Genomic DNA, 121,896 nt, shown 5'->3' with positions numbered 1-121,896 from the left:
CAAATAGATATTGTTATTCAGGTTTATAAAGAGTGTTGGTAAAATGTGGAGCATATGTAAGACTAATCTTTGCTGCAATATGTGCACTTACTATGATAAGGGTAAAAACTGTATTGTATCAAGCAGAAATATGGCCAGGTTACAAAAGAATAATTTTCTAAGTTAATGTCTTCCTACTCTCAGATTCAAGAAATAACATTCTGCCTAATATTTTACTTAACTCATCAGGCACATCAGTCTTCTGTGTGATTTTTTTCTTATCTTTGGATTAAACCAAAAATGATTGCAATTCTTCTGGTGTCTATGTCAATGGCGTTGCACAGTGGTAAGTCACCATTCATTTTTTATAATTATTTAGCATTTATTCCTAAGTACTGTTTTAAGTATGTGCACATGGAAACAGAACTCTAGAAGCACATCTTCTACCCCTTCAACCTTTGTTGTTCAACATCCAAATGCACTGAAATAAGTGTAATTATGGAGTAGTTGTAAAATGTGTTTTTCTCAGGACTTGTCATAAAGCAAGAAACAGTAGGGTTAAAATATTTAAAGAAAAAAAATTGCAACTTTCCTTCTGCTAGCATTTGGTCATGATCTAAGTCCTTTAGAATGAAAAAAAAAAAAAAAAAGGAAAAGTGAAAAATTACATATATATAGATTCTACTCATTAAATACATGCGTATTATCTAAATTCTCCACGTCATTAAGTGGTTCTGAAATATTACTCATGCTCAGCTAAAGCTCCTCCTTGAAATTTTACTTTGAACATTTTCTTTCTTTTTTTTTTTTTTTTCTTCATATAACTCTTCAGATTTTGCTGTCATGAAGTGAATGAGCTTCTAAGTGATCCAGTGACAGGAATGGGAAAACATTTCAAATTTCTGCAATCCCTGCATTTGTGCGGGAATGTCATTATAAGTAGCAGCATACAGGTGAAGAAAAAGGTACTTAGAAGGTCTAACATCATTTCGGGTTGTTCTGTAGGGTTATTCCTGAAGTGAAAAGAAAGCCCAGCACCTTTGCGCACACAAAATTCTACAATGACCTACCTCACTTTCACTCATTGCCTCTCTTCTAAGGGGTCACATGCATTACAAGACAGTAAAGAAACTGGTCTAACACAAAATGCATGGAGAAATTATATTATTGAAATCAAGTCTTAAGACTGCTACTGTATGAATAGAAATCAGTAACAATTTCAGCGTTTTTCCACAGCAAAGATAGGGAATGCCAAATTACAAGCACCATTTTTGACGGGGGAGGGGAAAAAAATTAAAAAAAAAAAAAAGGAAAAGGGATATTTAGTCTTCTAAAATAATTAAAGAAGGGATATTTAGTCTTCAGATGTAAATGTGACTGCATATGTTGATAATATCTAGTGCACTCAAAAATATCTAGGCACCCAGAAATTTTTCTGTCATAGTATTTGAAAGACATTCTTGCTTAAAGCCTCAAAAAGCTATGCCACAGTTGTTAGATTTTTTTCCTCCATCTAAGCACAGTCTAAGCACAAATCTTTGAAATGTTGTCCTAGAACATATGGGGGTTTGGAAATGATTGTTGATTTATACTTATGTGAGATCCATTCTGCAGATCTCTATGTTCAGACTGAAACAAATATCTGTGCATGAATTAGTATTTTTGTGAGGAGCTAATGTGATTTACCTTGAATAAATCAAATAGGTTGGGTTTGCTGCACCCTTATTTTTCCTAGTACAATCAATGTTTCTGCTTCCCAAGTATTATAATGAATGCGTCCATGCCCTATATTTTGACATTTTAATTAAACATGACTGCAAGAACAACTGGAGGTGCACTGATATTTTTTTTTTTTGATGGGCTTTGTTTGTATAACACTTCTGAAAAGCATTGTCAGAGTATCAACATCACAGACACAGTCCAGAAGCTATTTTTACATGCATCTGAATGATGAAAGAAACTCTGTGGCTAACGCAAACAACTGGAAAGCCCAAGGGCTGATGTATCACACAAGTCTTTTCAGGACACGTGCCAAGTCATTTAGCAGGTTGTAGAGAAAGGTGAGAGAAGCTGACCTCCCCAGGGTGTTCTGTGATTTAAAAAATTTATTTCTGTACTGCAATCTTTCACTGACTATACAAGGAACAAGGTGGGAACATGAGCCCCAAAAGACATGACAGAAAAAGAAGAAAAGAGCATGATTAATGCAGAAGGTATTTTCTCATTGTCCCTACCCCAAAATTTAAACAAAATTAAGCAACCTTGTTAGCAAACATTGATTCATTGATCTTGACTCACTGACAATTAGAAATACCATTCTTAGTAACAAAAGGATTAGAAAAAGTAAAAGTTTACTAAGCAGCTGACCCTGTGGTAGGACTTTTTCTCAAGGGGAGTGTCAGAGACTTATGAGTTAATTTGGTGTGTGCAAATTAAGTTTGCTGAGAAGAATTACATGCAAACGGAGGATGCTGGAAGAATGACATCATCCAGCAGCTCTGTAATGTGCCTTTATCAATCCTCTTCTCTGTCTCTTTTCAAGTTCATGGAATTTTCATGCTTTCCAAAACTTTGCTGAAAGGCCTAGATGATCAATGGCTACACATCAACAGACACTGAGTTTGAGCTATGGAGATAGGCAGTGTTTCAAAACCTGGCTTTAGATAAACTTGACAGGTCACGGCTTGGGGCAAGGATGTTTGTGATTGTAGAGGAAATACAGCTTTTAAACCCCAAAATAAGTGGCAGTTTTTCTTTAGCAAGCATGGCTTAATGTGTGCACATATATATAGCAGTAAATGCTATTTCTTTTGCTAGGCACATCATTATTTTGCTTGAGTCTGAATTCCTTGTGACTGTCAAGCATTCAATAGACTTGTTTCAGTACTGTAATACCAGCCTTTATCAGGAGGTTTTTTCTGGTCTGTGGAAAGCTCTTCCTCTCCATCCCGTTGCAATGAGGGATGTTTCTGGTTGTTTGCTGTTCATCTAAAAGCTTTTCATTGGGGCTAAGGTTTTCAGGAAAACAATAACATAAAAGGAAAAACATCTTCCTATTCTGCCACTAAACTTGACAAATGTAGTGCTGGAGGTATACTGACAATGTCTGGGGACATCTTGATCACTCCACAAGTTGTACTGAACTTGAGATTCCTGAGAAGATCCATTTATATAGTCTTAAAAATAATAGAAATAAAAATTTCTAATCCTTTGCTGAACTTCAAGTTAAGGATTATCTAAAAAAATCCATTACTCATCTTCCTCTTCCTTCTCTTACACCTATATTTATTGTAGGAAAATACAACAGAATAACAAAGTAATAACAGCTCTTTCCCAGAACCTTTCACAGAAAAAATGGACAAAGTTAATAATGCCAGTTATTCTGAGAGATAAGCTATGTCATTATTTTAAAACCTTTTTTTATTCCGTCTTTAGATATTTGAGCCAATAAATACCCTTGAGTTTTCATCTGTTAATATAATAATAATAATAAAGTTAAGTTTAAATAAATTCAAAGTAACAAATTCTCTCCTGAAAGTGTATAGAAAATAAGAATGAGGAAAATATGTGGGACAGGCAAGAACGAGTACTATATTTCATCCTAATTCAGGATATTATAGAAAAAAATAAAAGTGTGGAAAATATACTATGGCATCTTCAAATGTGAAAGAAAAAAAAAAAAGACTATTGACTTAAGAAAGAAATAGCCATATGAAGAAACTGTAGGCAATAAGGTCTCAGCAAAATCAATCTGAGAAGCTTCTGCTTTTATATGAGAATGTCTGTCTTTTCTGTTTGTATCATTTAGCAAACATCATTTTGGTGGGAAAAATTGTTGACCTGACCTGTTAGCTAAACGAAGAGCAAAGGCTTGAAATAGCTGGAGATGTATCTAGACAGTAAACCCTTATGCATCCTGGTGAAACAGCAAAGTGAAACATCAAGTGGAGAAGCACTTAATATGTGCAGATAGATAGAAGCACTATCTATAGAGTAATGGCCTAGGAGATGTATTTAATGCTACAGAGAAGGTAAATCTGCTGCTGCTTCCCTCCATAACCCAGGACTGATTCCACCTAAGCTCTATCCACCAGGCTTTGAGTGCTTCCCCTGAACTCAAGTACTGGACTCACAGCTCTGCTGGAAGGAGACTTCTAAAGAGGCACACAGCAAACACAGCTGTGGAGACGGCTGTGCAAACCTCTTGACTTCCAACAGCTGAAGAGCACAGGGTTACAAAGTAGAAACAACTGGGACAATGCAAGTAGTTGGGCATCTAAGGCAATTTTATACAATTATAATAATAATTTCCAACAGGTGTTATTGTTCAGAAGAGCACAGGAATATGAGGCTGAGCACATCCTCACTAACACTACCACAGTTTAACAGAGGCTGATTTTTAAGTTGAAGCCAATGTGACTTACTGGTATGCTTCTGGACTCCCCAGGGTGTACATGGAGCTAAGCATTTCATTGCTTTGCAAAATCAGCTTGTTGGTGTAGGAAAATATTCAAAATGCATGCAGTGTATGTGTCATAATGAAGTATGTTATTGTGTTTTCAATTTAATTTTTTTTTCTTCTCAGATTTGTTTGCTGAGGTAGGTGGCCAAGAATTGGAGCCACCGATATTTCTGCCAGAGCTTCTTAACACACCTGAAAGAATCTTGAGTAAGAATGTTTTAAGCTTTATTTTCTATCGTATTGCACTGTAGTGGGGAATGACTTGTGCTCCAGAACACTGTAGGGAAGCGTGCAGTTAGCAAATAGCTGGTAACTCTTATCTCAAAGTGTTTAGACAACAGAGGCAAGGCCAGGGGTGCTCTGGGGGCCATTCTTGTCACCTACTATTTTTAAATATATATGATTTTTTTTTCATTTAGACAATGCCACATTATTGAATGGAGTCTTTCAAAATGTGGAAAGCGTTGCATTATTTTTTGGTAAGTATGTGTTTCAGTTGTACTTCAGCTGTGGAGTTTGTTCTTATATATACTGAAAAGGGATGAGGATTTTTGAGGCTGTAGATTTCTTCACAGACTGTAATAATACTGAAAACTGCTTGATGAAAATTGCTTGATGCCCCCATGTTAGTGCCTTGTTTAGGCTCTGCTTTCACGATCCCACCACCCAGGTGTGTCCCACGCCTGGCTTACCTCCGCGCATCAGGCATTTATGGCTGCTCTCTTTCCAGACTGCCTGGGTTCTCACTTCACCTGGCTACAGTCCATCTTCACTAACTTCCCTGCTCTGCTCAACTTCGTAAACAAAATGAAGTGTATTAGTGGCTTTTGTCCCAGGGATTTTGAAGACTATGGCTGCTCTTGCCGGTTGGAGATGGAAGGGCTCCCTGTGGATGAAGCCGATGAGTAAGTCTTATCCATGTCGGATGTCCTGAAGCATAACACCTACCTATATGATTTAAGGACTTCACCACACTTCAATGTGGAGACACACTTCCTAGAAATAAAAACAGCCTCCCACACCTGCATATAATTTCACCAGTATAATCCTGGTGGCACAGCTGGTTTAAAATGGCGGTGAAGAATGGCCACCCATGCAACAGAGTAAGTAAGCTTCAAACCCAGCTTCTTGGCATCTCTTACACAGAGGTCTCTAAATTCTGAGCGTATCTTTATGAACAAAACCTCATTCAATTCTTTGTGCTGGGGAACTCTGTCTTACCCTGAAATCACACTCTGGTATCAAAACTCGGAGGGCCTCCTAATAAGACAAGTGGGAGGATGTGAATCTGAGCTTCTCGGTGGGTTTACAGCCCTACCAAACTGCTGTTATTGGGAGCTGGGTATCAGCAGTGTAAGCACGTGTAGACTTTAATGGAAATGTTGGCATCTGGGGGATTTAAGCATCAACAGAACCAGGTTACAGCTAAGTGTGACTTCAAGTGGCAGTTAAGAGGTTAAGTAAATCTTGTCCTGATTGTCTATGTCAAAGACATGAGACACTGGGCAAAGAAAAGAGCAATATAGCTCAATGTCTCTTCCAGGTACCATGCACTCAGAACAAAACGATCCAAACTTCAGTCTGTGCTTTGGGAGATATTGCTCCAGACCCTTGTTGGGCTAGTGAGAAAAAATGTACCATCAGATCAGGACAATCAAATGGCTATACACTTTCACCAGCAGGAGTTAGGAAAATAAATTAAAAGAGAATTGAGATTCATCTATGTCTAAATAGAGAAAGGAAAAAAAAAAAAAAGGTACTTACAGCAATGCAATGAAATAATTTCCTGAGTGAAGACACCGATGGCTAATGCCTATAGCTAGACGGAAATTAGTCCATCTGCTTTCCAGCATGGTATGGCTGGGAAAATGCAGATCTAATCCTGCTACTGGAAAAAAAAAGCCATGGAACTTCTCATGAAAGGTTTTCTGAATAAACACAATGACTTTCTGTAATGAGAGTTCGAGGCAACTCAATGGCTTGATACCTGAAGAGCTGAGCACCTGGGCTTTTGCTTCATTCAGCTTCATTTCAATGCAGAGCAGCACCAGTACAAAAAGAGCACAGAGATGTTAGCAGTCCCTCAGTGAGGTTTCCCTAGCTGCGTGGCAACCCCACTGCAGTTTGCAGCAAATGTAGATTGATGATTCTTTTGCCACTGGCACAGATACGGTCTCTTGGTTCAACACACTCTCCCAAAAAGCGGTTACTACTCATCTTTCTGAGAAGTGAAGAGAGAATTGATGAGGATCTTGTTTTGCTTGAACTTTCATTGCTATTCACAGCTACAGGGGCCATGCAGGTGTTGGAGGTTTGCTTGACAGCGAGCATGTAGGACAAGGCAAGGTTTCTAGCTGCCTGCATAGTGTAGTGATAGGAGAAACCTGCTTCACTCTGCTGTGAGAAACACATCGAGGCCCCTTCCCATGGCTAAACAGTTTATTTTAATTCTGATTGTTGCATTGAGGGGAAAGAACAAGAAAGAGGAGATAACACCTCACCCATTTATATAGTCCCAATGAGACACAGTGATTCACAAGGTGCTGCAGAGACCTTTACCTCCGAGTGCTGGGTCCTGCATGGTTCTCCAAATCTGCAGTGAGAGCCTTTGAACCAGGCTGGAGCCAGGACCTCCAGAGCCAAGCTGTGGGGTTCAGTTTGGCAGTGTGCTGTGAGCAGATATTTGGGCATTTGCAGCAGATTTTTTACTGAAATTGGCTCTAGCATCTTTGTAGGACCTCAACTACTGCAGCAGTAGTGAAATGCAAGCGTAGTGTCCCACAGCCTGCAGACCTGCTCCCACCACTGGTTTTTGCAACTGTAATTATCCCACCAGATGGATTTGGGTCCACACTGTGGACCCTTTTTCTCCTTTGGCATCTTTTGCATTCTTGTATGGGAATGCCAGCCAAAGCATTGCAGGCTGATCTTGAATGGAAAAGAAAAATAAATTGTCTGAACTTTGTGTTATTTCACTCTTTAAGATGCTGTTTCCAGCACCGCAAATGCTACGAGGAAGCAATGGAGATGGAGTGCACATGGGACCCATCAAAAATTTCTACAGATGTCAGCTGCTCTACTGAAAACCTGACCTGTGGTAAGGCTAACCTATCACAAAAGCATAATACTGGAGCCTCACCGTGGCTGAGAAGTTCACTCTGGTCTATCTACTTAAAAACACATATAAATTAAGCATAAACCATCTCTGTTTGTGGATTCTTGAGGGATTAAGTGTTCTGCTCGGGGTGAATGGCAGTAGGAATACAAGGAGGTATCAAAGCCCTGCTAAGCAGGAGAGCTGAGGTGCAATAGCCAGAAATTTATCGGGACTCCTCTAACAGGCAGCCTCCTGATGAGGTTTCCAGGCTTCCCTGACGTTGCAGGACCACAGAGCATTGCTTGAGGTATCTCCACACATCAGGAATGGAGATGATACTGAGGAATGACCTGAAAAGCAGTGCTCCTTCTGAAGTTTTACCTACAGGGTCACATACACTTCTCAGGTACAACAGCATCAACAGCAAGGGCAGAGTGACCATGCTGTTGTGAAAGGAGCTACTCCGGGCAGTACTAGTAAAATCTCAGCAAGTGTAGAGTGTCCCTAATTATCTTAATATAATTTTTGACCTAGTTTTGGTGCTCAGAAAAGACTATATTGTAGAACGGGATTTGAGGTTACCAGTAAAGAAGAGCAGAATCACAAAACCAAGAACTTCACAGCTTGTTTAAATAATGATCTGATCCAATTTACACTTCTTGTTCCAAATGAAAACCATTTTTGTTTTCTGAACCAGTTTATAAATACCCAAGCACGTTTAAACATCAATAGTCTTTTTTCTAGCTCTTTCTATGCTTAATAATCGGAAAACATTTTGTTCAAATTAAAAAAAAAAAGAAAAAAAAAAAAAAAAAGAAAAAAGAAAGCTAAATGAATAGTCCCTGTCAAAAATGTGAAAGATGTGAGAACCCTCTGAAAGATCAATGTTTTCTGAAGCTCTGAAAGGTAGAAGACTTTGAAGTGGGGAAAACAGTATTTTTCAGGATACTCTTTCATAGCCTTTATAAGGAGCAAAACACATTTTATATGAAAGACTTCGCCTGAGGACTGTGAAGTCCTGGGGTTAGGCAGACTATTTTAATGAAGTCTGTGAAATGTCAAACTCAGTATCAGCTGGCTTAAGTTTTCCATGGAAAAATTAGACGCAGCAAAGCCCTGCTCTGCGCTCCTTGCTGCTCTGTAGCAGGAGCTGCTCCAGTGCTCGATGCCAGCCATGCAGACTACACAGAGCCATGTTTCAAAACCAAACTACAAAATGTGAACATGTTTAACGTGAAGAATCACAGTATAAGTAGGTATGCGCTAATGAATATAGACACAAGCCTTACAGGGAGGAAAAACAGGTGGGGGGAAAAGATATTTCAATAGCATCTTGTCTGGATTTTTGTTTTACTTCCAGAAACCGGGGATCCCTGTGAACAGTTCCTCTGCACATGCGACAAAGATGCCATTGAGTGTTTTGCGAGCGCACGTATTAACTCGTCCTTGAATGGGCTGGATGTCTCCCTCTGTCCATCTCTGGTTACAGGTAGCAATCAGGATCTGACTGACTGCTCCCTCCTGCCAGTTTCTCTGCTGGCATCGGGCTTGACCCAAGGTGAAGGAAGCAGTAGCTGGGTGGTTTCCTGCACTAAATCTGGCTGTCTGTCCTGTTCTCCATTTCATGTGCCCTTTCCATTTACTGCTACTCAAATTAACATAAAAAGAGAAGAAAAAGGCAGGCTAATTGCCATACTGGAGCAAGGCCAGGAGAGGTTACCAAGCCAGCGAGGGGGCTGGAGCACCTGATGGAAGAGGAGAAGGCTCAGGGGGGTCTTATTGCTCTCCTCCGCTACCGAGTGGAGGTGTGCAGAGGTGAAGGAACCAGACTTCTTGGAGTTGCACAGGGACAGGACAAGAGGCAAGAGACACAACCACAAAAGAGAAAGTCCAATTAGACATGAAGGTTTCTTTACTTTTTTCAGGAGGCTCCTGCCAACATGACTATTGGGTGCTACTTAGGGTGATAGCAACCTGCTGAGGTCACCAGCAGGAATGCCAAACTGACAGTATTGCTAGCTAGATCTCTCCCTAAAGCATGCAAAAAGTAATTGGAATGGAAAAATAGACCCAGTCTGCTCTGTTACTTGTTTTCCATTATGGAAGGAAAAATCCCTTATAAAGGTGAAGGGGATATTTATCTCCATTGTCATACACTGAGCTGTGCTCTGTAGCTGAAATTACAACCTGGTAAGACTGAATACCTGGCGTGTGGGAACAGAGCTGGATTAAAAACTTAATTCATATGGGTTGCAACCAGAGCATGGCAGGGGGAGGACCTTCAAACTCCCAAGCTGAGCCAGATGTGAAAAAGCACTGCTAGTTTTTCTGATCTTTTTGCTTATATTTGTCAATGTTAAAGACAGCTATACAAATTTAGGGCACTGCATGTGTGCATCCCTGAGTGAAGAGGTCAAGGGAGAAGAAAATGCCACAGCAAAGTTTGCATCAATGCCAGAAAATTGTTTTGTGTAAGCCAGTAATCTTTCACTGGGATCAGGTGACTCTAATATAAAGTATGGCAGCTCCAACAAGTTACAAATAAAAGAGAAATTGTCAAGTGTTAACAGGAAAATCATGCTACTCTTGCTGATAAAGACAGATAACATCTTATTTCACTGAATACCTCCACTAATTTTAGGCTCCTGATTTTAATTCTTAGTGAAAAAAATAAATCCTTTGAATGAAACATTTTAATTTAGTGTTTGCTCATATTATTATCTTTCTGTGTCTGTTCTGTCCAGCTCAGGCTTTGGAGAAAAAAAAAAAAAAAAATTCTATCTGACAAACTTCCAGGAAAAGTATTTTGGGAGATTCGTTATTACAGAGAAAATTTGAATGAGATAGGGATATATTTGCCTAAACCTTTGCTTTAATAGGAATAAATTCACTGAACTCCTGTTTTGTTGTACTATTGAGATAAAATGTTGACAAAGCCCTTTCGCACACTTTAGTCTCTGAGAGCTTTCTCCTTTTCAGAAACAACTAGCAAGAGAGTGCTGACAACACTTCACACGGAGGGTATGTCCTCACCTCTTTAACTCTGGAGTATATTAAATCAAGATGAATGTATACAGTGAGAAAAATAAATTGAGTATTTAGGAAGCTATGCTTCAGTAAAGTTCCTAGCCAAGTGCCTGGATTAAAACATTTTTCATGTTTAAACATTTAATTCTTATGCTCATACCTTCACAACAGGACACATATTTAAGTGTTTGCTGAAATGAGAATGTAAAGAATGCTTATTGCTGTTTAGTTTTCTTGTTTAGATTAAAACTGTGATAGAGACTAAGGGCTTTTCCTAATTGTAATGTACTTCTTTGAGCAGGATTTGTTATCAGCAGTCAATAGATACTAAGGAAGTATTTTAATAGTCACTTTTACAATAATTCGGTTCATACCTGCTATATTTATATTATAAATATAGCCCTATGAAAAGTACAAATATAATAATAATTGGAAATAAGTTTCATTCTGCTGACTCTGACCATGTTACGCCAAGCTCCTGTCTAACAAGCATCCTAAGCCATGATTCTCTTTGCAATAAGAATGCTTTTATTTTTGCAGAGTTCCCTCATCATAGGACTGACAAAACACTGTCTGTAACAGCATCCATGGAAGAAGGTTTGCAACTAACAGTGCAAGAAGCACTGCTTTCAGCTCCCAAAAGCTGGAAGAACAAAACAGAAGAACAGGCTGTTTGTTTTCTTACAGCCCTTCTAGAGGGTCAGATATAAAAGTAGACACAATGTTTTGGTGATCCAATTCAAGACTGAATGAGAAGGTGCAATTTTTCAGTTTGTGTGCTCGATGTGCTTAACCAGTGTTTACACAAAGTTTCCCAAGGGCTGAGATTGAGAACTCTGTGGCAAAACCTGCTTTCATCAGAACAGACCTTTATTCCCTGGGAAGAGAGGTTGTAGAAGGGCGGGGGGGGCGCGTCTCTGGCAGCGCTGTGCTACGTGGCTGCCAACTGCTGCACCCACAGCCAGTTGCATGCTCCTTGTCTTTAAAAAGAGGTTTAATCATACAAAATGAAGAAGTATCTATGTGCAGTATTTGCACATCTGTACCAATCTTCCCCCAAACCAATTACTCATGCTCTCTGAACTGGCATAGTTTATGATAAAGCTCAATATATCGCCCAGGGATAAAAGCCTGTAATAGAAGTTTTAGAAAGCTGAACTTATAAGACAGATAACATATCTAGTCAGACTGCAAAGGATATATTTGGAGAACCATTTCCATTTAACTACTTGTGTCCCCATTTTAAACCATAGGAGCTTCACCATTGCTGCATGAACTGTATTAAGCCAAAGCTAAACACTCTGCAGAAATGCATTCAAAGGCAAAGACCTACTTCCTTATATCACAACGTCCTAAAACACACAAAGAAGATGCAGAGATGAATTTCTGGATCACCTGAGAGCTCTGTTTATACTTTATCAAAAATAAGCTGATACTTGAAAATCAGCATATGAGGTAAAGAAATAAAACAGAGGTTAGGGAAGGATTTGGGTTTGTAGCTGCCCATACATTTTTGATTTTCAATGCAAACACAAGGTGTTCACAAGGAGCGTAGCATCTGTTCTGTGCACAACAATGGGAATTTACACCTAATTCTCTTCAGTGTAGTCTGTCAGCTGGATTTAATAGAGAATTTTCTGCTTCAGTCATATTTATGTTGCTTTGTTAGTGGAAAGCACATTATTCAAAGGTACAATGAGCTTATTTTATGAGTATCACTTTGTCTGTAACAATCAATGCACTGCAGAGAAAACCAAGCACATCTCCATGCTTGAAATGCTGGGGGTCTTTCCTCCTCTGCTGAAAAAGCTCTTCTCATCAGCTAGACTTTTCATAAGTCTGTGCTGGCAACTTTTCTGAGTTTACATTTTCTGTCTTCAGCAGTGGTTTCTTTTGAGCCCAAGGATATGGTCCTGGGGACTTTCAATGCAGAAGGTAAGAGTCTGCTTATAATTTTGTTGATAAACTGGGCACTTTTGGCTCCAGGTGATAACAGGTTTTGGTTTATTAGGCTTTATGGTTATCATGAGCAAAAATCTGCATCTCAGGATTTCTGGATAATAGCTCTACTTCTTCTGCTGACCTGCATATTCTTGAGCAAACCACTTTATTTCTCCTAATTATCCTCTTTACAAAGAAAGGTTAATAATGATATTTGGTTAAAGTATATAATATTTTCACTAAAAGTCACTCTGGGAACACACTGCAGAGATGCAGCTGGTATCATCCCACTACCACGATGCTTCTGCTTTTTGTCCAGTTATCACAAAGGACCCCAGAGGTACTGCTCCTGCTCCTCCTGTCCCATTGCTGAAAGGTCACTGACTCCAAGCTTTTCTTTTCCTTTGACTGGCATAGCAATACTTCACCTGAAGCATCACAGTTTGAAATCTACGCGTGGTGAGGACAGGACTGCTGGAGAAGCAAATTTAGATCAGGGTCAGGTCACAAAAACACAGTCAGTTAAATCATACTGAGAGGTATTTGTTGTTCATTGCCTCCAGTCACTTGTTTGCACTCCTCATGCACATAGTTGCAAAACTTCTTCATGTAATATATTTTCTGATACAATGGTTGATCCTTTAAATTACATTCATAGCATTTGCTGCCTGAAGGGTTCATTTTGATTTTACCTTCTCCTTTAGTGTATAAAATTTCATGGAACTCTTTCCCGGTCTAACAGCTTTTACACCTTTTACAGTTATTATTGCTACAAGCACACTCACGCCATTAGCCACAGCTAAAAGTAGGTAGAGAACCATGTCTTGGAGGTTTTCAGTGGCCCCTTTTTGTGGAAATGATCATTCAGGAAGAAGTAAATACACTAGAAAATGTCAAATTTCATTGAATATGGAGGGAAGGAAGGAGCTGCTTTTTGACTCAGATTGCACTCTCTAGATAATATTCATGTAGCCCTCCCCAATCCAGAAAAGTGTCATTGCTGTACCAAGGACTGCTCAGAATCACTGAACTTGAACATATCTGAAAATGCGTGTCTTGTGTTGGAGGTCTGCACGGCTACTAGAAGATTATCTGTAATATCTATTCTTAGCAAAGTGCAGAATATCCCAAACTCCGGTTATATTATCTACATGTAGCAGGAATCGCTTTCATTTCAATACATCACTGTCAAACAAAGCATCACGAAATGAGCACCTTGCTGAGCTATTAGGACCAGCATGTTGCTATTGATCCCTTCCTGCATCCTTTCATGGGCTTCCCTGTGTTCTTACTGGTATTTTCACTCTTTTCATCTGTTCTCTTATCCTCAGACAGATTATTTTCAATGTGTACTAAAAACAGAACTTCAGAGGGATAAAATTAATGAATTTGAGTTGAATCCAATTAATTAGTTAAGCCGGGGTATTTAAAAGGAAGAGCTTTCAAAATGTGGAAACTATATACATAGTCACTTTGAAAATGAAGTATGTTCTTTGTGAAATACCACGTTCTTTGTATTAACATTTAAAAAAAATGAAACCATTTGATTTCCATTTGAAAATTGAGTTTTCATTAACAAATTAGCTTATATAAATAGTGAAATTAAAAAAAAAAAAAGGAAAATAAAATAATAAAAAAGATAAATAATCCCCCAGTTCAACAAAACATTCCTGGCCAATGCTACAGCTTCACATAATCTAAAAATTAAGACCAGTGTAACTTCTAGGATAAAGAATCTCCCTAAAATTATTCTATTTAACCTCAACTTATTTTCCCCTTGATATTTCCTTGTGGTTACAAAGCAGCAAACCCTGCATTTGCCCAGCTCTGCATCAGTCAAATCATTTTCTACCTTCACTAATGTTGCTATTAGTTTTGGTACCCTTGTATGAAATGGCACTATATATTTTTTTAGGCTATTTACTCAGAAATGACATCTCACATTATCTCACTTGCACTTCTTCTCTCAGTATGGCTGACTAATCAGCAACCTTTTTTTTTTTTTTTCTTCTAGTAGCTGGCATAGCTCTTTACCTCTGTATGCAACATACAAAATTTACAAAAACACAAACAGAAACAAACCAAACAAACTAAAAATATCTAACCAACACCTCCTTTACCCGCCCAGTTTAGCAGTTATACTGGTCATATTTAACAAGCATAACGTTTTTTTCTGAAAGGCAAGAGATGTGAAGCAGTGACCAGTGTGGATACTCTTTGCTTTTCTAATCTTCATCTTGAATATTTTTTTTTCTCTATGACCAGCAGTTCACGGCAAACCTGCCCCAGGATATTACCCTGACCTGCTCTCTGAAATGAAAATCTGACTGTTTATTGCTCCATGTCTTCTTCTGCTTTTCTCTTTCTGCTTATTCAGGAGAGGACAGATTTTCAGAAGCTGTGGTCCCGGTGGGAGCGAGAACCACCTCCCCAGCCTCCTCCCCAGCAGATGTTAACTCAGTGGAAGTCAAAATTGTCCCTACTGAGAATATTCCTGCAGGCACATCTACACGGATGAAAGGAAAAGGCAAGTACAGGCTGCACTGTATTTGCAGTAATGTAATTTACACCACTCTGTTCAGAGCCACCTGAGGAACCAGCATTTTTCACCGACTCGTACAATAACATCGTTTTCTCCCTAGAGCTGGTTAGATTACAAAGGATAAAAGGTGTTCAACAGGGAGAGAAGGATACAGGGTGTTCAACACTGAAAGTGGCAGTTCACTCTCTAACAGTGACCAGGAAAACTTACTTAACCATCAGTGAACAGTCTTCAGTCTATGAATTCAGCAAATGTTAGAAGACTACCAATTGATTACAGCTTAGAACATGTACTTTTGGTCACATTACTTGTAGAAGTTTATTCTAGATTTGCAAATCTAATCTTTACAAGTCTAACCTGTGCACGTGTAATCTCCAGAGACAAGCCCTGCAAGAGGTGTCCAGGGCACAGCTTCCACTAGGGTAGCTGTGGACCTGGCACTGTCTGACAGGGGACCCAGTGGACCTGAAGGAAAAGGTAAATGAAGATTATTTTTTTCAGTTACATCTAATGAAAAATGTAGTTACCTCTAAATCAAAAATTAGGATTGTATTACAGATAAAGATTATAGTTATTCTAAGCCAGTTAGACATGTATATATGGACATGTACCATGAAGGAATTGTGCACATCTTAGTTTGAATACACCTTTAATGCTACGTGGAGAATATTTCAAATGAAAAATTTGAAAGGTCAGGACAAAAATTGTTTCTTTCAGCAAAACTTAGTCATCGCCCAGCTATCACTGTGGAGTGATATAGAGTCATTAGGACTCTATTTTCTGAATTAGCCAAGAGAAAAGCTACTGAATTCTTATTTCTCTCAGATGGATTTGAATGTTCTGGAAGAAATATTTAAATATGAAAAATTACAAAGGGTTTCAAACTACTCTCATTGCAATCCATTTTGATTTGTATTTTATATCTCTGTAGGGAATCTCTCTTTCCATTAAATATTTCCCCCCATTTCTCTTGCTGACTTGCTCAGTGGTATTATAAAAGGCATAGGTCATGGATTGGAGCAATGATTTTGAAATAATATTTCATTGTCTTTAAAAATAAATAAATAAATAAATAAATGATGGTTCTCAAAATACTTTTATCATCAGAAGAGAGCCCCCAACTGTTGAAAACAAGGTATGTCAAATAACATCTTCTTGCTTTATAGCATGTGAACGATTAACCTTTCTGCAAGAGAGAGGAAATGGAAGAGTGAAGAGGGAGCTGCCGCAGCTAGGAGAAATGCTGTTCTGTTTAACTGAGCGATGCCCAGAGGAATTTGAGTCTTACGGTTGCTACTGTGGCCAAGAAGGCAGAGGTTATCCTACTGATGCACTGGACAGGTGTGGGCTCTTATCTGCCATTAGCTTCGGGTATTATAGACCAACAAATATCAGTGTGCCTTTTGCCATCAGTGTGCCATTTACAAATTAACCTTCTCCTTAGGTGAAAGTTGTAACAGCTGGGAGCCACGTGGGGGTCTAAGTATAGTGAACAGCACACAAAATTTTCCTAGACTTGCACACAAATAAAACTACCCACACATGATAAAGTAGACTAGATCAAGGCTAGTGAAGGCTCTGGCCATCATCTTGAAGTTTTCGGATTTTTAGCCGGTAGCATTTGAACACTTCAAGACAGTGCTACTGGAGGATTGGGCCACAGTTGCAATTTCTATTTTAAATCTTGAATTAAACTATCAAACAAAACTATACCATCTTTAAGCATGTGATATCAAAGGAATTATGAAGGTGGTTGTAAAGTGCAGATGTTATTATTTTCTTCTTTATGGAAATTTTTTTCCATGATATGAAAACTCTCAGTTTTAATGGTCATTGAAAATAAATAAAGTAATTGTGAATACACTGTGAGTGATGCAGAAAAATGAAATATTTTCCAGTTACATTTACTGTTTATTTTAGGTGCTGCTTCTCTCATCACTGTTGTATGGAACAAGTTAAGAAGCTTGGATGCCATGCAGAAAGAACTTCAAGATCTGAAGTTGTATGTTTTGATCACACGCCAAAATGTAAGTTTGGGTTAGAGGACATTTCTTATTTTCTGATGACAGTGTATCAAAGTATTACAGACTGGATACCACCATACCTGTGACGTGCTAGAGGTGAGTGGGGAGTCAGAAAAAAACGGCTTACAAAATTTCATCAATGCTTACTCCAAAGCTGAAGTATTTTTCCTAGTTGAGGTAAAGGCTATTACATCACTGTGCATAATGTGATTGGGTCAGAATGAGAGAATTGCATTCATATTTATTGACTGCAGACAAAGGTCACCTGTTGGTGTCTTTATATTCACAAATTCAGCAAAAGCCAGTCACAGCTTTAACAGCTCAGACCTCAGTGTCAAGCATATTTAGATGATTAAAGGTGAATTTGAAAATTTTATTTCAAAGCTCATCTACCTGTGTAAAATTACATGTTGACTAATTGTAACTGCTTTTGAATATTAATTTTGAATTTTCTCTTTCAGGTATTGGTTGGAGTCTTTGTGAGAAACTCCTATGTGCTTGTGACAAGACGGCAGCTGAGTGCATGGCTTTTGCCTTCTACAATGAAAGCCTTAAGTTTCCACAAGGACAAGTGTGCCAAGAGGAGAAAGTCTCATGCCGAAACAGCCCTTATGAAAGGCCTTCAGTCGGCACAGAAACAGGTGCTGGGATTTCCAGCTCTGAGGAGAGCAGCGAGGAGGAAGGTCCCCTGTGGAGCACGTTCAGGAGAGCAAAGAGAGAGACACGTGGAGTCCTTTTGGAGACCCCAGGTCTGGGCAACATGAAGGCAGATAACCAACCACGGCCACTTGCTTGAGAAATGGCACGGGGAATTTCACAGTCAGCCCTGGTGTACCTTACTCTCTTATCACTCTGCACGCAGTTTTACATTTTCCAGCACACTAATGACATAATCATAGGCTAGGTATTTAAAGCTATGATGTATTCTCCTTTCCATAGTGAAGTCATCACTACAGAACATCTATGTAGAGAAGCTGTTACCTTAAATAATTACTTGGCAGTATTCTGCATAACTTTATTTGATTTCTGATCAAAGCTCTGATTTTTGTTCTGATCAAAGACCGATTTTCCTTAACTGTGTAGTTGGTTCAGACTGGATCGTACTGATGGTGGCTAAGTATTTCAGCTTTTTAATTAAACCAATCTGCAACTACTGCAAGTCCTTCTGCAGACATTATTCTTTTACTGAGCAAAGCAGGAAACACTCAGAAGAAAAGCTTAGGTAATTACATTAAAATGTGTTCCTTCTTCCCTAATTTAAATTTTCACCCCACAGAGTTTCTGCTGGTCTGCTAGAACATGGCAATAAAAGGTATATTCTTTGCCCCAACCCTGGGTACTATGCATAGTTATCTCCAGTTTTGAGAGATTTCAGGACGTTAAAGGTTCTACTTTCTGGGATCAACCAAAACTAGTGTATAGTATCTAATGCAAAACTAGAGTAAAAAAAGAGTAAAAAAACCTAGAGTTAAAAAAAAAAAAAAAAAAACTAGTTGTACCTGTCTCAACTTTGCCTTGGAACTAGGAAGGCTTCTAATAATTTTCACACTTCAATTTTCTTAACAAAGGCAGGCTTTTATTATTGACTGAAAAGAAATATGAAAGAGCAAATTAGGAAGCAACTTCACGTTTTAATAAACATTAAAAGCTTTCCAAATTTCCCTCTCTCTATAACCTTCCCCCACGACAAAAGATGACCACTAACATTTCTTTGATGACCAGGACAAAAGATGACCACTAACAAAACCAGTTCCTACAAACTGCCTGGTGATTCAATTGTTCTCAAAAGTCTAATGTTCTTGTCTATAATCCCGCTTTAAAAAGTCTAATTTTGTTATAAAAGTATTCATTACAGATCAATGACTCTAACTCAATGCTGGAGACAGAAATGCTGCCCATGTTCCTCCATACCATGAAGTACTTAACTGGACCACATCATTTTGGTCTCCTTTTGCAAGTCGGCACTGCGACAACAGGTGAAAATGCAACTGAATGCTCTTGAGCAAGTAGTCAATACTACAAACCTCTGGTTAGTCATATTCCCTCTTTAGCATTTTTCCTGCATTAAAAACTGGAAAGGATTAGAGCAGTGCTCATCCATTTTTGTGCAGTGCTGAGGATGAAATTTACACAACGCTGATACATTTACTCATTCCAGAATTGGAACTTCTGAGTTATCAGCCTTTTATCATAGTGATGGAAAACTATTTCTGTATTTCAGAGCATTTAGAAATAAAAACAATAATTAAAAGATCAGATGGCTAATTACCTGAAACAGGGAAAATTGGCCTTTAAACAAGTGAATTTAAGTGCATTGCTACTTAATAAAACCACAAGCTCATTTCTCTGATTGATGAAAAAACTGCTGCTCCTCTGAAGCCTGCATTTAAAATACACACTTAAGAGAAAAAAAAAAATCCCTTTTGGCTAATTATTAGAAGCTAGGATTACATTCATGGTTATACAATCAACACAAGCATTTATTCACTGAAATATGTCATTTTTTTAATTTCAGAGAGAGAGATGGATCATTTGAATCAATCAAGTAACAAAGATTACATTATAAATATGCTGTTATTTAGGTGATGTTGTAATTAACTGCTGTGGGAATTTTTTTCCAGTATCTCATTTCAGGAAAAATTTAACTGAAATTGTTCCGTAATTACTACCATAAAAATTGTGTTGATAAAGAGTAAGTTGAGCTATGATTAGCTATATTCATCCTCAGAGATCAGCTCTAAAAATAAAAATAAATAAATGGAACAAAATGAGGGAGAAATCATAGCTTTTTTTTCTTCCCTCATTCTCTCTGTAACTTTACACTACAGTTTTAAAAGATTTGGGACATACTTGGCCAAAACCAAATTGCATCCACAAAGCAAACAACTAATTGCTCATTTAAAAAGATTTTCTACTTCATTAGCTACCAGTTTACTTATTTTTAAGCACATAGTGTTTGTCTGCAACCTACTATAGAAACAGAGACTTGGGAAAATAATTTTATGAACAACTTGACATCATTTAGGAAGACTTTGAAATTTCTTTGGAAACTTTGAAAGACAGTACTATTAAGGTGTACTGGACATCTTCAACACAGAGTTATTAAAATTGGTAGCAATGAATGAGTTATGTCTTTCATACAAAGGCAAAAATCTCTTCTTGGTTAGATTCCAGACAAACTCCCCCAGGCCCCAGAAAGTAGTCAATTACAACTCTTGGTTTTGTGTTACAACCGCAGAGTGGTTAAATGGGGCTGAGATTTTCTTCCCGTCAACTGGTCTGATTTGGTAGAGTGACAAAATCCTGCTTGACAAACCTGATCTCCTTCTATGACAAAGTGACACGCTTAGTGGATGAGGGAAAGGCTATGGATGTGGTCTACCTTGACTTCAGTAAGGCTTTTGACACCATTTCCCACAACATTCTCCTCGAGAAACTGGCTGCTCATGGCTTGGACTGGCGTACGCTTCATTGGGTTAAAAACTGGCTGGATAGCCAGGCCCAAAGAGTTGTGGTGAATGGAGTTAAATCCAGTTGGAGGCCGGTCACTAGTGGAGTCCCCCAGGGCTCAGTACTGGGGCCAGTCCTCTTCAATATCTTTATCGATGACCTGGATGAGGGGATTGAGTGCACCCTCAGTAAGTTTGCAGACAACACCAAGTTAGGTACGTGTGTCGATCTGCTCAAGGATAGGAAGGCCCTGCAGGAGGATCTGGATAGGCTGGACCGATGGGCTGAGGTCAACTGTATGAAGTTCAACAAGGCCAAGTGCCAGGTCCTGCACCTGGGGTGCAACAACCCCAAGCAGAGCTACAGGCTGGGAGATGAGTGGCTGGAAAGCTGCCTGACCGAGAAGGACCTGGGAGTATTGGTTGATAGTTGGCTGAATATGAGCCAGCAGTGTGCTCAGGTGGCCAAGAAGGCCAACAGCATCCTGGCTTGTATAAGAAGCAGTGTGGCCAGCAGGTCTAGGGAGGTGATTGTCCCCCTGTACTTGGCTCTGGTGAGGCCGCACCTCGAGTACTGTGTTCTTCAGTTTTGGGCCCCTCGCTACAAGAAGGACATGGAGGTGCTCGAGAGAGTCCAGAGAAGGGCAACGAAGCTGGTGAGGGGTCTGGAGAACAAGTCTTATGAGGAGCGGCTGAGGGAGCTGGGATTGTTCAGCCTGGAGAAGAGGAGGCTCAGGGGTGACCTTATCACTCTCCACAGGTACCTTAAAGGAGGCTGTAGTGAGGTGGGGGTTGGTCTGTTCTCCTACGTGCCTGGTGACAGGACAAGGGGGAATGGGCTAAAGTTGTGCCAGGGGAGGTTTAGGTTGAATATTAGGTTGGAAAGGGTTGTTAGGCATTGGAATAGGCTGCCCAGGGCAGTGGTTGAGTCACCATCCCTGGAGGTCTTTAAGAGACATTTAGATGTTGAGCTTAGTGATATGGTTTAGTGGAGGACATGTTAGTATTAGGTGTGAGGTTGGACTGGGTGATCTTGGAGGTCTCTTCCAACCTAGACAATTCTGTGATTCTGTGAAAATCTCTCATTTACCTCTACATCAAACAACAAACAAACAACAAAGAAAACAAACAAAAGAATCAGGAACCTCCCACATGTAGTTAGTATTTTCTCCCTGGATTGTTTTGAGGTATCAACCATCAAAATCCTGCTCTAACCGACCTGAGCAAGAAAAAAGGTTGATGACCATGCATCTTAATAGAAGGTTCTGAGATCCACGATAAGCCATAATGACAAACAGAAAGAACATGCCTACCCTATTAACATTTTGTAAATATACTCCAAATGACTGCAGAAATGAAGAACAGAGGAACAAGTTAAAAAATATAAACCTGTCTATATCTAGGATATGTCTTATGTGAGCAAGAGAAGGTCCCAACTTCCTCAAAGTAAAACAACAACAAGAAAGTAAAATCTTTTTCCTTCCTGTGTCACGGTGTACTTTAAAACCTTGTAAATAAGTGAAGGCTACAAATAAAAGAGGGTAACAAACAGAAACTCAAACCTATTAGATTGCATCACTGTTTGAAAAATGGTACCTGTTGGGAGAATACAGATCTTCAAAAACTCTTGCATCATTCCTTGAAACGGACATCATGATACCTTACCCAGAGTCAGCCCTGAAAAGCATGACTTATCTTCTTGAAGCTTATTTGTCATGAGGAAATGATTTTTGAATTATTGCTTTCTCAAATTTTGGTAGTCTTTGCAGTAGTAATAGTTCAAAAGTAAGTAGTAGTTTAATAATGCTGCAATGCTTTGTTTGCAAAAAAAGTTGTGTAAAATGAGATCTAGTTTAAATGCCAAAAAAAGTTGTAAGTTTTAACTGAAAACACTAAAAATCAAATGACACCTTAGAGAAGACTTATTTTAAATTTTGGTTTATTTTATTGCTTAAATATAGATTGCACAGTGTGTTCTTACATTTATTGAACTGGTTCATTACATACAGTACAGAATATATGACCATCAGAACAACAGACAAATTAGCCCTACTCTGATTTTGGACAACAGGCTCTTTCTATTTTTTGAAATTAACAAGGAATTCATTTACTTTAAAAGTGACCCACTACCAAAAGGCATAATTTTTCAAAATGACACCATGGGAAAGAACTCAAAGCAAAAGCTGGCATACATTTGAACTGGATACCAATGTATAAACACTGTGACACTATGCAATGTGTTGCAGATAATACAGGGCCAGTATGCATATGGAGCTTCTAAGTTCTGCAACTTGTGTCAAGAACATAAAGAGGTAAGTGAAACAAAGCAACATTATTGTAAAACAGCACTCATTTGGTTTCATTCATCATCATCATATTAAAACAGCTTTCAAAACAATACATTTTACATTGACTCCCATCTTCCAGCTGTCTAAAATGGCCAGAGTGAACCAGTTATCAACTTACAGACTCCCTGAATTTCCAGAAAGGAAGAAATTAAATATCATGTGAACACAGAGTGTTACAAGCTCTTCAGTCCCTGCACAATACCTGCACAACACCTGCATTTCCCAAACAAAGCTAGATTGAACATTGAAAACATGGAAACCTATGATTTTCATAAATGATACTTCATAGAACAGAACAGAAAATGAAATGCTGGATTCAGTTATTTTCACATGCAGCATTCATGCAACAGAATTCAATTACTGAAACAATCCTGTATTTACAGCACAGTCTGCATACTGCAGGAGTGCAAACAGAAGTACATTCTTTATTTCTGATTCTTTAGACTTTTTTTTGTACAAAAGTGCACAGTGTTATTCTTAAAAATGACAGTGGATAAGTGTTTTACATTGTAACTCTAGGTTAGATTTACTCTTTAAAAAATTACACTTTTCATATAGGCCAAAAAGCTATTACATTTTACTGTAAAAAAAAAAAAAAAGTGAAAACTAAAAGCTAGGGTGACAACGAGTCCTAATTATGTGTAGACTGTGGTCTGATCAGGCTGATACGCTGCAGCAGTAAAAATCACAACGGAATGCTGTAGATAAGGGGCTGTTTCGTCATCCACTAACAGCTGTGATTTCACTGTTAAACTGAAAAGAAGGTCTCAATTACCTTTTGAGTTTTGCGAATGCTTTCTGAAAGTATCAGCATGTTATCTCATAGGTTTAAGTAGCTGAAATTTCGCTGTTGTCACATTAAACTTTTAAGAGTAGTCTAGTGGAATGCTTACTGTACTACAGTTCAAAAACCTACATATCTGTTTTACAGTAGGTTTGCAAATGCCCCAAACAGTCAGCAAATTAGCTGGCCTACTTGACAAAAAAATAACCATTCAGCTCGTAGACTTATGCAATCAAAATTAATTTAGATCGGGACTTCTGAAGGTCATCTAATCAAGCCCCTGCTCAAAGCAGGGCTAACCAAAGTTAGACCACTTTGTTTGTGGCCTGATCTTTGTTTATATAAATGCTGGCTACTTCAAATGTCTGACATTTGAGACTGTTCATTCACGTTTGTGTTGCTTCAGATTCAGATAGACTAAGGGACTTCAAGCTTGTGATTCACAGCATCAGCTATTACTGCCTTTTTCTTTTTACCTGCAGAATTTAGTGAGTCAAAGACAGCCTTGACAATTATCATCAAAAGCTCACTGATTTACTGTATCAGTTTTATTTTATTTACATTTGAATAGTATACTCAGATACATAAACCTATGAAAGTCAGCACATTTTCCTTATATCTAGAAAGATCAGAGAAACGAAACAAAACCAGACAAACAGATGCATCTCTAAAAAAATGCTTTTGCTTGAAAACACATGTAACAAATTCCTGGTCTTTAAACAGTTTCATCCATTTTTCTTTCAATTTCTAAAACATCATTAAAAAAGCTGTAATAAATGACAGAGAAATATCCCATAGAATATAATTGTAGTTTCTGTATTTATGATTTAAAATGCCCTCAGTTTATTTTTTGCTATACTAAATATATTTCTCATGTATTTATACTAAAACAGAGTAAAATACTACTGCATTTTCAAAAGTACAGTCTGTAAACTATACACTTTAAGACGTGAAAAATATTGCACAATTCAGTGTTTCAAGAGGAAATTTCTCCTCTCTTACGTAAAGCAGTAGCTCTCAGCAAGAAACACAGGACATATACTGGAGTGTATTTAGAGTATATATCTAAAAGGCATATTATGTTATGCATTAGAACTACCTAACAAGTGTCCATTCTTTCATTTACTGTACTTGAACACATGTAAGGTATTTTTTTTTATCCATATATTCCAAAATAAACAAGTTAACTAACTGTAACAGCAGGAACAAAAGGGAGCTAGGCCGGCGCTCCACTGTTACATATATTAAGATGAAACAAGCCAAAAGCATTTAGATACATGACTGAGGAGTAGAGGAAAAAAAATAAAAAGGAAAAAAACTTTATAAGGTTCTTCAATTACATTGACTCGAATTAAAGGAATTTACAGAAATACAGATTCCTAGAATAACTGAAATATTCATATACATGGCAAAACGTGTTATATATCTGACTTGTACATGTACTGAAACACGAAAATGAAGAAACGTTAAATGAAAACCTCACTTAAAATATATTACAGAAAAAAATAACAGCAGAGATTCAAGAGTTTGGCGAAAGTAATCTGGTTTTGGCTCATATTCGTTATTATTTTAAATTTAGCTTAAATGAAAAACAATAAAATTTGAAAACTCATCTTGCTCTTTCTATTGTACTCTACTCTAAATAATTTCCAGCAGACTTCAGAAGACACTTAATACACACAAAGATCTGGAAACTTCATCTCATAGACTGGAACAGATTGGTAATGAGCATGTCCAGCAGTAACGGTCATTGTTCCCGAGGGGCTAGGTGGAGGACTGCACGAGAAGAACAATCAACATATATAATTATACAGATAGTTTTTTTTTCTAATAACTTTATACACTAATATTTAAGAAACAAAAATGATCTGTTTTTTTCCCCTCAGTATTTTATCCTGTTCCTGAAATTCTAATGACATTATCATGCCTCAGTTTTTAATGGTACTCTTTTCTAAATAAACATATCAATGATGTTACAGAATTACAAAACTGAATTTTATTACTTACAAATATTATTTACACTGCACCGAAGATGTGCACAAACTCTCTACAATAATGCCGTGTAACACTTTGGTTGTTCAATTTCTAATTACTTTCTCAAACAAATGTAACTCTGGGAAGACAATAACGTCCCTTAATACCACTGATATAAATAAAAATAATGTAAGAATGCAAGTATAAAAATATTTCAAATTTGTTAAAATGCAATCATAATATCATAAAAGCTCTTCATATTGCTACAATCAGGGGGCAGTTATGTTCTCTTTGATAAACTCTTGAAAAATTTGAATTGATCAATTATACTTTGAAGAGGCATTTATACATGTAGGATTTATGCTATTGCATGGTTTCTGGATAATTTCCACTACCTAAAAGATTCAAAATAACAACAAGAAAGTCAAAGTGACTCTTTAAGACTACTGTTGTCAGATAAGTCAATTATCTTCTGCCTATTACATGTGTTTAAGAACACTGTAACATGACCACCTGAACGTAATCACGATTGTTTTATAACTCATTTTTCATTCACCATATTCTTCTTGCATAAAGCCTTACCGAACGGTGAGTTCCAGTATCTGTGCAAGTCTATCATGAAGCAAGTTTGCCTGGAGTAAAAAAAATTAATAATTAACTACTGCATCTTGAACAAAGCTAAAATTAATGTGACAGGCCATACTCAGTGTGTTTCACATTGCTACATGGCAAATCTAGGCAGCATTTCCAATTTAGATTTAATTTCCCACTGATCCAAGGATTCTGAGCCCTGAAGAGGCATGTGAAATTGAGTGAGCCTGCCTTGGAACGCAAGGTATTATATAGCAGATTTTATTGTTGAGGATAGGAGTTACGTCATTATATACTTTGAATAATTAAATGTATAAATACTGCTCCGTTTATCCCAGGATGAAATAGACTGTGAATCTAGGTTTCAAAGACAGTAAGGATAACATTGAGATGAAGAGCGCATAAGATTTCCAATCCTTTCCAAATGGTGTAGGAACAGCAAAAAGTATACTTTTATAACTGGAATAACTGGAATTTCCCAACATAGATAATTATTACTGCAGAGACGATAGCTGAAGACAAAGAACTGAATGCTATTCTTTAGCAACAACAGCAACAATGATACAATATTATAAATCATCTTTAGCCAGCATGTCTCTATAAATGCTTATGCTAGTATCTTCACTACTGTATAACATATTGTAGAAACTCACTTTGGTTTCACATTGTGCTGCAATTTCTTCAAATGGTGCTTTTTGGAACTTTTCAATCACAAGACGCCTTTTTTCTTTTTCTTGTTCTTCAAGTCCATTGTTATCTTAAAAAAAAAAAGGAAAAAATATAAATGTAATTTTGCCTATCAAGTACACGTGATTTAAAACTCTCAGTGTTTTGTCTTCATTTACATTGTGTTTTTAAAACAAAGTGCACTGCAGAAGCAAACAAGCACTGTATTTGAAGTGATGCAACCATACCCAAACAAGCTGTCAGCTGTCACTGCTTCTAAAGCAAAATGCTGATACAATTTCATGGAGCTGGTTTGAGGATGCCAGCTCTGCCCCTGACTCACAATGTGCTTTAATCACTAGGACAGTCAGCCCTACATCTCAGTCAGATGCATCATCTGGACTCCAGACTGCAATTCTCACTCACTGCATCCAGGTTCAGCTTCAAGAGAAAAGAAGGGAGTATCCTCCCTCCCAGCATCACACAGACATGACGGCAGGATTATTATTACTTTTTTTTTTTTAATCAGAATTTGGGAAAAGTGAGTTATACCTCCATAGGCTGAGTGAACAACAGCTGGAACTTCTCAGCATCTAACAAATTAAAGTACTTCAGCAATTAGCTTTGGAAAACAGTCAGACTGAATTACTGTTTAAAATGTCCGTGTCCAATCCCTGTTTTTGACAAAATTTTGGTGGACTGGACAACATTAATTAGTAATTACTTATAGCAGTATGAAATAAGGAAATTTTAATTCCAAGTTCTACTAGCTGGATCACTGTTCAGAAGAATCTTCCTCTAAACACAGCAAATACATTTGTATCAGTACACTAACTCAGAAACTGAGTGTTTTTCAAGTCTTACAAATCTGTTTCCTGAATGCGCTGAAGACCTAAAAATCTGTTCTTAATAAGTAAAAAAATATTTAAGTTCATTTATAAATAATCACTCAACAGAATTTGAAAATCTCACATTATTTATAGCTTGGTCTGTAAGGGCAAATTTAATAGATGATAGGCACTTCCAGATGGTTTTATTCAGTCACATTAGCTTCAGAGAATGAACTCACAAAAATTATCAAAATCTCATTTCAGATATTCAGAAATAAATGGCTGAAATTTTAAATCAGTTTACTAGCTGATGAGAAACAAATGTAGTATTTTAATTATGTTATTCTGGCAACATGTTCTCCCTAGTAATTCCACAGTAATCTAGAAGTATGCTGTTAAACACAATTGTAATAAGTCTTACCAATCGCTTTCTTCAAAGCTTCAAAGGTGATTTCTTCAGTATTATCAACCTAAAGACAAAGATACAAAATACCTTAAACCTCACTAGCACAAACTTCGAAAAACTGTGGAATGCAATAAATACAGAAGGGCAAAATAGCTAAAAAACATGCTTTACCTTACAAATTTCTAATAGTTTTATCAGTAGTTTCTATAAAAAACAGTCCATTAATTCTTAGCCATTGGAATGGTTGGCAGTTCTTTGCAAGCAACTATCTTTGTATATTGAGAACTGATATTGCCAGATCCACTTAAAGCCAATCAGCCTATTTATTTATTACAAACCTTTTTCTAGATACCAACAACAGATCAAAATAATCATTCAGACTGAAGTTTTCTGTCCTAAAAATCATGATTATTTATTGAGGAAATTTTTTATAAAGTGAGATCAAAGAAAACATTCCAACTTTCTGGTCAAGATGCTCTATAACAACTAATACTTTGGAAAAGGAATTTTGGTGGAACTCTCCTTTGCGTCAGGAATACACTTATGTTTCTTGTACTGTAAACCTCAGTATTGATTCTTAAGACATCTGTTGAGAATAATAACAATTCCTTCCTGAGACTAGTTGAACTATCAGCAATGTGATACTAAAATACGAGTTGGTGGTTGAGAGTAGAGTAGAAAATTTTTATTGCATTAGACTAACTTTGTACCAGTATGGACTCCAAGAAATTTGGTGTTTATGTTGTAAGCATTGGAGCTAAAGGGCTGTTCATAACAAACTACGTCTGATGCACTGAGAAAATCTGTTAATTTACCAATATGAATACCCATTTGCTTCTGTAGATGTACCTCACTAGGGATTGCTTATGGCTGCAAAATTACCAAAAATGCATGAACATTTATCTGCAGAGCTCCATCTCATGGATCTTTGTGCTTCATTTCTTTACATGGTGTTTCTGTATCAAGAAGTCTTTTGTTACAGTGAAACCACCGTGACAATATTAGGGAAGAATGCTTGGACAGGAGAACAGGGTACAGCTGAATATAACATAGTTTTCTCAGCTTAGCCTAAATTATTTTAATTCTTCAAAACTAACTATGTGTAAATATTCAGCGCCCGTATTTTTCCTTATAAACTCTAATTGGATTTAGGATGTTCTAATATAACTTAAGATGAACGATCTGTAAGGTATCAAGATGTTGTATCACCTGGTTCAGAAGACTCTTTGAATTCCTTTCGTTTGTTAATTCATTGACTTGATCTACTGTAAATGAAAAAGCCTTAACAAATAGTAGCTTTGCTTTTATATCAAGCATTATTTGAGGAAGTGCAGCTGTAAATGATACTTTTCTAACAAATTTTATTGCAGTAGCATTGTATTCTCTACCTCTGAATACGTTAATAAACAGCAAAAAAAAACAGCAAAAAATTATTAAACAGCAAAAATTAATAAACATTAATAAAATCTACTTTTAGTCAAATATTCGTTGATAGTGCTAGAGACAGAGTACTCAGGTTTTGAAATAATCACGTTTTATATGATTTATATTTGGTAAATATTGTTTATTGCAGCCTTTCCGATTTCTTAACAGCTGTAATGTTTTCTGATATCAGCTAGCATTATATCTGGCTATAGGACTAGCTGCTTTCACAAATGCTTTCCACTTAGAAAAGGAGATACCTACAGAAGAGTCCATCTTCCTAAACGGGATTCGCTAACAGCCTTGTCACAATGAGAAACTTCAACTGTGCTGACAATTATGTTTGCGTTGTATATTATAATAGGTATTTTAAGGATAAACAGTCTTCACACAGTCCTCAGACAGTGTAGAAACAATACCCTATATCATCAATACTAAAGTTTAAATGAAAAAAAAAAGGTACTTTATGAATCATAAAGCTTTATTCTACTTTTCTTTATTGTTTATGTGTGGTGTAAGTTAAGGATATTACAGTTACTAATTTACACAGCAAGAGACTCAGATTTAACACCCTCATGGACTTTTTCCCTGCTCTTAAGCTATAACCAGCATACCATCTTACGTTGTAGGTGGCCAAAAATAGCAACTATAATGGAACAATAATTAGCAAAAAATTACAGAGCACCATTGCAGAAGGAAAGTTTTGCAAATGCTTGTGAATTAGATATCAAGGTGTAATCAGCAAATCAGAAAATACCATTTTCTCCTCAGCACGATAAAAAAAAATGGAAAGACACTGTTAAGCGATTAAAGGAAGAATTTTTCATTTCACGTCTTTCTGATGAATAAGATTCTTGTTTTTAGAAGATACAAACAGTAACTCATCATCCAAAAGACACTGTACTGCTTTCAACTGAGAATGCAAAGATTTTAATTCATCTAAAACTGCTATATCCTGTTCCATAAATGGCTATAGATCAATGTTTAAAATAACTTAATGACTTGAAATCTGAAATGAGACTCTCTCATTCATTTTTATATTCAAGAGAGAATTCTTCAATCATATAACACATGAAATTTAAAAGAGCATCATCCCTATTAGGAATATTGACTTTCTTCAGAAAGCAAAGAATTGTGATGATCTTGCTTATTTTGAATTTTGTTTGTTTCTCCTGAACTTTTATCTAGTTTATCTGTATCCTTGTTAATGCAGAAGTGAACACAGAATATCACCTGAGGTATCAGCAGCACAAAGGAATAATAAAGATGTAAAACACAATCACTTCTGTCAGTTAATTCTAAAAGAAGGCTTGCTCCTTTGCAATGGCAATAACATAATACTGCATTTTTTTAAAACTAATATTCAGCTTGACTCTGTCCACAGATGCTGTTTCAAGTCCCTATCTGATTTTTTTCTCTTTATGATACCAATGGTAGGATTCATCTGCAGACTCAAACACCTCAATTACAACAGCAAATCTTCTTTGTAGCCAGAAGAAATCTGATTCATTAAAAAAAAAAGACACAACAAAAAAAAACAACAAACAGCAGAGCTTTGAGAAAGATTCACTAGAAAGAAATGGAAATTTATTTTAATAAATACTTCAAATGAGGTGTCAAAAGATGTGGGATGATTTTAATTATAACATAGTTTTCATGGGAGGTAATTAGCATCAGCTCTTGTACCCTATACATGAACCTTTTGTTTCTACTCCTTTCCTTCCTGTGACTTTACAGTATTGTGTGTGTGATTGTGTAACACTGTGGTGTAAGTAACCTGCCTAGTCTTCACCTGCCCGTCTCAAAGACATTCTTAAATCTGTCAGCCCCACGTTGAAGATGACCACCCTCAGGGATGCTTCAAATGATGTACGGATACACATTCAGGAATTTTATTTAATCCCTCAAAATGCAAAGAAAATATTTTACTTAGAATATTCACTAATAAAATATTAGTGGTTTGGCATATTTATGTATTGCTACCCCATAGTCTGCAGTACTATTTGTAAAAATTATAATGAAAAAATTGTTCACATTTTCATACAGCAAGATCAGTATCAGTGTGTTTGACAACACACTTCTACAAGTACAGGAATTAGAAAAAAACATATCAAGAAAACATTTAAGATTGCTAGAATGATTAAATACTAGAATTTCTGGGAAAACTTCATTTGCAGGTTGTTCCTCTCATCCCTACCTCCCCACCAATGCTGAAAATGCTGCCTTAAAATATCCTGTGATTTTCATACCTTGTCCTCCGTGTTGTTGCCAGGTAGAATATCCACCTGAATAGATACCGTGTCCACAATGCTTTTTCTCCTGGAAAGTCTGTCTTCATCTATGAAAACAATAAAACAAAACCAACAACATAGCTCACTTTACAATTCATTTTTCAGCTGTTACACACACTTCTACACATCAGATAGTTTTGTTCCTACGTGTCTATCAGATAGTTTTGTTCCTATATGTCTATTTAACCCTAGATCACCTGTTTTATCACTTGGATTGTTGTGAAAAATAATGCATTAACTTTCTGACTAAATAATTAAACAGGAAAGAAAAATAACCTCTTTATTGTACCTTCCCCCACCCATCCCCAAACCTGCCAACTTTCCCTTGAAAGACAACTTAAAAAAAAAAAAAGAGGTGAGATCTTATTCAAATAAATAAGCAGCATAGCACGTGATGATATACTGCTGCAGAGTAATTTACAGAAGCCTAAACATTTTTTTTCTTGGCTGTGAAATTGAAATGTTAAGGTCTCAATCTGAAGGTATTTTGAAACAGAAAAGGGCTTCTTGGAAGATGACTCACAGACAAGAGAAAATAAAGATTTCTGAATGGAAATGAACTACAACCATTCCTTACTCTTGTTGCTACAAATAACACACTCAGCAAGTCTAAAATCTACTTGGTGAAAAAAAAAAAATCTTTGCTTCTTATTTTCTACAAACATTAGCAAGTCCAACTATGCTGATACTAAAAGGAACATAATTTTATTAATACAGAAGCAGATTATGATCGAATGATCCATCACTAGATGGATTTTCTTTTTGTGATTGCATTCCTAAAGCAAAACACCAATAATCATTTCTCATTTTGACGTTTAATATAGGAACATAAGATAAGAAACACCAAAAATACATTTAAAGACACGTCACGAGGAACCTCTAACAAATGGAGACAAGAATAGCTTAACTTTCATGCATCTCATTTATAAAACCATGAATTGCTGTCACATTTTAGATTTTAGCTGAGATAAAGACATTGGGAAGTGGTGATTACTATTTCAGACATGACTTCTACGGTACTGGGTTAGAAGCACCTACAGGCACTTGATGGTAAAATAAGGAGAAAGGCAGTAAAATTCCCCCATGGAATGGTAATTTATGTTCGTTCCTTCACATTCTTTGCTTAAACCACTTCTAGCAAAGGGCTTTTGCAGTGCAAATATCATGAAAAGTGTTCATTCATAGCTGAACGTACTTGGCTTTTATAAGTCAAGAAATAACTTTCAGAACAGTCATATAAATGAAATACCATTTTCAGATCAAGAGGCAGTGGAAGAACAAGTGTAGTGGAAAACACCTGAAGCTTAGCAATCTCTGCCAAGTTCTCCGAGCATTTAAAGTGGCATTTTGAAGGATTTACTTATTTTTATTCCCTGCTGGCTCACTGGTACACAACCCAACACACGCAGAGAGGAGAGCACCGTAACCAGCCAAGGGTAAACACAAGACAAATGTACGTCTTTGCTGCCATCTTGCTGCTCTCTCTATAATTGACACAAAAAACAGCACAAGGCACATTTTTCGGACTATTTTGGATAGAACTCATTTTTATAATGGACATCTTACTATTCTTGCCTAATAAGAGCCATTCTTCTCTAATACCAACTGATTAAGTGGGTAAAAAGTTGTGACATCTCTAACACTTTCTGTTAGGTTATATGATACAAAGCTAATTTCCACACACAAAAGATCCCAGAGGCACAAAGCCAGCGGGGGAGCCCCCCAATACCGCAGTCAGTCACGAGCCCCTTTTTGCCAGGGTTGTCCCAAGGGACCCTCATCCTTTTCACCAAGTTAAGACAGAACATTTGTTCACAGACTGTTCTCTAAAATGACAGCATTGTGCTAAGAATGAAACTAGCCTTTCCAGTCAAGTGTTGAGTCCCATTCCACCTCCCTAGCCCCAACCCTCTCCCTGAAAATGCACTTCCATGGGCTGTGTTAACTTTTGTCCTCCAATGCAAAATTTCTGGAAAAACTGCATACGAGCAGAACTTTCCAGGTTTCATTTTTTTACTTGTTATTACTCAACAGAAGCAAAGTTTACTCCTCTATGGACCTAGATGATTTCCAAAAATCACTATTTTACTAATTGTTTCACCATCTTGACTACTTTCTCTCTGGCCTTTTTGCTTTCTCATTTTTTATGATACGAAAGTTATTTCCTGAAGATTCTGAGCTACACACGATGTTGATTCATCCTGTTTCTAACATCAGACTAGGGCCTCCACATCTTACCCAAAACACCTTCCTTGAGCTCAGTGTGGAGGAAACACTACCTGAAGCATGGGATGGTAGGTATGCAGCGTGGAGTACAGCAAACATTTTTGCTGAGAGGAAATAAAGTAACCTTGTCTTCTGTATTTTTCATCTCTTTCACAAGTGACTAGAAGTTTAACATACATACTTACCAAGGTAACTCTTAAAGTGAAATAAAGATTTCCAAATCAATGCGCTAGGTGCTGTATCTTCACAATTCAATTTACAGTAAGCGCTTAGAACATACTTCTATTCAATCGCTAAACCTAAGTAAAAAGAATCTAGAACCTATGTAGTTCAATCAATATTACTTGGATGGTAGCAGATAAAAAAAACCTTTCCTCATAACACAATATTATGCAGCCAGACATTTCTTCGTGATTTCTTGTTTTGAAGAGTGTGGCATTGAAAGTGTAGCGCCAGATCTTGAACTGTGCTGCCAGCTGCATCCATGCAGATGCCCAGAAGTACTTGTTCAGGAACTTTCTTTTCCTCAGGGACAGAAAAAAATCAATTTTGCACCCTGCCTGCACTGGCAATAGTGTGTGTGTGCAAGGAATAAAAACAAACTGTGCACCTACAGACAGAATTTATTCTTGGTTTACAGAACAGAATCTACCCTATGCTGAATTCACCATGCTACTGGGAAAAGCTAAAGAGAAGATTAAAGCATGAAAACGTGTGGTAAATCTTTATTTAACTTAACATAGCTCAAGCAGAAATTAAATTGAGTTAAAGGAATGAATTAGAAGTTGAAACAAACAGAATTGAATGAAAGCAAAAGTGGTGTGCTGTATTTACTCGTCTTCATATTTCATTAATAAAACCCTCAGTTTTGTAGTTTACCACAGACTTAGAGTAAGATGAATCATCATTCGGTGAGCTGTTGACAGCTTCTTCCAACTTTCAAGCAAGATCTTGTAATTTCACTCAAAGAGGTAATTAGTACCATCACAAAAAATGACACCTACCGCCCTACCACCTTCAGGGAATGAAAATAGGAAGCTACCATAATTTTGAGTTCTAAATTGAGAATAAGCACAAAAGCAGACCTTGCAGCTGCAAACACTGCTACAGGTATATGAGAAAGGAGATAAACAAAAAAAAGCAGAATGACACACTAAGTACAAGACAATTTCTGGCCTATTTGTCTAAAAGCCTTCTAAAAGCACTTCTTTTTTGGACTGGGAATATCCTATCCACGCACACCACAGCTAGCAGGAGAGCGGGATGTCCTACAACTCATTTTTACCTTTTGACTTGTGTCTGCATTTATGTTTTTTTTTACCTAATGGAAATAGAGCTAAATTAAAACATTTACATATATATATGTGCACACTTAAATATCAGCTTCCCCACTGTACCCCTACAACACCTCCCCACACCCTCCAATAAAGAAGAGAACAAGAACAAAAAGTGTGTCTTTCAAACTGATAGGAAGCACCACAAATTAGCAGGCAAACAGGGGGAGGATGATGATTCTCTACATATGTCATTGTTAAATATTAATATTTAAATATACTAGAAATATTTAAGATTTTTACTAGCTTTTTTAGTTCAACCATAACTTTCATGGCAATATATCAAAAATTGACTTATCTTTTACTAAAATCATTGACATACTTTGAAACAATGTATTGTAGCATTATAATATAATGGTAGAAATGAAACATTTCATTTAAATCAAATTGAAAAGTTTCAGAACTCCAAAATATTCACTTTGGCCTTGATTTAGTTCAATGAAAACCTTGGAAGTGCAATATTCCACAGGATCAAAGCTTAATGATTCTAATCAGGTATAATAATAGACATGAAATCAGTATTGGTTACAGTTCTCTGCAAAACATTGTGACAAGCAAACAAAACAAATCCATCTGATTCACACACACTAACATTTATCATTAAATACAAGCATTTCTCATCACCCAAGCAGCAGTTAAGCAGGTATTACTTTCCACCTGAACTCACTTAACCCTTCTTGATGTCAGAACGTACGTAAATTCCTGCGTAGAAATGCATTTTAAGAAAGTATCCAAGTAAATCCTTGCAAGGTCAATTAGCTACAAATGCATCTTATTTTCTAGAAGAGGCTTGAAGTAATTTCCAACTTAATTTTTCAACCAGGCTATCTTTCTCATTCCATTCTCACTCACTCAAAAAACAGTAAAAATCTGAAAACGTAACATTTCATTACTTGGTAACTACCTCTTCTGCCAATACTAAAATACGATGTTAACTGTTTTTTTTGGATTCCAGAAGAAATAATCTAAATAGTACAGTGACCTTCCCCGTTTTTACAAGATACCCAGCAAGGAGAGAAAACAGACATTTCCGCTGTGTCTCTAAATGTATCACTAGTTTGCTTGCTAATACTTGGGGCAAAACCACATCGGTTGTTCTCATTCCCTCCCCGTCTATCCCAAAAGATTCAAACATGTCATCGTCTTTGAATGTAGCTGAACCATTCTGCAAGCATGATCTAATATTCACCGTCCATATATACTATGTTTCTTTCTATGTTTAATCTACAGAATATAGGAATCATTTTCTTGCTAGGTACTTTTATTTTGCAAAAAAAAAAAAAAATGCTTCAGACTGGAATAGCCCCATTATAGTTAAACACAGCCACAAAACACACATGGTTAGTAAAGCAAATTCTTCAAGCAATTTTTCCATATGTTCCTCAACAGGATTTTGAAAAAAATTATTAAAAACAGAAAACCAAGAATGTCAAATATTATGTAGTTGCTTATGCACTATTCTCACATCCTGGGTAGGAAGCACAAACTAGCACTAATCTTCCTCAGGCACACTTTTCATTGTGTTACCTGACACTAAGTTAGCAATGGAGACAATCATTGCATTCTTGATTAAAATAACATCTGCTCATTGAGAACTTGACTAAGGTCAAGAGCTCAAGTCAGCGGAAGGCCAGATGGCAAAAGGATGGCTTCTGTTCCATTCTGTGACTGCATAAAAAGGATCAAGAATGATGACTCATATAGTCCTTCCTCACCTGCTATCTCAAGTTAATACAGAAATAATCACCAGCATTATTATAGGTATTGTTTTGAAAGCAAAACAATTTAAGAGTTGAAGTGGGCTCAAGTACTTTGTGCTTCACCTCCTGAATTTAATGAAAAAATGTTAAAAGGACACAAAGTTGAAATATCTTTGCACTAACAGAGCAGCTCATGAGAAAAAAAATCTCAGGAAAACGAAATTATACTATGATCAAACTTTGCTGCCAAGCAGTCACACTACATTTATTTGATGTGCTGACAGACAACACATTAAGAAAGCATTCCTAGTAACTGGTACTTAGCTGTTTTGCCACTTATCACCACTTACCTGTTACCTGGGGTACATAAGGAACTGACAATCTTTCCACACTGTATCCACTGCCGCCTAATGATTCTGCAATCTTGTTTGTCAGGAAAAATAAATTTTTTTCATGCTTCTCTAACGATATTGGAAGACTGTTAAAATATATATTTGAAGTTATTATCTACCAATAGAGATTTGTTCATTAAGTAAAATATTCTTCCATTGTCTGCAAGCAACCAAAAAGGGTCAACAGTGATGATTTGACAGAAATAAAATGTGCTCAGTTATTTACGAATGAATATATACCCTGTAACGCGTGAAATGAATCTCTCTGCAATATTTTAAATTACGTTAACAATTCTTGGTTACATGAAACAAGTTCCTGTACTGTGCTACATTTTGAGAGAATATGGTCTCTGTTAAATAGAGAGAACTGCAGAGTAATAGTATTTGCCATTTGCCAGCAATGTGCCCTTGCCCTAAAAAAAGCTAATGGTATCTTGGGCTGCATTAGGAGGAATTCTGACAGCAAGTCAAGGGTGGTGGATCCTTCCCCTCTATTGAGCACAGGTAAAGCCACATCTGGAGTGTCCAGTGCTGTGCTCCCAAGTACAAAACAGACTGGAGAGCCTCCAAAGAAGATTATTAAAGAACTAGAGCACCCCTCCTATGAGAAATGACTGAGACAGCTGGGACTCTTCAGCCTACAGAAGGTGCAGGGAGGATCTTAATACATATAAATACCTGAAGGGAGAGAGAGAACCTGAAGAGCAAAGAGAACCAGGCTGTTTTCAGTGGTGCCTCTTGTCCTGGCACTGGGCACAAACTGAACACAGGAGGTTCCATCTGAACCTAAGGGAACACTTTACTGTGACTGTGACTTGATGCAGGCTGCCCAGAAAGGTTGTATTGTCTCCATCCTTGGAGGTGCTCAAAAGCCACCTAGATATAGTCCTGGGCAGTCTGCTCTAGGTGGCCCTGCTTGAGCAGGGTTTGGACCAGGTGACCTGCAAAGGTCCCTTCCAACCTCAAACATTCTGCAATTCTGTGGAAATTCATTTTGCTAAGTTAATACTTATACCTGCATCATATGGTGCTTGGTGTAAATATTTCTGACCACAATAAAAGAAGTCTAAAAAATAGGTTCTTTTTTCATATACCCTTCTAATGATTGTTTTTTTCTGCTTATCCTGAACACTATTTAACACGATATTTTTCACATACACATTTCAATGATGTGCAATTTCTAATAGTAAAGAGGTGGTTTACTGTTCATTAATTTATATTCTATATCTACTTACTTGCATTTGTCTTTGAAAATTGTTTCTGGCAGAAAATAAGGTGCTTCCAGACTTCTAGTTTCAATGACCTGAAAAAAGCCAAGACAAATAGTATGAATGGAGTAGTTCCACACCTAACATATCCAATGACTAAGCTGATTAAATAGGTTTACTGTAGCAGATTATCGGTCCCTCACTAATATTTACCTCATCAAAAATGAAGCCTTTAGAACTTCTCTTAACCAGGGAAAGGATTGTGGCACTCACCCTTTTAGACAAAAAATCAGGTTCTCATGGTCTTGTTTACATCAGTACTGTTTTATCAAAGCCGGTGAGGCTGTATAGTCTTATACCAGATGGCAGTTTAGCTCGTTATATATGGTAGCATAAACAAAAATGCTACATGGTGAGAGAAGAATTCTGTGCATAAGTTTAAGATTCAGCAAGCAAGATGAAGATGGTAAGATGACATAAGGCAAACAACAATGTTGGTGAATAAAAATAGAGAGATCAAGAACACAAGCAATTACTTGAAAGAATATATTTCCTTACCCACTAGGATGTTTACTACACTACATGACTTTGGTTACTTAATTACGTGTTACCTTGCTGACATGCTGACAGAAGGCAGGGACTGCAATCATCTGACTCAGAAAGTTTAGATATGCTGCAACCAATGCCATGACACCACAACGATTAAACATTGGTAGATTATCCTCATTGATGATGGCAATGTCCTGAAATATAAAGGACAGCATTACATACTCCAAAGTTAACAGGCTGTCCCAAAAGCATGGAAGTCATTAGTAGTAGTAACACTAGCTGACTTACGATGACTATCTGGTATTACTTGGCACTTAACACCTTTCACCTCACAATCCTAGTCTCGGATCCTGAAGGATTTAACCGCTATGAATAGAAATAAATCTACTGAACTCGAACTTCTGTTTCTGAGAAAGAATACGGTGTAATAATGACCTGTATCTCTGTGCAACTTCCAGAAGGACTACCTGCTGATCAGGAAAATTACGAACAGTATCTTAAAAATAGAAATCATCCTTGTGAGTCACGGATACAATAGCATAAAGGGAATTATTTAATGCTTATTAGCATTTCTACAGTTTTCCAGATGGTATTATTTTTGCTCTAGTCAAACTCCTATCACCATTTTCATCACGTGAGGATCGGGTTCAGTGACATTTTAAAACTAAGGATGCACTCTGCATTTCAGAAGTTTCACAGTGCAGGTGCATATAAGAGAATAAGGCTAGTGACAGAGAATGAACTGAGAACACAGTATGCAATCTTATCAAATTTTCATGGCACACAATATTTTTTGCAATGCTTTGATTTTAGATATATAGATAAAGCTATTTTTTTAACAGTTTCACTGAAGACTGCGTACAAGAATTAAATAGTGTTTGATACTATAAAAGAAATGTTAAAGAGTAAAGCCTCTCAACACTGATATAGTTTTAGTATAGGTAAGATTAACTAGCCTGCTTTGACATAAGTTTCCAGTCAATTAACCAAAAGCTTTCTTCCAAGGTGAGGACATATACGAGGTTATAAAAACAGATTCTCAATCTGTTAATGAATATAACAGTGGTTGCAGGGAACGTTTCAACACATTTCTGCATCTGCTAAATTTGATGAAGAGAACATGCTGTAGACGTTTTTAATAAATCTGATTAGCTGAAGCTTCCACGCTAATAAACATTATGTATAAAGTATACTTGCTCAATGAATTGAACATATTAGGACTGAATGATATGATTTCCAATCTGAGTATCAACAGGCAAAGAAAACTATTCACATCTACATTCGCAAATATAAATTTAGTCAATGAACCCAGCACTGGTTCAGACTCCTACCTGCAGAGCAATAGCTAATCGAATGAGGTCAATAACCACTTCTTCATTGGCCAGTTCAATTGTGGTAAGAGCTAGAGAAGTATACAGCAGCTCGAAATTCTTTTGGACATTGTCTTCTTCTTTACAGCCTAAGTAGATGTGTCTGTACAACTGCTGACCATGCTATGAAAGACAAAGGAAGTGAAAACAAATATTAAAATCTCAGAATAATTTGGGTTAGAAATGATATCTAGATGTCCTCCAGCCCAATTCCCTTCTCCAAGAAGGAGATGACAGATCACTTTGGATACAGAATTAGAAAAATTCACTCTGATGACAGATCACTTTGGATACAGGATTAGAAAAAAATAAAAATAGGTAAAACACACACACACAGACAGACAAACAAGTACATGAAAACTACTAAGACCACTAGTTTACTATAAAGACAAGAGCTTATTTCAAAACACAGTACTGTTCTACTTTCTGTAGAAGTGTACATATGGGCAAGATAATGCAGAGAACTGCACATGAATACCACACTGTGTCAGACATTGACATGCATTTCTTACTGAAATATTCAGAAAAAAAAAAAGAAAAAAGCCTGTTTATGAAAAAGAGAACATAAAAAGTAGATCTTGAAACATCCTCAAGCATATTCAAGTAACTGCAAGGGTTATCCATGTTCTCTAGTGTAGACACCAAACTTGTGCATCAAGCAGGTCTTCTTGAATAGCAAACTAAAAAAAAAATTCTTCTAGAAGGGGGTTGAGAAGGTGGACAAGGCTCACTTACCACTGCACATACGGAGCTCTGGTGAAGAACAGAGGTTATCTAATAAAAGACCCTCAAATACAAAAGTGACTTTGATTTCCTCCTAGCACTGTGCTTAACCAAATTTTTGTAACAAAACTGTTATTTCAACAACAAAAATAAATGAAAATAGACACAGACAGGTTAAGAAAAAGGTTTTGTATTCAAGACACTGCTTAAGATCACTCCAGCATTCTTAATCTGTAGAGGATACAGGTCTATTTCAGGTGACATAGATAATTTCAAGATCTGAAGACTGATGTTTTATCTCTGAAAGTGATAATTCAGCTTCAGAAGGAGGAGGGCAACTTATTTTTTTTTTAACATTGTCTCTTCAAGAAGGAAGATTTCACTCAAAGGAGGGAAACATTGAGCTATTACCAGAGCACAAAATGATGAAACAAACAAAGCAAAGGTTAGATCTATAATGGACAGTATATTTGGAAAATAAAAGTAATAATTCATTCATTGGCAAAGAAAGATGGTTATATGAAAATGAATGTATAATGTGGACTTTTCTAGTCTACGTAGTATATTTTTTGAAGATTACAAAATGCCAGAAGCTTGACATTTCCCTAATAAGACAATGGCTATTGTTAGAATCTTTAAATGACAGAAAGAAAGTCTCCTGGCTTTGAGAAGGTAGACTGAGATTAAAAGAGCTTTGTGTCTATGTCTGGTTTAATTCCACCTGAATTTAGTTACTGAAATCCCTAAGCTTGATACATAATTGCTGTGGGATCCCCACTTAAGCTCAAACAAGCCTACATGGTCATTCAGATCTTAACGGACTTCTGAAGGTGCTTCATCTTTCTCCTTTGATTACACAAAAAATCTGGTACAAATAGACTACAGATGTAAACCGGGTATGTAAAATCAGGTTTATGATATGCACCTAAAACAGTATCACAGATAATTATTAAGTGATGTCATTCCACAGGGTTAAAACATTTTTAGAAGACCATATTATCTATTCTTAACCTGATTAGAGTCTATTTTCCTCTCCTGCCCTCTTTTTCAGATAAGAACGTTAACTAATGCTCAACTGTCAACTAACTTGACTGTCAAATACTTAGTTTGGCAATTAAAATTTGTATGCTAGCAAAATCAGTATATTCAGCTTATCGAAAATGTTTGATGTAAATCCAAGGTATTGTATTGATGAATTCCAATATAATTCATTTTTCAAAAAGATGCATTACTACTAATTGCCAATGTTGGAGTATTCTTTGTATGTGTCTTTTTCCGACATTATTCTGAACAGGGGCAAATATACTGCAAGGAATAACAACTGTACTAACCTAGCAAGAACGTGTACCTTGCAAACTTACTTGAAAGCAGCACAACTACTTTGCATAATTTTATATATACATAGTATTTTTGCCTCTGGACAAATTAAATACCAATTCTTCCGTTTTTTCTAACTAGAATATCTAACAAAGATTTACTTAATATTAAAAAATTATTTACTTCAGAGTCTATACTCTGAAGACACGCATCTTTTATTTCATAGCTAATAGAAAACAAAAGCAATGCAGCAAAGGATAGCTGTGAAAAAACAATATCATCTCAGGCAGGTGACAGTGATAAACGTTTCGAAGGCTTGCTTCCACTCACTTCAGGAAATCTGTATTTTTTGTTTACAAATATACCCACACAGATGAGCCACATTCAGGAATGACAGAGCACATTAATAAGTAAATACATTGTAGAAAGTAAAGTGCGTAGTATAAAGCAGTAATTTTAACCTAAATATCATCTAAAAAAATATGTTTTTCTTTAGAACCAAACATATACAGAAGTCAATTGGCACAATGTCCTGTAAAAAAAAAAAGTACCTTGTAAGGAGGTTCAATTTTTCTTCCAAGTTAACATTACTTCAGATGTAAGACACAAGACGTTTTACCAAGGCTTTTAAAGAAGAGCTCTTAATTAAAAAGTAAAAATTCAAAGAAAATCTGTAAAACTGAAAGACTACTATTGTTAATTGAGTTTATATTTTTATTGAGTTTTAACTAAAGAATTGATAATTGAATCTGTATAAAAAGACCTTACTAAGGATAAAGGAAATGCAGCACAGGGATCTAACTATAGAGAAATGTTTTCAGAACCATAGTTTACATATACACTTCCCTAATTTCACACATGCAAGGATTTCTACCAAAGAGATAAATAAAAATTTTATTCCATGGAACCATCTCTGAAGTACCTACAAGTCCTCAACATTCAAGACACTATTTAAAATTAAAATCACTTGATACTGATATATGCAGCATGCTGCAAAAAACAGTTGAAGAAAAGCAAAGATACTGGTTCAGTTACTTCATCTTCTTTTTAGATGGAAAAGTTAACTTTGTTCTATTACCTTTTTCATGAAGCTGACGTCTTGCCTTGAAATTTTGTCTCGTTTTATCTTTAGATCAGAAACATCTGGTATTATTCTACAAAGGAAACCAAGATACCGTTTCAGGAAAAAAAAAGTTGAAAGGGGAAGAGGACATGAAATAAATGAACTATTCAAACAAATCTTGAAGCAATTTCCATTTTAATTATATTTATGTTTAACAATGATATTCAGATTTCAGTTGAAGAGGCAGAACCATAAACATAATTATGACAACCACAGATATTTTTTCCTCTATATAAAATACCTCCACGAAGCAGATAATCAGTTACAAAGTCAATTAACTTCCAGATATTGGAGTGGTCTTTTAATGTATCATGCATTGTTTACCTGTAAAATTCTTTGCATTAATGAATGATACAGAGCACTGTGCATTTATCAAAACAGTACATTAACATTTTGTATTTGGAAAAATATTTTAAAAACAAAATTACTCATCACTCAGATACTAAAGTAGAACTTCAATTAAAGTAGAACCATAGCAAACAAAGAAGAATTACCGTATCCCTCTGAGTTTTGCTCTGTTGTCATGCCGATCAATGAGATTATGCAGAATTTCCAAGACCAGCTGCCTCAGCTCAGAGTCCTCCATGAGTGAAGGAGACAACAATGGGTCCAGAAACGGGGCGGGAAGTGCATTTGTTATTGTTGTTGCTTTGTATCCTGAAGTTACCTATTCATGGTTGAAGTTGAGTATTAGTATGTGTCATTATTGCACTGTGAGAATTACTCACAGCTGTCACTCACATTTTAGCAGGCTTTGACTGGCATCTGAGAAGTGGATTCAATTGGAAGTACTGTATTAGTTCTGAAAATTCCTAACCTCACTACAGATTTGGAAGGATTTTAATACTCTTGTTCAAATGAACTCCCTCATCTGTTTTAAAGTGATATTTCTCAGGATCCCTACTCTGTCAACACTTACAAAGCAAAAATAAAGTAACTATTTATCAAATTTATAAGAAATAACCAGAGTGAAAATTTGCAGGGCATAAAATGAAGGTAACAATTTGAGAGAGAGAGAGAGAGCGCGAGAGAGAGAGCGCGAGAGAGAGAGCGCGAGAGAGAGAGCGCGAGAGAGAGAGCGCGAGAGAGAGAGAAATCAAGCCCTATATGTACACCTTAAACATTTATCGATACTACTTTATTGCAAAGAAAGGAACCAAGGAAAAAGCATTTTCTTGGAAATCTGCTACAGTGGTATTTTTTTTAACCCAATGCTAATGTTGGCTTGCCTCACTTGATTATTTTTCTCTAAAACAAGATATATATGCAGATATATAATGAAGAGTTAGTTAACTTTAGTATAACTAATTATATATTAATCAGTTGTACATTTATAGCAGTCAGAAATGTTTAAATGGCTTCTATCTCTTGAAATAGACGTTAAAAAAAATTAGTCTCAAAACCAAAACAGGATTGAGAAACAGCCAAGCATAAGCTGCTGAGAATGAGGGGTACAAAATAATCCAAAAATGAATTATAACAAAAACAATCATATGTTTAAGACTTTGCATAATAATTATATCTTCATTGCATACATTCTATACTATTACTGCTTTTACATGCAAATGTGTGCAAGCACTATTCGTACAGCATAACTGAATAGGTAGGAAATTGGTTGGCAAAGGAGCAGGAGGGCATTACCAATGCCACAGGAAGGAATCTGATCAAATTTATTATTTTATTTTTTTTTTTACGGAAAATTCCTAAGTTTACAAACAGCAATGCTGCAAATAAAAGTGCATATATTTCATGAAGTGCCAGATTTGAATTGCCTCTGCAACACTAAGGTGTTTGTCTGTGTGTATGCAAGACGAGACTCATCATGTTTTGAAGTATTACTTTTCTGTACATAACAGATGATGCACAGTGCTCAGTTCAGTACACAGAACAGACAGGATTCAGCAACTTCTGGTTACTTACGATGTGTGCAGTCCACACCTTATATACTGAAATAAAAAAACTTTGCTTTGAACACAGATTCCTTCCACTGTTTTTTGACAATATTTATCAATGTCAGAGTAATTCATTAAGCATCAAAACATTTACTTCCACATCTTTGTGCAGTGATGGGATTTTACTTCTGTACCCTAGAAGATCTGAAACAAAATTCATCAACCAAAGTGTTCAAATCCTTCCATATGCAAAATTTGGATCCCCCGCAGCCTACTTACAGGCTATGTAGCATCCCAAACAATTACAAAAGCTCTCACTGACTTGAATAGAATTTTTTAGACTGGTTAGATAAATATTGTCAGGAACAGTTTAGACATAGCCGATTCTATCTTAAAAGAAGACAGCATTCAAGATGACCCTATGAGGTCCTTTCTAATATGTTTTCTACCTTTAAATCACAACTGTGATTGCTCAGCTTTTCTGCAAGAGGGAGCCTAGGATTTCATATCCTGACCTACGAAGAACTGTTTAACTGATTTGCTTAACACCACGCACAAATTTCATGGTGATGCAGGGATAGAAACTTATTTTCCAGGAAGGCATTCTACGGTTTGAGTAATGAAATGGTTCTTCATACTATTTCCCCTACCTCAGCCACTAAGCAGTTTTCAGCTTCTGTAACAAAATAGGCCAGGATTCTACAAGCAAGAGCCTAATATACTACCTACTTCTGAATCTTACTATCAGGACATACCTTGTTTTTACCGAATAAACCAAGAAAATCATGACATTTATATTATGAAGACAAAAAAAAGTGTGTAAGTAACTTATTTTATTGTCAACTTTATTATACTACTGTCATTTCTCTCTCTTTTTTTTTTTTTTTTTTTTTTTCAAACCAATGCAATATGTACCTATCAACATTATTGCCAAGACCACAAGTGCCAGTATTAGGGGTTAAAACTAGCATTTGGGAAGTTCCTGACACGTACATTCTAAACAATTTTTCAGACAGAATCTTTAAAAAGAGGTTGACAGTCCTAGATCTCTAAGATAATGCAATCTAACACAATGGACAGAATTTATCAGTGCTTAACTCTATGTGAATTAAATAACATCTCTGTGTGTTGTTCATCATTAATGCTGCAAAAAGAACTACTGAATGAACCCCTCCCAGTACATACTTGCATAAAACCTGCATTGGAACTACAGATAAGTTGTGTCTTTAAACTAGGAGGTGTTTCTCTTTATTTCAGTCCTTCACAAAATGCTTCAAAGATGACACTGGCAATTTTCAGAAACACTCTTTGAAGGTTTACATTTGAAAAATGTAATTGTGATAAAACATTTAATTGTAGCTTACAAGAAATTTGGGAAATACTAGGAAGGAAAGAACAATGGTGCCTGAGGCTGTAAAGCCTTGGAGATAGGCATCCATTCCCACACTTTTAAAAATAGTCATTTTACTAATTACAGCCTTTCTAACGCCAGAGACAAAAGTGATTTCACTTTGATGTTGCTAGCAGAACAAGTCAGCTCAACCTACTTTGTGATATTCTTTTGGATCTGCAGATCCAATTGTAACTGATACTCACTAAAGCGCTCTAAGAGATGGAGGCATATTTCCTGATCTGCTTCTAACCCATGTTGGGAAAACGCTGTCAAAATTTTTCTCAGTAGAACTACAGATCTATTTAATACAAACATATGTTAAATTTCATAAGACAAATTTGAAATACTGTACTTATATGTATAAATATACACATAAAATAAAATACTGTATGCTCATACTGAATACAGAAGGCTTACCATAAGTAAAGACCTCAATAACATGATTTGAATCCTCCTTGTTCCCAAATCCCTACAATTGGGAAAAAAGGTTGAAAATCAGTTCTTTCCATAGCTTCATAATATTATTCTACTCATCTACAACATCATTCTAGCAACTGCTTTTTCGACAACTGAATACAGTAGTCTTGGAACGGACGCAGGATGGCCACAAGTAAGAAGAAAATATCTCCAAAGGAGGTGCAGTAACTAGGCATTTTTGAATGGGACACTTATAGCAAACCTTAAATAACAAACACACATACACAACTGAAACAATAGTGAATGATATATGTGAACCAGACCCAGATCTTCATGTTCCATTTTAAAATCTCTGTGTACCTGCAGTGCTCAATTGGTACATGCTTGACTTTATTTTCATAAGAGCTCAGAATGTTTTCAGACTTAAAATGTAATTGAGGCTATATTAAGAAACCAGAACCATTTTCCCCCCAAAACTCTGAGTCTGAAAAAAAGTAATCTGCAAAATCAGCAGGAAAAAAATATGAAAGAAACCACAGGAAGCCACGCAAAACACCAGTTAACCTATTCTTCATCTCTTCTCGTTTTCCATCTGTTGGTACTAAAAGAAGTTAAATAACTATCAGTATTATAGCCACACTGTGCTGCTCTTGCAAGATCTTACAAAATAAAAGTGTAATTGGAATAAAGTGCTCTATTCAAAGGCAGTCTTTCAAGAAAGTAAAAAAGATACAGACTCTTGATCTGCAAACCACTTTGTCCACCAGTATAAGGGAAGCGCAAGCCTCTACCAGTAAAAAGTTGGCCCCTGCATAACAGTAGAAACTTCCATTTCCACTGGCTATAACCCTGGCTATATCCACTTGCAGTATTACTCAAATGTTTTGTGTAGCAGAAAACAAATTTCCAGGTAAGTAACGCAAGACTATCATCAGTCAGAAAGCCTTTCTTCAGAATGACACATACACACCATACTGCTCAGTCCCATGTTTACAAAGAGTCCCATCAAGAAAAAATGTAAAGCTAAAAAATAGACTCTACCCCTGCAACTGACAGTCCAAGTACAAAATTCTAAAATGATCCATATTTCAAATGCCTTCCACGTTAATTGCCTGGCATGGCCAGATTCCTGTCTTCTATGGAGCACTACCACCCATACTGCAGGGACACAGTTTTTTTTTTTTTTTTTTTTTTTTTTTTTTTAAAGTATATGAAAAGCTACCAAGAAAACAAAAGAATGAGAGTGACTTTAAGCTAGCAGTGGGATCAGACTGCTAGAAAACGATACGTGGTACAAAGTATCCACACATACCTGGCCAGAACAGAGGTAACCCTTTCAGTTACTTTCCTCATATTAAGGAAAAGCAGCTTTAAACATTAACATTAAAGCTACAGAAAAAAAAAAAAAAGTATTATTTCTTAGTATGGCAGCTATTTATTACAGGAGTCTGCCCACCTGTAGCTTTTTCCTATTTCTTAAACAAAAAAGGTAAATCTAAAATGAAACAAATTCACTGTAATTTCTACAATTTCTTAATCTGAAATCAGTTTATACAGAATGAAACAAAAGCAAAACCTGTGCATAAATTACACAGCTATTTGAAAAAATGTAGTCAGAGTTCAATTTCCCTCATTCAGAAAACACACATTTAAGAAGTTATGGAACTGACAGGCCATTAAGTAGGTAATTTCGGCAATATTTGTAGACATATGGAGAACAAAAATATTTTAGTGCAAAATAAGTTGCATTTCAATCAAGTATTTTCTATTAGTGATATGCCTGAAGACTGAGTTCATGTTGATGATGCTATGCTTGTTTTGTTTCTCTATGGCATTTAATATAGCCCCAATGAGTGAGAATTTGCATTTAATTTTTCTTTGTTCTCCTACTTCTTATTCAGCATTCTAAAATTTATGTTTTTAATTAGAAATTCAAAAATATAGGAATTCATACAAACCCAAGGTGACTTGTATCCAGTGACTGTGAAGTTGACCCAAAAACAGGTACTTTTCCCATAATGAACATCATAATCTCTGATCTCTGGTAATCTGGGAGATTGCTTCCAAAAAATCCTTAAAAAAAAAAAAAAAAGGATGAATTCACAGACCAAAAAAAAGAAATACAGGGCTTCTTTAAAAGATAAAACTTATTTATACAAGGAATTCATTTACAAAGTCAAAATAGATGAATAAAATGTTTATTCTATCTGGGTCTATCTTTTGAAATAAACTATGATTTGTTTTAGGGCAGAATATTCGCGTGTTCATTTCTACTTAATGGCATACAGTGTCTTTTCATGACACTTTCTTCTCTGAACTTTAATATTTTCTAATCTCATACTCTTAAATATATCACTGAAAAGTTAAACATGTGGCAACCCTTACCTGTAACTAGTGGGAAATTGTAAGTGTTTCTTGTGGAACACAGCATTACTACTTTAGTCTGTTCTTATGACACCATTGAATAGTATGGGTTTGCTAACAGATCTCACAGGTTTATAACTATTTTACTTAAGAGACTACCACTATGCAATAGTGTAAATGCAACTGTGATAGAATTAGAAAGACACTATAATTTTATTTTATTTTTTTAAAAACTAACTTGGAATTTTATTGTAATAGTGAGAAACAGTCTACTACATATTTGCTACTGCTCCAGAAAGCTGGATGGAATGAGCAAAGATACAGCCTAGGGAACAGAATTTAAGATACTTAAAGAACAAGGAGGAATGCAAAGGGCACTGCAAGCAAACATCATAAATACACTGCAATATATATCATTAAACAGAGAGAAAAATCTGAAAAAAATGAGGGAGCCTATTTTTATGAAGTCATTTACAGACACTGTTGCTATCATTTTGAGCGTTGTGCATAAAAGGGTTTTTCCCCAACCTAAGGCATTCCATGATTCTATGATAGAAGTGCTACAGTTAAGTCATGGTAACACAACTGGCCACAGGGTGTCACTCTTGCTGTGTTTTAACACTGGTTTCTACAAGCTTTCAGATAGTACCTACAAAACTGCATTACTTCATACAACTTGCCAGATTATTTTCACGAACAGACTAGTATTAGTGCTGTACCAAAGGTACAGAATGTCGTCTATATTTCAATGGATATATAATAATGTAACTAACGCATTTACTGCACGTCCACCAGCATTTTAATTTTCTTTGAGCTTCCTGGATGCCTGCTCAGTTAACAATTATAAGGACAGTCTTTCAGAAGCCTATTCTGTAAAGTGAGCCTGTGATTTAGATGCAAGTAGAGAGGTACCACTCACCTTTAATCCTTTTCAATTCAAGCTGTTTTAGTACTTCCTCGTGGAGAAAAGGGTGGGAGGAAGAACTTAAAAAGTGAGCCTGTGATATCCTCATTACTCACCAATTGTTTGAATAATAGCATTCTGGACAATTCTCTCATCACTCTCCTTGGAGGTTGTGCTGAAAGAGGCACTTCCTGCTGAACTGCGCCTATCGCCCAACTCAAAGTCAACACTGATGCGCAAGTGCTTCAGTAAGGTATTAAAAACCTCCAGAACTGCTGGACCTGGAAACAACACACAACGATTGCACTCATCAAGGGAAAGATGCCTTCAGAAAATGAAAATTAGCCTTTTGAGGCTTTTTCAAGAGAAATCAGATTAATCAGGAAAGAACAAGTGAAATTCACTGTTTGAAGGATACAGCCTAGGGATAAACTTTTGAAGTGTGCCTACATCCTGATATTTTAGAAATTACTTCAGATTTGGGAAATGCAATCAGGTGTATGTGCACAATCCATTACTATCAAGCTGTATGGTGTCTGGCTGAGATGGAGTTAACTTTCTTCATAGCAGCCCATGTGGTGCCGTGCTTTGGATTTCTGACTCAAACAGTGTCGATAACACACCAGTGTTTTGGCTACTGATGAACGGTGCTTCCACAGCACCAAGGCTTTTTCTTTTTCCCACTCTGTCTCAACAGTGAGTAGGCTGGGGGTATGCAAAAAACTGAGGGGAGATACAACCCAGACAGCTAACACAAACTGACCAAAGTTACCCCTTTGGTATGGGTATGCCACACCATATGATGTCAAGCTCAGCCAGAAAAGCTCAAGGAGACAAGAAGGAATGGGAGTGACATTTGCTGGTATGCTAGCTGTCTTCCCACATAACTTATGTTATGCATGCTAAGGCCCTGCTTCCAGTGACTTGCTAAACATCTGCCCGCAGATGGGAAATAATGAATAAATTCCTTTGCTTTGCCTGTGCACGCAGCTTTTGCTTCACCTATAAACTGTTACTATCTTGATCTATCAGACTTCTCACCCTTCTGCTATTTCTCCCTGTCCTGTGGGAGAGGGATGTGAGCAAGTGGCTGTGTAGGTGTTTCACTGTTGGTTGGAGTCAAATCACCACACAAGTTCTACAGAGAAACGGTATGTGGCTGCTGAAATTGAGTCGACAATGGGTTAAACTGTATGAGCTTGCCCCTGAATTTCAGTTATTTAAAACCTGTTATTAAAATCCAGTTCCATTTATTGGATCAAATAACGAGCTCTTCTCATAATATGATAAAAGCCTTCACAAGTTTCATTTCTGCATGTAAGTGGGTCTTGTACTTGTGGGTCTAACTCAGACACCAGCTAATGAACTAAAGCAATAATGTTTCAGCACAAGACCGGAGAAAAACAACAGCAGAGAAGTACATGTGTGTACAGATCTTAAAAAAAACTCTAGTTTCGTGGAACTGTACTACCTTAAATGATGTAATTCACCTTATTTTAGCCGCTTCATAGTTACTAAGGTAAAATTCCGCAAGATCATTCTACTCTCAATTCCTTTGTTACTGGTCCTCTTATATCAGCTGTATCACAAAGCAGCAGTCATCTTGACTTCTTGTAGACACACAGTTCCCTCAAGACTTTGCGACTTCTTATCAAGAAGAAATTCCTGTCTTTCTCAAGGCTGTAAAAATAAATCTGTTTTTTTTCGATGCAAAGGATTATACACCCATTAGCAGCCAAATGACCAAGTACATTTGACTAATTGTACATGGAGTAAGATTTCAAGCAAGTTTTATCAGCACAAAGAGGAAAAAACTAATATACACAAAGCCTTCTCCAAAATACATGTTTTTAATAGTCTGAAAACAAAGCAGAAACAAACACCATCCCTCAAATCTATCCTTTGGCTGATGCCATTATTTTAGTAAGACTTACCTATTGATCCTTTAGCTGCTATTGCAACTGCTTCCAAAAGAACTTGAATAATGCCAGCACGAACTCGTGGTGAATCCCTTTTGCAAACATCAAGATGTCTGAGAATTTCTTGTATTACATGATGGGAATACTGTGCCTATTAAAGAAGAGAAAATGAGAAAAAAGCTTCATCTGTGACTTTAATAAAGAATAAACTCATACACTATTCAGCTATAGTCACCACCATGTTCCTATTCTACAACATTCTTACAACTTTGTTTGAATTTCAATTCATGATTAAATAAGGACTAACAAAACTACCATAACACGTGATGCCACACAGATCAATGCAGCCCAGCACATAAACGCTTACGGTATTCAGGTATCTAGGAGTGTCTGCAAGAACAGGGGATGCATGACATACTACTTAATTCAGCTAACTGCAGTTCAAGGACTTAGCTGATCTTACAGAAATGCATTGTTGATACAAACATTGAGTAAACTCTGCTTTCTTCTACAAAGCTGGAATTTCATGACTTTATCTTTTGGGTGTCTGTGCTTTACACAATCCAAGAGTCAGGTTTTGATTGCTTTGCAACAGACAGCAGCAGTTGCCCACTGGTAAAATAGCTTCTGATCGCAAAGCGCAATTAGGTTATTATTTGAAAAGTTTAATATTAAGGAATTATGCAAATGGATTTTCTGGATTCATTGACTTAATCTCCTATCTAGCATTACTGTGGTGAAGTAAGCATTTAACCCATGCACTCAATAATGTGTATGTGAGGAAAGCAAACCCTGAAAAAACCCTACCTGTATAGAATACATGATGATTTTGAAGCAGGAAACAGCAAATTCATTGGGATCCCATAGCTTATGATGGTCTAAATGCCTGTGAAAAAAAAAAAAAAAAAGATTTGAAATAATGACATTCCACACACATAACTGTAGAGGTGTAACACCGATGGGCAGCTAAGCACCACCATGCCTCTCACTCACTCCCCCTCCTCAAAAAGACAGGAGGGAGAAAATATGAAGCTTATGAGTTGAGATAATGACAGGGAGATTGCTCACCATCACAAGCAAAACAGGAACAGCATAAGAGAGATCAGTGTAATTTACAGACTACTGATAACAGACTTGAGCAGTGAGAACTAAAAGCAAACTAAAAACACGTTTTCCCTCCTATCCTCCTTCCCCACCCCATTCCATCCTTTTCTACCTCCTCCGCTTAAGTAGCACAGGGAAATGTGGATCATGGTCAGCCCCCAACGCTCTGCTGCTCCTTCATCCTCATTTTCTGCCCTTGCTTCAAGCATGGGGCCCTTCCCACAGGATGCAGTTCTTCTGAAGCTGATCCTGCGTGGGCTCCTCTCCACGGGCTGCAGCTCCGGCCCCGGGCCTGCTCCTGAGGGGGCTCTCCATGGGCCGCAGCTTCCTCCAGGTTATAGCCACCCTTCAGCTCCCACACTAGCAAAGCCTTGCCGTGTAAGCCCAGTACAATAATAAATGTTTTCCCTTACGGTTTACTAAAAATTCACCTCAGAGGGATTATTTCCTTACATGTAGGTTCTAAACAATGACTTATTAACTAGGTGAGAAATCTGGGACTTCAGAAAATAATTTGTTTTCAAGGTTTAATATTTAATAGCAAAACATCTGGCTGTAACACAAATTCCCATAACCAAATCTGAGCTTCTGCTTTCAGAAATTTAAGGAATCTTAGTCATACTGAGGTTATACAGAATATACCATTTGCATTCAAAGTGCACGCATAAAAATGGACGTGATATTACATGCACATTTATATGAAAAGATTGAAGAAGATGGTTAAGACATGGTTTGCACCTTGACAAACTTATAGTTCAAGTAAGATAAAGAATTTCTTTTCAATCAGGAGTCACAAAAAGATGAATGTTACATCCAGAAAAGACCTTAATAGCTATTCTCATTTTCAAAGAGGTTTCAAGAATAACATATTTGGAAACCAAAAATTAAAAGAACTCTGTGTATATATTCCCATACAATTCCAAAGCATTTCACTCACAACACTATCTTCAAGAAATGCCAAAACAAAATCAGAACAATAAAAGTACCTGCTTCCCCTTAAATGTGAACAGAACCACTGACTAAAAACTTTGTCAGAGTCACAAGCAAAGACAGCTTAAGCACTGTGCTGAAAGGTATCAGTAGGACATGTGTCGGCTTTTCCAAAAAGGAGCTGTGGAAAAGCATGACAAAAATAAGTGCATTTTTAAATTTGGAAGAATGGAAAAAGCAATTAGGGATGCCTTTTCATCAGGATGATTTAAGTTAAACAACAACTTTTTTTTTTTTTTTTTTTTTTTTTTTTTTTTTTTTTTTTACGGAAACTGGATTTCGGCAATGTTTCTAAATAGGCATCTTAGCTACTGAGTCACTTTTGGTTTGACCTTTCCCAAAGCCCATAATAAATATCTAATGATGCTTCAGAATAACAAAATTGAACGCATACAGGTGAAAGAAGTAAGCACTCTGAACACAGAGGGATTGACAGGATGCTTTAACTTACTCTACTTAGAATCTGGAGGTCTCAATTAACTCAGTGGCCAGCTGCTGCCAGCCTAGTGACCCAGCAGCCTACACAGGTCTCCTTCAAGGTTGATTAAACTGGCAGAAGCAGAACCACCCTCTCATGCCCTAGATTATCTTGCTGTCCATTGCAGAGCTAAGAAAATGTACTGCCTTTTTGACATATTACATACCGCTAATACAAATCCCTATAGGAATAAGATTTCCAATAATTTTAAAGGTGTCATTTTCAAGCTGGCCTGACAAGATAATAGCATATTTGCATTACTAACTATTAAATTGGACTACCCGTTGGGGATGGCTACCTTTCTTGTGTACATTCCAAACGTGTATTTAATCCTACCTTGGTGTCAGAAAGACATACAAAATTACCTTTTTTTAACCTTCAAGGTTTTGCAGATCACAATGTTTATTCATGTCTTTTTTTTCCCTAATACCATTCCAGTAGGGTCCATCATCACTTGTAAATGACTGCATATTTTAGCTAACCTATTTTCTTGTTGTCTCATCAAATACAACATCATATTCCCCACTATCTTTTTCTGATTGGAACTGATCCTTTGATCTTTTAGGTTCATACGTGTTCTCTGTTACACCTGACAGCACATCTTTACCTGTCCCAAAGGTCAATTCAAACAGATTATGGTCAACTACATCTTAAATCAAGGTTGGTTTTGTTTACTTGTTTAAAAACAACTTCCCTCTCAAAACAAGACATACAGTTCTCTTCTTCCAGAAAGGCAAAACGTTAGCTGCTTCAGGTAGCTGAACTGATGGGAAGACGGCAGGGGGAAGATGACAGCCTAAGTTAATGTTTTATGTAATAGCTGAACAGACAACATACTTCTTGTACTGGAATTTTCCTTCTAAGAAAAGGAATATTAGATTCACATAGGTGATATATTTTACTTGTCATAATGCAGGCAGTGTATTCAATGTAGTTTTATGGTTTTGAAAAAGACCATAGATGACATTTTCAGTATGATACATTTAGTTTAGCTAAAATCAAGACACATCTTGCCTAATTTTTCCCCCAATCATAGTTCTTTCAATAAAGAATATCTAAGTAAAATTGAAAAACATTTTAATGCTGGATTAACAAATGTCAAAATCTGCCTTCCATTAAGACCTGCTGCATGTATATAGCAAATGTGCACTATTAGGGTTCCCAAACGAAAAGCAACAACAGAACCACTAGTGCAAATTACTATTTTATGAAGTGAGAGCGACTAACAGATCCTGAATTCACACACATTAACAATTACCAATGAAAGCAATCCTTACAGTAGAAAATGATAAATCAATACTGATGATTAAAAAGCAGAACTGAAGCCTGTACAGGTATATGTAACAAAATCTCATGCATCACATCTGCTGAACGAGCATGAAACACCAGCCTTTTGATAATATTCAAAACCCTTGCACAGATGATTTGGCACAAGAATGGAAATACGGTGAAGTAAGCAGGGTGTAACTTGTAATATTTGCGAAGATGTTTGTCTTAGTAGATTTCTGTATCCCTCTGGATCTGCCTCATCTACTCACCATTGAAAATTCATTCTAAATTTCTTGCAAGTCTAAATAACGCGTGACTGTAGACATAAAATACATTTTTTTTTCATATCTTATTAATTGAAAACTTTAAAATGTTTTGAAGCAGTTTGCCAGATAGGCCTCTCAGATTTCATGAAAAAATAGATTTTGAAATTTTCTAGATGCTAAACATAGAGAAAATTATAACAATAGAGATTTTCTGCCAAAGGCAAGGAGAACAGAGGCCATTCTAAACCCACAACACGAGACTTCAGATTTCAACTCTATTCATTTTAATTCTTCAATCTTAGAATGTATTCAGCCTCATGATGGAAAAAACACGTGTCTAATATTCCAGTGCCACATTAAGCAAGCCTTCAGGTGAGGAACTGAACCTGCATCTTCATTGCTATCACCATAATAAGTGGCCTTATCTTTATTTCCAGCACTTTTTAAGAAGTTGTCCAATTGTTGAAAACTGCTAAAGGAAATTGTTTCCTAATCACATATAAATATATTAAGTCTGTTTTTTTCAAATCAGATAAAAGTGCAATGGCCTAACTATCAAATTTTCTTTTTATCAGTTCTGCTCATTCACAAAGTGAAGCTGATTAGATAGAGCACTAGGTTTTTGTTCAGGAAAAGCAGAGCTTGGAAACTTCATTTTTCACATCTCTTGTTCCTCAAAAACACTAATCCTTTACAGCAGTTACTTACAAAAAGATGTACTTATTTGACTATTCTTCCTGAAATTGAACAGAAAAATAATGACCAAAAAAGACAAAGACTTTCCAGGACAGCATGTCCTGACAAATTATGGAATACATCCCTAAGAAGAACTTAAAAGCAGTAAGAAAACGGCTGCAATATAGTTCCAGACAGTCCATCCAGGCTGCTTAGTACCTAAAGGTTCACTTCGTTGGGCTGGTATTCTGGAGGAATGGAATTTTGAAATGCAGGGAAACATAGAAACTTTATAATACTTAACTTTGCAATAGTTAAACTCTTACTGGACTGGTATAATGGATGCACATGGAAAGTAGGATAATACCATGGTTCTTTGCATTCAATACTTTTGGGAAAATAACAAGTAGTTACAAAAGCTTTCTGCCCTCATTTAGTAAATGAACTTCCCTACATTCAGTTTGCATTCCTGTTTGTGCTTAATAGTAGTAACTTGAAAATAGCTTTCAGTAGCTTGAAAGTCTTAGAGTGTATGAATCACATCCTTAGAGTCTGTAGCAAGAACTACACCATCTAAAAGCAGGTATTCCCATAACAGATGAGTATTTCGAAGATCTACAGGAAGGACCAGGCAGCCCTCCTCACGACCAGGAAAAGACACGACCTGGAAGTAGTAGCACTGTGCTTACAGCTTCCTTCAAAGATTTCTGCTGAGATGTCTACTTTGAAGATACTAGCAGAGGTGAAAGATGCAGGTTTAAGTTATATTAATGTTTGAAGCTTTTTTTCCATAACACACTTTTTTATTTTTTAAAGGCTACAACTGGGAAGATGCCAAGAACAAAACAGAAAGATGCTGGACTTGATCGTTAACATACCAGCAAAAATTTGTAGGTGCATTTGTGTATAATGTGCATACCATGTACACATCTGCCGTTCTCTGGTAACTAAGCTGTTATAAACATTCTTCACAGAATATCAAAATGGGTCTTGGAAAAAAATGCAAGAAAGTAGAAATCTTTATTAATCTGGGCACAGTACTCCTTTGTGCAACCTGGTTTCTCTCTTACTGACAGTCATCAATACTTAGGAACAAACAGTTTCCCACTATAAAGAAATGCCAGCTATGGCAACAACCCATCCAAATCATTATACTACACTTCTGAAATCAGCAGAATGGGACTCGCATCTATCTTCAAGTTAACAGAGAGTCAACAAAGAGGTGAGTTTAAAAAAAGGGCAAAGTTTTGAAGAAATATGGAAAAAACGAGCAGAATCCTAAAGGTTGAAAAGAAGGAAGGAATTAATGTAACATAATTAGAGGATGAAATTTGAAAATCTCTTAAGATCTTCCATGAATTTCCAACTTACGCAAAAACTGGTCTGACAGCATTATTCATAATTCCATAGGTGGCTCTCCCCAACAGTTCTCTGAAACAGTTTTCAGCCAGCACAGCAGGATTTTCTTCTTTCTCTCCTCCTGTAGGAGAGGATGGAGGGCCAGTTCTGCTGAAATAAGACAAAATAACATTCACGGTACTACTGATTAATACTCATCTTCCTTAACATACATGCTCTTGGTTCTACAACATTCACTGCAACACTGTTGTCCACTGTCAAACTGTTGATCCAGGCTGGAATCAACACGCATATGTAACAAATATGCATTAAAAAACAGAACTCTGATTAAAACACCAGGACTCTGATTATTAACACCAGGACCATATAGGCCTTCATGTTTACCCAGTACTGTGCACTATATTAGTAAATACGTATGTGGCAAAAACAATGGCTCATAATACTGATGTGACTAGTTACTCATTGTATTTTGATTAAATACTACCTATTATAAGTGAGAAATGAAGACTACGGCAAGAGATGTGCAGAATCTTACTTATTTTGTTCAGACTAATGATCTCATTCACCTGCCCACTACTGAATCCATACTGTGTGGGTGGGTGTTGAATAAAACTCTTAATATTTCTGCAGAAACAGATGGCTTGCAAGTTAAAAAAAAAAAAAGCTGATCAAACTAATTAGAACACTGTCACCCACACAGTTACCTCTAACTAGATAATGTAGAAATTAGGGGACAATCAATTAGAAGGTGACTAACATCACTCTGGAGAGGACTGTGCTGGCTGCCCATGCCCAGGCGCTGGCCAGGGGCTGCAGGGCCTCTGTGGTGGCTCCAATGGCCCCATGCCAGGGCCCAGCTGAGCCCAGCACCAAGCTGGCAGCGCCTTGGGGAAAACAGATTTCCAAAAGGGCAGAGCAGGCACAGGCCGAGGAGGCGGCCCAGGGCGAGGGAGAAGCAGCAGAGGGCCCAGGCCCCAGGAGGAGGAGGGCAGGAAGGGCTCCAGGCCCACAGGCAGCAGGGATTCCCCCGGCAGCCCTGCAGAGCCCCTGCTGGAGCAGGGTGTTCCTAAAGGGCTGCAGCCCGGGGCAGGGCCCCCGCTGGAGCAGGGCCACCAGTGAAGAGGAAGGGGCGGCCGAGAGAGGCTGGGGGGGCTGAGTGCAGCCCCCAACCCATCCCATCCCATCCCCTGTGCTGCTGGGGGAGAGGGGGCAGGAGCGATAGGGGGACAAGAAGTTATTTTTAAATTATTATTTATTTTTTTATTATTTTGGGTTTTGTCCCTCACTAGCCAAATCTACTTTAATTGGCAATAAATTAAATTACTTTTCCCCAAAGCAAGTCTGTTTTGCCCACGACGGTAACTGGTAAATTAAGTTATCTGCCTGTGTTTATCTTGAATCCAAGGCTTTTCCATCCTATTCTCTCCCTGTCCTTTTGAGGAGGGAGAGTGAAAGAGCAGCTGGGTAGGAGTCTGGCCTTTAACCTGGGCTAACCCGCCACAAGGACTCAAAAGCAAGCATAGGATCCATTTCTTAGAGTCTGCATCAGTACACAAAACTCTAGTGTTTCACCTTACTTAAACATAATGCTTTGTCAAGTTGAATTCTTCACCTTTATGATGTTTTTGGGCAATTGGACTATGTTTATCACACAGATTATGTTTATCACATAGAATGTTACCAGTAACATAGACATATCCATATTTTGAAATATTAAGATAAAGATACTGATGTTAGTTTCTCCATTATGTGTTTATAAAGGTGGCCCTTGCTGAAGGAGGATTCTCCTGTCCCTTACTCCAAAAACCTTTACTGGATTATTGTAAACAATGTAACAACTGACTTCTTCAGTAAGAAAATAAATAACAGCAATGCAAAATATAGACCATCACACTTTGCATCAGAAAAACACACATTGAAGGGTGTTATCTACATGAAGTTTTGCAGAGAAATTTGTCCTTTAAATGACTGAAATAATTGTGATCTTCCTTTATAAGGTGCTAATACCACAGTTATTTCAATCACAGAAAATTTACTGATAGTAAAGAACAGTAAGAAATTATAACACGATGGGAGAGAGAGAAAAAGCTATGGGCGTGAAGAGAATTTATTATTAGCAAAGCTACTATTTCTTCAGGCACTGAAATACCCCCAATGAATGCCTTAATCCGAAATAGAAATTCTTGTAAATTATGGAAGAATTAAAATCAGCAAATAGCAACTTGATTTCATATGGAAGTTTCAACTTACAACTTAAATCCTGCAGTACAAAACAACGTTTTAATGTTTTGTACTACTGACAGTACCAATAACCAAGCTTTCTTAAAGTTCAAACACCGCCATTTGCAATTATTTCTTTTCTTTTGGTGACTGGGAATTAGGTCGACTATTTAAAATCAACACAGCAGAAAGAGAGCAAAAGTACTGAGAAAAGAGAGAATATAGACACAAGAAGCAAAACTAGAGTAGCCATGCTGTGTCTTGGACAAACTAAAACCAGCCAAGGCCCAAATTCTACAACTGAATTTTGAAGGTAACAGCCTGTCCTAAAAAAACCTAAAACCTAAAATTAGCACCTGCACTATAAGCAATGAATGGTGGAGCTTTTCCAGAAAAGTTTCCAGTCTGCCACTTCTCATTTTTGATGCAAGTCTTTATAATGTTTCTTATTATTATTTGGCTATCCTTTCTTTTCCTCTGCCTATCCAAGTGCCCTTTTCAGCACACAGAGACCTGAGTTATGTCAGAAAATTAAAGGCAAATGAAATATATTTCTGAACTTAACTGCTTCACACATCATACTATTAAGCTACCACCCATGTTTCATTTAAATTGATCATTTCAGAAATAGGAGGTATAGGAAGAAAGAAAATGGTTCCCCCTAAGGTGCAATATAACTTATTGACAAGTTCTGTACCTACAGGTGGCAAGTTTTTTTTTTTGTTGTTTGCATTTTTTTTTTTTCACAAAACACATATTAGAAACTTAAGTGAGAATTCGCTCACCTACATTAAAATTATGCATCTATGCATTAGGAAATGTGTTTTATTTATTTATTTTTTCAAGACTGCAGAAATCAGTACACTAAAGTCTGCAAGCCTGCACATTAAATATGTTTAGAAGAACATTCATTAAGCATCAGCTTATGCAATGTTCACTCGGCATCACCACAGCATTATAACATTATAAAAAGTTATATAAAAATATATAAATATATAAATTATAAATATTGAGATGCTGTGAGTCAAACTAACATGTAACATCTGTATGCTGTAAGATCTTCTAAAAGGAAAAGATCTCCTAGTATTTCAAGACTACTGCAATCTAAAAAATGCAGTATAAAAAAAATAACAGCTCTTGCCTTTGATGAGGTCAGATTTTCAGAAGTTACAACAGTGCTAGCTCCTCAGATTTTAATAATAAGAAAAGCCCCAGGCACCCTGTTAGTTAAGTAATGAGAAATACTTGTACAAATGCACAATGATTAGAATTGTAAATGGCATGAAAATCTGTATATAATCCACCATGAACACCACTTAAACTGCAGCTTTATCCAACTGCTGTGCCCCTCAATCTGTTTTTTCCCCTGTACTGCCTAGACTCTGGTGTAGACATATGGGCATCCTCCTCAGAGCAGAGGAGATACAAATGACAGTGCAGGGATAACTGTCATTCTCATTGCTGTTTTGACACAGATTCCCTACAACACAGCAGTATTAAAAAGGAGAGGGGAAAAAAAAGATGTCAAACTGCAGAAAGCACAGAGCTAACTTGTGCAAGATTTCTAGTTAAAAGGCAGTAAAAATAAATTGTTTTTTGCATGTTTGTATATGCAATTCCACAGAAGGGGACTTCTTAGTACTGTTTGGAGTCTTACGCAGAATAGGTTACATGAAAAAACTGCAAACCAGTCTTCCTGGTCTAAAATCTTAGTCTTCAGATTTGCACATTTTAACCATTTGAATGTTCAAAATGATCTTCCATTATCTGTAGGGATCACATTTTGGTTTTGAATTTTAACAGCAGCTAGCTCTCAGTATTTCTCACTGATGAACATTCCATCATTAACAAATGAAAGACAAAGATTATAAAATGACCCCTTTAAATTTTTAAATTAAAAGCAGTTTTTCTTAATAAAGAAAGCATAAGATGCATATTGCAATGAAATGGGTAGGGACTACTCCCTTCATCTGTCCTACCTACCTTCTTGGGGGTGATCTCTGTAAGAAAATGTGGCAACAAGGAGCTGGAAGGAGGGTCATTTTGAAGTATAGAAGTTTCTAAAGCAAACATCTAACCACAGGCTAAAACTGGCTCCGAACAACTCAACAGCTCACAGCTGAGGCTTTAATACCACAAAACCAGTATAGGCCAAGATGGGGTGGGATACATTAAGGAAAACTTGAGAAGAGTAGCTACAGAAGTGTTTGACTATGATTCACAGTTGTTGTTCACTTACCCTGAGAAAAAAAATATAATCTACCTCTAAACCAGAATTTATATGAACATTAAGTTTAAATCCTTTTAATATACCCTTAAGTCTGTATCAAGTGTTAAAGTGTCCTTATGCCTTAAATACGGCTGACACTTTTAGCTTTGCAGTTATTGTGAAGAATATGCTACAAACTAACTGAAAACACACTTTCAATTTCCCATTTCATCCATCCCTTCCACACTTTAGAAATGTGTATAAATGGAGATAATTGACTGTTCTGAATCTTCTAGAAAACGTGTAAGGGGGAAGAAGAGCCTTTCAGGTTTATACTGAAGTATGCATTACAATTTTTTTGCAGTACAAGATTGGAGTGAAGTGGAACTAAGTAAAAAAAGTAGTCTGATTTTAGAATGTTACACAAGCAAATTTGTCTCACAGTCACCTCACTAGAATATGCATTCAGACATGCAGACACATAAACCACAAATACAAGTATCTTTTAAAAATGGTGTTTAAAAATTCAATCTTCAACTAAAAAAGTGTCTCGTGATACATACTCAGAATATTAAGTTAAGCTCTGAAGGTTCCACAAGTAACAATTACACTGACATTTAAGGTAAAGTGTAAATGTGCGTGCTTCAGCTTTAACCAGAAATGGTTATTTTCTGTGGACTTCAGTAGGGGGTATTTTCTAGAATTTCTGCTCTCTCACATAATGCTTTGATTCCATCTGCCAGAACAATATGCTTCTTACTCCTACTCTTCAAGATGCCTCTGTTTGTGCTCCACAAATATGAAGTCACATAAAACAAAATGAGAAATTCTCTAACATCATTCAAGGCCAGCGGATCAAACAATTTATAGTTTTCAGCTTTTCTGTCATATGTGCATCATATAAGGCCCCTACTTGCCACATGGAAAACCATTAGTCTTTTCTTCTGTTGAATGTGCATTATAGGAAAAGCTTCAAGAAGCCAGTTCAGATACTTAATTAACAGTCGCTTTTTAACAGATTTGTTTTTCCACCACCACCACTGCATTGCTCAACAAATGACAAAAATGAGTTCTGCAGTAGATATAAACTCATCTGCTTTAAGTGGTTGATCCCAATCCCATCTGAGTAAGTTTTTCCATCAGTAGTTAATTTGGCTTTATAAAGGTTTATAAAGTATGCTTGGAGGCACTGTAAATGGTAATGAAGGAAAGGGTATCTAGAAGCTTTGTAAGAGCAAGCAAAGGCAAACTTGTTCAAACAGCAGGTTCAGAAACCTTTGGCTCTTGTTCAGATCTCTCTTCAGATGTAAAATCGAAGTGGTATTTCTGCATGTACTTTGTGGGCCCCAAGTTATATGCAATAAATAGATACAGAATGCACAGACAGACAAATATCGATTTCAGTTATTTAGTTTGAAAGTTTACTTCAGAGAAGAGCTAGGTATCAACAGGAATAAAAGAAAAGCTGAGGAATGAAAAAAGAAAAAAATCTGACAGATTGCAGAAGCTGTGTCATAAGAAAGCATGAAAAGCATGTTGTTATAGGAAGTCTGCTGAACCTACCTGGCAAGTTTTGGAGCAGGCAGGGGTGGACATGACACAAACATTTAGGTTTTTTAGCACAGCTCAAGTTAGTTTTGATATGTGGAAATTTCCCAGTGCTATCATTAACCATATTTTACACCTACATAGTGTTTATGCACAAATACATGGATAAAAATAAAGTGACATTTCTATTGTAAAGTAAGGTAACTGGCATAATCCTCAACATTGGTTATTACAGATGTCTTTTCTGAAAGCAAATCTGGCAGGTAAATAAGCCCAGGAGCTATTGAGAGCAGAAAATATGTGCCTACATAAAAAGAAATTTTCAATCTTCACCTTAAGTACTGTTGTAGACAGAACACACAGTTGCTACTGATGACTCAACAGGAATTAAACCCTCAATTTTTAAAAAATATAACTGGAAAAAATCATTTGAGTTACCTACAAACTTGTGCTTACTAATCTCTGCATCATATTACAAGAACAGAGTTTACAAATCTTAAAAAGTGAACATGGATATACAACTTCTGGAATGGTTTTATTCTGGCTTCTCTCAGTACAAGTTCTATATACAGTTATATATACTTACATAATAAGTTATATATACTCCTATATATAACATAAATACAGACAGTTGAAAAGACTTCAAGACAAAAAACATTAACAGCTGTTAAGCAGAGCTGTGTTAGCAGTTTCAAGAACACTTTGACTAGTAAACTGCAGTAGTGATTTCCTCTAATAAGAAAAAGATTAGCATAATAAAAACTAAAAGGTTGCTCAAAAAACACACCAGTGACCATGAATAAAAATACCTGTCAACATCTTCTATTTTCTGCATATTAAACAGCAATGATGGTACTATCTTGTCCATGTGCTGAGGTTCCCATATAGTTGCTCGAAGTTCATCATTAACTGTTTTTCGAACCACTCCCTGAATGCCCCTGATTCCAGCAATTCGGATCCTAAGGGAGGAAAAAAGGAATTATGAAATAAGAGAAGCACAGCACCTTGCAGCATGGCTATCTGTCTATTAGGCAGTAGCAATTATGTAGGGTAGAATTCCATTAAGTTCTCAAAAGCAATAATTTGGAAATTTCTGGGTAAAAACTCATCAACTCTATGGAATTTACTACCCATCAGTTGCAATTTCAACCTATACCAGTGTTGAAAAAAATGTGAAATTAGCACAGCTCAGTTGATGCAAGAGCTACCACAACCCTGTGATCAAGTCCTTAAAGTTACGTGTAGTTAAGACTGCGGATTAATCACAGATCTTTAAAGATTTGTGGAAGATGACCAGTCATAAATAAACAACAGGAAAACATACAAAAGATAGTTCTGTCAGCTTAAGCCTGACAAACCAAAGAAACCATCACTTTTATTCTAAAACTGTTTGAGCTAAATTAACAGAGACTGATCAACATCAAAAGAAGATTTAATGCAACTTCTAAGAAAGACTTAGTCTAGCTATTAGCTATTTTCATTACTTTGTTGAACAAAAAGGAGAATGTGTACAATGAAATGTATGGCAAAACAGTATTTTCTGAAGTGATAACAGTCATTAGGCATTATTATAAAGGCTAGGAGTAGAATTTTACTTATTAAAACCAAGCAGAAGAAAGGATGATAGAGATATCAAGTGAAATAAGCACAGCAAAGCTTTGCTAAAATTTGATTTATTTTTTTTTTAATGAAAATAAATCCCTCAAAACGGAAATCTTAATTTCACTATGGACAACGTATCACTTGCCTTTTTTCAGTCAAATTCACTACATTGCAACATTCACTAGATGACCTTCCGAGCTGACTTTTATAAATATAAATGTATAAATACCTTAAAACTGTACCTCCCTCTTTTTTATCTATATTTGAACAAATCCACATGCATTCAAATAGGATCCAATATCAGGAATCTAGCCTTTCTAGACCTTTCAATACAATATTAGTAGTATTACATGTAAGTCAGAAGAGGAAAGGGATACACAAACAACTAGAAAAGCACTTGCTATTCCTATAGTACAACTATAGTGCAGTATTCAATATTAAGATTCCAATATTAAGAATCTTAAGATTGACATTTAAGACAGAGAGCTTCCAAAATCCCATCACTGAAACATTTTACACAGGCAACTACTGTCACCTACAAATAACTCCAATATGAATTTAAGATGAAGCAACTTTTCTTTTTTTCTTCTTTTGTCAGAATCTAGTTCCTTTTTAGTTATTAATTCTTCAGGTAATCAAGTTTTGCTGATACAGTGGCTTTTCGGCAGGCTCCCCTGCTGAAACGGAAATGTCACTTACCAGGTGACATTCTGTTTCAGACTCAGAAACCTACATTATTGGACTACATGTCTAGATGATGTTCAAGCTCGCATTCAAGTCAGTAAATCCGGTGGAACCTCAAGCTGTGCAGATAAACAACAGCTACAGATGTCCATTGTAGGAGGAGCTGAAATACACCCTAGGCCCTATCAACTACACTGACTTCTTGTGATAACTGCTTCTAGTATGGTAATCTGGAATCACAGCTCATTTGTTCTGCTGAATTACCTCAGTACCTACAGCAAATCTAGTATGCCAACTCCAAGAATGACTGGTTTTCATAGAGGGGAGTCATTGTTTTAAAGATCTATTTCAGAAGAGATGCATTCAAACTGTCTACGATGATGTGAAAAAGTTGTATTACTACACATTTCGTTAACCTGAGTAAAAACTCCCACTGACACACATGGGAAAAAAGGCCATGTCTTCTGTATTGGGAGTGTTATTAGCACTAATTTCATGCTCTCTCTTGTGCAGGAGGTCAAGAAATGAGGTTTGAGGTACCGAAGGACGGCACAGAGCACCATATTTCACCACATACAGGAAAGATTTATTTCCTCTAAACAAGGCTCAGATAGGTATTAAAGCAGAGACTACATTTAAATCAAGATTGTGTGCAGTCTTACATCACTAGGATTGAATTCCACCCTAAGGGTATATCAGCATTGCAGACTGAAGTACAAGTAACAGTGCAGACTGATAATCCGCAAATCAGAAGATTACCACAGTTCTCTTCCTCCAATAATAATCATACCTTTGAGGTATGTTACTTTAAGGTACCCTTAGGAGTGGTTGATCATACTTGGCAGATGAATGAGGGTTATATCTTATCTTGATTCATTCCATGTTCTAGTTCATTATTAAAATTACATCTCTTTTGTGAGGGGCAACAAAGGTGGAAGAAATTCTAAAAAAAAATACAGAACTGAGCTTAAATCCTAACCTATTATGGAATGTTTTATGCTGAGTTTAATATTTTATTTCTGTTTTAGTTTCATTAAGCCTAAAAGGCAAAATCTCAGAAATCTCTTTAAAACATTTATGAATACTATTTTGCAACTGTCAGCTTCAGGTAAATAAATATACTGAAAGAAACCTAAGTTATGAAGTAGATGTGTGATACACCAGCTTCACCAGTGACATGTGGTTAAGAAATACAGAATGGTTTGGGTTGGAAGGGACATTAAAGATCATCCAATTCCAACCCCCTGCCATGGGCAGGGACACCTCCCACCAGACCAGGCTGCCCAAAGCCCCATCCAGCCTGGCCTTGAACACCTCCAGGGATGGGGCACCCACAGCTTCTGGGCAACCTGTTCCAGTGCCTCACCACTGTCACTGTCAAGAATTTCTTCCTTATATCTAATCTAAATCTGCCCTTTTTTAGTTTAAAACTGTTACACCTTGTCCTGTCACTGCACTCCCTGATGAAGGGTCTCTCCCCAGCAGAAAATCTGCATTACCTTTGGTCTCTGAGCAAAATCTCTTCACTTATTCCCAGAACAATCTGTGCAGCCAACCTGTAAAATCATTCACTGGAATAATATTCCTAAATGGAAACAGGGGAGGCAGGGTGAAAAACATCTGTTGTAAGCATCTATATTTTTAGAGACAGATCTTTTTAGAGAGAGATGTTTACATCAGAGCCCTGCAAACAGCAACAGGACAACAACTACGATGGCAGAGAATTATGAAAAATAAGGAGGAATGAACCAGAAGACTGAAGGAGGACTGAAATTTGTATTAATTTTCTTTATTCTTAAAAATATAGAATATATTATTTTTGAAAAGACAGTTTGCAGATTTTTGAAACTGCAAACTAAGAAGATCTTTACGCATTGCAGCTAACCTAACATGGGTTGAGTAAGTGTTCAGTGTATGGATTTTTCATAGTTGGCTGAACAATTTAATGTACGGAAACAGAAAAAATGAGTACAGCAGAGATGCGAATCATATAGTCTGAAAAACAAGGTTTTCTCAAATGCTCAGGAGTTAAATACTGACTGACAATTCCTATAAAGAACAAATCACTAGGTGGAGCTGAAGTTAAAAAAAAATGTAGCGTTACATAATAACGTAAAAATTTGTAATACAAATTCATGAAGGCATTTCAGTTTCACACAGCATCATACTACAGACATCTAATAAAATTCAATTTTAATGAATAATTCTCAAATAACAGACTCAAAATATATTTTTGCTATTCATATAAGTAGCCCCATTAGTTTCTCAAATGAGTTATGGAACTTGCACACATTTACAGTAATGAGCAGTGCCTTTCTGGAGAGAATCCATGCAATCCAGCAGGCATCAATCAGGTAAAATTCCACCGGGATATTCTAAAAGTTCTATGTACCTAAGACTCACAATATTCAGTACTAGTTAAAAGTCAGACTTTCATTTTCTTCCAATGGAATGAAATATTCCAACAAATATTATAATAAGAAACTGTATTACAGACTGTAGTCAGCCAGTTCTCTACAATACATATGGTAAGGCACTTACTCAGTTTGTATTTCTGGATCGTGGTCACATGAATGACACATGGCACTGAATCGAGACACAAAGAAGTCATAGCGTCTGTGATATGAAGGCGTGTCTTCCTCAATGTTGGCAAATTTGACAAACTGGAGAACAAAATATGATAAAAAAGCCTTTGATAGCAATTTCCCAAAAGAGGATAATGAATATTAAGCTTCATCTAAGACTAATATAAAATAGTGCATTAAGAAAGAAACCAGATTTTATAGTATTTAAATGTTTAGTCTCAGAGAAAACAAAGTCAAATAGGAGGCTTTTCTTTTAAAAGTCTTTCCACTAGAACTTCATTTAGGTCATTATGATTATTATTATGATGCCACTGCACCAAATAACACCTTATGCAACATGGAAACATCCAACACTTGAATAGCAAATGTCATTAATTCATGCAATCCAAGCAATCCAATGGTACACTTTCACTGGCCGGTTAAGTAGCAACATCCCGACTTATCAAAATTCAAGGGAAATAAACTTGAAAGAGTTCTGTCAATTATATCTTTACAAAGATTTTTTTTACCTTAAAAAAAAAGTCATAGAATTGTAACCAGTCAACTTTAATTCCATTCACAGAAAGAAACTCCAAAAAATAAAAATTTCCAATTTGCTAACATCTAGAAAGTAACAAAAGGATAAGTAACAATCAACACGGATTTGTCAAGAACAAATCACATCAACACAGCCTAACTTATTCTTCTGACAAGGAAATAGATTTTGTGAATCCAGACGAAGCAGCATCTGCCATATCTTAACTTCAGTGATGCTGTTGACAAAAAAAAAAAAAAAAAAACAAAGAAGCTAGAAAAACATTGTCAAAAGAACACTCCCCATAAGATAGATACAAAAGGGTTTAAAAACATACTAAAATTTTTAAATCATCAAACTGCAATAAGGTACTAAGTGAATTTCTGAAGAGGCCTGTCTGGAATACAATAATTTCTGAGTTTCACTAGAAATTTAGATAATAGAGTGGGCTTATCAAATTTACAAAGAACACTAAGCTGGCCAGAGCTAGAAGCACGCTTTATGCCTGGAACTCTCTAAACTGGAAACAGGACCTGAAAAAAAAAAAACATATCAAAACAATAATTTAGGAATGACAAATGCAAAATACCATTTTAAGGCAGCTGTACAAATACAAGTCAGACACAGCTGAATGCAGAAAAGAAACTTAGGATTATAATAAATTGCGTCTTCAATGAAAGTCACTGCTGTTACACTGGCACGAAAAAAAAATAATGATAAAACAAACAAACAATATATTATGATAAGTCTGTATTACCTGTGAGATCTATGAAGAAATTTTTGCCATCTAATTGGCACTAATAAGCCTTAGATACCATACCCAGGTTAAGCATCATAGCTGGAGACACTGACTAACCAATACTGTCCTTCATCCTAGGGATGAACAAAGCTTTAGATAAAACACTCCTGTTAAAAAGACTAAAACATTACTTAGCCTTGAACTCCCAAAAAGATACTAGTCTTACAACTTATCGAAGATATTTGCAAAAATAAAAGAAGTACGCTGTTTTATTTGTTCAGTGGTAATAAGAAAAGCAACAGCAGGCTTACACTGCAGCAAAGGCTACTTAAGTTAGAAAGATGGGTTTTTACTGTCTAAAATGAAAAGATTGCCTAAAGACACTGTGGATTCTCCATCACTGTTTTAAGGTGGAAGTTTTAAGTACAGACCACACATAGAAGAAAAAAAGGCAAGGAAAGGTTGTCAGGAAACGTTTAACACAGCACTGATTTTGCCTTGAAACAGAGCGAAGTCCCACTAAGATTGCTCTACTTTTCCCTCCGCAATGTATTCTTCTTACCAATTGCTAAGCACAAGCTGAGGCGTTTCTTGTATATTTACCAAGATGTAGAAGCTGTTTTTATCATCACGTTACCCACATACATATAGACGAACCCAAAGCACTTCACTATGATCTACAGTATGCTGATTTGTGGAGGTTCTGAGGTAGTGTTCAAGCTGAAAGATAAATTTGTGCATTCCTGAAAAAAATACTTTCTACTCTGTAACAATCTTTTTTTTTTTTTTTCCTGTTTTAACTAGGACACTTATCCCTTGCAAATACGCTATCAGTTCACCCACAGTAAGCTACAGATGCACTTGAGATTTCTACAGTTTCTAGAACTATATTCCCAGCCATTACTTAAAAAGGTGCAAAACTGTAAAATACTAGCTCACTTTATGCATCTTTCTGTAGAGAATATCTTTTACAGTCAGGTGATAAGAAACTGACATACAGGCAAAAAAAAAAAACAGGTCTTCAAATTCTGCCACCACAGTTTGTGAGTAAAATGAACAGCAACCATGCTGTTTTCTCAATATGGTCAGTTACAAAAGCAATCATTTCCTTCCCAATGGACTCTGGAAAATGCTTTAGTATCTTGTGTCTCACTGGTTTGTTTCACGAAATCGTTAATTACAAAACAGAGGTAGACTTCCTATTTATTTATTTATTAAACTAGAGTTTAATTAGTTGTTAAAATTTAATAAAGCATAAAGTTCAGGAGGAAAACAAAGAGTAATATGACCTTAGTATTTTTTTAAACATTCAAGTCTACAATTGATTCACATAAACTTCCATAAAAACGTGAACAGAACCAAAAAGTTTAAAGAACAGAAAATACTATGGGAGCAGCCATGAGAATATTAACTCATCTAGCATTCGGTATCAGCAGGAACAATCTAAATATACATGAAGACTTATCTGATTGACAGGATCTTCAAACATGAAAACTTAATACAACTCTAATTTTTGCTAAAAGAAAGATTTATTGTATTAAGAAATTGTTTTGTCAGAATAAATGAAGAATTTAGGCCACAAAAGTTTCCCCAACTCTCTCTCTGGAGATTAATCCTGCATCAGAATGTAGCTTTGTAGCAGGGATGAAAGTACTTAGAATTTATGCCCCTCAAAATGAAACTAACAGTAAAATGTCCACAAAGGGACAAAAAATTTTTGATTCCCTCCTGTACATCGTAACAATTTCACCCACTGAACATAAAGCACTTCTGAAATCTATTCCAGGATTAGCATTCAGGTGACTGAACATTTAGGACACTGGAAAGCTAACTGTCATAGGGCTGTTTTGAGTTGCACTGTCATGAAACAGAAATGCAAAGTTTTCACAGCACACGTTAGTCTACACTCTCTGCTTGCCTAGCAGTGATGGTCTTTAGAAGTTACTGTTAAATAGAAAATATTTGACCCCTAAGCACCTAAGGTATTTTCAAGCATAACACGATTATAGGAACTGTTTGACTTTAAAAAGGGCAAAACTCTTATGAAATTCCAAGCAATTGCCTGGGATATACTTAAAAGTTTTTAAGGAGGTAAACATGTCATTCAGTCATACTAAATGCTTGCAGTAACACTGATAATTTATGGAAGCTTTACCAGTAGAAGGATCTTCGGCATTGGTATAATACAGAAGGTACAAAAAGGTACTTACATTGCTAATATCTTATTTCCATTAGGTTTGAAACCAATAAAATTCAATCAGCGTAAAACCTTATAAATCTATCCTTATATACAGCAGGAACATATTAGCTATTCAGAAGATACTTGTCCTGGACTGCATCAAGAAAGTGGGATCCTATTACCAGGGAAAAGCAAATTGTGCAAGTCCTTTGAGTAAATCATGCAAGTTCTCAAAATAAATTCCTAAGGACATGATTTCTTCTATAAAATTACGCTGTCTTATCACTCTTAGGTAGCCCATACTTAATAGGTAGGAAAATTAGAAGTAGGAACAGAACTTTTGATACCCTCTAGACGTCTTCAAAGGAAGTCAGCTTTTTGCAGCAGTTCAAGAACTATCAGCATTCATTGTATTTAACTCTGAATTACATTACTTAAAGCATCTATCTGTAGAACGTGTAGGCTGGTTCTGAGCAGTATTTTCTGATATTTGAGCTTCCCAATTCTGTCTTTAATAGCTTGCAATTTTTTCATGTTTCATTTAGCAGGAGGGGATGATAATGCCAATAATTACCATCTTTTATAGAAAAACTACTGTATTTCATTATTAGGAAACTATCACATAGGAAAATATCTTGTTTGTGGACCTGTTAGAGTGGGTCCAGAGAACGGCTACAAAAATAATCAGAGGGCTGGAGCACCTCTCCTATGAAGACAGGCTGAGATAGCTGGGGATGTTCAGCCTGGAGAAGAGAAGGCTGCAAGGAGACCTCACTGCAGCCTTTCAATACTTAAAGTGGTCTTATAAAAAAAGATGGAGAAGGACTCTACTCGGGAAGATCATGAAAGGACAAGGGGGAATGGTCTTAAACTAAACGGGGATAGATTTAGACTAGACATTAGGAGGAAATTCTTCGCTGTAAGTGTAGTGAGGCACTGGCACAAGCTGCCCAGAGAAGCTGTGGATGCCCCATTCCTGGAGGTCTTCAAGGCCAGGCTGGATGGGGCCTTGACCAACCTGATCTAGTGGGGGGTGTCCCTGCCCATGGCAGGGGTTGGAGTTGGATGATCTTTAAGGTCCCTTCCAATCTGAGCCATTCTATGAGAGGGTAATTGCCTCTTTCTGTACCTTTAACTCCTGTATAAGACAGATCAGGGATTCTAGAGATGAAATACTTCATTGTATTCTAGATCACTACTAGTACATAATTCCACATGGATACATGGAAGGAAAGAAGGATCTTGTAATACAAATAAGATGCCATGCATACTTCCAGATTAGTATGCTAAAGACAAGGAAGACCAACAAATCAGTACTCTACTGGGAACATTAGTTCTGACATTCTTTAATTTCACAGTCTTGACATTTTAAATATTTATGTGTGCATGCACTTCAGTTCAGCCAAAAACAAGTGTTATCATAAGCCAAAACTAACAAATATAAAAATCTCGTTGCTCTATCAGACACTGGCTGGTCACTTTTCCACCTGGGATGCTGCTCATCTTCTTTTAAATACCAAACAAGATGACAGCTGGCAATAACAGTCACCTGCTCCTCCTGCACAGGAAGCACAATGCTGTCACTAATGGTATGATTATTTCACTCATGCCGAAAATAAATCAGCTTTCCAAAATGAAGCGCCCTATCAACTAAAAGATCTAAATTGAATAATTTAGATAAATAATTTAAAATGTGATAAATATGGGGTTCTATACATATATCAACAACTTTACAGATTAATTGAAAAATACATTTTACTATCAAAATGCAGATAATTCATCCAGTCAACATTCTGAATTAGCTTCAAAATGGTTTAAAATGGTTAAAAATTCAACCGAGTTGCCTCAACATATTTTAAGATACGTTTTACTAAATTACAACCCCCATCACTTTTGACCAGCTGATCACTAAAGAAATTTTCTGGACCCTCTCTAAATGAATTGACAGGCGATTTAAAATATTAAAAAAATAAAGTCTCCCTCTTGTCCCAAAAATCTTGACCACAATTTCAAAGATTTTAGAGCTGTACACTATTTGATAGGATGAACAAATTTAATTGATTCTACCCCAGTATAACCCTGGTCTGTAGCCACTACAGATCTAAACAATAGATTTCATTATTTGAACATGAGATGTACAGACATTTTACATGATATTTTGTTACTGAAATTCTGCAAATTGGATAGAGAAATTTAGTATTTCCATACGTTTCTAAGTAATAAATGTACTGCAGTCAGCTTTCAGATTCTATAATACTTAAGCCAAGAAAGTCTCAGCTTTTTTTTTTTTAACACATTTTTTTCAGTTTCCTCACCAGCATATGCTATCTTAGCACATGGTTAATAAAAATATCTTCCAGGATAGAAACAGACATTCTGAACTTTATAGACACTGCCAATTTCAAATCCAGTCGATTTCAAAGAAAAAAAAATAGAGTTCAAGACATCCACTATTGCATTTCACCTGTTCTCAAGTATCTTCCTGTATAAGTAGTAGATTTACAACTGTGTCATACAAAAATCATTGCTGGTGTAAGCAGTAAACTAACGTAATTTACAATGCAATATAAGCATATAAAAAGTCATAGGAATTAATTTTGTATAATCTGAAGATTAGGCACATAAGTACACTAACGAAAAGCAGAAACAACTATTTTTCCAGAACAGTAATCTTCAGCTTTGCTTTTAAAAAAGTAAATTAACTTTAAAAAAAAAAATAAATCAGAAGCCAAAGTGGTGAAAGCAAGTTCTGTGGTTTTTTTTTTTTTCCTTTTGTAAGATACAGAGCACCAAATAGAGCAAGCTCTGCCTCCAAAAACCTGAGATTTGCAAGCCAAGGAAAAACCTTGAAGGCAGCAGCAGCTTTCAGATCCTTCCAAGACTTTAAACTACTAGGAATCATTCAGTACACAAATTTGGTTCAGAAGTCAGGGTTTCAAGTGAAACATCACAAGAGTTCTCACAGTTCAAGTAAAATCTGCTTGTGAGGCTGAGAATAAACTGTAACTCAATTAAGACAGTTAAATCTTACTTGAAAGACACAGTCACCTTTGCATGCCAGTGATGCTCTGAAAATCAGCTTTGGAATGGAAAATAATCAAGATACACTTAAAATGATATGGAAATCATCATCAAATGCTTTCCTTGTAAAGCAAAAAGAGACCATGAATTTGTATTGGTGTGAAATTTAGTTTAATAAAACAACAACAAATGGAACTTTCCCAAAGGCTGCCTGACTTTTCACCAGTTTAAAGACATTTACTTTGTATACAATTTATTTTACTCATAGCTCTTCCAGGCAATACATTTCCTCTCCACAGCGGTACATTAGAGTAACTAAAGCATATAAAAAATAATCCAGTTTCTCTTCACCATCTGTACTCATCTTTTATTCCTTCTTAGGGAGTACAGGAAAATCTAAAAGAGGCTAGATGTGATGATAAACTTTCTTCGTGTCTGACATCAAATTTATTTAAGAACATAGCAGGCCAGTTTTCTCGGTAACAGAAAATCTGTCAGTGCCAATACATTTCGCTCCTCTAGAGTTAACACAAGAAGACTATCTTTTCTCTTTCTTGACTACAGAAGGCACCTAGGGAAATAAGCGTAATTAGGTTAAAACAAGTCTCTGGAATACTGTTGAAAAGCCATATACTCACTCTCTTCTTCTTCTTACATAATTTAGTATCTTATTTAGGATTTTTTTCTTGTTGTTATTTTGGTTACTGAGTACAACAGAAAAACAGAAGTTATTTCCCAAATTAGGAATTCCATTAATCCACTTTGCACATAAAAGGCCTCATTAGGAACAGACAGGGATATCAAACAGATGACCATAATGTGAACTTCTGTTCAAGAGCATATTCTTTTAGAAGAGATGCGGGCTTTGTATACTAAAGTGGAGGTTTACAGTAACTGTTTACCACTGAGGTTTTCAAACAACTGGAAAGTGACACATATCTTCCATTACATACCCCAGGAAGCAAGTTCCATAGCTATTTCTTACTTCCCAAAGGGGTCTTGCCCAGCTATTGTTTTTACAAACAAACAAAAAAAATCAGGGTAGTATGGCTCAAAGTTAACAAAAGACACATATAGAATCACAGAATGGTTTGGGTTGGAAGGACCCTAAAGATCACCTAATTCCAAACCCCTGCCATGGGCAGGGACATCTCCCCCTAGATCAGGTTGCCCAAAGCCCCATCCAGCCTGGCCTTGAACACCTCCAGGGATGGGGCATCCACAGCTTCTCTGGGCAACCTATCCCACTGCCTCACCACTCTCACAGTAAAGAATTTCTCCCTAATATTTAATCTAAATCTACCCTCTCTTAGTTTACAAACATTGCCCTACCACCAGGCTCCCTGATAAAGAGTCCCTCTCCAGGGACATACACGTATGTATTATGCATATATATAAATATATATAAAAATATAATGTGTGTGTATTCGATTACCACCAGTAAAACTGCCCTGTTAGTTTGGTGCGCAAGGAGACACTACTTCCCCTCCACCACAGCAAGAACCATCTGTGTTCAACTATAGTAAGAAATTCTACTCCAGAGAGTAGTATCACTAATATATACACCTTCCTGTCTCTCTGAACCACAACTCCATTTAATTCCACCAACTGGGAATCATGCCCAAAGTAAAGACTAACATTTTTATAGAATCCAGAGAACCCACACACTGCTAACAATGGCAATGTATGTATAATGCACGCATTACTTCTTTAGTCATGTAAAAATAATCACTCTAGGTGAAAGCAGTCCACATCACCATCCTGAAATTTGTCAGAACCATGCTGTACTGCCTGGGAAATACAATGGTTATAGCGAAAGCATCAGAGAACTATAATATTAATTGCATCCATCACTTTATTTAGGAAAACTGATCTCCAAGTCTTCACTTTGATACTTTTAGTTTTGCCTTTCAAGCCAGGACGTGGACCCTGAAATACATAAGCTAAAAAGTTAAGAATAATGAAGGCTTTTGCCTCCTGGCTACTTTTCAACTACTACGAGTCTTTCTCCATAGTGTCAGTGCCGTGGAGAAGGATGTTACTTCCTCTTTCTCTCACCACTTCTCTTGTTGCTGAAAGCAAGAAAACATTGTCTTTCCTACACCAATGGCTTCAGGAGGTCTGTTAAAAAGATTCAAAATTGAATTGACAGAACAGCTTTTCCATTTCTTCCAGAAGAAGTTATTACCACAGAGAATGAGCCCAAGCATCAAAAGAGTCTTAGAGACTAAATGGGAACACGTTTTTCTGGCTCCATCTGGTCTATGTTCTGTGTTTAGGCCCAAACAGCATATCATTCCGTTCACAGGATCTTCTCAACTCATGTTAAATTGGAGATATTTTGTGAATTCTGGAATTATTTTGCCTCAGCAAACAAGCAAAGACTTACTCTGATTTCAATTAGAATCTGGGTTTACTCACAGAATTAGTTCCAAGAACTTGCAACTTTGGTTCTCCTGATTCCAGAAGCTTGGCCACCATATGAAGGAAGCTTTCCACAAATGGCTTTATGCTTTGAGAATGGCAAGCCATTAGAAGTTGGTCCAATGCCTCCATGGCGATTAAGACATACCTGAAAATTAATTGTGGAGAGACTCACAAATATACGTGCTAAGTTTATCATTAGGTCTTTATCACTAAAGTAAATTAGAAAAGAAAGGGTGAAGGCACATCTTTCATAGGATCTAAAAATGGAAGTGAATGGTATTTCTGACTTCTTTTAAAAAAACACAAAGTTTTTAGAAAGAATATCATAATAATTTCTGAGTAAATACAGTTTAATTTTCTATTCTGGCACATTTTGTTTTCAATTATAGACCCTAGCTTTCTAGTATACAATATCTCTACCCAAACCCTGGTATGGAAAACCATCAACTTATCCATCCTCCTGCACAGTGAGAGGACATTCTAATTAAATGAATGAGAAAAGGAGCAAGCCAAACTAGTTAGCCTAATGAATGGTCTTTTATCCATCCTATGGAAGTTATAAAAATAGCTTTTAACATCATGAATGCCAAAGATGGCCCATGATGAATACTGCCTTTCTTTTGCAGTTCTTGCCACTTCTTACACTCAGTAGCTTCCTATACCATTTCCATGTTCTTTAAAATCTCTCTCTTTTGACTCTGTATCTTACCTCCTAAACTCATCATCTTTGCTCTGACCTAAATGCAGCTACATGTTAGCACCTATTTTTAACGCTGCGACTTATTTCCTTACCCATAGCGATGCCGGACTACATCTCTGCTCAGTCTCTCTGCTAGGTAAGCACCGATTCGATCCAGCTTTTCTGGTGCAGAAACCGCATAGAAAGTCAGCTTCTCCATATCAGCTTTAACAAGACCATCCTACGGACATACAGAAGTAAAAAAAAAAAAAAAAAAATCCACAAAAATTATGAAGCTTTTGAAGTATTTTCCTTTTGGATACTCAAAGCAAAAGATCTGAGTCGTACAAACTGGAATACGCTACTCAAAATATGTAACTTTTAAACAAAATTGTCAACAGCTAAGCTGCAAAAATCAACAACTTAAAAAATTATGCAAGATATTTTTGAAATAAATGAAGTAACTTCTCCCATCATTTGGGGGGTGGGGAAGGACAGACATGGGATGGACACAGACAAGTATTCCAAAAGCAGGTATTTACTGACCTACATTATCAGTGCTGCAACACATTTTCCCCACTGGTACAATGTCACTTTTTCTTCTCCCATTACCCCCCAAATGTCATCATATATCTGATGGATAATTCTGAAAAGTTGACAGTCTATGCAAAAGATTTAAACCATAATCTTGTTCATTTTTGTCAGTGTCATATTTTGGACAAGGCTGACACATAGGTTACCCGAAGGCTAATTTTTAGAACAGGATCAGGCAGTAATTAACAAATTAGTTACACATACCCATTTAGTCTGAACTGTGATAGAGACATCCGTAGGTGAGGTATTACAGGTACTAACTACAACTGTCAGGTAAGAAGAATAAGGCTTTTTTTTTTTTTTTTTTGCCTTTTTTCTTTTTTTTTGCTGTAAGTTTCCAAAACATTGTCTTTTTCAAACAAGTTACTGAAGCTTTAAAGACAGTGAGTGCATTTTATCAAGTCTTCTAATATTTTAGACAAGGCTCCAGTGAAACATCTAAGGCTGGCTTGTGTCCTACACTGAGCCAAGGAGTATTAACACAGGTAGAGACTAAGGAGTAACAGTTCAGAGCCACCAAGTGAGACTACAGCTCTACTACAACTGTAGTTACTTGAGGTGTTTCTATACCTGTGTCACAAACAAGTAGATTAAAACAAATATATAAAACCATATGGGTCCATGCTGTCAGTGTACTGTATAAATGGAAATAACTGTATTTGAAGCCAATAACACACATTAACATAGTAACTAACACTCAGTATCAATACATTTCTTTAAAATTCTTAAAAAAAAAAAGTAATTTTAAAGCCCACGTACTCTATAAACCAAACCTTGTATGAATGCTGACTGCTCTGCTCACCTATACTATTACAAAAGATAACAAAATCTGGTAACATTTAAAAAATACAGCCGCATAAACATAAGCTTTTGATTACTTTGAACTATCACATGATTACGTACAGATATATACAGAATGTTAATTGTACATAAAATAGCTATACACAAATGTTAATACAGAAACTGTTTCCAGAGAATAATAGCTGGGCTTTAATACAGCTCCAAGATTGTTCAAGTGAAATGTTCATACCTGCCAAACACAGCAAAGGAAGTGTTCATGGTTCTAAATCGTTATGAAGTTAAGTGCTACCTCTGCTGCAGCATGCCATGTTTAATTAAACCTCTATTTACTTGAACAAAACATATTGGTGTTTTTTTTTCCAGTATGTGATGCCCTGCTTTGAAAAGGGACTTGGACAAGATGATCTGCACCAGTCCCCTTCCAGCTAAATTCTTCTACCAATCTCTGTTAAAGATACAAAGTATTAAGACAGAATTTACTGTGAAATGAGAAAAAAGAAATGCTAAAGCGTTAGCTACTGAATAGATTTTCAATAACCAATCCCTTTACAATTTTAAGTCCTCACTCACTTTTGGATCTTCAGGAAATATGTTATCTACCAGACGCTTGTAGCGAGGTCGCAAAGCAGCACAGCAACAGCACACTCCTGCAGAGAGATTTATCCAACAGAATTTAGAACAAAATTTTAGGAACTCTGATAGCTTCATTCTAAGTGAATTCTAAGCCAACAAGCAAGGAGGAAGAAGGAAAAGGGGAAAAAAAGGAAGAGGGGAAAAAAAGGAAAAGGGGAAAAAAAGGAAAAGGGAAAGGATGTAGCTGGTTGTTACGGCTTGTTACATTCAGCACTTAAGCAAAATAACAGTAATTGAAAATGACTGGGAAGTCAAATAAGTGAAGTTATTATAATGCAATACATGAGAAAATATGCACACATGTTGGATATCAGAAATGCACCTGTCATCAAGCCATACTTAAAAATATGCAGAAAGATCAAGAAATTACAACTATTTCTTCAGTGCTCTATCTTCATTCTAAATTATCATTTCAAAACCTAACTGAAAACATGTTATGTCTACTCCTCTTAAAAATCCAGAAATAAGATCTTCATTGCATTTTACAGGCAACCATATAAAGTGCTATAAACTACAATTTACAAAACAAATAATCCACTTCATTATCCCACTATTTTATTTGGCATCAGAAAAAAAGAGTCACTTGAAGTGAAGAAAGGTATTTTTCTGACCTCATTTCTATTCTACTCTGATACTGTACTCATACAATGATAATCAGAACAATATATGTAACTTGTAATTCTATTAATTTAAAAAGATACTCTAGGAAGACAGAACTTATGAAGTACGTTTTTTTCTTTTTTTTTTTTTTTTAAATCTAGGATTCAGGACTACCAGTTCTTTGGAATAACTCCAGTTTGTATTAAAAATAGCAAATAAAGTGGAAAAAAAATGAGCACACAAAAAAAAAGGCTTCCAGATATCTATCCCATTCTTTTGTCAGTGCAGTGCATTCCCAAGGAATGTGTTTTGACAAATCCAGTTTTAAATTTTTCTGTGGAGATATTACCAGACTCATTCACTAGTCACATCTCAGATCAACATTAAAGCAGCTTTGATGTACAGGAGCCACTGAGCTGAAACTATAGCAATAATATACTGTATAATAATATACCAAGTCTGTACGAGGATCGTAAGTAGTCTTTCAAATCTCAATACCTACAGCATTCACAGTAGCTAAGTATCTTACAAATACCTCATGAAAGATACCCATTTATGAGTAGACTTTGCTTCTCTATGCCACCTGCTTTCTGATGATATTTTTTTTTGCAACAAAAACCTGAATTCTACTCAGTCTGACAACTTCACTCTCACGATTTATTTAACCAGAAGCAATGATGAGAGGTAGATCTATGATTCTGAAAGTAGACCTTGACTCTAGGTTCTCTTTGGCCGTCTTTTAACTCAATTCATGAATTAGAGAGTCTAACATCATCACTAAGAGGAATGCAGAACTACGACCTCAAAACAGAACTACGAAAACAAAAAGCACTCAAGCAATAAACAACTGCAATATTGGGGATTTCTGTGTGAAACAGTACTTTGTTACTACTGTTACTATATTTCTACTGACATCTACTCACAGAGGTCCAATCAACATGAAACTCTATACTTACACAAAAGATGTAGGTACTAAGTAGATAAAATCAAAACTTATTTCAAATGCCATTAGAAAACGTAGCTATCACCGAATCAAGAGGTTAAAAACCTGCTTGTCTTAAAACAGATCTGATTCAGCTGTAGGAATTTCTTCTATTGACAGCAATGTTTTGTAACATTTCAAAATCAAGTAAAATCATAGGAAGGTAGGAGTACCTCTTACGCGTTTAGCACATGACATTATTGTGAAACTCAAGAAAATCATCAAAATAAAACTTTGTTGGATGTTTTCTTTGAATTAATTTATTAATTTATTTGAATTAATTAGAATTAGATACGCAGCTCAACATCTGTCTCAACACTCTTTGTCCTTGTGTCTTCCTGCCTCACAGACTACTAACACCGGCCCCAGGTAAATGCTGTGTTTGATTAGTATTAGTTACAACAAAAAATTCTTACAGTACAGGATTTTTCTGCAGATATCTGAAGTAAGAACAGAAGATATCGTAACACGCTTTTAGAGTTAGTTTCTCTCCCAGTGACAGGAGAAGAAAATTCTTGCAAAGAACTACAATGTAAGTCTACAAAAGGTATTTTAGAGCTGTGGTAGTTACATACATTGAACATAAAACCTGGATACAGTCACTCATGAGAGAAGGGTGAAATATCAGGTAACAGAGGACCAGCTCATTCTCCCAGCCTAACCAAATGGTTTCAGTTAATGGAAACTCAGCGGTGTTCTAATACTGCTCTTCAAATTTATGGCACAGAGTCAATTTTAGATAAAAAAAGAAGAACAATATGTTTATTACAAAAGATTTGAAAAAATTATCTTTACCCCAATTCTGGATTTTCTATAGTATCTTTAAATTGCTATGTATTTAATCACAGTACAGTTTACAGAGAAAAAGAAATTTCAAAGCACACTACCATCAATAAAATAAAAACTAAATGAATATGAATTGAATTATAAGATTTTTCCTGATTAAACAAAACATTCAGATATTAGAAAGCTAGAGCTAATCTATCAAAGTTTTCAACCTCAGATTATTTTTTTGAGTAAGGAAATTTAAACAGAACTCTATCAGAAAAACTAAGAGAGAGGGTCTCCAAAGAACGGAAGGAAAAATACAACCAAAACAATTAACAGTCATGAGACAGGTTTAGTGGGAAAATTATTTATCATTGCTCAGCATTTTGATAATAACCAGGAAATATTAATATAAACATATGTAAGAATATATAAGGTATAAAAATTATGAATAAAAAAACATAGAATAACAAAGTGCTAACAATAGATTGAACTAAACAATATTTAAAATGAATAAATAAATGTTTCAAGATTTCACTAAATATACCAGGAAAGATGAATGCTTTAAAAGATAGGGAGAAGCTAAGCCATTGAAAATTGATTATATCTTAGATGCACATTTAAACATGATGAAATTGATACAAATAAACAGATTTACCTCACACATATAAGCTGTTTTGCCACTAAACAGCGTAAAATGAACCTGCTCCAGTTTAAGCGTTTTTTCACCCAAACTGCTATGACAATTTCCTTCCAGTGTCAGGCATAATTTGCATTTTAACGATCCCCCAGCGTTAAGCCATTTTATACAAGTAAATACGAAGGTTAAAGCCTTCTACAGAGAAGTTCATGCTTTTATAGGTTAGTCAATGTAAAAGTTTTAAACAATATTGATTTTTATTTCAGCAACAGTGGGATTTTCCACATTTAAAAATGCTAAAAGAACCCCATAATCTTGATTTTTCATGTTAAGACTGTACGTATTTATCAGCCGTAAGGGTATTTCCTTTTACACACATCTATTCTACACAATATCAATAAGAAGAAATAAATAGTATACTTAATCAGAAAATGGTAATTTCACCTACCCAAACACATACATGGTCTCGGTTCTAAAGCAGAATTATAATCATAGGCTTTTTCTTGCTCAACAGTTGGAACTTGAACATACTGCCTCATCCTGGGTAGGATTTCACTCCCCGGGATCTCTGTCCTTTTTAAGAAATTTGCGCTCTCGCACCAGCACAGAAGCAGTTACTTCCCGCGGGGGCTCTGCAACACTGTAAGCTTATCTGATTAGCTCTGTGACATCTACATAAAGCCAACAAACACGTGAAAAACTTCAGTATCAGATTCTGTTAACGAGGCCAGGCACGAGAAAAGAAAAAGAAAATATATATTGTCGACATGGGATTCACAGCTCATCAAGGGAAACTGAAGAGAGCCAGGTCCATCACTTAAACTTCCCTGGAACATGTAGGTTTTTGTTTTTGTTTTTGTTTACTTCTGTGACTACTGATACTTTTCCTGGTATAGTATCAGAGAAACCTGTGTTCATTCAGTTGCCACATATCACTGTAGATGTAATTATTTCAGGAAAAACATACTCCCTTGGTCTTGCTGAAGAATGACCACAAAAGAATTATTTAAGACAGACTGCTAACCAAAAAGGCTTTTTAAACAGAAGGGCTTCAGATTACAAAAACACTTCAAATATAAATAGGTTAATGAAATTAACATTATCTCTAATAAAACCTCTGAATTTAAGCAAGGGTTACAGAATTTAACTCCTTAACATCCTTACTTACAAAGAGTATGATACATCAAGGAGAAATTCCATTTTGAGTTCAACAATTCTGAAGCTGAACTTCCCACTACTTTCCATCATTTCCTCGTTTTATTTCCTATTTTACATCCACTTGGACAACACACACAGGATTTTCATATAGTTTAAACAGCCTGAAAATTGAGGTAGTTTTTCTTAAGTTCACAAATAATAATTTCTAGTAAATAATAATTATTACAATTCTAGAGGTGATAAGCTACTCTTTACTGCATGTAAATTGAGAGAAAACACTGAACTATTACCACATAGCTTACTAAAGAAATCCTACACTGTGAGCTAGATAAATACACATGGCGAAGAAGTTTTATGTCAAAAGCACTTGTCTAAATGTTCACTGCTGTATCTTATTCGTGTTAAAAAAAAAAAAAGAAACTTGAAGCTGGCTTTTGACATCAAGCACCTAGTTCTCTCCATCAAGTTTAAAACAGCCAAATTATTTTCCTCTATCAAAACATCAGCAAAATAATTGGACTGTACTATTTATCTTATGCTAGAATTTCTTCCAAACATTCACTAATACTGCTCTTCTAGCGGTAGCACATTAACAACATGAAAAAATATCCCATGTTCACTTAATGAATATTTTTATTATGTGTCCAGCTTGGATATGGTCATTCGGATTTTTATTATCTCCCAAGATTTTCCAAAACCTCTTGTTCTTTCAAGAAGTCTAATTAACATTAAAGTCTGTGTCTACAGATGAATGTAGATTTTGCTATCATCAAGACGAAAACTGAACAGTATTGAAATTACATCTGGATGCTCAATATACTAAAATACAAGTATGTAAAAATGGAGTGCTTTACTTTTATGTAATAAAATTTTGTTTTGGTTATTTTCTTTTATCTGAAACGGCAAATATACGCAAACAAATTTGTTTCAAATATAGGGGAAAGTGTGCAAAATAACACCAACCACTACACTAACTACACCTGGCTATTGAACTGTTAGTATCAGTTGATGCATTTAATTCAGAGCTAAAACTATTTTCAAGGACAATCCCCATCTGCTACTAAAACAGTTCAAATACTTTGGAAGAAGGAAATTATTCTGGCCATATAAGGAAGTTAATTAAAAATATTCTTCACCTTGCTATAAAAAGAAGAAATGCAATAAGGACACACTAATCAGCCACTGCAGCGTCCCCCTGATGCGCTTTGAGGGAGAACAGAGGACTCATCATGGAGACAGACAAGGTCCCATCCCCCAGATCAACCTCTCCTTTTCTCCACCTCTTACTCACTCTTGTGCCATTTGCCTTCTAAACAACCATTTTCTAGCCTCTCTCCACTAAAACGCTGCAAGAAAAATTCTATCCAATATTTAGGTTTGGCAATTGTATATTTAAATATATATCTCTCTATTTTGGTGCTCAGTTAATTTAAAAGAAATTCAAAAGCAAACAAAACCAAAACGTAACAAAACAATTTTCTCCCTAGACTATATTTTTACAGTAAAGCTAATTCTGGTTTAGTAAGAGTTCAAGATGTGTCCTTCTATAGTTGAATCAACATGGAAATATGTACAGAAAGCTACAGTAAAAAGCATGCTAAAATAGCTGGAACATTAGCTTTCTGTGAAAACAAGAAATGACAATGCACATCAAGCTACTAGCAAGAAATAAAAAAAATAATCTAGTTAAATAAAGCTTACCACTAAGCTTCTTCAGTGAACTTTTCTCTTCAGAACCATTAGCAATTAAAACAAATCCCCAGGGACGATATTACCTTTGGGACGGTGCGTTTTAAAGACTTTTAATCCATTAAAAAGAAGTTTTCCATTACAGCAACTTCTCTGGTTACATTCTTTTTCACAAGTTCCGCTGCCTACACTGTTTCCATACAGTCTCTTCTTTCTCCCACCTTTGTTGTTTTCACATTGGAACTTTGTTTTACTTGCTCATTTCTGTTCTCTTCAACACCGCCTCTTCTTTTCTTACTATGAGATACTACCAGAGCTGTCTATTTTTAAAATGTTATTAACAACGTCTAAAATTAATCTGGTCCCAGTGAAAGAAGCTCTCTGACTTAGAATGCATTTTGCCTCTTAGTTCTTGCTGCTACTTATATTTCTGTTGGCCACAACAAGGTCATTTACTTCTTATCAATAAAACAACTGAAAAGGGAAATTTTATCACTCCCACTCCAGAAAACACATCTGGAAATACACATCTGTATATATCTCCTTGACCCTTCCCCATCACAGCTGGCACTGATAACACGTACACAGTAAAAATATTTTGGTCAAGTACAATTTTCATTCCTGCTTTCAGTATGGAGTTTGTGGGCAGGAAACGAGTTCTGGGGGGTAAACTCAGTGAAGGAGGAGAAAAGAGGTCACGATACTCCTACTTATAAACAAATATTGATTTCATAGCAAGGTGTTTCATAAACCAGTATAAAGTGGGGATGTATTGGCCTGCATGTACTTGCCTGCATTATAACTCCCTCTGGACAATCACAGTACATAGCATAGTTTGGGGTTGGAAGGGACCTTTAAACCCATCTGGTTCCAACCCCCCTGCCATGGGCAGCGACACCTCCCACCAAACCAGGTTGCCTAAAGCCCCATCCAACCTGGCCTTGAGCACCTCCAGGGATAGGGAATCCACAGCTTCTCTGGGCAGCCTGTGCCAGTGCCTTATCACCCTCAGAGTAAAGAATTTCTTCCTTATATCTAATCTAAATCTTCCCTCTTTTAGATTAAAGCCATCCCCCCTTGTCCTATCCCTACACCCCCTGACAAAGAGTCTCTCCCCAGCTTTCCTGTAGCCCCCTTTAGGTACTGGAAGGCCGCTGTAAGGTCTCCCCAGAGCCTTCTCTTCTCCAGGCTGAACAATCCCAACTCCCTTGGCCTGTCTTCACAGGAGAGGTGCTCCAGCCCCTTGATCATCCTTGCACCTCTCCTCTGGACTCATTCTAACAGGTCCATGTCCTTCCAGTGCTGGGGGCCCCAGAGCTGAGCACAGGGCTCCAGGTGGGGTCACATGAGAGCAGAGCAGAGGGGGACAACCATTTCCCTTGCCCTGCTGGCCACAATGCTTTTGACCACCTTGCTTTTTGAATCACCTCCCCTACCACCTTGTTCCCACATTGCAGCAGTTATGGAAGGAACATCATCTAACCTGGAAGACCATTCTGCAGGAGATGGCGTTGGTTGTGCTTGAAGGAGAGGAAGGACACAATGGCAGGCTTGGTTAAAAGCCTGAAAGGTAACTGGAGAAGCAGCAATATGACCTGTCTCCAAGGTGGCCACGAGCCTCTAGCAAAAAGCAGCTGAGGTGTGTCGGTGCAAAAATTTTCCAGGAAGGCTACTGTTTCCCTCTGGAACCTTCTGATCATCCTTCTGGTCAGCCATGATCACAGGCACTACAGGTAAAAATATTTATCTATGCACTTGGCTAAATGCCTCGACAAGCTTTGATGACTGACTGCTACTTAAGTCCAGACTGCAGAGTCCCTCCCAGATGCTCAAGCTGCTCATACCTTTCCATCCCAATCCGAGCTCCAGACAAGACAGACAGACCTTCCTCCATGTCACTCTCCCTACTCCCCGTTCAAGTTCTAAATGAGTTTTTTCATGCTTCCCTGGACACAGCCCTCACCCCCTACAAGGAATGAAGTTACTTTGCTGTTTGAACACTTGCTGGTCCCTTCTGTTCTGCTACAGATACGTAAACTAATCCATTGCCTCTGGAGTACCTCACATTTGTGTGTGTTTTGAGGGTGAGAGGAGAAGGGAAGAAGGCATCAGAAGAAAGCTTATACTAGGGCATGAGTCTGGATATGATCTTTAAAGTTACGGCAGACAGAAGTCAAGCCCTCTACAGGTTCACGCAGGGCAGATGCTGCAACTGAAGAAGCCCAGCTAGGAATGTCTGGGCAGAGCATTAGGACATGGTATGATAACAGTGTAGGGGCTAGAGCAAAGCCATCCACCCGGTAATGATAAATTATAAAAGCTTCCATCATGAACGTGGTAATGGTACAATTAATGGCACAATTAAACTCAAAATTATGGCTGTAGCAAATCTGGATTACTTGGCATCTCTTATACCACAACCGGTCACCCAAACACCACGAACAGTTCTGCCGCTCAGTAGATACCTTGAATCCATGGGCAGAATCATGAAAGAAACTGGAACGGCTCCTGATGTGTGGGAAAGTTGTCAACGTGTTTACAGATGTACCTTGCTAGTCAACTATGATCTGTATTACACAGTAGCCTCTTCTGGTTTTGAGCTGTAGCTTCCCTACACCAAGCAACAGATGGAACTGTGTCAAGTGCTACCAACGTTTGTATGGTCATGAAGGCCAACAGCATGCATGGTTTTGTCAATACTACTCATTTACCCTAGTTGAAGAGATCCAGAAGGATGGCATTGGGAAACTTTGATCACCACCTGCCCTACAGAAAACAAGTTCAATTCAGATCAGCTAGTAATTGGTCACCAAGTGACCAGGGTTGCAAGACTTCTGGGCAATAATCACTGGAAGTGTCATGCACTGAAAAATCTGGACGTAGAGAAATGCGAAGAAGTTTTGTGACTACTGCTACATTTTTTTTTAATCCTTAGAACAACACAACTACATGAATTCAAGCTCATTTTCTTCGTCTAAACCACGAGGTGGAACACAGCTGCAGAGGCAAAAATTCTCAAAATATTACACTTTTGACCATCTTTCTGCTCAGAGAAAACGATGCTCAAGAGAATTGACAAGGTTCACAGGCCTCTTTTTGGAATCCTCAAACCTTATGGAGTGAGTAAGTTTAGCTCAGGGAACTAGATTTTAACAAATACAGAGTAAATCACTTAATTATATACAAGACAAGCAAAAGTGTTTTGATCTATACATCCTTCCTTCTACTAAAACACTCTGAATACCAATATAAACATGGCCAGACAACTTTAAAAACGAGAATTATTTGCCCCCATTTAAGTATACCTAGCGGTAGACTTCAGAACGTATACACAAATTTGAAGAACATTTCCTAATTAAAAGCAAAACTTCCTGTTTACAAGTAGTTTAATACCACATTACATAAATTAGATTTTTTTTTTCCCCACTGTACATGGCTGCATACAGACAGGGCCCAAAATGCGATAAAACCTCTGTTCCTGTTTAAGGAATACAATGTGTTTTCAATTAATACCCTGCTCACGTCTGTCCCTACCCACTTGTTCTTCTCAAAAAGAATTGACGAAAAGGAATATTCCCGTTTGGACATGTGGATGTACACATAGAACATGAAAATTATTTTGGGCTAGAAATTTTTTTAAAAAAAATTCTTTACATATTATTAAGAACAAGTCCTGCCTGTAATCATTTTACATGATTTCTTCTCTGAAGACAGCCCTACTCTAGCTCATCCTGCCCTCACAGAAGACCAGCTTTGTGCTAAAATAAACAATCAGAAGTTCACGGAGCAACTTTTCAGTATTAACAGTTTTTAATACAGACATGAAGGACAGAAGTTTCATCAAAAATAACCCTTCTAGTTTAATCTGAATTATAAAATACCCTCATGACCATTAATTTTCCCCATTAGTTCCAAAAAAGCGTTCCAGCTTCAATTCAGATGTCCCAGAATAACTGAAAAGTAGCTGCTGCTAGGTTCTGAACGGTTTTCTCCCCTCCAAAACAGTAAACCTAGTGGTAGGATACATACCTTGAAGGCTCTGTCTAGAACCATGTATCCCAGCTCATTAAAAAGCAGCTTTCCCCCTCCTGTAATTTCTAATCAGCCATGGCGTACACAAGGAATGTATACGCAACTGATTGCTCTTCTGTGCATCTTCATTACCTAAAGGCTACATCCCTTTGCTGCTGCCACTCTGTTCCCACCAAACTGCTCAGTCTCGAAGACAGACAGCTTTATAATCATACACCAAGAAGCAGATATACGTGAGCATGTTGTTAACCACCTCAAGGTGTCTGATGTTTTCTGTAAAAGCCAGACTTCTGGCAAACAACAACAACAAAATCCTCTTGGACTTGTATACAACATAAGAACATTCTGCAAATAACTAAGCTATATGAACATAAGTTAGGTTTTTGCTCTTTGAATTTGGTAAGTGTTGTGCTTTAACCCAGCAGTGGTTTGCTAACTCCCTCCCCCTCCTCCTGTGGGATGAGGGAGAGAACTGAAGGGAAAATATTAACAAGAACATTTATATGTGTATGTATGTATATATATACACACACACACACATAATATGCATGCACAGAGCAATGGGGGAGAGAACTGAAGGGAAAATAGTGAAAATGTTATGTATTTCTCCATATACACACACAGAGCAAGTGATGCACAGTGCAATTGCTCACCCCCCGCTGACCAATGCCCAGCCTGTCCCCGAGCAGTGCCCCTGCCTCCAGCCCACATTCATTGTTCAGCGCAACACCAAGCAGTACCGGACGTCCCTTTGGTCAGTCTGAGCCAGCTGTCCTGGCTGTGTTCCCTCCAGCTCCTGGTGCACCCCCAGGGACCTTGCTGGCAGCACGAGGAGCTGAAAAGTCCTTGGCTCTGTGCAAGCAGTGCTCTGCAACAACTGAACCATCGGTGTGCTATCAGCGTTATTTTTCTCCTACATGCAAAACATGGCACATACCAGCCCCTACAAAGAAAATTAACTCTATCCCAGACAAAACCAAGACAATAAACTAATGGCAATTCCAGTCTAAATCTAAGGCTCTTCAATTGTTTATATTATTTGGGCAAGCTATGTCTGTTCTTTTTATAAGTTAGGACAAGACACAGATTAAAGGTCTGCAATAGACATGACACATGCCAAGACACACGCCAAGACACACACACCTGCTTTTTCCATTCACACAAAATTCTTATGAATATTGAATATGCAGCATACTGCCGGCAACTCTTGCCCTGCAAACATGGGGATGGAAGTGTTCTAGTCCACTAAATTAAATCTAACTATGGAGAAAAAGAAATTAAATCTTTCACAACTCATATACTTAAATTATTGCACTTAGAGAAACAGGATGAAGATTTGACTGTGTTCAGAAGCCATGATTTTCCTTATTTTTCCTTTCTTCTACTTTTGTTATAGTTTTATTATTCTTTAAGCCACTGAATTTAAAAAGAACTAAAAAAATGTGCTTATTTTATACTCACATATTTATCTTTTGCCACATAATTGCTCAGGATTCTTCACATCTTTATAAGAGATTAATTTTTATCGCCATGTTTTTAGTTTAGAAAAATAATTCAATATTTTACAGAAGCCAAAGTTCTTAAACATAAGATAGGTGCACTTCAGTAATGTTCTTTTCGTGAGCACGGTTATTTTCACATGTAAATTATCACAGGCTAGGCAATTCAAGTATCCTGAAACTTTTTTCCTATGAATTAAGAGCATGCATGTCAGACTACTGCAATATTCACTCTATACAAGTACATTTACTTATTTAAACACCTGTTTGAGAAAAAAAAAAAAAAACATCAATAGATTTAACTAATTTGCTTTTTATATTTTGTTTGTAGGCAACCTAAGAAGTTTCTTAATTTTAGTTGCTAGTCTTAAGATTCTTACATATATTTCTGCAAGATAAGAATTCTGTAATTGTTTTAACTTTTGAAATGTGAACAATAATGACATACCCCTTATGCTGGAAAATCTCATACTGACCTCTACATGGGTACCAAAAGGTTTGTGTCGTCTGAGTTATCTGGGATACTAACAAGAGTCATAGGTCATTCCCTCGAACATATCAGCTACAAACAGAATTTACTAAAATACTTCAAAGACATGAACTCAAAAAATATGGAATCAAGCAGCACTTTGTTCACCTAAGCACCTTCAAAACAGGAAAATCCAGAACTGTTCACCTTTGGACATGAACATCAGCTGATATCTACAACTTACTGGATGAGGAAAAGTCTCATTAACCTACTTACCCAAGCTTTCTACTCCTTCCTGTCTAATTGCTCTAAGAATTAATCTTGGATTATGTCATTTTCTAGAAACAAAACAGCACTCTTTGAAAGCCAAGATTCACATACACAGCTAATTTCCATCTTCAGCAATTCACTAAGTACCTGATTTTCTGAGCACCACTGGGTATCCTTGTGACATAGCGGTGACAGGAAAGATAGTCCATATGCCATGTAAAGGGATAGCCAAAGCATTTTAAAAGCACAGTTTGCCCTGTCTTTCCACAGACGCATGCATTTAATCACAGAATGCAAAACTCATCTCCTCCCCAAATCAATTTTTCTTTGTTGTCATGCATAAAAAGAAATCAGGGCACTCGCATGCATAAACAGCATCAGACTTCTTACCCTTTCGTCCCATGATTGAGAAATCAATAGCAAACAATGCTGCACATGAAGGTTAATCGACTGATAGAAAAACCAGTTGCAAAGTAATTTCTGTAAATAACAATGATAAAATATTTTATTAAAACCTGGGGAAAAAAAATATTAAGCTACCTTTTAACAATCAGTGAAGTGCCTACATATAGTTTAAAAGCACATAAAGGCTTTGATGTGGACAGTATTAAACTCAGCTCTTATATATAACTCAATAGTCATATGCCCAGACTGCACACACCAAACTAACAACAGCTGAAGAAACGTACTTTCCAGGTTTTGACAACCTATGTATTAGAAAAATTGTGCATTTAGCCATACTTAAGAGTGTTCCAAAATAAATGGAAGGCAATGAAGGGACGAATGGCATCACTAGATACTATTTGCAGCATGTTAGTACAAGTGACTTTCACGTTCTATGAAGCATGCAATTCCCCCTTCCCAAGCAGACTTAGGATGACACTTACATGGAGAGAATTAAGAGCCAACAGAAAGCAACAAATTAAATATCTATTCAAAAATTACTAAGTCTTAAAGAAGTCACGCAGATTCCTTAAAAAAAATAAGGAAGCAGCCACCCCACTAGCACACAAAGTTGCTTATGTTATCATGAGTGAAATAGAGCCACAAAGTACAATTCTTCCAACTATAAATTCCTGGATTTTTTTTCTTAGCATAATCAAAGGATACATGAAGATGAGTTCTTTCCTTTTCTTTTCAGTGTGGAAAATACAATCAGCTACAAATCATATCAAGAAAATCTGTATCTAAATGTTTACGTACTGGAAGCTTGTATTGTTTATTACATACAGAATCCATTATATACTTTGTGATCATAGTATTATAATAGTCACAGACATCCTGACAAACAGCTTTTTTCCTTTACAGGCCTCTGTGTAACACATGGCAAACTGCCAAGGTAGCGCAAATCATGACCTTCCCTTAGCATCTGTTTTTCAAGTTCCTGTGTTGGTCTGATTAAGCAGTTCAAAGACGGACTTGATTTAAAGAGCTTCCAGCAACAAACAATAACATGGCTGCTTCATCCTCTCAGGTGCTAGAATCAAGCAGCAGATGATGATTTGAGATAATTCCCCATGTAATTCTTCCATAACAGCCAAAATTTTATAGTGTTATAATGTATTTATTTTAACACCATTCTAAGTAGTCAACAATACTGTTAGAGCTAATAGGATTTCTACTGCATACAAAATGAATTAAGGCAATTATGAAAAACATTTCATTATGTGGAAGGTCCCATTTGGGGCCTTAATGTGCCAAGGGTATATGAGAAACGTACACCAGATGAGAAAAAGTATGTTAGATGGAAGGACTGTAGATAGATATTAATTGGAACTATGACATAATTTTTGCTAAAAAACAAAAAACACCACCAGAATGCATTAGCCCATGAAGTATTTATGGGGATAGAATTAGGAATACATCTCCAACCACCATGGGGTATTGTAGAACTGTACTTCATAGGGAAATAAACCTTCCCTTCTTATTAACAATCTTATTATTACAGAATAAACCTAGAAGTTTGAAAGATAAATAACTAAATTTTTGTAAGTTGCTGTGGAGGAAAGAAAGTCAAAATGAAAACACTGCATGCCTCTTAAAAAGAGTTAAGAACATTAATACGAGTTAAGAATTTACTCATATTTCAAGTAACTATTTCAAATGCTCTTTTCCTTCCTATGCTTAGCAAAGAAGCCCTATTTCAAAACAGTATTTTAATTTTCAAGTTTTTCTTTTATTTTTTTAAATAAAGATTAAGTAACTTATCTCAAAGCAGCAACATCTAAGAAATAAGAAAGACAATCACTCTATTAAACTGTTCTACCTTCTACTTACTTTCATATTACCTATGGATAATATTACCATATTACCTAGTTTTAGGTACCTAGTTTATTTATAACATATTACCGATGGACTATGGATGTTACCAGTACAACGCAGCTGCAGACTAGTTGTCTCTCCACAAAAGACCGGCAAAAAGCCATAGGGTATTTTTACAGTTGAAGAAACAAAATTTTACACAGTTTAAGGAAAAGGAATCAAGATACTCAGCATACTTTGGGAAGCACTCTGAAGTTACCAAAACTTACTGCACTGTAACCAGGAACAGGCCAGATTGTGGAAGAATTTCCCAGTAACTGATACATGAAACTCTTAGATCAAGTGGCCTCTTTCTAACTGGCAAAGAGTACAGGGGATGTTCAGAATACTAAATTTTGCAGTATTAGTTCAACAGAAGAATATGGGCAAATTAAATTTATCAAAATCCTTTTATTTACTTATTTGCTCTCTGAATTTGCTTGTCAGGCAGGCAGTCATACATACAATGATCTGCTAATCATCAGATAGGATCGGTTCAACGTAACGATCATTATTAACAAAGCCTTGAAAACTAAAGATATAATTTAAGTATGTTAAAGAAATTAAGAGTAAGTCATCTAAAAGACGACAAAAAAAAGAAAATATCCATGCATATAGCTATCACAAGTAAAATATCTTTCCTATACTATGCAGGCATTCTCGCCTGTAACAAACTTAATTTTTCCACTCCAAGCAAGTTCACTTTAGTATGAAATCTGCCTTCAAGTTGACCATTTAATTTAAGTCAGGGAATACAGCCAGTAAGTAGGTTAGCTGTTTCTGAAAAAAACTCATTAGCTAGCAAACTGTATTTCAAGCAACTGATTAAGTGTTAACATCTGGAACTTAATGCTGAAGAACTAGTCTTAAATGTTTTGGTAAATGATTTAGCTACACTTTTTTCCTTAACAAAAGCATTTGTGTCATTTCAACTTAAATGCAGCCAACAAAAACACTGAAATCACCCATGTTCTGCAACATGTTAAATGAAATTATCTGTACAGATTATTGAAAATTGTTATAGCTACATTTTTTATTTTTTTTTTTTTACAAATATTTACAAAAGCAGTGCTTTGGCAAGCTCCCTACAATTGTTTCCCAATGAAATTATGCACTTGTGAAACTCATTACAAACCTATAATTAAAGTACACTCAATACCATTGTGCTGTAAATTTATGAAGAACTCTTTATTCTGATGATAAAGCAGTTTGCTTTATCCAAAGACTGATGTTAGTAATTTTGCTAGAGACCACACAGGATTTTTCTAAGTACACAATACAAAAAGCTAGAAAAAAATTATTAGTATTTCATTTTATTAGTGAAAGTTGCTACTCTTCATGGTAAAGAAAAACTTTATTCTTAGAAACATCTGCTTCAAAAATCTCATTTGATTTGTTGAAATGTTAAAATTTTTGTCTCATCACTTTATATCCTAAACAGCAATTTTACCTACTATAAACAGTAACTGCAATTTACCAAAATAGTTATTGCTATACTGAAATATCTTTCCGAGTACAAATATTTCAGAACATACTTTAAATCATAAAATTCATCAATGTTAAACTGTGCACATCTAACTGTAAAGGAAAAATAAGAGTCTCTACGAGGTTACTTTAGAAAAAATACACTGAGATCTACAGAGGTTGAGGCTGGGTAATATGAAGATCTTAAATATTTTTAAAATGACTGCAAGTGATCATCCGTTGTAGTTTGTTCCCAACCCCCTCTTCCCCCTGTGTTAATTGTTAGAATTTTAGCCACCCCTAAACATTATCCAAAGGTACTGAAGGCAACAATACTTACTAGCAGGCATTGTTAATCAGGAATCTGTCTTCAATTGCACAAAATATAAGCTATAAAGAAAACAGAAATGTAAGACAAGATAATATCTTTAGACAATTTACATCCAGACATACGTAGAAACTTATCAAAAATGAGCCAAGTCACATTCCTTAGCTCCAACATCACAGAGGCTGTTACCACAGAAATCCAGATATCATTTCGTCTCACCAGACTACATGTAGGTTTTTCCAGCTCTTGAAATCTGTTACTGAAATCTGTCCTTCAGTTCTTACTTCTGATGCCCAATTAAACATTTTCCTTGTGTTTATTGCGATGACCTTTCACACTGTCACTGTTTATGGTGCTGAATGGTGAATTGCCTTATAGGATACTTCTACCTCAAAGGGAAACGACAGGACTACTTCATTAAAAGGGCTCTGAAAGGTTTCTCTTTTATACAAAGAAAAGCTATGCTAAAAATCCATGTGGGACTTTCTAGCACATTTTTCTCCCAGTATTAAAAAGACATAGATAGATCTTAGACCAGAGAGCAAGCTACCGTAAACAAAGGCTGCTCAGTATATTTTAGATGCAATTACCTATTTTTACACAATTAACTCAAATTTACAACAATCTTTTTTAGGAATAAACATACACTAATATAATGAAGTAATTATTATTAAAATGCAAATCATCATTTTTCTTTTATGTTAAACCAGCACGCTTGGGTTTTATTAACCACCAAATGCAATCCTTCTTGCAAATATACTTTTTCATAAATAAAAAAAAAACCTCAGTTAAACAGACTGCTGCTGTTTTCAAAAAAAAATAATGTACAAGGAAAAAAATACAACTAATATCTGTTTATATGTGTATATAACAAAGATAATTATTGAAGGCACTGACAATGTTGGAACAAACATTTTTTTTGGTCACAAGTATGTTTAAATGTTCATACACCAAAGCAATGTTCATAGTTACTAAAAATAAATTTGACTCTGATTGCATACTTATTTCAATAAAAGGTTCCAATTTGCTGACAGCAACCAGGATTAAAAACAGTGCTTCAAAGTAATTTATTTAAAATATCCTGTCCTATTATCAGGCTGCATGTCCCTCTCCAAGGATAGAGGGAGAAGCAGCATAATTTGATAAGCAGAAATATGTGGATTGTGACGTTACGCAGAAACCTGGAAAAGCAGAATTAGAGTGCAGTTCAGAATTTAGCTGAGAGATTACAGAAGACAGATTTACTGAAATATTAGAACTACATAAAAATGCAAAAAGCCTGATAAGAGGTTCATGGGAGTCAAGTGACAGAGACTCAGCGTTTTGCTGACTGTCACTAGTGATCAGGAACTCAAAACACTATGCTAGTACAATATCACTGTTGCTGCTAAGTCAGTCAACTAACTTCAGAAGATATTAATGTAGAAATTACTACATAGTTGCTTAAACATTTCAGACAGCTGTTCAAAGAGAAAATTGTTGGTTCTGTTTTTAAATAGTTCACTGCTTTTTAACCACTTTATGACCTGTAACAGGACCAAAGAATTCAATATGGAGGTACTCTGATGTTTAAATGCAGAACAGAGTCCACAATTTCCTCTCAACAAAGTGTTGAAACACAGACTGATTAGTCGTAGAGCAAAGTTCAGTCCACTGGTGCTGGTAGTTCCTGCAACAGACATGGTAGAACAGAACTAAAATAAAATAAGAAGCCTCTCACTATGAGTTTGATCTGCTGTTTTGTCACTGAATTAGATTTTACAGATCAAGAGAGGGGAAAAAATCAGAATTTTTTGAACTAGAACTCAACTACAGTTTAAAAAAAGATATGGCAAACCACAATAAGGCAACCATATTTTAGTTTTCCTAAATAGGGAACAGTGTTTAACGTGTCTACATCATTCTGTGATATTTTACTGACCACCAGAGGCAAGTTAAGGCTACGTACGCATACAATACACACAATGCAACCGACTCCTGGATTTTCAAAAGAGGTAACTAGGAGGCATATCTAGTTTTCTGCCAAGGACTACAAGTTACTTTGCTTTCCGAAGGATAATAGTAACTCTAAACAATTAAAAATTAAGTACAATGTATTTACATGTAAGTACATTGTATATTAAAAGGCAGATCAATACTTGTGTGACACATAAGGGTCATTTTTCTTAACAAACACTTTCAGTTCAGTTTTAAAGAGGTCACGAACAATTTGGCAAGGATAAGGAAATCCATTGTTCTAGTAGATTGAAGCAGCGCTATCACAGGAGTAAAAATACACTTTGTTCTACTGATTGTTCCTGATCACCTTCTCCCTCATGTGCTTACCTTTGACTTATTGTCGTTACTTTAAATAACCTGGGATCCAAAATTAAAGAACAGTTTAGAAGCTGAAACTATTTCTTATTATCCCAAGATTCCATAAACAGCACTAAAATCCAAACAGAAGAGTAAGCACCTTTTCCCTGTTTGGCTTAAGAAAAAAATATATCTCTGTAAAATATCTAGAACAGAAAACCCGTATTTCACTACGGAAGACTGTTACAGTAATTTAAGAGTATATGGCTCTATTCAGTGAAGAGAAAAAAAAAAAAGTTCCATGCCAAATCTGATTTAATAAAGATTGTTTTTTAAAATTAAATTCATATGCACAAGTGCTGGATGAGGGAAGAAAAAGTATTAATAGCCAAGTTATCTTCTGAGTCCGACACAATCAGATCTGTATTTCCACAAATATAATTATCCTTAAGCTTCAGGTATAGAAGCAGAAATTGGCATACCTAGGGAGGGTACTGTATTTTCTTTTGGTAAGTCCACCATTACATAACTTGGTTATGTAACACTATAAATAATTAACTTGACTTTGAGTATTCAAAATGACATTGTCAGCTGGGCACCCATCCATTCCTGCAAATTAAGACAAAGGAGAATGCAAGTTCAAGCATCTCTGAGAGTCAGGCAATGCAGGCTGGGCAGGCATGAGCTGAAAATTTTAAAACACACTGCACATTAAATTTTTATATCACTTGTTTCCCCACCCACTCATGTTCTCTATTTGAAAAATTGATCAGAAAGTTTACTTTTGTGGATAGGCAAATGGCCAACGAGACGCAACATTAAGATGTCACATGCTCATTCTTAAATGTAGACAGTTAGGCTCCAAGTACAATTTCCAGAACTCCCAAAACTGCGATTTGAGATGGATTTACATAGCCCAGTTCAATTCCATAAACGTATCTACCTTTATTTTGAATTAGCTTTCTCAGGAAGAGAAGCAATGCCACACATGAACCTGGCTGTATTAAAGCGGCAACCTTGTTATTTCACCCACAAGATATACTCACTCACTCAAATATATATATATATATATATATATAGTCACAAGATATACTCACTCACTCAAATAGGCATATCTAAAAGGATATTTGTCCTGCCTTACCTTACAGAATTCAGTCTTGAGCATATGGTTTCGGCACAAGAGATATTAAATAAGTGTTCCTGAGTAATACTTTCCCTCCTTTCTCAAAGGCTAATTTAACCCAATATCCATTTCATTTACAAAATTAAAGACATCATTCCTATGCCTTGGTACGTATGTTGCCAGCGGTGGCTTAAAAATCCATCAGATAAACACTTTTTCCTTTTTCAACTAAAAAGCACATGATCTGCTTCTACATATCAAAAACAAGATCTTCAAAGTCATTTAAAAATACCACAGTAATTTTACAAGTATTATTTCATTACGGAATTAGGCTGTGCAATTAAGTCGCTGATACCAACAAAAGCTGCTTCTGTCCTGTACTTTTTACAATTTAGATTCCATAATCAGAAGTGCAGTTCCCTTCCATTATACTTGAAGTTCAACTGATAAATCTGATTAATATTGCAATGTCTCCCTCCACTTATATTTAATACAATATTTGTTTATTCTTCTCTTCTAAACGAGTCTGGGTCAGAAATAGATAGATGTTAATGTCCATCATTAACTGCAAACGTTTTCATAACATGATGCCCAACTTAAAACAGTTACCTTGTAATTAAATATTAATTACAAGCTACATTCCAATTCTCTTTTTTTTTTTCCATGAATCGGAAATGAATCCCATTCTAACAACATGTTTTAGAAAAATATTATAAGAATTATTAACAAGCTCGCACAAAACTTGTGCATAAGCATTTGCAAGCATCAAGGCACTACAGTCTAGATTTTAAGTCAAACTGCCAACTGCTCAGGAAAATTTTACCAACATTTTTAAAAGCATCCATCCATGAGTCTTTTGGCAAGATGTCTTGAATACTAAAGTTACTCAAGAAAACATTTCAAATGATTTTTAGTACATTACATTACTAAAGGAAGTAGATTGCCCATGCCTTGCCAAAGCCTTGAATGTTACTCTGGTCTTACCTTTCCTATACAATTTGCAGAGCAAACATCTGTTGTAGCTTTACAAGGTATAATGTGGGCTAGCTAACTTGATTTTGATACAGAAATTATAACCTCAATTCTCAGCCGCAGGCTTTTCCACTAATTCTCCAACAAACCACAGAGATCTCATAATCCACTCAAGGTTTTTGTCTTCCTAGTATCTCAGCTCGAAGTACTATGGGATACTTCCCTAGATGTATTAAGCTTAAAGAAAGAAGTTGTAATATAATTAGCGCTCGGTAACTGGATTTGGGAACCTGCAGCTCAATTATCTTAAGTATGGCTCCATGTGGCGCGCTTACTGGTAAGTATAGGAGTCTGGTAAATCCATCCAGTAATGACTGTCCATTAAAATGACCATAATCTGCCAGGCACTACTATGACAGGGGCCCTGACAGCAGCAGCAAAGCATGTAACAGCTTTGGAAGAAAAAAAGAAGCTCTTTAAGAATGCTGTGGCAGCGTAGTTCTATTGTACAGTTAGTTACATGGGTTTAATTAATGCTCAGCGAGATGTGTTATGGGCCACCTGAAGGAGATCACCGAGGGAAAAACTCAAACCCACACTCCGCCACACCTTCCCTGCCAGCAGACTGATAGCACAGGGATATTTGAGCACATCCAAGACTACTGACAGCAAGGTTTTTTGTATTTTTTCTTTAAACGCAGGATCGTCTCACAAAAGGCCTCCTGGAGCCAGGGGTCCCCCTGAGGGGGCAAGCAGCACGGTGGGGGGCCCGCAGAAGGACAGGCTGAGGGGGTGTCGCGGTGGTTTCTCCTCACCCAGTCCTTCCCCAGGCACTCCCCTGAGTCCTCAGAGCCCCTCAAAGCCCCCCGGATCTCCTCAGAGCCCCCCAAATCCCCTCACAGCCCCTCCCCGCCACCTCTCCTCAGCCCCCCGGCCGCTGCCTCCCCGCTCCCAGGCGCGGTGAGAGGGAAGGGACGAGAAACACAGGCCCAGGAGGTGGCAGCAGGGTAAACAGCCGCTCCGCAGCTCCCCCGACTCACCTCAGCCACCTCTCCGCCTCACTTTAGCCACCGCCATTTTCACCCCCCCACCCCGCCCCCCTCGCATTAAGTTGCTCGGGACGCGATGCACGCCGGGAGTTGTAGTCCTTCTGGCCGCCCTGCCCTCCTCTCTCCGCCCATCGCTCCCTCCACTGGAGCAGCTACGGAGGGATCGGGGCAGGGGAAGGAATTCCCCTGGAACGGCTCGGCAGCCCGGCGCCCAGGAGCCGACTGAGGAGAGCGAAGCCTCGGCAAAGGGGGGGCCACGGACCACAACTCCCAGAACTCTTTGTGGCAAAGGCTCCCCACCTCCCCGAGGCAAAGGGGGCGGGGCTAGTGGGACACCTGTCCCCGCCCCACAACGAGGCCCCGCCCACGCCCTGCAGGCACTTCCCTGCTCTGTCTGTGTCACGTGACTACGCCTCTCCACTCGGGGGAAGGGAGGGGGGTGGTGGCGGCCATCTTAGGGGGAGGTGGCGATGGCCGCCATCTTAGGGGGAGGAGGAGGCAATGGGGGTAATGGGGTCTGCGGCTTCACGGCGGCCGCGCGTCCTCCTTGGGGGCTAGGATGAGCTGTAGCCTTGAGAGTGAGGCTCTGAGTGAGAGGTGTTTTGGCACTGCTGCTGCTGAAACCTTGTTTTTGGCGTGGTTGTGGGCCTGAGACTTGAGGTTGCATGAGGAAAGGTGGTGTCCTGCGTGAAGAGTGGTAGCGTGCTTGGATGGGAATAAGTGAGGTCAAAGTTTGGCAGAAAAGTTGATCCTTGATCCGGCTGTCATTTTTGGTTTAAGTGTTTGTGCCTCTTATCAGTCACTGCTGGAAGGCAGGAGGGAGCAGGCCCAACCAGCTCTGCTTCCACGGTGCAGTGGAGACCGGTGTTCAAATGTATCCAGACACACAATAACAAATAGCCCAAATAGAAATTACATAAAACTGCTGCAGATCCAAGGCAGCATAATCTCTTAATGCATTCTCCTTGAAATAACATTACTGGCTTCAGAATTTCACGTGTTTGATGCTTGATTTTGTATAGAGAGGCAAGGGGAAATACTAAATAACTCTTTTCTGTTACTTGTGAAAAAAGAAATGCCAGTCCAGCTGTCAGTTGGGTAGCTGAATATAAGGTGTTCTCCGTGTTCGTGTATCAGCTAAAATGTTATTACATATTTCACTGATTTCAGGTTTGCTCATGTTACATATCCTGATGAACAACTTTTTTATACGCTGCTTGAATTCGTTTTCCTTCTTTTCAACCAATAATAGAAGCAGGATCAGGATCAGTAACATGTTAATTGGAAATAATGCTTAAAATGCCAAATGGCAGGTGAGATGTCTCATGCCTCACAGCTTTTAGCTGTATCCAAAATAAGTAAATTTTGAGAAATTGTCAAGAAAAAAAGCACAATGTGGGACAAACTGGTGGAGTTTAAAGGGTCCTTTTTATTTGTTTATATGATTTCTGAAATGCGGCTTATGGTTTTGAACTTACGGCGCTGAACGTTATGACCATAATAAGAAAAAGTGAAGAGTCTGCCTTCAATAGATTTGTATGTTAAAGTGTAAAAGAAAGTTCTTACAAATTTTTCATCTGTCAAAAACAGGAGTGAATGATCGTGGCCTGAACTCATCATATCAGATGCACCTTCAAGTTCAAAGATTGTTCTTCCAACAACCAGCTACAGGCAGCCTGATCTCTTTATTGAAGAGCTTCATTTAAGCTATTTCTGTCTGATTTTTCTATTAGCTGTACATAAGGGAGTGCAAGCTGCAATGTACTTGTAATGCCATATGGTTTCAGGAAGATGCTGACAAATAGTGCAGCTACTAGTCCTTAGTAGTTGTCTGAATGCGACAAACAGCAAGATCGGCTGGTACTCATTCAGCCACCTCTCACAATTTTAAATGTAACACCATGAGCGACATGCCCTGATTACTCTCTTTTTCTTTTGTTTTAAAAAGCATTAAAACAACTTAAAATGACAGTTCCAGTTGTCAGACATTACATCTCCTATGTCTGTGATGAATATCTTTTGTTCTCTGAGGGTTTTAAAAATGTTTTTCTTCCAGTTTTATTGGATCACAAACATCTATGAATATCAAGTAGACATATAAAGCCGAAATCATAAAGTAAATACAATGTTGGGATTGCGGTTTATTAGAAGAGAGATGATATGTTTTATGACATTTTTGTATAAACCATGTAGTAACTAATGTTCAATAAAGCCCTTAGCCTTCTTGTAGTGCTGTTGTTTAAAACAATTGTTTTCCTAATTCAATTTCAAAACAGAGCAAACAACTGTAGTCTGTGAATATGTATGTACTGGTCTCTGTGAGTTTTATTATGTATTATGTAATGGATTACAAATGTAATTGTAGAGTACAATTTTTTTTTCATTTCAGTAAGGACATTAGAAGAGCATCCAGCCACCCTCCTAGATAGTAGCACCCTCAGCAAATTAGCAGACGACACCAAGCTGAGTGGTACAACAGAAGGAAGGGATGCCATGCACAGGGACCTGGACAAGCCTGAGAAGTGGGTCCACGTAAACCTAATGAGGTTCAAAAAATCCAAGTGTAAGGTGCTGCACCTGGGTCAGGGCAATCCCAGACAGAAGTACAAACTGGGAGAAGAACTCACTGAGAGCAGCCCTGCAGAGAAGGACTTGGGGGTTCTGGTGGACGACATGAGCAAGCAGTGCATGCTTGCAGCCCAGAAGGCCAACTGTGTCCTGGGCTGCATCAACAGAGGGGTGGCCAGCAGGGGAGGGAGGTGATTGTGCCTCTCAGCTGTGCTCTTGTGAGGCTGCGTCCTCCTGGAGTGCTGCAGTCCAGGGCTGGGGCCCCCAGCACAAGATGTATGTGAATCTGTTAGAGCAGTTCCAGAGGAGGGCTACAAAGATGATCAGGGGGCTGGAGCACCTCCCCTATGGAGAAAGGCTGAGAGAGCTGGGGATGTCCAGGTTGGAGAAGAGAATGCTCTGGGTGGACCTCATCACAGCCTTTCAATACTTAAAGGGGGGCTTATAGAAAAGATGGAGAGCAACTTTTTACTGATAATGATATGGCCAGGGGAATAGTTTTAAACTAAAAAGGGGGAGATTTAGATTAGCTGTTAGGAGGAAATTCTTCACTCAGAGGGTGATGAGGGACAGGAACAGGTTGTCCAGAGAAGATGTGGATGCTCCATCCCTGGAAACATTCAAGACCAGGCTGAGTGGGGCCCTGGCCAACCTGATCTAGTGGGTGGCATCACTGCCCATAGCAGGGGGGTTGGAATGAGGTGATTTTAAGGTCTGTTCCAACCTGAGACATTCTATGATTTATTCATTGTCAGTGAAAGACAGACTTCATCCTTTGACCACATCTAGAGCAATAATCAAACTATCCAAAAAGATTATGAAGTTGAATTAAATGCACATTAAATTGCTGTATTGCTAATTTATAGCCAAACTGTTCAATTTTACTTCCACTCATCTCAAACACATTTAAGTGCACTGGCCAGGTTTACTCAGAACATCTTATAAATCTTCGGAAGCTCAAGTTCTTGCATACATTGATCCACATATGCCCAGAACTCTGTGTCCAAGGTTACCTGAGTTTTATTTTTTTAAGTGATATCATAACATATGCACAACTTTTAGAACTGTAACTCTCAAAGTATGTAAAATGTGAGGCAGCAACATTCTGTTCCACGACCAATAATAAGAAAATGTGAATTGTGCTAGTAATTTGGCAATTGCAGTTACATGTTTTCTAATTAGATTTCAAATTCACATAAAAGTACAATGAAAGGTTCAGTGTCTGGAGCAAGCAGCAAAAATTGCCGTAGTTTAAAATGCCAGTGGAGGTTCAGAAGGGTAACAGGAATGATTAGTAAGCATTAGACAGTCTGAGTATGAAGTGTTTTCAAGGATTTTGAAAGGAAAAGAAAAAGGTATAAAATACCAAATGAATTAATTTATCCCAAGAGCAGTATAAGGTAGAAATGGCAGAAAATTATGTTGCTTTTATACCTGTATAAGAAGGATACAGTTGCATTTAAAATGTTTAGTTTCCCATAATTTTAGTGTACATAGAGAAAAATAGATAAAGAAATATGTGGTACACATCAAAACCAAAGGCTAAATTGATGAATAATATGCAACTGCTCACCACTACTTTGTATAAATCTATTGTAGCAATTAATTTTTATCTTTCAACAAAAAAAGCAAACAACAACAACAAAACAGTAGTTTTATTGGAATGACTGCATGGCTTGCTCAACCACAAGTAAAGAAAACCTTTCACAGGCATTTCATTGGAATATATTTTATCTTTATCATCAGTTGCCAGTTAAAATTTTCTTAATACTTATTTTGTAGTGTATTTTTCCAACCTCATATGTATATGGTTGATTCTATAAACAGGTGGTAATTGCAGTATTTTATGAGCAGCCAAATTCAGTTGATGATAGAAGTCTACCAAGAGCAGACTGCAGAGATCAGATCCTCGGGGCCTGTGATAAGGAATTTGCTCTGTCATTGTTCATTTTGGCAGGAGGCAAAGTGGATGCAAACTGACGACGTTAACCAGCCCTGAAAGCAGAGCAGAGTTCGTGCCAATTCAGCCCCCAAACCATCCAGTAGCTCCTGGTAGATTTTTTTCCCAGTCTCTTCTTGAGCAAGAGTTCTCAGTGACAGCTCTGCTCACTAGGAAGACAGCTGTCAGGGGGACAGCAAAAATAGATTGGAATGATTATGTTTTTTTCAGAAATTCAGAAAGTGCTGAGCAGTGCTGTCAGAAAAGTTGGTGTCTTGCAGATGTCTTGGAGCAAGAATCTTCAAATTGCCTCCAAAATCCCAAATACTTTTCAAAACTATGGCCATAAGTAGTTGGAGAGTAAATTTCACCTAAGAATTAAAGATGTTAATATTACAAAATCCTCGTGTGTGTAAGAAGAGTTCTTGTATGATATATATGTAGTTGACGACCAGTAATAGTTTATAATATAATCAATGTATAGATGCTTGGTTATTTTTAGGCCATTAATTGTCCTTAAGTCAAAGACACTTTATAAGAACTTCACTCAAACCGGAACAAAAAAGACATTCTAATTACACCACTACATAGTTTTTATGCTTTGCTTTTGGCATTAGTAGTGTTTGCAGTGATAATGTTTTTACAGATTAGAGCAATTTTGATAGATTTTATTTTTAGGATTGGTAGTGTTTCTACAAAGTAAATGGTTTTATAAAACAATATTTAAATAAAGTCTGAGTTATTAAAGTTTAATTTGCTTGTCTGACTGGTGGCAGAAGGAGAATGAAGTATGGAACCTTTTCCAAAACAGAGTAGGTGGCAATGCAATGTATTAAATATTATATGTGAAACTCTGAGTTCCTGAAGTGTTACCTGTAAAGAGAGCTAGCTAGATGTATGGCTCCCAATTGATCACACTACAGTTCTTCTTACTCCAAGTGACATTAAATATTAGTCAAGTTCCCATTCCATTCCTCAGAGCTGATGTACCTTGGCATATTCTGTACATCTTCACGTGAAGCCTTCTCTTCCCTCTGCTGTGTAACAGGAGACTAATGTCAAGATTTTTCTTTACCATAACATTCCAAAATAGAATCTAATTATTCTTCTCCATTTCCAGTCTCAACTGGATTTTGGAGAATTGATTAAAACCCTATAGAAAAGAACGAATGTGCTCCAGTCTCTCTGCAAAGAACATTTATTCTGTTTCATTTAAAGTACTGATAACAAACAATGCACGTTATGTTCCATGCAGTTTATTTTTGTTTCTTTTTCTTTGGTTTCTGAGTCTTACACAATCACACTGTCAGTCCCTAATAACATGGGAACGATCAGCCCAACTTCAGCCATAATTGCCACAAGTAGAGGTCTCACAGTAAAAATGATTCTGGAGATTTCGTAAATATCTGTAAATAGTTAGAGAAAAGTAAACTGAATTAGTAAGCTCACTGAGAGAGGGGTTTTTTTTTGTTGCTTGGTCCTACCCTGGTCAGATGTGCTGTGTGTGTAAGCCAGCTTGAGCTGAGCTTAACACATGCTGACGTCTTCTCAACTGGTCACGAGCAAATGTGGTGGGGACTTCCAAAAGTATGAGGGGATGCATGGGTTACGATGAAAATAAGGGACTATAGCAGTGGAGACACTCCGCCTGTGGGAAATCAGGTTTCACTTGTTCTACTGATCACAGAACAATTTTATTTATGCTTTTCGTGTTAATGCCTTTCAGAGAAAGATTTCCCTGTCAGACATGTCACATCCACTGAAATAACCAAATAAGTTTCTAAAAGGCCTCTGGGTGAGAGCCTTTGTTGGAAGAAAAGAAAGAAAAAGAAAGAAAGAAAGAAAGAAAAAGAAAGAAAGAAAGAAAGAAAGAAAGAAAGAAAGAAAGAAAGAAAGAAAGAAAAAGAATAAAAGACTTAATTTCATATTACAGTGGATCAGATTCTCAGCTTGATGAACGGAGTTCTGCTGACTTAATGCCAGCTGGCATGCTGTTCTAGGATGTGAGAAGTACTTCCAAACAAGTTAAAAAAAAGATAGGCAGGAGTATGTTTAGGGAAAATGGTCATAAAATTGCCATATAAAGAGCTGTCACTTTGTAATAGGAAATACAAGAATGATAGGGAAGTAAAATGTTAATTATTTTAATTATTTTAAGATTTAGTATCAAAACTAAACAGGAGATTTATCCCTTACTATCTCAAAACATTTCTCAGTTTTCTGTAGCCTGTCAAAGGAATAGTATTATTTTAAAAGAATGACTGTTAATCTATGCCTGTAAAATCTTCTGCAAAGGTAAAACACGTAATGTTCACTTATAACAAAAATGTAGGTTTTCTTAAAAAAAAAAAAAAAAAGGCAAGAAACCAGTACATAAAATAGAAGAGGTCAAAGAACTGAAGGACATAATTTTCTAAAAAGATACCATTTTTCATAAAAGTAAGAGGAGGGAATGGGAACTAATGTGGGCAGGGATAATAGTCATGAGAGGACTGGAGGGAATTGATGGTTTTCATGAAAAAGAGACAGAACAAGAAATCAGAAAATGGAGGACCTGCAAGAGCTGGTTAAGCAGAGCCAGGGGAAGCACGAGACTCAGAAATGGGAAGACAGGGACAGGAGGCTGAAGAATAGGCTTGCCATTACTTTGGTAGGAAGACCTGGGCTGGGATAAAAGTCTGAAGAATGGATGTAAGGAGGAGAATGGGACCATGAGAAGGAGTCGGTGGTATGGTGGAAACCAGGGTGGCATTAGGAGACAGGAGCTTGGCTGAAATGTCAAGAGCCATCCTCTTCCCCTGTGCCAGGAGTAGACTTTAAGACCCAGGAATCCCATCAAACCTCTGCTGTTAGCTGTTTTTTTTTTTTTTTTTTTTTAAGAAGTACTGGTTAACTGGAAATACCGGGAATAGAGCTATCTAAGAAATGACTTGAACTCAAATAATTTTATTTCTTTTTAAAAAATGTATTCCTGCACTTCTGACTTCAGTTAAGTCCATTAATTTTGTTCAGATTATTTATAGCATTTTAACCCTTCCTATCTTTTTAGGTCAATTTTGAATTTTATGCTACAGAAAAAAAAAACATCAAACCATTAGTAGATTTCATTTAGAAAATATCAATATAGTCCCATCTTTTTTTTTTTATTTCTTCCAGACATATATGTCAAGTATGTAATGACTGGAAGAAGAAAACCCATTTTTCTGCAAATTTATGATGTGGGAAATAATAAATAAACCACTGATCTCTATTTAAGAAATGCCAGGAGGTGGCATGAGCCTACTTATTTTGCTCCCGCAGATTCAGGTGCTGAGTTTTACAGCACAGGTACTTGACCACATGCTATTGCTTCCACTTGGACTTCTGCCATGTTTTAGGTACATAACAACTACTGTTTACCAAACTGTTCTTCAATTTGTTTGCTCATCGCTGTTCAGTGTATGTGCCAATGAAGTATTTATTACTCCTTAGATTTTGCTTTTAAAACGTCATTTCCATGTGGACTTTTGTCGTAGCGCTTGTCGATTCTTGTCTTTGTTCTTCATAAAATGTAATGTGTTAATTGGCTTTACATAGCACCTTTTTGAGATGAGTAGATAAGACACTATCTCATTTGAACAGAGGAATGATTAGGGTTGGGGATATGGAGTTCGAGATGCAGAAATTTTGACTTTTCCAGAGTATTTGTCCAGACAGTTATTGCTGCTGCTATAAGAAGTGCTCTCATTTGAAAGTAGTTGCTGCCAACACTCGTCTGCTCACTCCCGAGATCTGTGGTTTCCCACTCCCTTTCTGTCTCCTAGTACTAAAGTCTATTTTTTTCTTTCTTACTCCCTCTGCAGCAACATGTGTGGAGAGTAGACGTTGTTGCTTCTTTACTGAAAAAAAAAAAAATGTTAATAATGTAAGTAGTTGCTAAGGAAAAGTAGGGTCTGTTGATTATGGAAGACATGGGAATCCCACAGTCCATGGGAACTGAGCAAGAGGGGGACTAAGCACAGGAGATCATGGGAGAGGAGAAGAGAAAGTGAAGACCTAGACCCCTGCCATTCTGTATCTAAGAGTCCTCCGGAACCATACTGACATCTCACAGAATCCCTCATCAAAAGTCCACCCAAATTCATCTCACAGACAGGGGTCTTCCCAGCCCCTTGCATGTATAATCTCATGCTTTTCTTCAGTCATCTCCCACCAGCTTCCCTCTTACCATTTGCAACCCACATTGTCACTGCCACCAAGCTCAATTATGCCCTGGGGCTGAAAAGCCGAATAACAGCCACCATGACCAGATATACATTAAAGAGAGTTTTCCTACTTTAGCATCCTTATTTTTTTCCCTTTCCCTTTCCCTTTCCCTTTCCCTTTCCCTTTCCCTTTCCCTTTCCCTTTCCCTTTCCCTTTCCCTATCCATGTGCTTTGCTTTTTTTTTTTTTTTTTTTTTTTTTTGTGTGTGTGTACATTTAGTTATGTCAATATGTCAAGTTCACAAATACAAAATTGTGATAAAGATGTTGCTTTATCTAGTTTGTGTTAGAGGCAGCAGCCTGGGAAGGGGTCATACCCTCACATTGCATCTGTGATTATCAACTAGTTTCAGATTTGCTCTAAAATATGCCAGCTGGTCCTGTGTGCTTACTACCCAGTTCTGTAAACCATATGTCCTTCATTGAGAAGTATTCACGAGGTGTCACACTGAAGACGTAAAATTCCTTAGAGCCAAAACTGATCAAAGAGGTGGCAGCCAATAAAACCAGCATTTCCAAAGCTAGGTGACTGCTGTTTGTAAACCAGCCTGATGCTATCTGTCATTCATATCATTTTTCTTTAGTCACTGGAGTTCATTATTTTTGCCCAAAGTGATCTAGGACTTGTGCAACCAAGCCTCTTGTCCTACTGCATGGTTCATAATCTCCTGAATCTTGACCCTGCTCAGTGGGAGCTGGTGGAATCTCAGATTCTTCTGACTTCTCCAAGCTAATCTGGATGCCCAGAGAGAGAGTGAAGAGAATAGTATGCAATCTGACTAAAAAATAAAAAATAAAAACAGAAAATGTAAAAGAAAATGTTACAGAACACAGTGTTAAAATGCCGCTTTTTTGACATTACTGACTTAAAAGCATTTTAAGAAATGATATTCAGAAAATAACTGACAGGGTCAATTTTTGGCATCGCCTTGCCTTTTGGGAGTTTACTGCAGTAAGCAAGATTGCATATATGTGAGTGAGAAAAACGTAGCTCAGAGTTTTTCATCCACTACGACTGCTGCGTAGAAAATATTATCAATTACTTGACCATATTCTGCCCTTTATCTTGGTACAATTTTGACAGATGAACAGATATAGCATTTATAACCTGTTTAGCACATCTGAGAAAAGTCTTTACAGTTTTAAATGCAAAAGCATCTATAACCCTCTTCAACCAGTGCTGTCTTTTCTGTATAGGTAATTACTGCATCTCTAAATTGCTTATATATTCAAATTGCTTCTATTTTCTGTTGGCCTTGTGATTGTCTTTCTACAGAAAGCATGAAAGATAGATTTGCTTTCTTTTTTTTTTATTTTTTTATTTTTAAATAGCCTACAGAAGAAAATTACTTTCATTTCAGCAATGGCAACATTTTTCTGAGGAATAAATACTTTATTTTGAAAAAAGAATATGGTTTCCACTTCAGAGTTTCTGAAGCAAGAGATATTGCATGTGTTTTTAATCTTCTATATCCAAATCTTCATGGTATTGAAGAATTCAAAAATAAATAGATAAATAAATAAACAAATTGTAGTTAGCAAGAGCTGATTTAAAATAATAATATGACTCCATTCTCACAGCAGTCAGTGATGAAAATAATTTCTCTGCCTGATCCTCAAATCTAGTTCCTGACTCTTGCAGCAATAACTGCATTTAATTTTGTGATCCTTCATATCGTACAGTTGGAGATGCTGTTCCCTACCATAGCATAAGACTGGAAATAGGAAAAAATCATGATCCTCCTGAAATCTTCTTTCAGCAGAACAAGGATTTCATTCACAAGTTCCTGCAGTGCAAGGAGGAATGCAGACTTATTTATTTACTTACTTATTTATTTTGTAAATATAGACTTTATATATAATGTTTTGAATCCTCGGAGGTAAGGAAACAAGTAAGTGAAAATCTATTCTTTTATCTCAGAGGAGTCCTTGAAGCAGTATATGCTGTTTTAACTATTGCAATATCATGTACTTTTCTTACATTTAATTTATGGAAGCATAACTGGGTTATTCTAATAGCAGTCATCTATTTCCTCCCACTACAATGGTTTTATTGTTCAGGTAATTTGATAGAATTGGCTGACAAAATGATACCTAATGAGGAAATCTTTTACAGAGTGCTGTATTTATACTACAGGTGCACAATGCTTTTATGTGTCATTAAAATATGTGGTTCCAAGACAAAACGGACTTTAATAGCAAACCTACAATGTGGCAAAAGCATCTGTGTAGAAGAATGCAGGTCATCTGGGAGCTAAAGGTTCTTCATCAGGACCTTATTAAAATCTTTGATAGCATCATGGGAAGGCCTGTTTAAAATGCCTCAGTGGCATCAATATACAAATATATTTGCCATGTCACTCCCTGGTGATTTTCCATAATAAAGTCAAAGTGACATCATCTGATTTTTTATTTATTTTCCTTGTACAAATAAATATTAATCAAATCTTGTCTGCAGAGAGAACTTTCAGCTTCACCTCCTTTCCTCGCTCTCTCCTTCACTTTTCTGTTTATCAGGATAGCTTCTTCAGAAGCTGTGATGACATTCACTCTACTGTTGGAAAATAATTCCATGATATTTTGCATTAATATGATTAATCACAGCTGACAGCACTGTCTCCTGATGGTTTTTCAAAACAGAAAATCTGATTTCACGAAGAATAAGGCTTGGCAGAATAGAAGTTCTGTCTTGCACCCATCTGGCCTTTCATGTTATGCTCAATAGATCTTGTTATCTATATTCTAATGTAAAAGGAGAAATTTGCTAATACTAAAATTTGCATTGATTAAAGTATGAAAAAAAAAAAGAAGAAAAAAGAAATCAGTCATTTAAAACAAATCACAACTATCAACATGTGTATTGGAAACTCAAGGGTAGAACAAAAAATACTGTACTGTGATGTAATTCAGATCTCTTTCAGTTGTTTTATGACCACCGTCAGAAGTCTTCCAATTATAGATAGAGTTGCTTATAAATCAGTCAAGGTTTAGCCTCTACATGAGCAGAATCAAGTAGTTGGTCAGCACTCCTCACAGTTCATCTAGATAACCACCAGAGTTATTATCAAAGCATTTACAGTTGTTTATATATTTATATATATATATATAATATATAAATTATAATATATATATTATAATATATATTTATATATTTATATATTTATAGTTATTTATATTTACAGTTACATATAAAGCCATCTTTGGTATAATTTACACTGGCAATGCCATTATCTCCTAATGCAGGGACTCATTTGGGATGGTGTTCAAAAATACCTGATCTGATGTCTGTCAGGAAGTCTAAACATGCTCAGATCCCACACCAGCAGGCTGCGGTCTTAGACGTCATCCTTCTATAGCCTTAGTGTTGCTCTCCATCTGTTTACAAAACCTGCAGAGAGAACAACCCTTAATTTACAACTGGTACTTGAGTACCTGATCATTAGGTAAAAGGCAACAGTGTGAAATAAATTTTTGTTATATTAAAAACAAAATACTTAATTGCAAGATTAAAAGCAAAGTATGTAAAATGTTTTTCAGTACAGCATAAAATACAAAAGATTACCTTGACCTGCATGTACTCTGACTACCTTTAGGCAGATTTTTGTCACTGATTACAAACTTCTGATGTGATTACTCAGTAACTTTCATGTTGCATCCACTTATTATTGGTTCAGAAGATATTGCAATATTTCGTGTACTCTCTATACACTCTTTCGAAGAGTATGTAGAAAGCATTGCTGTCACACAATCAAAACCATCCTGAAGGAAAGACTTTGTCCCATTTGACCTTTTTAGAGGAACGGGCTTGTATAATCCTCTCTTCCCTTGCAGCTATGGTGCTGTACCAGGACAAGAGAGACACTACTGCCTGCCTCATCAGTCCCATTCCAGAGAGAAGTGGTCCATAAAATTATACCTTTCCACTCGACTTGCAACAAATTATCTTCTTTCTCCCTTGCAAAGGGAAAAACTTCTTAAAGCACAAAGAAAAATAAAAATAAATGTAGGAACATTTTTTTATTATTATTTTTTCCAGGAACTCTTGTGTAGTGACATGGAGCAACTTTGCGTACAAGTCAGAATAATGAATGGCAATAACCTGCATCTGAAGCAAGTTAAAACTGAGAGAAGGAAACAGTTGTTTGATTGACAATTATCTTAACTTCATCCTTAATTTTACCAGTCATTTTCTCAAAGGAGGCTGAGCAACTGAAGGACTCCATCTGTAGCTTATCTTCAGCCTCTCAGGCTTGTGTTAGGGAGTTCCAAAATGGCTCTCCAAAGCAGGTGGAAATGATTGGTTTTCATGGTTCCTTCATATGAGATTGCTTTTATTCTCTCATAGCATTCATTAGGAATGGGTTTATGTGATTGCATGTCTGACCTGAGTTTGAAGAATATTTGCTCAGAACACTTCATGTCTTTGAAATGCTCTTCTACAGATAACATTTCTGATCAGAAAAGTTTAAAAACTTGCTTTCTTTAATTCTGAGAATATATGACCATGATACCAGTAAATGAATACATCCTACTCAGTGCTTTTTACATTATTTCTTTACCTTTCTGCAGTTTGTTCACACAAGAGAGGTAAGCCACAAAGAATAGACATGGATTGTAGCCAGGTGAAGCTATGGCAGGGACAAAATAACAGACAGGAGACAAGGTAAGAGTTGGAGAAGAACTTCAGAACTAGTTGTGATCTCTCAGTCATCTCAGCCTGTGCACCTCCTCCCAGCTATGTCCCTGGCTGAGGTGGCTGGCTCCCTGGAAAGTTAACTTACTTACATTGCTGTCCCATGCCTTGCTCAGGCACCTAACAAACTGGGAGACTGCCATAGGAAATGAAAATCTGACCTGAACAGTCACATTGTTTAGTTGATGTGATAGTTGATTTCCTATGTGGCAATCAGTCTGGTAAGGACAGAACTGAGACCAGGAACTGATGTCATTGAGGCTGCTATACTGTGACTTTGAATTCAAAGTGAACAGCTCAGAAAGACCACCTTTTACACAGCTTTTCCCCTAACATATGAAGTCGCATTGAGGTACAAGCTGTTTCAGCACAATGGAGGATGTGCTAACAAATGCTGTAACTATATTACAGAATTGTATGTTTACAAAATACATAGTTACAGACCCATTGTTATTATTTGCTGAAGTGAACGGGACATTCAAATACAAATGATGAGTGGTTCACGATTCATCATTCGTGATTCACGGTTCATCATTCGCGAGACTAACTCACATTTCAATGTTTCATTAAGTTTTCATAGAATCATAGAATCATTCAGGTTGGAAAAGACCTCCAAGATCATCTGGTCCAACCATGCCCCTACCACCAATGTCACCCACTAAACCATGTCCCTAGGCACCACATCCAACCTTTCCTTGAACACCCCTAGGGACGGTGACTCCACCACCTCCCTGGGCAACCTGTCCCAATGCCTGACTGCTCTTTCTGAGAAGAAACGTCTCCTCATGTCCAGCCTGAACCTCCCCTGGTGCAACTTGAGGCCATTCCCTCAGGTCCATCACTGGTTACCTGTGAGAAGAGACCGACCCCCAGCTCCCCACACCTTCCTTTCAGGCAGTTGCAGAGAGCAATGAGATCTCCCCTGAGCCTCCTCTTCCCCAGACCAAACACCCCCAGTTCCCTCAGCCGCTCCTCATAGGACTTGTGCTCCAGGCCCTTCACCAGCTTCGTAGCCCTTCTCTGGGCACACTCCAGGGCCTCAATGTCCTTCTGGTACTGAGGGGCCCAAAGCTGAACATAGTACTTGAGGTGCAGCCTCACCAGAGCTGAGTACAGGGGGACGATCACCTCCCTGGTCCTGCTGGCTACACTATTCCTGATACAAGCCAGGATGTCCTTGGCCTTCTTGGCCACCTGGGCACACTGCTGGCTCATGTTCAGGCAGGCATCAATCAGCACCCCCAGATCCTTTTCCTCTGCACAGCTTTCGAGCCACTCTGCCCCAAGCCTGTAGTACTGCGTGGGGTTGTTGTGGCCGAAGTGCAGGACCCGGCACTTAGCCATGTTGAACCTCATCCCATTGGCCTATGCCCATCGACCCATCCTGTCCAGGTCCCTCTGCATGACCCTCCTACCCTCCGGAAGATTGATACTTCCCCCCAACTTGGTGTTGTCTGCAAACTTACTGAGGGTGCACTCAATACCCTCACCCAAATCATCAATAAAGATATCAAAGAGGATGGGCTCCAATACAGACCCCTGGAGAACACCACTGGTGACCAGTCGCCAGCTGGATTTCACTCCGTTCACCACCACTCTCTAGGCCTCACCGTCCAGCCAGTTTTTAACCCAGCAAAGGGTGTATCTGTCCAAACTATGGGCTTCCAGTTTCTCCAGGAGAATGCTATGGGAGACCATGTCAAAGGTCTTGTTGAAGTCTAGGTAGACTACATCAAAACGCTTTCCCTCATCCACCAGCCATGTCACCCAGTCATAGAAGGAGATGAGGTTGGTCAGGCAGGACTTGTCTTTCATGAACCCATGCTGACTGGGCCTGTTCCCCCATTTGTCCCAAATATGCTGTGTGATTGCATTCTAGATGACCTGTTCCATCACCTTTCCTGGAAGATCCCCATATTGTGCTAACTTCTGTCTCAGGAGCTGACACACGTAAGAGAAAGCTGGGGTAGGAAGAACATAAAGGATGAAGGAAACATTAGTACCACTCTTTTATTACCCATTTGTACTGTTCCTGTTAAAGCCTTTCTTTATCTCCATCAGCAGGCTTCAGTCTCCAGGGCATCTGCAGGGCTACAGTACTTCTTTCACCATTCAGAGACTCCCATTTGATAGGAGTAAGAGAAGTGCAGGAAGAGATGGACAGGAGACCATGTCTGCAAGCTATAAGGCACATTTAGAACTCGGAGACAAAAAGCAGGAAGGAGTCACGGGTCTTTGAATATTTGCATTTCACAGACTGAAATCCCCTGTGTTTTGCCCACGTGAAAGAAAACTAAAGATTCAAAAATGATTAAGGGATAACATTATCCCTCTTCCTGACATAGATCCTTCTTTTGGTATGGCTGACTCAGTTCTGTTCTTCTTTTAGTGAGACAGTGTCTCACTAGAATAACAATATGGTTCAATTCATACAAAACATCTCTTGCCATTACTAAAATTCAGAATGTAATTCAGTTATAAATATAACTCGAACACTCTAGGGATATGTTGAGACGCTGATGCCTAATTCCTATGTTACCTTACAACATACCATACATAATCAGATTGCAAAAATATTTTTATGATTAATAAATGTGTCTGCAGAAAACGAAGTTCATATCAGAACAGTTTCTAGCAAATTTATCTGAAAAATATAGCTTGTTTAAACTATTATTTGCATAAATGCATTCTTCATGAGCAGGGACTCAGGAGTATTACTGCCCCATGTGGTTAGGGGCAAGACACTACATCTTCTGTTCTATTCCCCATCTTTAAAATGGCATCAATAAACACTACATCCCCTATAAAGTACACTCACTTCCACTGATGAAAAGCACTTTTACTGGAGCAAGGTCTTCTGATGATATTACAAACTGGACATCCTCCTACCTACTAACCTGGTCTCTTATGGCATATCAGCAAAGCCAAGCACTCAAAACCTATTAATCTGTCCTTCTCTTCCTGCTTCTCCCAAAACATGAGAGCAGCTTAACTATTGTAAGGATTAAACAATAAGAACAAGCATGAGATTTTTCTTCTTTCCTTGCAGATGTTTGAGACTAAAGATTACACCTATGTGTCATATCAAGTTTTTACTCATGACAGTCCGTTAGTAACTTATCTTCTTATGTGAAATTCTATTTCTAAAAATCTACTTGTCAGCTTTAATACATGAATAAACTGCCATGAGTTGTCTACAATCACACTTAGTACACAGTCTGCTTTTCACCACAGTATAATTTTACATTAAATTATTTATAGTTTCATATTTTACATAAAATGTTAGTTATTTGAGGTCCACCCCTCCTTCCTTTGGTTGAATTCTGTTTTTCTGAATTGTGGTGTTCCTTTTGCTGACTGGATTCAGCCCCCTCAGCAGGACAGGGGAGGGAGAGAGCAGCTAGGTGAGTGTTTGTCAGCCAGCCAAGGTCAGCCTGCTACACAAATGAAGGAATTTTGCTTCTTAGAACTGGGTTCTGAGCATTTATCTTGATGCCTAGGAGAATTTGCATATTAATTCTGGCAGCTCAAACTGGATTAATATTGCAAAACAACTATTTTTTCCCGGAAACAGCACATACTGTGAAACAAGCACATTACAAGGTACAGAAAACATATTTCATAGCACAAATTAGACACTGCAGTGCATTCTGTTTCACTTGCCTTTAATGGAATACTTCCATAAACCAATTAAAATACTTTTTGAAGTAGTGTACCAAAGAAATCATAATCACATCTATAATTGTGCAAAGTAGACTCTAATCTTAAAGCAGGCACAGAAGACAAATGTTACACACGTTCTTTAGGAGGTTAATCTCATCTGAAAATAATTCATACGATACTAAATCAAGTATGTGTTAGGTCAGCTTCTTTTTGTAGATGATTTGCAGTCTTTTCTGTTTAGTTTCATACATGTTGGAAGTCAATCTTGATTCTCAATATCTGATTAAGATGAAGGGGGGTGAAGAAACCATCTTATTCATTAGTTTCTACTTGGCAAGTTCTATGTTTAGTAACGCCTCCCGCTAGGGGCAGCAATGGGAGTTCAAGTTTCTCAGACTCCTAGGATTTGTCCTAAGTGTTGAACAACCTGAATAATTAAGAGCATATTTGCATTTGTGCAGGGAAGGTGGGAGAAGTACATACAGTACTGCACTGTGTGACCATGCCCAGGCGCTGGCAGGGGGCTGCAGGGCCTCTGTGGTGGCTCCAATGGCCCCATGCCAGGGCCCAGCTGAGCCCAGCACCAAGCTGGCAGCACCTCGGGGAAAACAGATTTCCAAAAGGGCAGAGCAGGCACAGGCCGAGGAGGAGGCCCAGGGCGAGGGAGAAGCAGCAGAGGGCCTAGGCCCCAGGAGGAGGAGGGCAGGAGGGGCTCCAGGCCCACAGGCAGCAGGGATTCCCCCGGCAGCCCTGCAGAGCCCCCGCTGGAGCAGATCTCCACCCTGCAGCCTGGGGAGGGCCCCCGCCGCAGCAGGGGGACATTTCCTGAGGGAGCTGTGGCCGTGGGGAGCCCCCGCGGGCGCAGGGTGTTCCTGAAGGGCTGCAGCCCAGGGCAGGGACCCCGCTGGAGCAGGGCCACCAGTGAAGAGGAAGGGGCAGCTGGGTTATTTTGTAATAAAGGAGACTCCATGGGGAGGAGATCAGTCATCTCACCACAAATGATATAATGTACAAGTTAAAGTCAGTTGATGTCTACTTTATACTGCACAAATCTCTGTGTAGAGTGGATATGCATTTCGCCAAAGAGTATTTTGAGCAACAGTATGGCACAAAGTACTGTAATGCTCTTGTAAAGAAGTCACTGTGTTGATTCTAACAACTGTGTTGTACATGGATAGCACTTGCTTCCCACCCCTTTCCTAGGCAGCACTGAGCATCAAATAAAACAAAATTTCAGTCTAAACTGAACGTACAGCACCACCTCTCGATGGGATTGCTTTCTGCAAGGTGATGTTTGCAGAGTTCCTCTCCTCCCTCCTCCCCATCACCCCACTGATACTCCAGCCAGTCCTCCAGGTACTCCAGGCCATCTTACTTCAACCTGGGCTTGGGCAACTGAGTAGGTTCCTGTACTGAGAGATCAGACCCCCATTTGAAGGCAAGTACCCACATGTAGGTGTTTTAAGAAGAACACAGATGTAGCAGGGATAGGAATCTCTTAAATTTCGTCTGCTAATGTCAAAAGGTAACGTGGGTAGCAGCCTTAATTGGAACTGTATTTTTTGCATTGAGGTGGTTTCACTCAGCTGGGCAACTCAGCTCCACCACAACTGCTCTCTCACTCCTCCTCCTCAACGGGAAAGAGGGAAAAAATACAATGTAAAGGGCTCAAGGGTTGAGATAAGGACAGCAGCAGGTCTCTTTGGAGCCAGCTGAAACTGGCCCTTATCTAACATAGGGCAGTTTCTGGATTCTCACAGAGGCCAGCCCTGCAGCCCCCCACTACCAAAACAACCTTGCCACTAATCCCAATACAATATAAAGTCATTCTGACAAATTAATTTGATATTAGGCCACTTTATTTTTATATGATTTGTTAATAGGCTGTGCAGCAACTTATTTAATTTATT

General features: G+C 37.1%; 2 protein-coding genes across 15 annotated transcripts; one reads left to right on the top strand and one right to left on the bottom strand.

Moving 5' to 3' along the window:
• Positions 1–279: 279 nt before the first annotated feature.
• OC90 (otoconin 90) lies at positions 280–17,846 on the top strand. Its single transcript, XM_035556274.1, is given in 15 exon segments — positions 280–325; positions 4,565–4,648; positions 4,861–4,920; positions 5,172–5,346; positions 7,426–7,538; positions 8,899–9,027; positions 10,518–10,559; positions 11,106–11,162; positions 12,450–12,500; positions 14,887–15,033; positions 15,427–15,525; positions 16,215–16,389; positions 16,969–17,075; positions 17,534–17,799; positions 17,802–17,846. Coding segments are annotated over 15 exon segments (1,596 nt in total).
• Positions 17,847–22,446: 4,600 nt separating this feature from the next.
• EFR3A (EFR3 homolog A) lies at positions 22,447–102,948 on the bottom strand. 14 transcript variants are annotated; one of them, XM_035556220.1, is made up of 26 exons: positions 102,871–102,948; positions 97,453–97,502; positions 93,738–93,827; positions 93,085–93,132; positions 81,178–81,254; positions 79,326–79,453; positions 78,528–78,678; positions 69,610–69,731; positions 65,592–65,741; positions 58,818–58,955; positions 53,472–53,550; positions 52,680–52,815; positions 50,862–51,026; positions 49,436–49,550; positions 47,478–47,529; positions 44,270–44,442; positions 43,731–43,806; positions 40,574–40,735; positions 39,305–39,436; positions 38,721–38,788; positions 37,444–37,571; positions 31,792–31,880; positions 28,136–28,184; positions 26,872–26,975; positions 26,210–26,259; positions 22,447–25,429 (listed from the first exon to the last, which is right to left on the bottom strand). In XM_035556220.1, the coding sequence occupies exons 3-26, from the start codon at positions 93,748–93,750 to the stop codon at positions 25,324–25,326; spliced, it is 2,511 nt and encodes an 836-aa protein (XP_035412113.1). In that variant the 5' UTR covers positions 93,751–93,827; positions 97,453–97,502; positions 102,871–102,948; the 3' UTR covers positions 22,447–25,323. The 14 variants fall into 14 exon arrangements, with proteins under 14 accessions (XP_035412113.1, XP_035412114.1, XP_050564543.1 ...); XM_035556221.2 differs by lacking the exon at positions 102,871–102,948 and adding an exon at positions 100,218–100,312; XM_050708586.1 differs by lacking the exon at positions 102,871–102,948 and adding an exon at positions 97,660–97,801.
• Between the last annotated feature and the right edge of the window lie 18,948 nt (positions 102,949–121,896).

The sequence above is a fragment of the Cygnus atratus genome, chromosome 2 (genome assembly GCF_013377495.2).
Source record: "Cygnus atratus isolate AKBS03 ecotype Queensland, Australia chromosome 2, CAtr_DNAZoo_HiC_assembly, whole genome shotgun sequence".
NCBI classification, from domain to species: Eukaryota; Metazoa; Chordata; class Aves; order Anseriformes; family Anatidae; genus Cygnus; species Cygnus atratus.
This window is presented reverse-complemented; position numbering and strand designations above follow the sequence as displayed.

Excerpts from the sequence above, each read along its gene's own strand:
- EFR3A (XM_035556216.2), bottom strand. The coding sequence starts at position 84,769 with ATGAGGCAGTATGTTCAAGTTCCAACTGTTGAGCAAGAAAAAGCCTAT. Across the intron at positions 78,679-79,325 it reads GTAGTCCGGCATCGCTATGG|GTATGTCTTAATCGCCATGG; the intron begins GTAAGGAAATAA and ends ATTAATTTTCAG. Across the intron at positions 43,807-44,269 it reads GCAAAACTCAGAGGGATACG|AATAATACCAGATGTTTCTG; the intron begins GTAATTCTTCTT and ends TTTCCTTTGTAG.